The 144179-nt window shown below is 41.2% G+C and overlaps 10 protein-coding genes across 10 annotated transcripts; 6 read left to right on the top strand and 4 right to left on the bottom strand.

Annotated features, from left to right (window-relative positions):
- Positions 1 to 989: 989 nt before the first annotated feature.
- Positions 990 to 3539, top strand: LOC306753840 (NADPH oxidase organizer 1-like; the record flags this gene model as incomplete). Its single annotated transcript, XM_079237757.1, has 7 exons — positions 990 to 1064; positions 1175 to 1255; positions 1350 to 1422; positions 1777 to 1960; positions 2051 to 2259; positions 2371 to 2496; positions 2818 to 3539. 7 exons carry the CDS (start codon positions 990 to 992, stop codon positions 3537 to 3539), a joined length of 1470 nt encoding a protein of 489 aa, XP_079093883.1.
- A 3359-nt stretch (positions 3540 to 6898) lies between these two features.
- Positions 6899 to 9447, top strand: LOC306753839 (NADPH oxidase organizer 1-like; the record flags this gene model as incomplete). The annotated part of the gene is made up of 7 exons (XM_079237756.1): positions 6899 to 6973; positions 7084 to 7164; positions 7259 to 7331; positions 7685 to 7868; positions 7959 to 8167; positions 8279 to 8404; positions 8726 to 9447. 7 exons carry the CDS (start codon positions 6899 to 6901, stop codon positions 9445 to 9447), a joined length of 1470 nt encoding a protein of 489 aa, XP_079093882.1.
- Positions 9448 to 13708: 4261 nt separating this feature from the next.
- LOC306753838 (NADPH oxidase organizer 1-like) lies at positions 13709 to 14683 on the top strand (the record flags this gene model as incomplete). The annotated part of the gene is made up of 4 exons (XM_079237755.1): positions 13709 to 13783; positions 13894 to 13974; positions 14069 to 14141; positions 14496 to 14683. 4 exons carry the CDS (start codon positions 13709 to 13711, stop codon positions 14681 to 14683), a joined length of 417 nt encoding a protein of 138 aa, XP_079093881.1.
- Positions 14684 to 27302: 12619 nt separating this feature from the next.
- On the top strand, positions 27303 to 29851 carry LOC306753837 (NADPH oxidase organizer 1-like; the record flags this gene model as incomplete). The annotated part of the gene is made up of 7 exons (XM_079237754.1): positions 27303 to 27377; positions 27488 to 27568; positions 27663 to 27735; positions 28089 to 28272; positions 28363 to 28571; positions 28683 to 28808; positions 29130 to 29851. 7 exons carry the CDS (start codon positions 27303 to 27305, stop codon positions 29849 to 29851), a joined length of 1470 nt encoding a protein of 489 aa, XP_079093880.1.
- A 5631-nt stretch (positions 29852 to 35482) lies between these two features.
- On the bottom strand, positions 35483 to 38630 carry LOC306753835 (NADPH oxidase organizer 1-like; the record flags this gene model as incomplete). Its single annotated transcript, XM_079237752.1, has 6 exons — positions 35483 to 36958; positions 37280 to 37420; positions 37532 to 37740; positions 37831 to 38014; positions 38380 to 38452; positions 38550 to 38630. The coding sequence occupies 6 exons, from the start codon at positions 38628 to 38630 to the stop codon at positions 36159 to 36161; spliced, it is 1488 nt and encodes a 495-aa protein (XP_079093878.1). The 3' UTR covers positions 35483 to 36158.
- Positions 38631 to 48675: 10045 nt separating this feature from the next.
- LOC306750268 (glucose-induced degradation protein 4 homolog) lies at positions 48676 to 53038 on the bottom strand. Its single transcript, XM_079233669.1, has 6 exons — positions 52733 to 53038; positions 52228 to 52287; positions 52028 to 52135; positions 51835 to 51936; positions 51614 to 51744; positions 48676 to 50258 (listed from the first exon to the last, which is right to left on the bottom strand). The coding sequence occupies exons 1-6, from the start codon at positions 52922 to 52924 to the stop codon at positions 50195 to 50197; spliced, it is 657 nt and encodes a 218-aa protein (XP_079089795.1). The 5' UTR covers positions 52925 to 53038; the 3' UTR covers positions 48676 to 50194.
- Positions 53039 to 53460: 422 nt separating this feature from the next.
- Positions 53461 to 57011, top strand: atpaf2 (ATP synthase mitochondrial F1 complex assembly factor 2). The gene is made up of 8 exons (XM_079237458.1): positions 53461 to 53690; positions 53784 to 53828; positions 54008 to 54156; positions 54426 to 54523; positions 54891 to 54971; positions 55103 to 55215; positions 55496 to 55611; positions 56111 to 57011. The coding sequence occupies exons 1-8, from the start codon at positions 53561 to 53563 to the stop codon at positions 56246 to 56248; spliced, it is 870 nt and encodes a 289-aa protein (XP_079093584.1). The 5' UTR covers positions 53461 to 53560; the 3' UTR covers positions 56249 to 57011.
- A 276-nt stretch (positions 57012 to 57287) lies between these two features.
- Positions 57288 to 72104, top strand: tom1l2b (target of myb1 like 2 membrane trafficking protein b; the record flags this gene model as incomplete). Its single annotated transcript, XM_079214013.1, has 15 exons — positions 57288 to 57339; positions 57780 to 57864; positions 58584 to 58662; positions 58962 to 59111; positions 61379 to 61513; positions 62094 to 62240; positions 62932 to 63048; positions 63219 to 63352; positions 63527 to 63578; positions 65424 to 65592; positions 66260 to 66386; positions 66669 to 66744; positions 68439 to 68498; positions 69278 to 69314; positions 69460 to 72104. The coding sequence occupies 15 exons, from the start codon at positions 57288 to 57290 to the stop codon at positions 69606 to 69608; spliced, it is 1569 nt and encodes a 522-aa protein (XP_079070139.1). The 3' UTR covers positions 69609 to 72104.
- A 7425-nt stretch (positions 72105 to 79529) lies between these two features.
- On the bottom strand, positions 79530 to 81607 carry foxl3 (forkhead box L3; the record flags this gene model as incomplete). The annotated part of the gene is made up of 3 exons (XM_079214356.1): positions 79530 to 80003; positions 80229 to 80397; positions 81453 to 81607. 3 exons carry the CDS (start codon positions 81605 to 81607, stop codon positions 79530 to 79532), a joined length of 798 nt encoding a protein of 265 aa, XP_079070482.1.
- Positions 81608 to 87902: 6295 nt separating this feature from the next.
- fam20cb (FAM20C golgi associated secretory pathway kinase b) lies at positions 87903 to 132781 on the bottom strand (the record flags this gene model as incomplete). Its single annotated transcript, XM_079236030.1, has 11 exons — positions 87903 to 88183; positions 88748 to 88898; positions 89097 to 89156; positions 89911 to 89992; positions 90164 to 90273; positions 90664 to 90844; positions 91541 to 91656; positions 94693 to 94785; positions 128264 to 128342; positions 131861 to 132036; positions 132270 to 132781. The coding sequence occupies 11 exons, from the start codon at positions 132779 to 132781 to the stop codon at positions 88067 to 88069; spliced, it is 1677 nt and encodes a 558-aa protein (XP_079092156.1). The 3' UTR covers positions 87903 to 88066.
- Positions 132782 to 144179: the final 11398 nt, after the last annotated feature.

The following is a 144179-nucleotide window of genomic DNA, read 5'->3' as shown; positions in this document are numbered from 1 at the left end:
ACACACGCACACACACACACACACACACACAAACACACACACAACTGGTTTGGTGATTCTAAAGATTCCCGTCAGTCGTCAGGGCGTTTTTTTCTCAGATAAGCACTTGTTTGATTCATCAATCATCTCAGCCGTTCCTGTCTTTCTTTCAGTAACATAATACAATATTTCTTTATGATGATGATGTCACTTTTAAAGAAAACAGAGATTATCTCTTGATTATTGGTCTGAACAATGAGACTTTTTTTCTCTGTGTTGCACTTGCATGGTGATAAAAGGGCAGCTGTAGCTCATGGGCCGAGTGGTGGTTCTGAAACCACAAGGTAGCCAGTTTGATCCCTGGTCCCCCCATAGTTCCCATGTCGAAGTGTCCTTGAGCAAGACACTCAACCCCCAGTTTCTACATGGGCGCCGACGGAAGCACACTGCTCCTTAAAAAGGTGAATTAAAGAAATTATGTGAAAATGACCTCAGACCCCAGAGGGTTAATTACTAAGGAAAGGTAAAATGCAGAGAATAATTTCCCAAAGGGGATTAATAAAGCATCTATCTATTTAGTGTCATATTAAGAAAAAAGATTGCCATGATTTATATAGCAAAAAGGAGATCATATAATGCTGTAGTTGCATGAGCTAGTCTGACTACGTCATCATTCATGTCAAAATATTATTCGGTGGTGCCAAGTGGCACGTCTGCACGTGCAGTACATGTTTCAAAACGAAACTAGGGCAACATGTTTTCACACTTAGAATTCCTGCTTTGTCATTCACAAAATACATGATCTCTCACTTTGATGCCATTTCGATTACCAGAAGATCCATCAGCACTGACCACGCCTCTGCATGTTCACTCCGCCTCTGTTATGTGAAGCGTATATAAACCGCAGCAGACTCTCTGATCTGGCAGAGCAGCAGAGACAGTGCAGCTTGATACTGAAGGTCAAGAAAGCAGCTTTTCATCCTGAGAGCTCAGACACAAACAAGTTGACGATGGCTGGTGAACAACGCTTTGTAATCAGTGCCCGCATTATCGGAGCCGTGCACAGGGACACACCAAAACTGAAGGTGAGTTAAGACCTCAATCGTTACACATGTGATGTGTTAAATATCTCTGCTGTATTTGGGTTTGTGTGAAAAGTTTCTTGTCTCAAATCTTTTTTTTTCTCTCTCCACAGATGTTCATGATATCTGTGTTGTGGTCTGACGAGAATGAAGTTATCGTCTACAGGTCCTTCAAGGATTTCAAGAAATTTCATGTAAGACCAAAATCCTCCCCCTTGGTGTACAAAGTCTACTTTTTATATTGTAGGAATAATAATGAATTAAAATGTGTTTTTTTCTTCCAAACAGATGCTGCTGAAAAAGAGGTTCCCTCACATGAACCCTTTCAGGAAAAACGACAGAGTGATCCCCAAATTAAAAGGTAAGATTATTTCAATGCTGTGTTACAAGTTGTATTTAAATGGTCTCCTAAAAGCATTTGTGTATGTGCAGCCATAATTAGAGGAATATCACACAAAACAGTTTAATATCTGTCCAATCATGGTTTACTTAGCTTGCTCTTCCTTTGAGGTGCACTGTTGGTTGTATCCTTTAGAGCATCCTTTCACTCTGCATTAGTGTTGTGTCTTATATGTGTCTTTGTTTAAAACAAATTAAGCATTTAGAAAAGGCCATGGAAATGCCATCTAGCTATTTCTACGAAAAGTCCTTATATTCATCTTCTTCTCAGCAAATCTGGTATTAATCCTGAAACCGTTTCCTCTCCTCTCTCCAGGGCAGGACAGGAGGAACAGCCTCCAGCAGAAAGGATCCACGCGATCGGTCCAACGCATGAAGTTCCTGGAGAGCTACTGCGACAAGCTGTTGAAGTGCGACCAAATTGTGACTCAGAGCTCCATGGTTTTTCAGTTCTTCATGCCCAAAGACCAAGACCTGCAGTCAGACTTCACCAAGAACAGGTAGGTTGTCTTGCCAGTGTTTAGGTCAAGTCATGTGAGAGTTTAATAGATGTTCTTGGTTTCTAAATGACTGACTTCTCTCTCACACAGCATCATGATCCTGCTGTCTGATGATCTGCCTGATGGCTCAGGTGGAGGAGGCGGTGATGTGACGCGCCAGCATGCAGGCAGCGTCACTCACCCGTTTGTCACCCAGACTCACCGCTGCGTGGCCGCTTACGAGACAAAGGACACCAAGAATCGTCCGTTTAAGGTCGCTGTGGACGAAAAGCTGGATGTTTTGATTAAAGACCCTGCAGGTCAGTGCTGCACTTTTTTGATGCTGTTGCTTTCTGAAAATAAGCAAAAACATTGAACCACCCCCACACTCATTTCTGTTATGCTGAAAGTATGTTTTATTTCCTCTCCAGGTTGGTGGCTGGTGGAGAACGAGGATAAGCTTTTGGCTTGGTTTCCTGCTCCCTATCTGGAGTTATGGGAAGGAGAGGATGATGATGATAATGATGATGATGATGATGCTGGATTCCATCTTTCAGGTGTGTGTTACTGAAGAACTGATCTCATTGAACAAGCTTGATGACTGAACTGACTGAACCTTTGAAAGCCTGGCATGGGAGTGACATCATCTGATACTACTGTGAAAATCAATGCATGTCAGATGCACCTACTTCATATTACTATGAAGGCTAGTTGTTACAAACAACCAACACTGTTAAGTGGTCTTTAACCACTGGAAGTTAACATGCATCTACTCCTTTCTACTAAAACTCACTTTTATGAAGACAATTTGTTTTCATAAAAGTGAAAACATGTTGTAAAGCAGTTCCTGAGCTTGTTGTCTTGTTTGTGACCTTTAGGTGCCCTGTACTGCGCAGTGAGGAGTTACTCAACTAAGAAGGATGACGAGGTGTCTGTGCCCATTGGCTCTGTGGTGGAAGTGCTGAGGAAGTCTGACAACGGCTGGTGGCTCATCAGGTTCAATGGCAAATCAGGTTACATCCCCTCCATGAACCTTCAACCATACAACAACCCCCGGGCAGGCCTTTACAGCATGCAGAGAAAGCTGCAAAGTTCCACTCTGAACCTGGCAACCAGCAGGGAACCTCAGGCTCCTCGTCCACCCGGCAGCAACAAAGAAAACAGCTCACGACGGGGTTCTGTAGGACAGTCCAGAGGAGAGCCCAGTGTGCCAGGCCGTCTCCAAAAGGCCCGATCTCTGGATGTCCTCTCTGAGAACTGGTCGCCAACACCGACGGAGAGTGACGCCTCAACCTCAGACTTTTCCTCAAGCAGTGAATCATCGAGTCCCACAGGCAGTCCTACACCCTCTTTCCAGCTTAGTGACAGTGACAGTGGGAGCAGCAGCCCTGATCTCAGCTTCTATGACCGCCGTGGATCAAACACTAGCTCTGACAGTTTTGGATCTGAGAGGTCAACAGGAAGTGAGGCGGCTCCCAGAGTGCCACCCAGGCCAAAAACCGAGGAGATCCTGACCCGCTGCACCACCATGACCCGCAAGGCAGCCCTGGCCACCAAGACCCGGCTTCAGATTCAGCCACAGTTGATCCTCAGCCGCTAAGGAATCAACAGAGTTTTTTTCATGAAGTATTTATGAGACATATTTAACCTGTTTGACCCCATTGGGTCTCTCAGTCAACTGTGTTTTGTGCATAATTGTTTATATCTCTATTTAAAGTTTTTTGTCACACCAGAGATTGAAGAGATTGTAACCTTGACAATATAAATAGGTTGAAAACCACAAGATTTTATAATAATAATAATGTAGCTTCAGTGAAGCATCAGAAGGAGCAAGAACATGATCATGTAAAAGTAAAACAAATATTCTGTCTACATTTAAATCCACTTAAGGGTTCAATTAAGTTAAAGATTGTTGGAGTTGAAGAGGTTAAACTTTAAACTTCAAGAGAAAAGCTCAATGTGTGAAGGCTTCTTGATCCACTTCCAAATGTCAGAACATGTTCTTATTTATTTATTATATTTGTATTGTTTTGTTGTTTATTGTATGATCATTTGTATTGCTGTCCATTCATGTACAGTATATGCTGCATTATAACCTGTTCACAATGCAGCTTCATTATGTTTACGTTTCCACTAAACATGTAAATAAAATCTAATTTACACTAAAGTATCAAGAAGTTCCTGTTCAATGAATATAGAAGAGAAGAGTAGTTGTGTATTTGTTTCCATATTAAATCATTTGTAATCATCTGAATTTACTCTGCAGCACCAACACCAGAGATAATGCTTTGTACATCTCTGGACACATGCCATTTTTTTTAGAGGATGTTTTCGCCCTCTTCATGGGGATAAATTGCTACAAGTACTATCAATAACAATCTTTATTCATAAAGTGTCTATTTTTTAACGAGGTTTCAAGGTACTGCGACAAACGTTGAAAACAACAGTCAATGAATAGCACAAGTATATATGAGTCAAACTTCAGATAACACAAGCTCTGTTTAAATCACATCATAATAATACATTCTAAAAGTGACATGGAGCCAATAGAGAACAGGTAAAATAGTACTCATATATCTATATTGATATACATCTGTATCCATATTTCTTGGATCCAGATTACCACTGTTGAGATACATTTTGTTCCAGTTGGAAAGTTGGAGTTATATGCTCTGACCTCAGGGTTCTATTCTCTGATCTCAGGGTTCTATTCTCTGATCCCAGGGTTCTATGCTCTGAACTCAGGGTTCTATTCTCTGATCCCAGGGTTCTATGCTATGACCTCAGGGTTCTATGCTCTGAACTCAGGGTTCTATTCTCTGATCCCAGGGTTCTATGCTATGACCTCAGGGTTCTATGCTCAGACCTCATGGTTCTATGTTCTGATCTCAGTGTTCTCTGATCCCAAGGTTCTATGCTCTGAACTCAAGGTTCTATGCTATGACCTCAGGGTTCTCTAACCTCAGGGTTCTCTGCTATGACTTTATGGTTCTATAATCTCAGGGTTCTATGCTTTGACCTCAAGGTTCTTTGCTCTGATCTCAGGGTTCTATGCTCTAAATGAATACTCTCTGCGCTGTACATATCTTTCATCCCAGCTATTTTTATTGTTATTTTATTTCTATTTTTGTATATACACACACACACACACACACACACACACACACACACACACACACACACACACACACACACACACACACACACACACACAGAGTATTATGACAAGGAACTGGTTCTAACTGATCCTAAAATACTGTAGTTGTATGTAGAACATTTTATTCTGTGTTGCCAAGTGGCACGTCTGCTCATGCAGTACATGTTTCAAAGTGAAACAAGTTCAAAATGTTTTTACACTAAAACTTCCTGCTTTGTCATTTACGAAAATGTCTGATTTTAAAATCCATTTTAGTGATTTAAAATACAGAGTTCAGTCAGAGGAGACTTAATTGATGTGAGGAGAGTGTTCCTACAGTAACAATATCTATAACCTATAAGGTGTAAGTCTATTTAGTGGTGCGGCATCTTTTTAAGAATTCTTACTCCAATGTTTTTCTTTATCTTTTGTTTTCCCATTAAGAATGAAAATACACCGAACTTCCACAAAAGTAAAATGTCATCCAAAGTGAGGCAGAATAATTGTGATTACATTTTTCTCAACTGTGGCTCTTTGAAATCTGAACACAAAATCTCGAATAGGAAACGTTCTGTAGAAATATGAACTTTTCCTGTGCTTGTGGACATCATGTACTTTACTTCTCCTCAGATATTGTTTCACATGAAAAGAAAAAGAGCGTGGCACCAAATACAGACATTGGGAACGTTTCTGGCCACACATAAAAGTGATGGCAGTGTACAGTGTGATCTGTGAGTGACATTACTGACTGAAAGTACATCTCGTGCCACTTCCTGGCGATTCCCAGAGACTGTGTCACACACACACACACACACACACACACACACACACACACACCACACACACACACACACACACACACACACACACACACACAACTGGTTTGGTGATTCTAAAGTTTCCCGTCAGTCGTCAGGGCGTTTTTTTCTCAGATAAGCACTTGTTTGATTCATCAATCATCTCAGCCGTTCCTGTCTTTCTTTCAGTAACACAATACAATATTTCTTTATGACGATGATGTCACTTTTAAAGAAAACAGAAATTATCTCTTGATTATTGGTCTGAACAATGAGACTTTTTTTCTCTGTGTTGCACTTGCATGGTGATAAAAGGGCAGCTGTAGCTCATGGGCCTAGTGGTGGTTCTGAAACCACAAGGTAGCCAGTTTGATCCCTGGTCCCCCCATAGTTCCCATGTCGAAGTGTCCTTGAGCAAGACACTTAACCCCCAGTTTCTACATGGGCGCCGACGGAAGCACACTGCTCCTTAAAAAGGTGAATTAAAGAAATTATGTGAAAATGACCTCAGACCCCAGAGGGTTAATTACTAAGGAAAGGTAAAATGCAGAGAATAATTTCCCAAAGGGGATTAATAAAGCATCTATCTATTTATTGTCATATTAAGAAAAAAGATTGCCATGATTTATGTAGCAAAAAGAAGATCATATAATGCTTTAGTTGCATGAGCTAGTCTGACTACGTCATCATTCATGTCAAAATATTATTCGGTGGTGCCAAGTGGCACGTCTGCACGTGCAGTACATGTTTCAAAACGAAACTAGGGCAACATGTTTTCACACTTAGAATTCCTGCTTTGTCATTCACGAAATACATGATCTCTCACTTTGATGCCATTTCGATTACCAGAAGATCCATCAGCACTGACCACGCCTCTGCATGTTCACTCCGCCTCTGTTATGTGAAGCGTATATAAACCGCAGCAGACTCTCTGATCTGGCAGAGCAGCAGAGGCAGTGCAGCTTGATACTGAAGGTCAAGAAAGCAGCTTTTCATCCTGAGAGCTCAGACACAAACAAGTTGACGATGGCTGGTGAACAACGCTTTGTAATCAGTGCCCGCATTATCGGAGCCGTGCACAGGGACACACCAAAACTGAAGGTGAGTTAAGACCTCAATCGTTACACATGTGATGTGTTAAATATCTCTGCTGTATTTGGGTTTGTGTGAAAAGTTTCTTGTCTCAAATCTTTTTTTTTCTCTCTCCACAGATGTTCATGGTATCTGTGTTGTGGTCTGACGAGAATGAAGTTATCGTCTACAGGTCCTTCAAGGATTTCAAGAAATTTCATGTAAGACCAAAACCCTCCCCCTTGGTGTACAAAGTCTACTTTTTATATTGTAGGAATAATAATGAATTAAAATGTGTTTTTTTCTTCCAAACAGATGCTGCTGAAAAAGAGGTTCCCTCACATGAACCCTTTCAGGAAAAACGACAGAGTGATCCCCAAATTAAAAAGTAAGATTATTTCAATGCTGTGTTACAAGTTGTATTTAAATGGTCTCCTAAAAGCATTTGTGTATGTGCAGCCATAATTAGAGGAATATCACACAAAACAGTTAATATCTGTCCAATCATGGTTTACTTAGCTTGCTCTTCCTTTGAGGTGCACTGTTGGTTGTATCCTTTAGAGCATCCTTTCACTCTGCATTAGTGTTGTGTCTTATATGTGTCTTTGTTTAAAACAAATTAAGCATTTAGAAAAGGCCATGGAAATGCCATCTAGCTATTTCTAAGAAAAGTCCTTATATTCATCTTCTTCTCAGCAAATCTGGTATTAATCCTGAAACCGTTTCCTCTCCTCTCTCCAGGGCAGGACAGGAGAAACAGCCTCAAGCAGAAAGGATCCACGCGATCGGTCCAACGCATGAAGTTCCTGGAGAGCTACTGCGACAAGCTGTTGAAGTGCGACCAAATTGTGACTCAGAGCTCCATGGTTTTTCAGTTCTTCATGCCCAAAGACCAAGACCTGCAGTCAGACTTCACCAAGAACAGGTAGGTTGTCTTGCCAGTGTTTAGGTCAAGTCATGTGAGAGTTTAATAGAAGTTCTTGGTTTCTAAATGACTGACTTCTCTCTCACACAGCATCATGATCCTGCTGTCTGATGATCTGCCTGATGGCTCAGGTGGAGGAGGCGGTGATGTGACGTGCCAGCATGCAGGCAGCGTCACTCACCCGTTTGTCACCCAGACTCACCGCTGCGTGGCCGCTTACGAGACAAAGGACACCAAGAATCGTCCGTTTAAGGTCGCTGTGGACGAGAAGCTGGATGTTTTGATTAAAGACCCTGCAGGTCAGTGCTGCACTTTTTTGATGCTGTTGCTTTCTGAAAATAAGCAAAAACATTGAGCCACCCCCACACTCATTTCTGTTATGCTGAAAGTATGTTTTATTTCCTCTCCAGGTTGGTGGCTGGTGGAGAACGAGGATAAGCTTTTGGCTTGGTTTCCTGCTCCCTACCTGGAGTTATGGGAAGGAGAGGATGATGATGATAATGATGATGATGATGATGCTGGATTCCAGCTTTCAGGTGTGTGTTACTGAAGAACTGATCTCATTGAACAAGCTTGATGACTGAACTGACTGAACCTTTGAAAGCCTGGCATGGGAGTGACATCATCTGATACTACTGTGAAAATCAATGCATGTCAGATGCACCTACTTCATATTACTATGAAGGCTAGTTGTTACAAACAACCAACACTGTTAAGTGGTCTTTAACCACTGGAAGTTAACATGCATCTACTCCTTTCTACTAAAACTCACTTTTATGAAGACAATTTGTTTTCATAAAAGTGAAAACATGTTGTAAAGCAGTTTCTGAGCTTGTTGTCTTGTTTGTGACCTTTAGGTGCCCTGTACTGCGCAGTGAGGAGTTACTCAACTAAGAAGGATGACGAGGTGTCTGTGCCCATTGGCTCTGTGGTGGAAGTGCTGAGGAAGTCTGACAACGGCTGGTGGCTCATCAGGTTCAATGGCAAATCAGGTTACATCCCCTCCATGAACCTTCAACCATACAACAACCCCCGGGCAGGCCTTTACAGCATGCAGAGAAAGCTGCACAGTTCCACTCTGAACCTGGCAACCAGCAGGGAACCTCAGGCTCCTCGTCCACCCGGCAGCAACAAAGAAAACAGCCCACGACGGGGTTCTGTAGGACAGTCCAGAGGAGAGCCCAGTGTGCCAGGCCGTCTCCAAAAGGCCCGATCTCTGGATGTCCTCTCTGAGAACTGGTCGCCAACACCGACGGAGAGTGACGCCTCAACCTCAGACTTTTCCTCAAGCAGTGAATCATCGAGTCCCACAGGCAGTCCTACACCCTCTTTCCAGCTTAGTGACAGTGACAGTGGGAGCAGCAGCCCTGATCTCAGCTTCTATGACCGCCGTGGATCAAACACTAGCTCTGACAGTTTTGGATCTGAGAGGTCAACAGGAAGTGAGGCGGCTCCCAGAGTGCCACCCAGGCCAAAAACCGAGGAGATCCTGACCCGCTGCACCACCATGACCCGCAAAGCAGCCCTGGCCACCAAGACCCGGCTTCAGATTCAGCCACAGTTGATCCTCAGCCGCTAAGGAATCAACAGAGTTTTTTTCATGAAGTATTTATGAGACATATTTAACCTGTTTGACCCCATTGGGTCTCTCAGTCAACTGTGTTTTGTGCATAATTGTTTATATCTCTATTTAAAGTTTTTTGTCACACCAGAGATTGAAGAGATTGTAACCTTGACAATATAAATAGGTTGAAAACCACAAGATTTTATAATAATAATAATGTAGCTTCAGTGAAGCATCAGAAGGAGCAAGAACATGATCATGTAAAAGTAAAACAAATATTCTGTCTACATTTAAATCCACTTAAGGGTTCAATTAAGTTAAAGATTGTTGGAGTTGAAGAGGTTAAACTTTAAACTTTAAACTTCAAGAGAAAAGCTCAATGTGTGAAGGCTTCTTGATCCACTTCCAAATGTCAGAACATGTTCTTATTTATTTATTATATTTGTATTGTTTTGTTGTTTATTGTATGATCATTTGTATTGTTGTCCATTCATGTACAGTATATGCTGCATTATAACCTGTTCACAATGCAGCTTCATTATGTTTACGTTTCCACTAAACATGTAAATAAAATCTAATTTACACTAAAGTATCAAGAAGTTCCTGTTCAATGAATATAGAAGAGAAGAGTAGTTGTGTATTTGTTTCCATATTAAATCATTTGTAATCATCTGAATTTACTCTGCAGCACCAACACCAGAGATAATGCTTTGTACATCTCTGGACACATGCCATTTTTTTTAGAGGATGTTTTCGCCCTCTTCATGGGGATAAATTGCTACAAGTACTATCAATAACAATCTTTATTCATAAAGTGTCTATTTTTTAACGAGGTTTCAAGGTACTGCGACAAACGTTGAAAACAACAGTCAATGAATAGCACAAGTATATATGAGTCAAACTTCAGATAACACAAGCTCTGTTTAAATCACATCATAATAATACATTCTAAAAGTGACATGGAGCCAATAGAGAACAGGTAAAATAGTACTCATATATCTATATTGATATACATCTGTATCCATATTTCTTGGATCCAGATTACCACTGTTGAGATACATTTTGTTCCAGTTGGAAAGTTGGAGTTATATGCTCTGACCTCAGGGTTCTATTCTCTGATCCCAGGGTTCTATGCTCAGAACTCAGGGTTCTATGCTCAGACCTCATGGTTTTATGTTCTGATCTCAGTGTTCAATGCTCAGACCTCAGGGTTCTATGCTCAGACCTCATGGATCTATGTTCTGATCTCAGTGTTCTCTGATCCCAAGGTTCTATGCTCTGAACTCAAGGTTCTATGCTATGACCTCAGGGTTCTCTAATCTCAGGGTTCTATGCTCTGGACTCAAGGTTCTATGCTCTAACCTCAGGGTTCTCTGCTATGACTTTATGGTTCTATAATCTCAGGGTTCTATGCTTTGACCTCAAGGTTCTTTGCTCTGATCTCAGGGTTCTATGCTCTAAATGAATACTCTCTGCGCTGTACATATCTTTCATCCCAGCTATTTTTATTGTTATTTTATTTCTATTTTTGTATATACACACACACACACACACACACACACACACACACACACACACACACACACACACACACACACACACACACACACACACACACACAGAGTATTATGACAAGGAACTGGTTCTAACTGATCCTAAAATACTGTAGTTGTATGTAGAACATTTTATTCTGTGTTGCCAAGTGGCACGTCTGCTCGTGCAGTACATGTTTCAAAGTGAAACAAGTTCAAAATGTTTTTACACTAAAACTTCCTGCTTTGTCATTTACGAAAATGTCTGATTTTAAAATCCATTTTAGTGATTTAAAATACAGAGTTCAGTCAGAAGAGACTTAATTGATGTGAGGAGAGTGTTAGACAGTTTAGTACTTACCACTACACCACCGTGCAGCCACTGGTAGGATAATTTAAATCAATACCCCCAGATTGTATTGACATGTCAGTAATGTTTTCAGATGGACTTGAATAAAATGGATTTCATTATTTAAAATACCAACAGCATCATCTTACATACTATAACATTTTTTTACTCTATATAATTGCTCATCATTTAATTGCTTACCGAGGTCGCTGTAGTTTATAAGTTGGAAATAACTCTCAATATGCTGAAAGTACAAGAGTATATATGTACAGTACATCATTACTGTGATATGTATACAGGCATGTCAGAGCCTGTTAACAATAGTGTTGAACATGAGCCAACGAGGTGAATCTAACTGTATGCCTCCACATATTTTTCTCATGAGTATGATGTTGGCGGTGCATAACTGAACATCATGTACTCCAGGAGATAGAAAGATCTGCTACAATGGATCTATTATGTACTTAAGTATTGGACATTACATCATGCTTTGTTTTTCCTTCTATCTTCTTCCTGATAATGCATTTGCACAGCAGTCTGGTCTGCTGGTAAATGATGTGTGCTTAATTAAGAGTACAGGATTTTGCTGTCATTGAAACTTTCCAAAGTTGAGTTGTTTTAAGATGAAGTAACATTAGTTACACCTGACCTACTCGGGCTGTAAAAGCAATAACAAAACAATTAAAGGGTTTTTCTTTTGCCCAATTGGCCGTTATTTATTAATTTTAGACCATTAAGACACTAAATAATTTCTATATAAATAACTAATAAAAACATCTTAAGTAAATACTACTGAAAACGTTTCCCCTCATATCTAAAGCAGTATTTATCTACATGTTGTGAAATAACTGTTGTGTACAATACCTTTTTCAATGAAGACATTTGGCACGTCACAGGATGAAAAACTGTTCCTACAGTAACAATATCTATAACCTATAAGGTGTAAGTCTATTTAGTGGTGCGGCATCTTTTTAAGAATTCTTACTCCAATGTTTTTCTTTATCTTTTGTTTTCCCATTAAGAATGAAAATACACCGAACTTCCACAAAAGTAAAATGTCATCCAAAGTGAGGCAGAATAATTGTGATTACATTTTTCTCAACTGTGGCTCTTTGAAATCTGAACACAAAATCTCGAATAGGAAACGTTCTGTAGAAATATGAACTTTTCCTGTGCTTGTGGACATCATGTACTTTACTTCTCCTCAGATATTGTTTCACATGAAAAGAAAAAGAGCGTGGCACCAAATACAGACATTGGGAACGTTTCTGGCCACACATAAAAGTGATGGCAGTGTACAGTGTGATCTGTGAGTGACATTACTGACTGAAAGTACATCTCGTGCCACTTCCTGGCGATTCCCAGAGACTGTGTCACACACACACACACACACACACACACACACACACACCACACACACACACACACACACACACACACACACACACAACTGGTTTGGTGATTCTAAAGTTTCCCGTCAGTCGTCAGGGCGTTTTTTTCTCAGATAAGCACTTGTTTGATTCATCAATCATCTCAGCCGTTCCTGTCTTTCTTTCAGTAACACAATACAATATTTCTTTATGACGATGATGTCACTTTTAAAGAAAACAGAAATTATCTCTTGATTATTGGTCTGAACAATGAGACTTTTTTTCTCTGTGTTGCACTTGCATGGTGATAAAAGGGCAGCTGTAGCTCATGGGCCGAGTGGTGGTTCTGAAACCACAAGGTAGCCAGTTTGATCCCTGGTCCCCCCATAGTTCCCATGTCGAAGTGTCCTTGAGCAAGACACTCAACCCCCAGTTTCTACATGGGCGCCGACGGAAGCACACTGCTCCTTAAAAAGGTGAATTAAAGAAATTATGTGAAAATGACCTCAGACCCCAGAGGGTTAATTACTAAGGAAAGGTAAAATGCAGAGAATAATTTCCCAAAGGGGATTAATAAAGCATCTATCTATTTAGTGTCATATTAAGAAAAAAGATTGCCATGATTTATATAGCAAAAAGGAGATCATATAATGCTGTAGTTGCATGAGCTAGTCTGACTACGTCATCATTCATGTCAAAATATTATTCGGTGGTGCCAAGTGGCACGTCTGCACGTGCAGTACATGTTTCAAAACGAAACTAGGGCAACATGTTTTCACACTTAGAATTCCTGCTTTGTCATTCACAAAATACATGATCTCTCACTTTGATGCCATTTCGATTACCAGAAGATCCATCAGCACTGACCACGCCTCTGCATGTTCACTCCGCCTCTGTTATGTGAAGCGTATATAAACCGCAGCAGACTCTCTGATCTGGCAGAGCAGCAGAGACAGTGCAGCTTGATACTGAAGGTCAAGAAAGCAGCTTTTCATCCTGAGAGCTCAGACACAAACAAGTTGACGATGGCTGGTGAACAACGCTTTGTAATCAGTGCCCGCATTATCGGAGCCGTGCACAGGGACACACCAAAACTGAAGGTGAGTTAAGACCTCAATCGTTACACATGTGATGTGTTAAATATCTCTGCTGTATTTGGGTTTGTGTGAAAAGTTTCTTGTCTCAAATCTTTTTTTTTCTCTCTCCACAGATGTTCATGATATCTGTGTTGTGGTCTGACGAGAATGAAGTTATCGTCTACAGGTCCTTCAAGGATTTCAAGAAATTTCATGTAAGACCAAAATCCTCCCCCTTGGTGTACAAAGTCTACTTTTTATATTGTAGGAATAATAATGAATTAAAATGTGTTTTTTTCTTCCAAACAGATGCTGCTGAAAAAGAGGTTCCCTCACATGAACCCTTTCAGGAAAAACGACAGAGTGATCCCCAAATTAAAAGGTAAGATTATTTCAATGCTGTGTTACAAGTTGTATTTAAATGGTCTCCTAAAAGCATTTGTGTATGTGCAGCCATAATTAGAGGAATATCACACAAAACAGTTTAATATCTGTCCAATCATGGTTTACTTAGCTTGCTCTTCCTTTGAGGTGCACTGTTGGTTGTATCCTTTAGAGCATCCTTTCACTCTGCATTAGTGTTGTGTCTTATATGTGTCTTTGTTTAAAACAAATTAAGCATTTAGAAAAGGCCATGGAAATGCCATCTAGCTATTTCTACGAAAAGTCCTTATATTCATCTTCTTCTCAGCAAATCTGGTATTAATCCTGAAACCGTTTCCTCTCCTCTCTCCAGGGCAGGACAGGAGGAACAGCCTCCAGCAGAAAGGATCCACGCGATCGGTCCAACGCATGAAGTTCCTGGAGAGCTACTGCGACAAGCTGTTGAAGTGCGACCAAATTGTGACTCAGAGCTCCATGGTTTTTCAGTTCTTCATGCCCAAAGACCAAGACCTGCAGTCAGACTTCACCAAGAACAGGTAGGTTGTCTTGCCAGTGTTTAGGTCAAGTCATGTGAGAGTTTAATAGATGTTCTTGGTTTCTAAATGACTGACTTCTCTCTCACACAGCATCATGATCCTGCTGTCTGATGATCTGCCTGATGGCTCAGGTGGAGGAGGCGGTGATGTGACGCGCCAGCATGCAGGCAGCGTCACTCACCCGTTTGTCACCCAGACTCACCGCTGCGTGGCCGCTTACGAGACAAAGGACACCAAGAATCGTCCGTTTAAGGTCGCTGTGGACGAAAAGCTGGATGTTTTGATTAAAGACCCTGCAGGTCAGTGCTGCACTTTTTTGATGCTGTTGCTTTCTGAAAATAAGCAAAAACATTGAACCACCCCCACACTCATTTCTGTTATGCTGAAAGTATGTTTTATTTCCTCTCCAGGTTGGTGGCTGGTGGAGAACGAGGATAAGCTTTTGGCTTGGTTTCCTGCTCCCTATCTGGAGTTATGGGAAGGAGAGGATGATGATGATAATGATGATGATGATGATGCTGGATTCCATCTTTCAGGTGTGTGTTACTGAAGAACTGATCTCATTGAACAAGCTTGATGACTGAACTGACTGAACCTTTGAAAGCCTGGCATGGGAGTGACATCATCTGATACTACTGTGAAAATCAATGCATGTCAGATGCACCTACTTCATATTACTATGAAGGCTAGTTGTTACAAACAACCAACACTGTTAAGTGGTCTTTAACCACTGGAAGTTAACATGCATCTACTCCTTTCTACTAAAACTCACTTTTATGAAGACAATTTGTTTTCATAAAAGTGAAAACATGTTGTAAAGCAGTTCCTGAGCTTGTTGTCTTGTTTGTGACCTTTAGGTGCCCTGTACTGCGCAGTGAGGAGTTACTCAACTAAGAAGGATGACGAGGTGTCTGTGCCCATTGGCTCTGTGGTGGAAGTGCTGAGGAAGTCTGACAACGGCTGGTGGCTCATCAGGTTCAATGGCAAATCAGGTTACATCCCCTCCATGAACCTTCAACCATACAACAACCCCCGGGCAGGCCTTTACAGCATGCAGAGAAAGCTGCAAAGTTCCACTCTGAACCTGGCAACCAGCAGGGAACCTCAGGCTCCTCGTCCACCCGGCAGCAACAAAGAAAACAGCTCACGACGGGGTTCTGTAGGACAGTCCAGAGGAGAGCCCAGTGTGCCAGGCCGTCTCCAAAAGGCCCGATCTCTGGATGTCCTCTCTGAGAACTGGTCGCCAACACCGACGGAGAGTGACGCCTCAACCTCAGACTTTTCCTCAAGCAGTGAATCATCGAGTCCCACAGGCAGTCCTACACCCTCTTTCCAGCTTAGTGACAGTGACAGTGGGAGCAGCAGCCCTGATCTCAGCTTCTATGACCGCCGTGGATCAAACACTAGCTCTGACAGTTTTGGATCTGAGAGGTCAACAGGAAGTGAGGCGGCTCCCAGAGTGCCACCCAGGCCAAAAACCGAGGAGATCCTGACCCGCTGCACCACCATGACCCGCAAGGCAGCCCTGGCCACCAAGACCCGGCTTCAGATTCAGCCACAGTTGATCCTCAGCCGCTAAGGAATCAACAGAGTTTTTTTCATGAAGTATTTATGAGACATATTTAACCTGTTTGACCCCATTGGGTCTCTCAGTCAACTGTGTTTTGTGCATAATTGTTTATATCTCTATTTAAAGTTTTTTGTCACACCAGAGATTGAAGAGATTGTAACCTTGACAATATAAATAGGTTGAAAACCACAAGATTTTATAATAATAATAATGTAGCTTCAGTGAAGCATCAGAAGGAGCAAGAACATGATCATGTAAAAGTAAAACAAATATTCTGTCTACATTTAAATCCACTTAAGGGTTCAATTAAGTTAAAGATTGTTGGAGTTGAAGAGGTTAAACTTTAAACTTTAAACTTCAAGAGAAAAGCTCAATGTGTGAAGGCTTCTTGATCCACTTCCAAATGTCAGAACATGTTCTTATTTATTTATTATATTTGTATTGTTTTGTTGTTTATTGTATGATCATTTGTATTGCTGTCCATTCATGTACAGTATATGCTGCATTATAACCTGTTCACAATGCAGCTTCATTATGTTTACGTTTCCACTAAACATGTAAATAAAATCTAATTTACACTAAAGTATCAAGAAGTTCCTGTTCAATGAATATAGAAGAGAAGAGTAGTTGTGTATTTGTTTCCATATTAAATCATTTGTAATCATCTGAATTTACTCTGCAGCACCAACACCAGAGATAATGCTTTGTACATCTCTGGACACATGCCATTTTTTTTAGAGGATGTTTTCGCCCTCTTCATGGGGATAAATTGCTACAAGTACTATCAATAACAATCTTTATTCATAAAGTGTCTATTTTTTAACGAGGTTTCAAGGTACTGCGACAAACGTTGAAAACAACAGTCAATGAATAGCACAAGTATATATGAGTCAAACTTCAGATAACACAAGCTCTGTTTAAATCACATCATAATAATACATTCTAAAAGTGACATGGAGCCAATAGAGAACAGGTAAAATAGTACTCATATATCTATATTGATATACATCTGTATCCATATTTCTTGGATCCAGATTACCACTGTTGAGATACATTTTGTTCCAGTTGGAAAGTTGGAGTTATATGCTCTGACCTCAGGGTTCTATTCTCTGATCCCAGGGTTCTATGCTCAGAACTCAGGGTTCTATGCTCAGACCTCATGGTTTTATGTTCTGATCTCAGTGTTCAATGCTCAGACCTCAGGGTTCTATGCTCAGACCTCATGGATCTATGTTCTGATCTCAGTGTTCTCTGATCCCAAGGTTCTATGCTCTGAACTCAAGGTTCTATGCTATGACCTCAGGGTTCTCTAATCTCAGGGTTCTATGCTCTGGACTCAAGGTTCTATGCTCTAACCTCAGGGTTCTCTGCTATGACTTTATGGTTCTATAATCTCAGGGTTCTATGCTTTGACCTCAAGGTTCTTTGCTCTGATCTCAGGGTTCTATGCTCTAAATGAATACTCTCTGCGCTGTACATATCTTTCATCCCAGCTATTTTTATTGTTATTTTATTTCTATTTTTGTATATACACACACACACACACACACACACACACACACACACACACACACACACACACACACACACACACACACACACACACACACACACACACACAGAGTATTATGACAAGGAACTGGTTCTAACTGATCCTAAAATACTGTAGTTGTATGTAGAACATTTTATTCTGTGTTGCCAAGTGGCACGTCTGCTCGTGCAGTACATGTTTCAAAGTGAAACAAGTTCAAAATGTTTTTACACTAAAACTTCCTGCTTTGTCATTTACGAAAATGTCTGATTTTAAAATCCATTTTAGTGATTTAAAATACAGAGTTCAGTCAGAAGAGACTTAATTGATGTGAGGAGAGTGTTAGACAGTTTAGTACTTACCACTACACCACCGTGCAGCCACTGGTAGGATAATTTAAATCAATACCCCCAGATTGTATTGACATGTCAGTAATGTTTTCAGATGGACTTGAATAAAATGGATTTCATTATTTAAAATACCAACAGCATCATCTTACATACTATAACATTTTTTTACTCTATATAATTGCTCATCATTTAATTGCTTACCGAGGTCGCTGTAGTTTATAAGTTGGAAATAACTCTCAATATGCTGAAAGTACAAGAGTATATATGTACAGTACATCATTACTGTGATATGTATACAGGCATGTCAGAGCCTGTTAACAATAGTGTTGAACATGAGCCAACGAGGTGAATCTAACTGTATGCCTCCACATATTTTTCTCATGAGTATGATGTTGGCGGTGCATAACTGAACATCATGTACTCCAGGAGATAGAAAGATCTGCTACAATGGATCTATTATGTACTTAAGTATTGGACATTACATCATGCTTTGTTTTTCCTTCTATCTTCTTCCTGATAATGCATTTGCACAGCAGTCTGGTCTGCTGGTAAATGATGTGTGCTTAATTAAGAGTACAGGATTTTGCTGTCATTGAAACTTTCCAAAGTTGAGTTGTTTTAAGATGAAGTAACATTAGTTACACCTGACCTACTCGGGCTGTAAAAGCAATAACAAAACAATTAAAGGGTTTTTCTTTTGCCCAATTGGCCGTTATTTATTAATTTTAGACCATTAAGACACTAAATAATTTCTATATAAATAACTAATAAAAACATCTTAAGTAAATACTACTGAAAACGTTTCCCCTCATATCTAAAGCAGTATTTATCTACATGTTGTGAAATAACTGTTGTGTACAATACCTTTTTCAATGAAGACATTTGGCACGTCACAGGATGAAAAACTGTTCCTACAGTAACAATATCTATAACCTATAAGGTGTAAGTCTATTTAGTGGTGCGGCATCTTTTTAAGAATTCTTACTCCAATGTTTTTCTTTATCTTTTGTTTTCCCATTAAGAATGAAAATACACCGAACTTCCACAAAAGTAAAATGTCATCCAAAGTGAGGCAGAATAATTGTGATTACATTTTTCTCAACTGTGGCTCTTTGAAATCTGAACACAAAATCTCGAATAGGAAACGTTCTGTAGAAATATGAACTTTTCCTGTGCTTGTGGACATCATGTACTTTACTTCTCCTCAGATATTGTTTCACATGAAAAGAAAAAGAGCGTGGCACCAAATACAGACATTGGGAACGTTTCTGGCCACACATAAAAGTGATGGCAGTGTACAGTGTGATCTGTGAGTGACATTACTGACTGAAAGTACATCTCGTGCCACTTCCTGGCGATTCCCAGAGACTGTGTCACACACACACACACACACACACACACACACACCACACACACACACACACACACACACACACACACACACACACAACTGGTTTGGTGATTCTAAAGTTTCCCGTCAGTCGTCAGGGCGTTTTTTTCTCAGATAAGCACTTGTTTGATTCATCAATCATCTCAGCCGTTCCTGTCTTTCTTTCAGTAACACAATACAATATTTCTTTATGACGATGATGTCACTTTTAAAGAAAACAGAAATTATCTCTTGATTATTGGTCTGAACAATGAGACTTTTTTTCTCTGTGTTGCACTTGCATGGTGATAAAAGGGCAGCTGTAGCTCATGGGCCGAGTGGTGGTTCTGAAACCACAAGGTAGCCAGTTTGATCCCTGGTCCCCCCATAGTTCCCATGTCGAAGTGTCCTTGAGCAAGACACTCAACCCCCAGTTTCTACATGGGCGCCGACGGAAGCACACTGCTCCTTAAAAAGGTGAATTAAAGAAATTATGTGAAAATGACCTCAGACCCCAGAGGGTTAATTACTAAGGAAAGGTAAAATGCAGAGAATAATTTCCCAAAGGGGATTAATAAAGCATCTATCTATTTATTGTCATATTAAGAAAAAAGATTGCCATGATTTATGTAGCAAAAAGAAGATCATATAATGCTGTAGTTGCATGAGCTAGTCTGACTACGTCATCATTCATGTCAAAATATTATTCGGTGGTGCCAAGTGGCACGTCTGCACGTGCAGTACATGTTTCAAAACGAAACTAGGGCAACATGTTTTCACACTTAGAATTCCTGCTTTGTCATTCACGAAATACATGATCTCTCACTTTGATGCCATTTCGATTACCAGAAGATCCATCAGCACTGACCACGCCTCTGCATGTTCACTCCGCCTCTGTTATGTGAAGCGTATATAAACCGCAGCAGACTCTCTGATCTGGCAGAGCAGCAGAGGCAGTGCAGCTTGATACTGAAGGTCAAGAAAGCAGCTTTTCATCCTGAGAGCTCAGACACAAACAAGTTGACGATGGCTGGTGAACAACGCTTTGTAATCAGTGCCCGCATTATCGGAGCCGTGCACAGGGACACACCAAAACTGAAGGTGAGTTAAGACCTCAATCGTTACACATGTGATGTGTTAAATATCTCTGCTGTATTTGGGTTTGTGTGAAAAGTTTCTTGTCTCAAATCTTTTTTTTTCTCTCTCCACAGATGTTCATGATATCTGTGTTGTGGTCTGACGAGAATGAAGTTATCGTCTACAGGTCCTTCAAGGATTTCAAGAAATTTCATGTAAGACCAAAACCCTCCCCCTTGGTGTACAAAGTCTACTTTTTATATTGTAGGAATAATAATGAATTAAAATGTGTTTTTTTCTTCCAAACAGATGCTGCTGAAAAAGAGGTTCCCTCACATGAACCCTTTCAGGAAAAACGACAGAGTGATCCCCAAATTAAAAGGTAAGATTATTTCAATGCTGTGTTACAAGTTGTATTTAAATGGTCTCCTAAAAGCATTTGTGTATGTGCAGCCATAATTAGAGGAATATCACACAAAACAGTTAATATCTGTCCAATCATGGTTTACTTAGCTTGCTCTTCCTTTGAGGTGCACTGTTGGTTGTATCCTTTAGAGCATCCTTTCACTCTGCATTAGTGTTGTGTCTTATATGTGTCTTTGTTTAAAACAAATTAAGCATTTAGAAAAGGCCATGGAAATGCCATCTAGCTATTTCTAAGAAAAGTCCTTATATTCATCTTCTTCTCAGCAAATCTGGTATTAATCCTGAAACCGTTTCCTCTCCTCTCTCCAGGGCAGGACAGGAGAAACAGCCTCAAGCAGAAAGGATCCACGCGATCGGTCCAACGCATGAAGTTCCTGGACAGCTACTGCGACAAGCTGTTGAAGTGCGACCAAATTGTGACTCAGAGCTCCATGGTTTTTCAGTTCTTCATGCCCAAAGACCAAGACCTGCAGTCAGACTTCACCAAGAACAGGTAGGTTGTCTTGCCAGTGTTTAGGTCAAGTCATGTGAGAGTTTAATAGATGTTCTTGGTTTCTAAATGACTGACTTCTCTCTCACACAGCATCATGATCCTGCTATCTGATGATCTGCCTGATGGCTCAGGTGGAGGAGGCGGTGATGTGACGCGCCAGCATGCAGGCAGCGTCACTCACCCGTTTGTCACCCAGACTCACCGCTGCGTGGCCGCTTACGAGACAAAGGACACCAAGAATCGTCCGTTTAAGGTCGCTGTGGACGAGAAGCTGGATGTTTTGATTAAAGACCCTGCAGGTCAGTGCTGCACTTTTTTGATGCTGTTGCTTTCTGAAAATAAGCAAAAACATTGAACCACCCCCACACTCATTTCTGTTATGCTGAAAGTATGTTTTATTTCCTCTCCAGGTTGGTGGCTGGTGGAGAACGAGGATAAGCTTTTGGCTTGGTTTCCTGCTCCCTACCTGGAGTTATGGGAAGGAGAGGATGATGATGATAATGATGATGATGATGATGCTGGATTCCAGCTTTCAGGTGTGTGTTACTGAAGAACTGATCTCATTGATCAAGCTTGATGACTGAACTGACTGAACCTTTGAAAGCCTGGCATGGGAGTGACATCATCTGATACTACTGTGAAAATCAATGCATGTCAGATGCACCTACTTCATATTACTATGAAGGCTAGTTGTTACAAACAACCAACACTGTTAAGTGGTCTTTAACCACTGGAAGTTAACATGCATCTACTCCTTTCTACTAAAACTCACTTTTATGAAGACAATTTGTTTTCATAAAAATGAAAACATGTTGTAAAGCAGTTTCTGAGCTTGTTGTCTTGTTTGTGACCTTTAGGTGCCCTGTACTGCGCAGTGAGGAGTTACTCAACTAAGAAGGATGACGAGGTGTCTGTGCCCATTGGCTCTGTGGTGGAAGTGCTGAGGAAGTCTGACAACGGCTGGTGGCTCATCAGGTTCAATGGCAAATCAGGTTACATCCCCTCCATGAACCTTCAACCATACAACAACCCCCGGGCAGGCCTTTACAGCATGCAGAGAAAGCTGCACAGTTCCACTCTGAACCTGGCAACCAGCAGGGAACCTCAGGCTCCTCGTCCACCCGGCAGCAACAAAGAAAACAGCCCACGACGGGGTTCTGCAGGACAGTCCAGAGGAGAGCCCAGTGTGCCAGGCCGTCTCCAAAAGGCCCGATCTCTGGATGTCCTCTCTGAGAACTGGTCGCCAACACCGACGGAGAGTGACGCCTCAACCTCAGACTTTTCCTCAAGCAGTGAATCATCGAGTCCCACAGGCAGTCCTACACCCTCTTTCCAGCTTAGTGACAGTGACAGTGGGAGCAGCAGCCCTGATCTCAGCTTCTATGACCGCCGTGGATCAAACACTAGCTCTGACAGTTTTGGATCTGAGAGGTCAACAGGAAGTGAGGCGGCTCCCAGAGTGCCACCCAGGCCAAAAACCGAGGAGATCCTGACCCGCTGCACCACCATGACCCGCAAGGCAGCCCTGGCCACCAAGACCCGGCTTCAGATTCAGCCACAGTTGATCCTCAGCCGCTAAGGAATCAACAGAGTTTTTTTCATGAAGTATTTATGAGACATATTTAACCTGTTTGACCCCATTGGGTCTCTCAGTCAACTGTGTTTTGTGCATAATTGTTTATATCTCTATTTAAAGTTTTTTGTCACACCAGAGATTGAAGAGATTGTAACCTTGACAATATAAATAGGTTGAAAACCACAAGATTTTATAATAATAATAATGTAGCTTCAGTGAAGCATCAGAAGGAGCAAGAACATGATCATGTAAAAGTAAAACAAATATTCTGTCTACATTTAAATCCACTTAAGGGTTCAATTAAGTTAAAGATTGTTGGAGTTGAAGAGGTTAAACTTTAAACTTTAAACTTCAAGAGAAAAGCTCAATGTGTGAAGGCTTCTTGATCCACTTCCAAATGTCAGAACATGTTCTTATTTATTTATTATATTTGTATTGTTTTGTTGTTTATTGTATGATCATTTGTATTGCTGTCCATTCATGTACAGTATATGCTGCATTATAACCTGTTCACAATGCAGCTTCATTATGTTTACGTTTCCACTAAACATGTAAATAAAATCTAATTTACACTAAAGTATCAAGAAGTTCCTGTTCAATGAATATAGAAGAGAAGAGTAGTTGTGTATTTGTTTCCATATTAAATCATTTGTAATCATCTGAATTTACTCTGCAGCACCAACACCAGAGATAATGCTTTGTACATCTCTGGACACATGCCATTTTTTTTAGAGGATGTTTTCGCCCTCTTCATGGGGATAAATTGCTACAAGTACTATCAATAACAATCTTTATTCATAAAGTGTCTATTTTTTAACGAGGTTTCAAGGTACTGCGACAAACGTTGAAAACAACAGTCAATGAATAGCACAAGTATATATGAGTCAAACTTCAGATAACACAAGCTCTGTTTAAATCACATCATAATAATACATTCTAAAAGTGACATGGAGCCAATAGAGAACAGGTAAAATAGTACTCATATATCTATATTGATATACATCTGTATCCATATTTCTTGGATCCAGATTACCACTGTTGAGATACATTTTGTTCCAGTTGGAAAGTTGGAGTTATATGCTCTGACCTCAGGGTTCTATTCTCTGATCCCAGGGTTCTATGCTCAGACCTCATGGTTTTATGTTCTGATCTCAGTGTTCAATGCTCAGACCTCAGGGTTCTATGCTCAGACCTCATGGATCTATGTTCTGATCTCAGTGTTCTCTGATCCCAAGGTTCTATGCTCTGAACTCAAGGTTCTATGCTATGACCTCAGGGTTCTCTAATCTCAGGGTTCTATGCTCTGGACTCAAGGTTCTATGCTCTAACCTCAGGGTTCTCTGCTATGACTTTATGGTTCTATAATCTCAGGGTTCTATGCTTTGACCTCAAGGTTCTTTGCTCTGATCTCAGGGTTCTATGCTCTAAATGAATACTCTCTGCGCTGTACATATCTTTCATCCCAGCTATTTTTATTGTTATTTTATTTCTATTTTTGTATATACACACACACACACACACACACACACACACACACACACACACACACACACACACACACACACACACACACACACAGAGTATTATGACAAGGAACTGGTTCTAACTGATCCTAAAATACTGTAGTTGTATGTAGAACATTTTATTCTGTGTTGCCAAGTGGCACGTCTGCTCGTGCAGTACATGTTTCAAAGTGAAACAAGTTCAAAATGTTTTTACACTAAAACTTCCTGCTTTGTCATTTACGAAAATGTCTGATTTTAAAATCCATTTTAGTGATTTAAAATACAGAGTTCAGTCAGAAGAGACTTAATTGATGTGAGGAGAGTGTTAGACAGTTTAGTACTTACCACTACACCACCGTGCAGCCACTGGTAGGATAATTTAAATCAATACCCCCAGATTGTATTGACATGTCAGTAATGTTTTCAGATGGACTTGAATAAAATGGATTTCATTATTTAAAATACCAACAGCATCATCTTACATACTATAACATTTTTTTACTCTATATAATTGCTCATCATTTAATTGCTTACCGAGGTCGCTGTAGTTTATAAGTTGGAAATAACTCTCAATATGCTGAAAGTACAAGAGTATATATGTACAGTACATCATTACTGTGATATGTATACAGGCATGTCAGAGCCTGTTAACAATAGTGTTGAACATGAGCCAACGAGGTGAATCTAACTGTATGCCTCCACATATTTTTCTCATGAGTATGATGTTGGCGGTGCATAACTGAACATCATGTACTCCAGGAGATAGAAAGATCTGCTACAATGGATCTATTATGTACTTAAGTATTGGACATTACATCATGCTTTGTTTTTCCTTCTATCTTCTTCCTGATAATGCATTTGCACAGCAGTCTGGTCTGCTGGTAAATGATGTGTGCTTAATTAAGAGTACAGGATTTTGCTGTCATTGAAACTTTCCAAAGTTGAGTTGTTTTAAGATGAAGTAACATTAGTTACACCTGACCTACTCGGGCTGTAAAAGCAATAACAAAACAATTAAAGGGTTTTTCTTTTGCCCAATTGGCCGTTATTTATTAATTTTAGACCATTAAGACACTAAATAATTTCTATATAAATAACTAATAAAAACATCTTAAGTAAATACTACTGAAAACGTTTCCCCTCATATCTAAAGCAGTATTTATCTACATGTTGTGAAATAACTGTTGTGTACAATACCTTTTTCAATGAAGACATTTGGCACGTCACAGGATGAAAAACTGTTCCTACAGTAACAATATCTATAACCTATAAGGTGTAAGTCTATTTAGTGGTGCGGCATCTTTTTAAGAATTCTTACTCCAATGTTTTTCTTTATCTTTTGTTTTCCCATTAAGAATGAAAATACACCGAACTTCCACAAAAGTAAAATGTCATCCAAAGTGAGGCAGAATAATTGTGATTACATTTTTCTCAACTGTGGCTCTTTGAAATCTGAACACAAAATCTCGAATAGGAAACGTTCTGTAGAAATATGAACTTTTCCTGTGCTTGTGGACATCATGTACTTTACTTCTCCTCAGATATTGTTTCACATGAAAAGAAAAAGAGCGTGGCACCAAATACAGACATTGGGAACGTTTCTGGCCACACATAAAAGTGATGGCAGTGTACAGTGTGATCTGTGAGTGACATTACTGACTGAAAGTACATCTCGTGCCACTTCCTGGCGATTCCCAGAGACTGTGTCACACACACACACACACACACACACACACACACCACACACACACACACACACACACACACACACACACACACAACTGGTTTGGTGATTCTAAAGTTTCCCGTCAGTCGTCAGGGCGTTTTTTTCTCAGATAAGCACTTGTTTGATTCATCAATCATCTCAGCCGTTCCTGTCTTTCTTTCAGTAACACAATACAATATTTCTTTATGACGATGATGTCACTTTTAAAGAAAACAGAAATTATCTCTTGATTATTGGTCTGAACAATGAGACTTTTTTTCTCTGTGTTGCACTTGCATGGTGATAAAAGGGCAGCTGTAGCTCATGGGCCGAGTGGTGGTTCTGAAACCACAAGGTAGCCAGTTTGATCCCTGGTCCCCCCATAGTTCCCATGTCGAAGTGTCCTTGAGCAAGACACTCAACCCCCAGTTTCTACATGGGCGCCGACGGAAGCACACTGCTCCTTAAAAAGGTGAATTAAAGAAATTATGTGAAAATGACCTCAGACCCCAGAGGGTTAATTACTAAGGAAAGGTAAAATGCAGAGAATAATTTCCCAAAGGGGATTAATAAAGCATCTATCTATTTATTGTCATATTAAGAAAAAAGATTGCCATGATTTATGTAGCAAAAAGAAGATCATATAATGCTTTAGTTGCATGAGCTAGTCTGACTACGTCATCATTCATGTCAAAATATTATTCGGTGGTGCCAAGTGGCACGTCTGCACGTGCAGTACATGTTTCAAAACGAAACTAGGGCAACATGTTTTCACACTTAGAATTCCTGCTTTGTCATTCACGAAATACATGATCTCTCACTTTGATGCCATTTCGATTACCAGAAGATCCATCAGCACTGACCACGCCTCTGCATGTTCACTCCGCCTCTGTTATGTGAAGCGTATATAAACCGCAGCAGACTCTCTGATCTGGCAGAGCAGCAGAGGCAGTGCAGCTTGATACTGAAGGTCAAGAAAGCAGCTTTTCATCCTGAGAGCTCAGACACAAACAAGTTGACGATGGCTGGTGAACAACGCTTTGTAATCAGTGCCCGCATTATCGGAGCCGTGCACAGGGACACACCAAAACTGAAGGTGAGTTAAGACCTCAATCGTTACACATGTGATGTGTTAAATATCTCTGCTGTATTTGGGTTTGTGTGAAAAGTTTCTTGTCTCAAATCTTTTTTTTTCTCTCTCCACAGATGTTCATGATATCTGTGTTGTGGTCTGACGAGAATGAAGTTATCGTCTACAGGTCCTTCAAGGATTTCAAGAAATTTCATGTAAGACCAAAACCCTCCCCCTTGGTGTACAAAGTCTACTTTTTATATTGTAGGAATAATAATGAATTAAAATGTGTTTTTTTCTTCCAAACAGATGCTGCTGAAAAAGAGGTTCCCTCACATGAACCCTTTCAGGAAAAATGACAGAGTGATCCCCAAATTAAAAGGTAAGATTATTTCAATGCTGTGTTACAAGTTGTATTTAAATGGTCTCCTAAAAGCATTTGTGTATGTGCAGCCATAATTAGAGGAATATCACACAAAACAGTTAATATCTGTCCAATCATGGTTTACTTAGCTTGCTCTTCCTTTGAGGTGCACTGTTGGTTGTATCCTTTAGAGCATCCTTTCACTCTGCATTAGTGTTGTGTCTTATATGTGTCTTTGTTTAAAACAAATTAAGCATTTAGAAAAGGCCATGGAAATGCCATCTAGCTATTTCTAAGAAAAGTCCTTATATTCATCTTCTTCTCAGCAAATCTGGTATTAATCCTGAAACCGTTTCCTCTCCTCTCTCCAGGGCAGGACAGGAGGAACAGCCTCCAGCAGAAAGGATCCACGCGATCGGTCCAACGCATGAAGTTCCTGGAGAGCTACTGCGACAAGCTGTTGAAGTGCGACCAAATTGTGACTCAGAGCTCCATGGTTTTTCAGTTCTTCATGCCCAAAGACCAAGACCTGCAGTCAGACTTCACCAAGAACAGGTAGGTTGTCTTGCCAGTGTTTAGGTCAAGTCATGTGAGAGTTTAATAGATGTTCTTGGTTTCTAAATGACTGACTTCTCTCTCACACAGCATCATGATCCTGCTGTCTGATGATCTGCCTGATGGCTCAGGTGGAGGAGGCGGTGATGTGACGCGCCAGCATGCAGGCAGCGTCACTCACCCGTTTGTCACCCAGACTCACCGCTGCGTGGCCGCTTACGAGACAAAGGACACCAAGAATCGTCCGTTTAAGGTCGCTGTGGACGAGAAGCTGGATGTTTTGATTAAAGACCCTGCAGGTCAGTGCTGCACTTTTTTGATGCTGTTGCTTTCTGAAAATAAGCAAAAACATTGAGCCACCCCCACACTCATTTCTGTTATGCTGAAAGTATGTTTTATTTCCTCTCCAGGTTGGTGGCTGGTGGAGAACGAGGATAAGCTTTTGGCTTGGTTTCCTGCGCCCTACCTGGAGTTATGGGAAGGAGAGGATGATGATGATAATGATGATGATGATGATGCTGGATTCCAGCTTTCAGGTGTGTGTTACTGAAGAACTGATCTCATTGATCAAGCTTGATGACTGAACTGACTGAACCTTTGAAAGCCTGGCATGGGAGTGACATCATCTGATACTACTGTGAAAATCAATGCATGTCAGATGCACCTACTTCATATTACTATGAAGGCTAGTTGTTACAAACAACCAACACTGTTAAGTGGTCTTTAACCACTGGAAGTTAACATGCATCTACTCCTTTCTACTAAAACTCACTTTTATGAAGACAATTTGTTTTCATAAAAGTGAAAACATGTTGTAAAGCAGTTTCTGAGCTTGTTGTCTTGTTTGTGACCTTTAGGTGCCCTGTACTGCGCAGTGAGGAGTTACTCAACTAAGAAGGATGACGAGGTGTCTGTGCCCATTGGCTCTGTGGTGGAAGTGCTGAGGAAGTCTGACAACGGCTGGTGGCTCATCAGGTTCAATGGCAAATCAGGTTACATCCCCTCCATGAACCTTCAACCATACAACAACCCCCGGGCAGGCCTTTACAGCATGCAGAGAAAGCTGCACAGTTCCACTCTGAACCTGGCAACCAGCAGGGAACCTCAGGCTCCTCGTCCACCCGGCAGCAACAAAGAAAACAGCCCACGACGGGGTTCTGCAGGACAGTCCAGAGGAGAGCCCAGTGTGCCAGGCCGTCTCCAAAAGGCCCGATCTCTGGATGTCCTCTCTGAGAACTGGTCGCCAACACCGACGGAGAGTGACGCCTCAACCTCAGACTTTTCCTCAAGCAGTGAATCATCGAGTCCCACAGGCAGTCCTACACCCTCTTTCCAGCTTAGTGACAGTGACAGTGGGAGCAGCAGCCCTGATCTCAGCTTCTATGACCGCCGTGGATCAAACACTAGCTCTGACAGTTTTGGATCTGAGAGGTCAACAGGAAGTGAGACGGCTCCCAGAGTGCCACCCAGGCCAAAAACCGAGGAGATCCTGACCCGCTGCACCACCATGACCCGCAAAGCAGCCCTGGCCACCAAGACCCGGCTTCAGATTCAGCCACAGTTGATCCTCAGCCGCTAAGGAATCAACAGAGTTTTTTTCATGAAGTATTTATGAGACATATTTAACCTGTTTGACCCCATTGGGTCTCTCAGTCAACTGTGTTTTGTGCATAATTGTTTATATCTCTATTTAAAGTTTTTTGTCACACCAGAGATTGAAGAGATTGTAACCTTGACAATATAAATAGGTTGAAAACCACAAGATTTTATAATAATAATAATGTAGCTTCAGTGAAGCATCAGAAGGAGCAAGAACATGATCATGTAAAAGTAAAACAAATATTCTGTCGAGATTTAAATCCACTTCAAGAGAAAAAGAGAAAGAGAAAGATAAAAGCTCAATGTGTGAAGGCTTCTTGATCCACTTCCAAATGTCAGAACATGTTCTTATTTATTTATTATATTTGTATTGTTTTGTTGTTTATTGTATGATCATTTGTATTGTTGTCCATTCATGTACAGTATATGCTGCATTATAACCTGTTCACAATGCAGCTTCATTATGTGTAAGTTTCCCATAAACATGTAAATAAAATCTAATTTATACTATAGTATCAAGAAGTTCCTGTTCAATGAATATAGAAGAGAAGAGTAGTTGTGTTTTTGTTTCCATATTAAATCATTTGTAATCATCTGAATTCACTCTGCAGCACCAACACCAGAGATAATGTGTTGTACATCTATGGCCACATGCCATTTTTTTTCGAGAATGTTTTCCCCCTCTTCATGGGGATAAATAGCTACAAGTACTATCAATAACAATCTTTGTTCCAGTTGGAAAGTTGGAGTTCTATGCTCTGACCTCAGGGTTCTATTCTCTGCTCAGGGTTCTATTATCTGATCCCAGGGTTCTATGCTCTGACTTCAAGGTTCTATGCTCTTTCCTCAGAGTGCTATGCTCTAATCTCAGAGCATATGACATTTAAAAGCACATTGATTGTTCCACAACTTGAGATCTGAGAAGTAAAAAAAAAACTATTCTAAAACAGGAAGTGTTAGCAGATGTGGTTTGTATAGTGTGTATACCCAGTGTTAACCCGAATATACTAATGGAGGAACAAGACAACGTGGGGCATTACTTTAGTTTCAGTGGAACTCTGTCATCCAAAAGGTGAAACTTTATTATCACATGTCAACTTGAGCACCTAATTGGCTGTTCTACTAACCCCATAAAGTCTGCATATGGCAATACACATATACAACATATATTTGAGAACACATTTTGTGTATGTTAACAGGGAGCCAATAGAGAACAGCTAAAATAGGACTCATATCTATATTATATATATCCATATTTCCTAGATCCAGTTCACAGCTGTTGAGATGCATTTTGTTCCAGTTGGAAATGGGGCATGCTATTTTGACAAAGACACCTGTGTCATGTGATACAATAATGCACATGAGACAAAACTGAGATTTTTTTTCAAGGCATCCTTGAAGAGGGAATGAGCTTTGAAATATTTCTAAACTGCAGATAGCCTGATTTTAAACTGCATTTGCACAGCAGTCTGGTCTGCTTTTAAATATGTGTGACAAATTAAAGAGTACAGCAGTTTGGATTGTGCTGCCATTTGTCACTACTCAGCTCAAAGACTGCAACATGAAGTGGGAGACAAATGAGCAGGAATTTATGAACACAAAAATCAATCAACCATTTAAAGTGGAGGTATGTGAAAAAAGATACAAAGCAAAAGATAAGGGGCAGCAATGGCGTCAACAGCAGCAACACACCAGATGCCCTCCCCCAGAGAGACAAATGCAGACAGTCTTTTATGGCCAGGCCACTCCGGCTCAGGTGTGGCTCATCCAGGCTGACGACACTCCAAACAGCACCTGTAACAGAACCCAAACAGTGACACCTATAGTGTATGGGAGGAGCAGGGTTGTCACACATTGAAGCCATCCAATGTTTATAGTTTTAAGATGAAGTAACATAAGTTACACCCAACCTACTCGGGCTGTAAAAGCAACAACAAAACAAACAAAGGGTTTTGTTTTTGCCCAATTGGCCTTTATTTATGCATCTTAGACCATTAAGACACCATAGGTTTTCTAAATAAATAATAAATGAAAACATCTTTAATAAATGCTACTGATAACATTTCCCATCATATCAAAAGCAATATTGATCTACTTATTGTGAATGAACTTTTGTGTACAATACTTGAACAATTTAAATATCTTCAATGGTGTAGGCCTTTTTCAAAAAGACATCTCTTCAGAAAACCACCTGCATATGATTCTTCACGACGTTCTTTGGCGACACCCTGACTGTCTGTGTCTTTTTCAGGAGGTGTGCATGCATAATGGCAGATTTGTGTTTTAACAGCAACATTTGAGTATGAGATGTTTTGACATATAACAGTTTACGGTTAATCCTGCTATGGATTGAAGATCCGACACTGTTGACATACGGTAGAACATTTTTACCTTGTATCATTTTGGTACATGTTCTGTTCTGTACTCACCCACACCTGCATGTGCAGATGTACCACTTGGCACCAAATAATTGTATAAATCAGACTAGCTTCTGCAACTACCCCATTTTATGATCTTCTGTTCACTCAATAAAATGTGGCATGTTTTTGTAACCATCACAATCATCATTCATTGCCACACGGGAAAGGAGATAGATATGGACTTCACGGTAACCCCTGTTTACTTCAAGAGGGCCATTATTGTTGTAAATAAATTATTTATTGTGTTACTGTAAGAGATACAAGGAAACCCAAGGTGAATCATTAATCTGGCATGTGCTGCTGACGTGAAAAGATGCCGGATGATTAGACAGCCAACTTTTTACAATCACCAAACCAGTTTTATTGTTTAATGATTGTGTGTGTGTGTGTGTGTGTGTGTGTGTGTGTGTGTGTGTGTGTGTGTGTGTGTGTGTGTGTGTGTGTGTGTGTGTGTGTGTGTGTGTCAGGGAAGTGGTATAAATTGTATTATACATAGATCAGAATGTACACTGCCATCATTCCTGTTGTTATCTTTGATCCCACTCTCTTTTTTTTTCATGTAAAACAATATCTGAGGATGTAGAGATTACTTTCAGTCAGTAATGTCACTAAGAGATCACACTGCACACTGCCATAACTTTCATGTGTGGCCAGAAACGTTCCCAATGTTTATATTTGGTGCCACGCTCTTTTTTTCTTTTCATGTGAAACAATATCTGAGGAGAAGTGAAGTAAATGATGTCCACAAGCACAGTGTAAGAGCCATAATAGACTTTAATAAGATGTGTTTAGCGATTTATGAAAGTGTGTTGAAATGCTCCTTTAAGTTACGTTACTGACTACGTCATAGCCTATATCCCTCAGTTGAGGTTAATCAGTCTGCAAGACAGTTTTTTGATCGCTTGATCGACCAAGTTGAGCACTGAATGATTCTTGTGTCTTTATTTTTGTTGAGTAAACTTTTAAAGTGGAGTTACTGCCTCTGAAGATTCATTACGCGTCAAACTCATTGCCCATACACAGACTGTAACAGTAGTGGTACTAGGGATTACCGGACGGAGACAAGATTGCCGCTACACACAGGAACAGTTAATATTTCTACAGAAAGTTACCGATTCAAGATTCTGCATTCAGATGTTAAAGAGCCACAGTTGAGAAACATTTCCCCACAATTATTATGTTTTGCAAGTTTGGCATATAGTTGTTCCACCTTTTAAAAACTCACCTATTGTTAGGCCCTTTCCTCGAAAATTGCATACCCAAACTAAAAAGGGTGTATCTCTGCAACCATGAGGGCTATTTGAATAATTTTGGTTATAATACATGGCTACAAATGTGAGTGTTTGTTCAGATGTGTAAATGTCAGTCTATATGTTACTGGTTAAGAGTAAATGAAGATAACACACAGAAAAAAATTAAGAAGTTTCAGGTCCTCCTAGAAAAAAAGCACTTTCAGAATGATTACTTGAAATGATGCAGCTGTAAGGTCAAACTCTAACCCAAATCATTGCACAATATGTGAACATTTACTCTGCAAAGGTTGACTTTGTTAAAAAGAAGCAGATCAGAAGATGAATGATGAGCAGGACTGAATGCTGACTGGAGGTGCCTGGGGTGGAGGAGGGTCACATCGGTTTAAGCTGAAATGACAACTGACAGCACCAGAAAGGAGAAACTATTTAAAAGTTAAAAGCTTATGAATGAACCGGCGAGTAAAGAGTGTCTTCCTTACTGAACCTACGCTTGAGCTTAATTTAAGGTGATATGTACTGTAATGGCAGTGTTGAGATCTGTGTGTAATTACATTACACACACACACACACACACACACACACACACACACACACACACACACACACACACACACACACACTATACCATATATCTGGTTTGATGATCATACAAATCTAATCAGAGGGCATATATTCTCCTTAGCAGCACGTGTTTGATTAATTATTTACTTCAGGTTTCCTTGTCTCTCAGAATAACACAATGAATCCTTCCTTTATGACGATAATCTTTCCTGAAGTAAACAGGAGTTGCCGTAAACCCTAAAATGTATTTCCTGTTATTGTGTGGCAATGAATGATGATGATAAAAGAGGCAATATTTAATTTCTGCAGAGATGTTTTTGATGTGAATGTTGTTGCTAGTAGATAAGCACTAGAACAATTTATGGTGGTAGATTAACTCACTATTTACCACTGATGAAAGGTTAAACATTACGATAACATTGTATCTTATTATTATTATTATTATTATTATTATTATTATTGTACCTTATCTTAGTAAAACAAAAACGCTACTGATATGTTGATGTGTCTCTAGCTAACGTAACAATATTGCTTGCATGACAGTCAATTCAAAATATTGCAGTGTCCCATTTCATGCGTCACAGTTTTTGTGCCTCCCCTACCTCATTAACGTTCAGTCTCCACCACAACCAGTCTTTCCAGTTGGTCCACATCTCAACCATCTGGATCTTCAGCATTGCTCTTTACCCCTTCACCACCGCCACCACCTGTCAGGAGTCCATTGTGGATGTTCCTGTACAGCTCATGGCTACACTACGCCTCAAAGTATGACATCCCAATGGATTCTAACAAATCTCCGGTTAGCTAGTTCTGCATCTCATGTGTTTAGCATATTTTTTCTCATTTCACATATTATGCATTCTTACGGTGCGATTTTATCTGTGCTTGTGTTATCTGAAGTTTGACTCATAGTGTACATAGTTTTGCTAATACTTTGTGTTTGTTGCTTTCATTTGTGCAGCACCTTTTAAACCTTGTTTAAAAAGAAGACACTATATAATTAAAGGTTATTATTATTATCAATATGTCCACCAGGTGAAACCCTTAGAGATAATGCATTTGGTTATGTGTGTGCTTGTATGTGTCCGTGACTGCATGAGTGTGCACCTCTGTTTTTGAACACGGCCAATCTCACATACTGCCGCAGCAACTGCAAAATATTCTGGGTGGCCAGTTATGGCTGCATGCTACAGGATCTTTCTAAATAACATGTTTAATGTACCTAAATACATACACTCTTCGCTTCTATATTCATTAAACAAGGACTTCTTGTGATTAAATTATATTTTATTGACATGTTAATGTGAAACTTGTGAACAGGTTAAAATGCAGTACATGAATATACATGACCATACAATAAGTAACAAAACATAAATGGAAGGTAATAATTCAATAAGGGTATGTTCAGAAAGAAAACCGGTAATCCTTTCTTATCTGCTAATAGCTTGTTTAACACACCCATAGTTTTACTGCCTTCATTTGGAAATGGATCGAGAAGCCTTCACACGGGATTTCAGTCTACTCATATAAACTATAACATATTATACACATTAAAGTACTGCTGGTAATTATATCACAAATGAAGGGTGCATGATCATTTGGTGATTAATGATTTATCACCAAACAGCTCAGAACTTAAATAACTGATTTATATGTCTTAAAAGCTGTGATGAATGGTAAAGAAGAATACATCAAATACAGTTTAGTATAAAAACTTCTACTTCAACTCCAACAATCCACATAGATTTACCCTTAAGGGGTGTCAAAGCGAGAGAGAATATTTGTTTTACTTTTGAATGACAATGTCACATTCATGTTCTTGTTCCTTCTGACGCTTCACTGAAGCTACATTATTGTTTTTCTAGTATCTTGTGGTTTTCAACATATATTTATCGTGTCAAGGTTACTATTTCTTCAATCTCTGGTATGACAAAACATTAAGATAGAGATATAAACAATGCTGCACAAAACACATTTGATTGACAGACCCTATGGGGTCAAACAGGTTAAATATGTCACATGAGTACTTCATAGATCCATGGCTGGTGATTCCCTAGCGGCTGTGGATCAACTCTGGCTGAATCTGAAGCCGGGTCTTGGTGGCCAGGGCGGCCTTGCGGGTCATGGTGGTGCAGCGGGTCAGGATCTCCTCGGTTTTTGGTCTGGGTGGCACTCTGGGAGCAATTGAAGGAGTCGCACTGCCTTTGGAGCTGAAGGATTCTAAGTTGTCAGAGCTAGTGTTGGATCCACGGCGGTCTGAGACAGTAAGATCAGGGCTGCTGCTCCCATTGTCACTGACACCAGGCTGGAAAGAGGCTGTAGGACTGCCTGTGGGAGTCGATGATTCACTGCTTGAGGAGATGTCTGAGAAGCTGCTTTCGGTGCTTGTGTTGCTCTCGGTGCTTGTGTTGCTCAAGCTGCGTGCACGGCCATCTGAGGTTGAGGCATCACTCTCTGTCGGTGTTTGCGACCAGTTCTCAGAGAGGACATCCAGAGATCGGGCCTTTTGGAGACGGCCTGGCACACTGGGCTCTCCTCTGGACTGTCCTGCAGAACCCCGTCGTGGGCTGTTTTCTTTGATGCTGCCGGGTGGACGAGTAGCCTGAGGTTCCCTGCTGGTTGCCAGGTTCAGAGTGGAACCGTGCAGCTTTCTCTGCATGCTGTAAAGGCCTGCCAGTGGGTTGTTGTATGGTTGAAGGTTCATGGAGGGGATGTAACCTGATTTGCCATTGAACCTGATGAGCCACCAGCCGTTGTCAGACTTCCTCAGCACTTCCACCACAGAGCCAATGGGCACAGACACCTCGTCATCCTTCTTAGTTGAGTAACTCCTCACTGCGCAGTACAGGGCACCTAAAGGTCACAAACAAGACAACAAGCTCAGAAACTGCTTTACAACATGTTTTCACTTTTATGAAAACATATTGTCTTCATAAAAGTGAGTTTTAGTAGAAAGGAGTAGATGCATGTTAACTTTCAGTGGTTAAAGACCACTTAACAGTGCTGGTTATTTGTAACGACTAGCCTTCATAGTAATATGAAGTAGGTGCATCTGACATGCATTGATTTTCAGAGTAATGTCATATGATGTCACTCCAATGCCAGGCTTACAAAGGTTCAGTCAGTTCAGTCATCAAGCTTGTTCAATGAGATCAGTTCTTCAGTAACACACACCTGAAAGCTGGAATCCAGCATCATCATCATCATCATCATTATCATCATTATCATCATCATCATCCTCTCCTTCCCATAACGCCAGGTAGGGAGCAGGGAACCAAGCCAAAAGCTTATCCTTGTTCTCCACCAGCCACCAACCTGGAGAGGAAATAAAACATACTTTCAGCATAACAGAAATGAGTGTGGGGGTGGCTCAATGTTTTTGCTTATTTTCAGAAAGCAACAGCATTAAAAAAGTGCAGCACTGACCTGCAGGGTCTTTAATCAAAACATCCAGCTTCTCGTCCACAGCGACCTTAAACGGACGATTCTTGGTGTCCTTTGTCTCGTAAGCGGCCACGCAGCGGTGAGTCTGGGTGACAAACGGGTGAGTGACGCTGCCTGCATGCTGGCGCGTCACATCACCGCCTCCTTCACCTGAGCCATCAGGCAGATCATCAGACAGCAGGATCATGACGCTGTGTGAGAGAGAAGTCAGTCATTTAGAAACCAAGAACATCTATTAAACTCTCACATGACTTGACCTAAACACTGGCAAGACAACCTACCTGTTCTTGGTGAAGTCTGACTGCAGGTCTTGGTCTTTGGGCATGAAGAACTGAACAACCATGGAGCTCTGAGTCACAATTTGGTTGCACTTCAACAGCTTGTCGCAGTAGCTCTCCAGGAACTTCATGCGTTGGACCGATCGCGTGGATCCTTTCTGCTGGAGGCTGTTCCTCCTGTCCTGCCCTGGAGAGAGGAGAGGAAACGGTTCAGGATTAATACCAGATTGGCTGAGAAGAAGGGGAGTATAAGAATTATATTTGTAAAGCATTTTTCTTAGAAATAGCTAGATGGCATTTCCATGGCCTTTTCTAAATGCTTACATTTTTTTAAACAAAGACACATATAAGACACAACACTAATGCAGAGTGAAAGGATGCTCTAAAGGATACAACAGTGCACCTCAGAGGAAGAGCAAGTTAAATAAACCATGATTGGACAGATATTAAACTGTTTTGTGTGATATTCCTCTAATTATGGCTGCACATACACAAATGCTTATAGGAAACCATTTAAATACAACTTGTAACACAGCGTTGAAATAATCTTACCTTTAAATTTGGGGATCACTCTGTCGTTTTTCTTGAAAGGGTTCATGTGAGGGAACCTCTTTTTCAGCAGCATCTGTTTGGAAGATAAAAAAACACATTTTAATTAATTATTATTCCTACAATATAAAAAGCAGAGTTCTTACACCAAGGGGGAGGAGTTTTGGTCTTACATGAAATTTCTTGAAATCCTTGAAGGACCTGTAGACGATAACTTCATTCTCGTCAGACCACAACACAGATACCATGAACATCTGTGGAGAGAGAAAAAAAAAGATTTGAGACCCAAAATGTTTTCACACAAACCCAAATACAGCAGAGATATTTAACACCTCACATGTATAACGATTGAGGTCTTAACTCACCTTCAGTTTTGGTGTGTCCCTGTGCACGGCTCCGATAATGCGGGCACTGATTACAAAGCGTTGTTCACCAGCCATCGTCAACTTGTTTGTGTCTGAGCTCTCAGGATGAAAAGCTGCTTTCTTGACCTTCAGTATCAAGCTGCACTGTCTCTGCTGCTCTGCCAGATGAGAGAGTCTGCTGCGGTTTATATCTGCTTCACATAACAGAGGCGGAGTCTGAGAGAGCAACACCTGAGGGCTGGAAAAAAGGATTGCATACATGCAGAGGCGTGGACAAACCACTGTAGCTGCAAATTCTAGCATTCAAATTGGCATCTTAGTCAGAGGTAACGCCCGAGAATGTGGAGCTGGAACAAAGCAGCTGTCATGAAAATAAAAATTGCTCGCACTGCTTGTCACCGAAAAACCCCAGCTGATGCAATTGCAGTATTCAGTTATAAATTAGGGGAATATTTCAACACATTACTTACATTTATTCATATTTGTTCATTATTGTTTCATGATTCATCATCAGTTGAAATTTATTTGAAATGAATTTGCCCCTACAGAGACTGTCGCCTAATGTTAGTAAAGTTATGTTTTAAAACCATTTACAAATACATTACAAAGTTTCAAATATTTTGGAAAAAACGCTAATTCAATTTGTTTACAGTAGCTAGCAAACTAAAAGCTCATGATAAGATTGATATGTCTGTACACTAATTATGAGCTAACAGGAAGTCAGCTTAAGGAATATAGAATAGAAACAGTTAGCTTGACTCTATCCAATGGTAACAAAATCGGCCCCCGGTACAGACAGAAAGCAACGCTAATTTTCGTTTTCTGTCAATCTGGCTGCCGCTCTGATGTTAGCTAAGTGCTAACACTAAGCTAGCATGGCCTTGCTGTAAGTCAGCCTCCAACCTGCTCCTGAAGTCAAGTAACCTCTCCTAAAAACACTGTATATAATTTTTACACACAGTACTATGAATTAAATAGAGAGGATATAACATGCCTGGTCCTGTCCCACCTCAAAACCTTGACTGACCCACTCCTGGACCCTCTGCAGTTCGCCTACAGGGCCAACAGGTCTGTAGGCGATGCTGTCAACATGGCCCTCCACTACATCCTCCAGCATCTGGACTCCCCAGGAAACTACGCCATGATCCTGTTTGTGGACTTCAGCTCTGCCTTCAACACCATCATCCCGTCTCTGCTGCAGGACAATCTCTCCCAGCTGCAAGTGCCCGACTCCACCTGCAGGTGGATCACAGACTTCCTGACTGACAGGAAGCAGCATGTGAAGCTGGGGAAACACGTCTCAGGCTCTCAGACCATCAGCACCGGTTTCCCCCAAGGCTGCGTTCTTTCCCCTCTGCACAACCTGGAGCTCTACGCTCTGAAGACAGTGGAGATGGTTGTGGACTTCAGAAAGAATGCAGCCCCACCCGCCCCTCTCATCCTGTGTGACTCCCCCGTCGACGCTGTGGAGTCCTTCCGCTTCCTGGGCTCCATCATTTCGCAGGACCTCAAGTAGGAGCTGAACATCAGCTCCATCACAAAGAAGGCCCAGCAGAGGATGTTCTTCCTGAGGCAGCTGAAGAAATTCAACCTGCCAAAGAATATGATGGTGCAATTCTACACTGCCATCATTGAGTCCATTCTCTGCTCCTTCATCTCTGTCTGGCATGCTGCAGCCACTGCCAAGGACAAGGCCAGGCTGCAGCGCATCATCCGCTCTGCTGAGAGGGTGATTGGCTGCAATTTGCCGTCCCTCCAGGACTTGTTCGCTTCCAGGACTCTGAAGCGAGCTAGGAAGATCGTAGCTGACCCCTCTCACCCTGGTCACAACCTGTTTGAGTCCCTTCCCTCTGGCAGGAGGTTGAGGTCCATCAGGACCAAGACCTCACGCCACACCAACAGTTTTTTCCCGTAGGCAGTCGGGCTCATCAACAGAGCCCGGGTCCCCCACTGACTGATTCTGTCACCCCCAGGACTATTTTTCGGACTACTTTTCGGACTATTTTTTCACCCCCAGGACTATTTTTCGGAATATTTTACTGAATAATTTTTTCACCTCCAGGACTATTTTTCAGACTATGTTTTTCATTCTTTTCTTTTTTCTTACCGGTCACTCCGCTTCACACTTCATATTTAAACACTCATGCCACTTAGCATGCACTTTAACTTAAACACACGTCACTTTATCATACACTTTAACTTAAACACACATGTCACTTAAACATACACTTACATTAACATTATCTGTTTATCTGAGCACTTTATCTTATACTTGATTTAATATCATTGCACTGTTGTTGTCGTTGATTGTTGACTGTTGTTTGTTCTCGTGTCTAATGTGTGCACCTTCCGCCTAGAAAAATTCCTCGTTTGTGTAAACATTCCTGGCAAATGAACGGTTTCTGATTCTGATTCTGATTCTGATTAACATGTTAGTTTGCTGATCCATGTGGGGATATGCTTTCTAAATTTTGTTTCATTTTGACCCACCAGCTTCTTTTAAGCAAGCAAACACAAGCAGAATGCATTGCATCAGCTTCTGCCTTCCTCAATCACTTCCTTGCATCTCCAGCATCCTCAACTCCCATAATTAAAACCTTTTCGTACGTGCAATCATTCACACTTGTCATCTGCCAGTAATATCCCTTATCGGGAACTAGTGTGGAGAGCCGAGTGTGTATGTGTGCGTTGTGACTGACTAAATACTAAATGGGCAAAGGTGAATACGTGCCCGTTTGTTTGTGGGAGGGGGGGGGAGCAGGTGTTTCTTCAAAGTGAGAACGTGGGTGTGGAGTCTTTGTCTGAACTGATGCCAGGATTTTATCGCGCACACTCGCACAAACACAGTATAGTGGAAAAGGTCAGGACTGTCTAGCTTTGTGTACGACCTGAGGAGATGTCAACACCTGTGTGTAAAGCCACATGAGGTTTCCACATTGAACAAGAGGACCATGACTCTGGAATGTTTGGGCATCTGTTTTTGAAATGAGAGCAGGCAAAGGCACAGAGAGTAATAAGTGTGGGCACAAAATGTACGTAACGCACTTCAGTACCTCCTCAGTTCAGGACACAATCATACTTGCTGTATTTATCTATGCACCAGCTGATTCTGGAAAGGATGATATCAGGTCATATGGTCTGCAAAAGGTGCATTTTGTGAATAACCTGCTCTACAGCATTGTGGTGTTAGTGTTGTTTCAAAACCAGTACACAAGACACACCTCTAAAACACAGTTAGATACAAACAATTTGCAAGTCTCAAGGATCTTCCATACACAAGATGAGGTTTAAAAAAAACTTTGTGGTGGCTGTTTGGTATTTTATTATAGTTGTCCCACAAATAAATCTAAATATATCTGATCACAAATGGTTACTCAATGTTGAGGTAGCTTGGTTTCAAACAACATAATACATAGAAAATACTAAAGCTATATGAAATTCTAAGAATAGACTGGATACTATTTCTCTGTAATCTTTGCATAAAAATGATAATTCCCTCAATAATTTTATCATGTTCTTCAATCAAGAGCAATAATACATTGTAAAATATAATTAATATATGGTGTCACCATTTTGTTATGTTTTGGTTAAGTTTTGGGGAATAAGGAAACAACTTTATAATTTGTTTTTATGTCATGGGCTTGTGATTAATTCTAAAGGAAGAAAGAAATACTTAAATAATTTTCAAAAATCTCCCGGCTTGGTTTAGCACATATAACTCTGTGCTCTGAGACTTCAAAGAAATGAGAAGCTAAATGAGATTTGTTCCTGTGCATTCCTATGAGCATCAACACAGATCACTCATGAGGATCTTTTGGAGGTCAGTTTCGATTTTCGCTATGCAGTGGGTGTCTGTGTGCCCATCATTTTATTACTATGATTAAAAGCTCCGTCTGCCAAAGAGACCTTCCTTCCTTTCTAAGGAAAAACATGATCCTCCACATACCACTCCAGACACAGAGCATCATTTTGTTTGATTTGGACTCACTTCACAATCACTTCTTTGTTTGGGTTGCCTTGAAACTGAAATGTCAGAAACTGTCCAGGTGCATGGCTCATAGACTTAATTTCCTTGTATCTCTGCTGGGCATTTACACACAAATGGCCGTTAACGTCTTGCAAAATGTACTGACGTAAAACAAAAACTTCCCTAACCTTTGACCACTTCAATTTTAAGGTGACTAATCACAAACAAGGAGGAGGAGGTAAATCATCCTCTTCCTCGTCACACCTTTTTTCATGAAGAAGGAAGTAACTTTTTTTGTGTTGTATGTACACGTAATACAAACTCAGCAACTCAATTAACTGCAAACCAAATAGACGAGGACGTGATATGAAACACACTTTATGGCTTTCAGCACAGCCTCTGGCAAACATTGCCAAATTCTTAAGGGAGTAAAAGCACTGCATGAGATGGATCAATATTGTCAAGTAATCTATAGACAGACATTTAAGGACTGAACAATTTGGTGTACTTTGGAGAACTATATAAAGTTGAAAAAAAACACAGGTGGTGTGACATGTACTGGAGAGGACCGATTTTTCAGTAGTAACTGATCGAATAAACAGACTTGACACACAATTTACTTCTTGTCAAGGAAATGCTGATTAGATTGCATGTGTTTAATGTGAGATCAAGCAAGGTTATTGAGCCTGATGCTTTATTACAACAAAGCTGCAGACGCGGCACTAAACGTGCAACAACGGGTTAAAGCGATTAACCAAAGCCAGCGTAAAATATTTGCTCACTGTCTCAATATTGAGGCGTGGTTGGAAGTTCCCCCGTGGTCTGCAATAGCAGAGAGTGGTGGGAAAAGAGTGCGCAGTTTCTGAGAAGTGTTGAGAACTAGACAGAAGTAGTTTTGCAGCACTGAAGAGACCAGTGATCATTTAAACACACATTCTCAACAACACTCAAGTTAAAATGTATCTGGAATGTGAGTCCCGCAAAATGTACTAGCCAGCGCTGAAATTACTCAAGTGATTCACACACAGTCACTTTTAAATGTGTTTTTGATATCTTTGTTTAACTGTTATTTTTAATCTTAATTTTTAACTTTAACTTTTAACTTTTTCACTGTTGGCCAATTCATTTGGCCAATTTTATTTCATCTTCCACTTTTCAGGCTTTTAGTTTAGTTAAAACGAAATGTAATCTAATGTACTCTCTTTACACCATATTAGAGCATTCAAAGCAACTGGTGAAGCATGGCAGGGTTTTTATAGAGAGGAAGCTACAGGAAACACAATGTATTTGTCTAAGAGGTTTACGCTGACTGCTATAGTCCATCAAAAATGTTTCTTAAAAACGAAAAAGTAATTTTCAGCAGTTGTTTGTATAGATATAGAGATATAAACTCTCACACACACAGGGGATCAGTTGACATTTTTGCAAAGAGAACTATAGCGAGCAGTGGCTGTTGTGTGGAAAACGACTTACTGTGCTGCATAAAATCATATTGCGGTTGTTCACAGCATGATTTTTTTGATTATTTGTATTTTGAATCTCATGGGCTTTGTTATTGTATTGGCACATTCTTATCCTCTAGTAAAAGAGGATCTTAATCAGACACGCACATGCACTCTTCGACCAAGCAGTTGTTAGTCTGTTGTAGAACCTCCCACTCTAATTATTTCTTTTGTGTGGAACATCATAAACAATTCAAATAAACCCATCTGTAATGGCTACACCCAACTAATCACTGTTGGCCAATTAATTTGGCCAAGTTAATTTCATCTTCCACTTTTTAGGCTTTTAGTTTAGTCTGCTATTTCTGTGCTCTTATTTGAAATGGGGGGGAAAAAAAGCAGGGAAAAGGAAACTGATGTTATTAAACACGAATGATGCATTAACAAGCTGGGCTGAGAATTCATGCAAACAGGCGTGCATGATGTCACAAGGAAAATATGAGACACTTTATTTTGTTTGCAATTAACATACTTACTTTCACAAGGGAAAGGACATGCTTTTCTGGAACTTGCAGTAAGACAAATTGGTTTCCCCGATTGAACTTAGTAGTAGGAGGAGTGGAAATTATCTAACATGTTCAAAATTAAATAACTTGCCTGAGCAGCTGAATGGTTAGCGCACACCACATGGCTGCAACGTTGCCAGTTTGTTTCCGGCTGGGGACTTTTGTTGCATGTCAGATGTTGTTAGCATGCTAACACTTGCTAATTTCCACTAAGCACAGGTAAGTACAGGTGACGGATTGTCATTAGTTTTGCAGGTGTTGCTCTTATTGTATTGGACAAACTGAAAATGTGACTTCATAAGGCCGCAATATGAAAAGTTAAAGAATCCCAAATTCCATTCCTTCTAAAGGGGAACATGAATGCCTGAACCAAATTGCAGTTCTTTCAATAGTAGTTGAAACATTTCGCTCAGAACTACAACTGTCAATCAGGGTTCCGCTAGTACAAAAGTTAGACGATCACTAAAGTGGACAGTTAGACCTTAGTGCTGCATTCAACACCATTGACCATGGCATCCTAATACAGAGACTAGATCAGTCGATTGGTATTAAAGGGACCGCACTAAGCTGGTTTAAGTCCTATTTATCAGATCAATCTCAGTTTGTGTATGTAAACGATGAAGCCTTGATGACCACCAACGTTAATCATGGAGTTCCACAAGGTTCTGTGCTTGGACCAATTTAATTCACCTTTATATATGCTTCCTTTAGGCAATATTATCAGAAAACACTCCATAAACTTTCATTGTTATAATAATGCTACTCAACTATATATATCGATCAAGCTAGATTAAACCAACCAGGTCGCTAAACTTCAAGCATGTCTTAAAGACATAAAAACCTGGATGGCCTGCAACTTCCTGACGTTAACAAAACTGAAGTTATTTTAGCTTCCATTTTCAGTCCGGGGGGCAGACACGGTCACCTCATTTAAGAGTAGACTTAAGACTTTCCTCTTTGATAGCGCTAATAGTTATGGCTGGCTCCGACCTTTGATTCAAAGCTACTTATTGTGCTGCATAAAATGATGTTGCGGTTGTTCACAGCAAGGTATTTATGATTATTTTAAAACTTACAGGAGAGGGATTGTCATTAGTTTTGCAAGTATTTGCTTTTATGGTATTCGACAAACAAAAAATGTTACTTCAAAAGGCCGCGATATGAAAAGTTAAAGGATCCCAAATTCCATTCCTCCTAAAGGGGAACATGAATGCCTGAACCAAATTAGAGTTATCTTAATCGTAGTTGAAACATTTTGCTCAATACTACAAATGTCGATCAGGGTGCCGCTAATACAAAAGATAGAAGATCACCAAAGTGGACAGCGTCAATCCTAGTGCCATGCTGCTAGCACGGCTAAACACCCACAGGACACTTTCAGTGTTAAGCATTCAATATATACCTATATATATGTGTATATATATATATATATATATATATATATATATATATATATATATATATATATATATATATATATATATATATATATTGTGTCTAAATCCTACCTGCAAGCTTTAGTAACTTACAGTTATACTTATGGGGGGTGGGGGGGTGGGGGGGGGTCATCATACTCACATTGCAGCCTTTAAAAGTGCCACTCTGCATCCATCATTTAGAGTAAGATAACAAAATATCTTCTTGGCAACCGAACAAAGACCAAAATCTCCTATCTGTACTTTTCTTTTTTTTCTTATTTGTATTTTGTATCATGTATTGGGTATCCTTCACAAATAACATTTTGCAAGAAAACAACAAGTTGTTGTTTTTATTCTCAAAAAAGTGTATTTTTCATATATGAAGGAGGTTTTGCTCTTCAGCCATGGAGAAGCTCCAATCAATCATGAACCCCAACTACTCTCGTGCTTTTCTTCCTCACAGACTTGGCAGTTTACTTCTTTTGAGATCGTGTCTGTAAGAGCAGACTCCTCAGAGGAATCCTTGTCCAATGATAGTGTTCGTAAACGTGGGTGAGGTTCAGCGACTGGTACTGCAGCATAACAACACAGCATACGTTAGAGGTGCATGACATAAACCTGTTTTCAGCTTTGTGACAAGGCATTCCTCAGATATTCCACATAGTTTGTGATGGTGTATTATGTTTAAAGGCATAATCCTTAAGATATGTATTAAATCAAAGCCTTCTTATGATACTTTATATGCCAGCATTTTTTCAGCCATAGCCTATCATATCAATTGCCTGAAACTGCCTTTACGTGCACAGCATGCATTTAATCCAGTGTAATTTGATCTAGTTGATATCAGCTCTACTGTTTACTATTTACTGTCTTTAAACCATATTAGAGCATTCAAAGCAACTGGTGAAGCATGGCAGGGCTTTTGTGGAGAGGAAGCTACAGGAAACACAATGTATTTGTCTAAGAGGTTTAACACTGACTGCTATAGTTCATCAACAATGTTTCTTAAAAATGAAAAAGTAATTTTCAGCAGTTGTTTGTATAGATATAGAGATATAAATACACACACACACACACACACACACACACACACACACACACACACACACACACACACACACACACACACACACACACACACACACACACACAGGGGATCAGTTGTCATTTTTCCAAAGAAAACCATAGCGAGCAGTGGTTATTGTGTGGAAAACGACTTACTGTGCTGCCTAAAATCATATTGCGGTTGTTCACAGCATGATGTTTATGATTATTTGTATTTTTAATCTCATGGACTTTGTTATTGTATTGGCACATTCTTATCCTCTAGTAAAAGAGGATCTTAATCAGACACGCACATGCACTCTTTGACCAAGCAGTTGTTAGTCTGTTGTAGAACCTCCCACTCTAATATTTCTTTTGTGTGGGACATCACAAACAAACAATAAACAATAAACTCATCTGTAATGACTACACCCAACTAATCACTGTCGGCCAATTAATTTCAAGTCAAGTTTATTATATCTGCAGGTGAGGTAATACTTTGACTTTTTTTATCTTCCATTTTTTAGGCTTAGTCTGCTATTTCTGGTGCTCTTATTTGAAATGGGGTTTTAAAAAAAAAAAACATGGAAAAGGAAGCTGATGTTATAAAACACGAATGATGCATTAACAAGCTGGGCTGAGGATTCATGCAAACAGGCTTGCATGATGTCGCAAGAAAAATATGAGACACTTTATTTTGTGTGCAATTAACAGACATGTACTTATTGCACGTAGGAATTTACGTACTCTTCTGGAACTTGAGGTTCAAGACAAACTGCTTTCCTCGATTGAACTTGGTAGTAGGAGGGAAAGTGAACACTATGTAACATGTTCAAAATGAAATAACCTCCTGAGCAGCTGCATGGTTAGCGCACATCACATGACTGCACTGTTGCCAGTTTGATTCCGGCTGGGGACTTTTGTGTTCGGGCGGTGGGGCATGAACATTTTTCTACCTCCAAAGTGGGGCGTGACAGAAAAAGTTTGAGAACCACTGCTCTAGCGACACCAAGATGTCGAACCCTTCACTTATGCTGTTCAAATAGCTCAACATCGACTGGCTGGACGGGCACTGACTGTGCCTGCTTTATCCTCTGGTGCCACCATGTGGTCGACTTTCGTAGTTTTGAGTAAAATGTCACAACTATTGGGTGAAATGTCATAGAATCTGCAGTACACATTCATGCTTCAGGATGAATTGTACTCCCACCGAGTAAACCACTGACTTTTCATCTAGCCTCAGATGTATGTTGTGTTTAGTGCTATTTAGCAAATTTACAAATGTATTAGCAATCACACATGCTAAACTGGATGGTGAATTGCTTGACATGAGCATGTTAGCATTGTGTCACATTCATATTGTGTAGACTTCATGCTAAAATAAAGATTATATGAAAGTGACTCTTGTTTAATCACCTTTCAAGTTTATTAATTGAGGATATATATATATATATATATATATATATTTTTTTTTTTACAGGGCTGATATACAATATTTAAAATTGTTATTTAACAGGCAGTTTGTTTTAAACTTTAAACATTAGTAAATATAAAATGAACATGAGGTGTGTTGTGAAAATATCCCTTACAAACATGATGTAGTGTATTGGTCAAACAGGCAAGACACAGTGAAAGGTATTTTGATATGATTTTTTAAAATCCATTCTTTACAGTCACACTGTCAATCAAATCCAGGCTTATTCTCAACACAAAAAACACACACCGTTATAATACAACTCTGATAAGCTTTAGAAAGATGGCACCATCACATGGGAAGGGAACATGATCAGGGAGTGTTTTCATAGACAATTTAATAAAAATATGTCCTTTCATGAAGATAGATTCTTTCTTTTTTTCCATATACTATATGAGGATAGAATAAAATTCTGTCTCTGAAAACTGCAGGTTGTTTGTTTAAAGAGTGCTATGTTGAAAGTGTTGCATAGTCTAGGGGACAGACATGTGGGGATAGAAGGGATCTTCTTTTAAAATGACAAATGAGGGAGTAAAAAGCTCTTTGTTTAATGCAAAGTAAAAATACTTTTTTTTTTAATACTTTTATGTGATTGTTCTGGCTCTGAACTTCCCATGCAGTCAAACCCTTAAAAACGAGTACACCTTGTGTACTAGGGCACGCGAGTGTAAATCCTGACTGCAAGCTTTAGTCAGATATAGTTCATCTTTGTGCAAATGTAACGCAATAGAACAAGATCCACAGCAATCACATGTTGATAATACAACCAAGGAGTTGTATGAACATGGGGGGGGAAAGCTCGTTTTACTTGTCACTCACATTGCAGCCTTTAAAAATGCTACTCTGAGTCCATCATTTAGATTAAGATAACAAAATATCCTCTTGGCAGGCAAACAAAGACCCAGCTTAGCTCAAAGAATACTGCCATTGTAGCTTATGGGCTGATTGAAGCTCCAAGCAATCATGAACCCAAAATACTCTCATGCTTTTCTTCCTCACAGCCTTGGCGATTTACTTATTTCTTTCAAGATCGTGTCTGTAAGAGCAGACTCCTCAGAGGAGTCCTTGTCCAACGGTAGTCAAATGTGTTTAAGCGGCTCGCCCGGCATCAGCCGAGTGAAAGCTGTCGACGCTTCTGGTTGCAGAACCAGAAGGGGATTTCCCAACTCAGTTCATAAAGTGTCTCGAGATGCTGCGCCAAGCGTTTTTAAAACCAGACGTTAAACCGAATAAAGAAAGGGGTACACTGTATGAGCCCAGTCTCTGCTGCTGGTTGTAACTTTACAAGTTCAAGCCAGGGAGCACATCTGATCTTACTTCCTTTCTTCTCATCTCATCCATACATTCATCTGTCCGATATCCCGTCCACTGGCCAATCTGAGGTTATTCCACTTATTGGGAACATGTACGAGTTTGCACTTCGCCAGAGTCCAACACTCTTATGCCTATTCGTTCTCCTTTTCATTCTCGGTAGCATCTGCAGATCTCTGCTTTGCCTCAACTCTGTGTCCATCAAGAAAAGATCCACGACACCGGCCGGGGTCACCGGAACTCATAGATGGCTGCACTGTGCTCGGGCACGTGGGTGAGGTTTAGCGACTGGTACCTGCAGCATAACAACACAGCATATGTTAGAGGTGCATGACATAAGCCTGTGTTCAGCTTTGTGACAAGGCATTTCTCAGCCTTGTCACAAAGTGGTTTATTATTATAAGTGGTTTATTATGTTTAAAAAGGCACAATCCTTCAGATTTGTAATGACATCAACATTTTTGATATTTTATATGGTCAGCATTTTTTCCTGCAATAGCCATTCAGCAATTGCCTTGTTTGGAATTTATTAAAAGTCTGAAGCGTTTACTCCTTCAAGTGTGTTCATGCAGGCCAGTTGAGAACAATATCAGACACTTACTTGTAGCTTTAAAATGTAAAATCTAAATAACTTTACTTGTATCTTTCGATACAACTGCAGCCCAGTTTGTCAAAACACAACCCCAAAATGAAAGGTTTTAAAGGAATAAAAAGATGGATGTTGACATCTTTTTCCCCATTCTGGCAGGAGGCTGAGGTCCATCAGGACCAAGACCTCACACCACACTAACAGTTTTTTCCCGTCGGCAGTCGGGCTCATCAACAGAGCCCGGGTCCCCCACTGACTGACCCTGTCACCCCCAGGAATATTTCTTCTTACCGGTCACTCCCCTGACATCCCTTCACACTTAAACACACATGTCACTTTAACGTACACTTTACATTAACGTTATCTGCTTGTCTGAGCACTTTATCTTACTTAATTTAATACCTATTGCACTGTTGTTGTTGTTGATTGTTGTTTGTCTCGTCTAACGTCTCATGTTTAATGTTATGCACCTACCACCAAGAAAAAAAATCCTTGTTTATGTAAACATTCCTGGCCAATAAACGGTTTCTGATTCTGATTCTTATTCTGATCTGAAAGCCAATAGTCTTATACTTGAGGAACAACATGAATTGAGGGCAAATCTCAGTCTGGACTGAGGTGGGATGAAATCAGAGGGCTTTTGTAACAATAGCTATTACACTATGTGCAGAGGGAGTTGAAATAAAGGCCAAAGATTGTCAAATGAAATTAAAAACACGAAAGTACAAGCAGACCTCAGTTTGCTTAAAACTAGGCCTGACAACCATATAAATCAAATGCAACTGAGGGTCAGATTGTTCTGCTTCATCCATATAAGGCTACATAGTCTAACTAGGAGCCGTTCGAAAGGCCACTTTCATCATACACTAAACATCCGAGCAAGGGGACATTTTGAATTAAGGGCACCTTGACAGATGCTGCAGAAAGCTGGTTAAGGACTTTCCCCAACCAGATTTTCCAGCTGGCCTGGGGTTTGATCCGGCAACCTTTCAGCAACAACTCTGCTCATTTGTAAAATGACTCTGCTTGACCTCACAGTGACGAGTGTTGTGTTGCGTTACCATTCAGAGCTCCTGTGATAGTAGTAGCCCTCGATCGTTGCTGTGGATTTCTGGAAGCATATGTAGTAGAATCCGGCAAAGGAAGCTCCGCTGATGTCTTTTATCGTGTGGTCAGGGACCAGGAACTGCTCCTGCAGGGACGGACGGGGTGAGGAATAGTAGCAGCTGCAGTTCAGAGGTGACTTAACATATGGTCACGCTCAATTGAGGCAGTACCTTACCTTCCACCTCATGAAAATATAGTCAGAGTTCTTCAGATCCTCATAGTCAAAATCATCCGAGTTGAATGTCTTTGCATACTGGTAGAAAGCTTGGAACTTGCCCTTGACACAAAAAGTAAAAAGGATTATGTCACTATAAACCAGCCTGCTGTTAAGCACTCGTGTTGATTTATGAATGAAGCTTTCACCTTACCCAGTGCTTACGATCCACATCCTCATCTGCGTCCCATTTCCGGGTGAGAAACGGCCGCTTCCTGCTGATGATCTCCCCAGCGAAGAACGTGGTCAGAGTTGGGTATTCCTGCGACAGGATTACAAACACAACGAGTAGTGGCCAGACGCAGGTCACATTTTTAATGTTTGTGGGTTAATATGGGGAAATACTCCTCTCACCTCAGTCAGTCCTTTTATCTTTAGGTAGCCACACAAGTAGGAATCTTCCATGGTGACATGCTTACAAAGAGAACACAAGAAAAAAACTGAACTTGTGGATATTTACTTAATATTTCTTCCACATTCAAATGACAGTAAGTGTCAATCAGATCGTATAAAAATATTTTATGACATGACTTAATATCCTCTCACACAACACAGCTATATACGTGCAGGTGTATAACACTCTTCCAACAAATGCAGAGGCCAAACTTATCAGACCTCTATCAATTAGTGTTTTTGATGATATCATTCAATAAAATGTCCCTTCGTGGTGGAAAGGTGTTGGTAGTAAAGAGTCGATGGCACTGTTACATCCACAGCGGGCTCGGCGAGGTACTCAACCGCAGGCCAGGGCTCATTGGTCTCCCAGCTGTCAATCATCGCACCGCCTGTTTGACAGATCATCAAATCCCCCTGACAGCTGGCCTAAATATTACATTATACGTTTCACAGCCCTACCTACCTGTAAAACGACCTCAACGTCGTAAGAGTTGCCTTTGCTCTTCTGGTGGCCCCTGAACTTGGAGCCGCTGTACAACAGTGAGGTGACAACACCGGGCTGCTGGGTGTTTATCGGAGGCGGTGGAATAAGCGAGGCCGAGGATGCGAAGGCCACGGCTAGGGAGTCGCTGACGTATCCAGCGGGGACAGGCATGGCTCCCACTTGGCTAGCTGGGCACCGACCGTGGTCAGTTGCCGTTTGAGCGATGGTCTCTGTCGGTGTCTACGAAGAGGAGGGAGAGGACAGAGACGTCCACCAACATTAAAATCCCCCCCGATTCCTCCACAGTTTAGTTTACCAGGCGCCAAGCTTCCAGAAAAGTATGTGGACTTCGAGCAGCAGAATCCACCCTTCTGATTGGCCAACAGAGTTCACCTTGCCTACATCTGTACCACTCATTGGTGCGAATCGTGGAAGGCATTCTGGGAATTTCCATCTGTAGTTTGTTCCTGAACTGTTATGGTGCGTACAAGCGCTCATAAAAACTACACTTCCCAGCTATATACACTATTTGCGACGCTATCTTTCAAACACAGAAGGTCACACGCATGCTTTAAGATACCCGGAGCTGCTATTTGAAAGCTGAGACAGAAATGTGCACCGGTGAATAAGAGGCTCGGCAACTTTAGACAGGTAACCAGCAACGTCACAGTGTGAACTAGAGTAGATACGAAAACAATTTACTTGGATACAAATGTGGCGTTAAACGAATTAACGAACTGCTGTCAGAAACGAGTAGCCTAGCCTGTCAGATAGCTTTTCTTAAAAACAATACTGTGACATCTTCACATGACTGCAGCTATGTTGAGGAGCCTTGTTAGACTTCAAAGACATTTTGGAAATATCCTCTCTCCCGGTCCAATATGTCCGAGGAGTCAGCAATTTCGCATCGCATCGAATTACTCCACGGCCACAGCAGGTGAGATACATAATCAATATGCATAAAGTATGTCTTTCTGCTGCAGCAATACATTCTGTAACTTAACCTTGTGACGTGGTCTGCTGTTTCCAGAAAGAAAACGATTTTATCAAGATGTCAGTCTATCCCAAGGTGAAGGTAAGTGTCAAAAGTCAACAGAAATAGGTCGAGTGTGGCAGTTCTGTGAATGAATTGTGGAACAATAGTGCTCTTCAGTGTAACTTCTTTGTTTCATGTTTTTTTTTGTATATGAAGTAACCCTATTCTCCATATCTATCATTCACCTGCTTAATTAACATTTCCCATTTTTCATTTAGGTGGTTTATATGAGATAAACCTAGACCGAAGAAAACTGAAGACGCCGGGAGGGAAGCTGTTCACGGTGCCAAATGAAGCCCTGGCCATCGCCGTGGCAACCGAGTGGGATGCTCAAAGGGACACGCTTAAGTTCTACACGATGCACCTGGTAAAGCTTATTATCCTCGGGCCAATTCAGGGTTGCTTGATTTATTTTTATTTTTATTTTTTCTATTTCATACACCGTACCTTTGGAGCTCCTCGTTCCTCAGGATGCATTTTAGGAATTGAGACCTCCTTCAAGAGGGCGTGCTGAATTTGATTTCCGGTTCACAGGCAGGAGGACGGAGGAGAGAGGAGATGATAGCGTCCATTGGTAAAGGATATTTAACCAAAATGTAACTGACTGAAAGAGAAATGTTGATACTCTTCCTGCAGAGCACACTATGCAACACAGCTCTGGACAATCCCACCCAACGTAACAAGGAACAAATGATCAGTGCTGCCCTGAAGTACCTGGAGACGGACACTGTCTGGTATACTACTTATTTACTTATTAACTTAACCTTATTCTGTTTTCTCTTCATCCATATATAGCCAGAGCTCATTTCTAACAACATCAGCACAATGACAACACAGATACGAAATGTCTATTTTATTAATTAAGTGACACCCTTTCAGTTGAAATGACATGTTTTTCTCTCGGACAAAATCACAATGACATGACTAGGATGAAACAACACGCATCGTACAATTTTATTCATGACTTGATTGCTGCAGAAAAGATGCTGTCCTGCATTTAGACAAGCATGTTGGTTATTTGCAGAGATATTTTTGACATTGTTAAAAGTGACTTTCCTTACAGTTGTGGCTTTAAATGTTAATGGTGTTTGTTTCGTGTAGTTACAGAGTGGATGAGCCCCATGGTTTGGTTGAGTTACAGAAGAATGAGTGGGATCCTGTGCTGCACTGGATGGAAAACAGGTAACAGCAGCATTAGCTTTAGTCTTATTCAAGGCACATTAAAGCAATACTTGGTGATATAGCCCTTGTAACTGTATCTATCATAATAAACTATTTCCCCATTGTCTTTATGTCCCACAATTAAATTCCAGATATAATGTCACTATTGGCTCCTCGTCCAGTATTTTGGGTCCTGAGATCCCAAAGGCAACCAAAGACACTTTCCGGCAGCACCTGAATTCTTACAGCTTCTGGTCCCTGACAGGTGAAACATTTCCAAACTGATCCGAGATAAGCATTTTTAACAATTATATGCACTTCTGAAATGAGCCATGCTTTTAGATGATTTAACTGTGCGAAAAAAATTATCATACATACTGTAATGACACTGTAATGATAGTATGTCTACAAATGGTTTTGTTTGGGTTGTGCGCTAATTGTAAATAGGTGTAATAGGTTTGTTATTAATACGTTTCGCATTAACAGTATTGTAAATAGCTTTAATTGTGACAGAGCTGTACAGTAATATGGTTTCTCCTGTGCAGGGCTTGAGTATGTGATCACCCAGTTGAAGTCTGTTGTGCTGTCCATGGGGATGATTGACAGACATCTGACTGTGGAACAGGCCGTGCTGCTCTCCAGACTGGAGGAGGAATACCAGGTAGGAGAGTAGAAAAATGTTTTTTTGCATCAACTTTATTATCGATGGTATCGTTGAGCATATTTCTTTCTTATATCAACCATAAACAAATGAGACCATGGTCAAGATGCTTGGTAGCCTCTATCTTAGTGCTGGTGTAACTCATTACCACATTTTCAAGAAAGCCCTCTACAAAGAGAATCTTGTATTCTTCAGTCACAGTTTTCATTGGCGTAAATGAAGAGGAAAACAAATAACATGTTGGAAGTGTAATTGCAAGAAACTTCATTGGAACATTGGAACAACAGCACATTCCTCTGTTTTCATCATATTCCCCATGGAACTTAAACTGGTAGCACACAATGTACAATGCAGTGTAGAAGCTGACGTTGCTATGATTTACTTTTTTATTTTATTTTGCACTGCTGCATGTAGTGCCTTCAGTGTGACAATTAAGCTATTGCTGCTCTCCCTGCAGACAATCTTACTATTCTCGCACATGGTTTTTGCTCCTGTACAGATTCAGCACTGGGGAAACGTGGAGTGGGCCCATGATTATGACACATACGAGCTGAGGGCGCGGACCGCAGCTGGAGCTCTTTTTGTTCACCTCACATCGGAGAGTTCGACTGTCAAACGCAAACTTCTGCAGGACTGAAAGGGATAAGCTCAGACATAAAACTCTCAGTGAGCACACATCCAATGTACCCTCAAACTGAGAACACCCAAGCAACTCTGTGTATCCACACTTCTATATCCATTCAGATAAACAATACATCGGGTTTGTTCTGTTAAGCAGCGACAGCTGCTTTGTCTGTGATCTGTTTATAGTCATCTCTATCCAGTGAAAAACATTGGCTGTCCTTTTGCAGTGTTAATATGTGGCAGCTGCCAAGTGTGCCACCCCTCACCAAGTTTTCAGTCATCCGTTACATTTTGGACACTGCTTTGCATGGTTTCAAGAGAATAGTGACTTATGTTGTTGTCTGTTTGGTGGTGGAATGTGAATTCCATGTCCGCTTTTGCTTTGTGCCACGCTTGAATACTGAAAAGCACACATGCTATCCTAGCATCCATACTAATTGTGCTGTGTGAGGTGTTTGGTAATAAAGAGGTTGCAGTAGGTGCAATAGATAAAACATTCAAATTATTTTCTGTAATTAAGATTGTCACCATCCAGGTTGTATTTATTTTGTCCTTTTTAAGATTGAGTGCTGTATGCAAAAGACTCATCATCTCCACTTCAGTCCTGTTTCTGCAAAAAGTAGAATTTTAGTGGAAAGTAGACTGCATCCTCATCCAGTAGTCATTTTCATGTTCAAAGCTAAAGCTTTTAAATTAAATAAAGACCTGTACCCTTTTCACCTTTTCTAAGCAAAATGTCAGTAAAAACAAATAAGGCAAACATATTCTTGCAGATGTCTGTCAAAATGAAATACAATTTGTTTCTGTTGTGTCTGTAGATTCAACAAGTGCTACAGTCATAAAATTGCCGTTCGCGCTTTATTGATGCAACCTTTGGTCCCTTTTTATTTACAATCGCCCAACTCTCACGACGGATGTTCTAGCTGTCCAATCACGCCAAAGGTCAGGATTTCTAGACCAATTACGTTGCGGTGTGGGCGGGACGTCTAAGACGTTTCCCTCTAGTTCGATCGTCATCAACCCAAGGACTGACTTGTTTGTTGTCGAGCAAGATGGAGTTCCTTCTGGGAAATCCTTACACTACCCCTGTGGGGCATTGCATTGGTATGTAACCAGATGTTTAGGACGCGACATCGCTTGAAGAATAGCCGCGTGTGTCCCGGAAATGCATCAAATGTTGTGCGGTGGTCGTTTACGTCCTCGCTATACCTTTAATCATGATAACCTCCCTGAATGAGTGCTTACAGCTGCACCGTTAGCCGCCTAGCTAAGTGGTAGCTTCTGTAACACCTCTTGTCACTTTGTTAGCAGTACATAACGAACCAAAAGTCTGTTTTCTGTCATTGTCCACGTTTAGGTCAGTACTAAAAAAAACTAACATGTACATGTTGTGAAGTCGTAAAGGGCGACTGCTACGCTGACTGATAGGAGCTGACGTTAACGGTTAGCTTGCTGCCAGACACTGTCTTATGGTCAGTCTGCTGTCTTTTACTCTGGCGTCTTTATTAGGTTCTTCTCTCAATTGAATACTTGTGTCTTTCCAGAGAGAGCCACTGATGGCTCTCTGCAAAATGAAGACTGGACTCTTAACATGGAAATATGTGACATCATTAATGAAACAGAAGATGGGTGAGTACCGAGGGGGAAATGCAATGCATGTCCATATCTGTTATTGATTAACCCTCTTATGTGCACTGGCTCAATAGTGTCTCCTTTGCTCCTGTGCTGTTCACATTATGCATTGCAGGATATATAGTTCGTCCATCTTTTTTTCTCTTTTCTTTATCCATGTCACACTGAGAGAAGATGCCTAGCTCTGGCTGTGTAAATTGGATTGAGGAAAGGCCTTATTGCTTATCTTATCCCTCCATTAACCTTGTACTGTATGTTTAAGCTGGCATGTGACGTCCAGGTCTTGTTTGATTAGCAGGTCATAAACTGCCTTGGGTGGGTCTACATGCAGTGTACTGTATATCAGCGGTCTATAAAAATAGCTTTGACTCACCATTTGTCTTCTCTCTGGGGAATGTAAATGGTGTTATACACAAACTGCTGTGAGGCTGATTTGATCTGTTAGTAGTTGTCAAATAATTTACAAGTTAATAATTAGTCCCTCAGAATAAAACAACCACTTTGTTAATGCAGAGGTGTGGAAAGTCAAAGAATCATTGACATGTACCTGTATCCGGTGTTCCGCTTTTTGCAGTTTGTGGCCATCATTCTGCCATGCCCGCCGTCATTAAGTCAAGTCGGTCAACTCGATAACTGTGTTTGTTCTGCTTGGAATTACTTTTATCAAATGGGCATTCAGAACTATGCTATCCTTGTGTGTTAATGTGTGTGTGCAGGCCAAAGGATGCAATTAGAGCGGTGAAGAAGAGGCTGAATGGCAACAGGAACTATAAGGAAGTGATGTTGACTTTAACGGTGAGTTAAAAGTGTGCAAGAGGAGGGCAGCTAAGTTACAGCTATGTACATGCTGTCAAGAATGTAAATAGAGTTATGCATGTAGTCTAGTTCTCCTATTGTCACAATCAGATGTCCAGGTCACATGTGAAATTAAGTGTTTTTGTTTCTGTCACTTAATGTATCATTATGTACAATCTGCATTCACAGATCGTTTAAAACATGTCCCATCTATTTCTGATTTGCAAAACTTAAGCTGCCTGCAACCAGATTTGATTAACAGTTTAAAGTGACAGTGATTTCTTCACTGCATTCATCAGGTCCTGGAGACGGGTGTGAAGAACTGTGGCCATCGTTTTCATGCTTTGGTCACTAGCAGGGACTTTGTTGATGGCGTGCTCGTTAAAATCATCTCCCCTAAAAACAACCCACCTACAATTGTTCAAGATAAAGTACTTGCCCTGATTCAGGTAAGGTAATAGTGAAACGTTAGCATAGTCGGTGCATGTCATAAGCCTAATAGGTTATTTCCATTAAAGTTATTGAGTCTTTAAATTAGATTTTTAGGGCTGTGTATCAATGTGACAGAAATATGGTGTTTTGTATTTGAGTCAGTTAGTGAGAGGTGAAGTGGGGTTAGCAGCGTATGTGTTTAGTAAAGTTTGTGTAGGTGTGTTACATTCAGAGGTGTCAAGTAACAAGTACAAATACTTTGTTACTTTACTTAAGTAGAAATTTTGGGTATCTATACTTTACTGGAGTATTTATTTTTCAGACAACTTTTTACTTCTACTCCTTACATTTTCACGCAAATATCTGTACTTTCTACTCCCTACATTTTAAAAATAGCCTCGTTACTATTTATTTTTGGTTTGTTTTCTCTCTGGCTTGTCATTGTTCAAAAACACACACAAAAAAAACCTCTCCGCCCCGTTGCACACAGATACGTGCGCACGCACACAGGTGAGCAATGAGCACACACACCAGCTGACAGAGAGCGTCGGAAAATATGTCGCGTGAAAAATAGACCGCTATATCTGCGTTTAAAACAATCCCAGGGTGAAGATGCAACAGCAGCTCTCATGTGAGGAGCACCGGAGCTGCTCCTCGCACCGGAGCTGCTCCTCGCACCGGAGCTGCTCCTCGCACCGGAGCAGCTCTCTGAACCCAGAGCAGCTCTCCTGCTCCAGGTGAAACGAGCCAAAGTGCTCATGTCTTCTACCACCAATGAGCTGCTGGCTTCACATATTACAAAAGTATAAAGTACACGGATATAAAACTAAGTCATTAATAAATACATGGACAAATGCCTGTACTTTCGGGTAAATGGTTACGGTACGCTGTTAACAGGTTTACGCTTGCGCGACTTTGCGCGACGCGTTTTTTTTTTTTTGCCGTTTTGCCAGAAGTCTCTGTGAGCTCGTCTTGCTGTTGCGTTTCTTAAAATAAAAAAACAGATCTAAGCTCAATATTGAGCATGAATTGAGAGAGGCCGTATCAAATCTACAACCCCGTTTATAACATGTGTAGAGGAAAGCAGCTCACTGCAGCCACTAATACTGATACAACATGATGGCTCACATATCTGCACTCATTTTGTTTTGTTTGGCAAAAAAAATTAAAAGCTTATTGTTTTCCACTATGAGCTATTTAGTAGTAACTAAATATGAGTTATTTTTTGCACAGATAGAACTCACACAAAACATTGTCTAATGGGGCAATCGGATTTACTTGAAAGTGATTGCAATTGTCTTTATTCTGTTATTTATAAAAGCACAGATGAGTCACACAATTATGTTATTTACAGAAAAAGTTTGAGAACCACAGCTTTAAGTGTTTGTGACACACTTTGCCCCAGGGTAAAGTACAGTGTCTCCGGGGCTTCAGCCAGGAGCAGCTCTAGTTACCTGTCACGGCTTGGGTAACGCTGCTAAACTCACGTGGGCTGCTCCTATTTCCACCAATGAAACCATGTGACAGCATGAATCCTGGATGTGGGGGCGCATTGCTTATTGTTTGTCTAGTCATTATGAGGGCCAGCTAGGAAAACAGTGTGTGGGAAAATGTATCAAAGAGCACTCCCTTTACACAACAGCAGGAGTATTGTTGACGTTTTGTTTAGCAAGACGTGTAATACCCGGCTGGGCAGCAGACTGCGGTTGTGTTAAGCTCCATAACCACCTGTCTCAGTAGTTAAGTTGTGTACCTTTTTGTAAAAGTGAGCATTGGCTGCACAGTTAATATTCCTAACAACATTAAATGTAATTCTACGTTGATAAATTCCACGAGCCAAACTCTTAGCAGCCTCGGTCAGAGTATTGGATTCGTAATCTGTTTTATTTGGGCTTTAGACACACATAAACCAAATGAAGAGAGCTGTTGTGGAAATTCGAATTTTAGATCAAACTGGCTTGCCGTTTGAAGTGACTGAGTATCAAACTGTTAGATATAGAACACCCTCAAAGTCCTTGTGCATTTTTTATTTTTTTAAAGTGTCATGTTTGAGCCGTTCTAATGGATTATGACCCATTTAGCTGTAACCTTCCCACTGATGAGAGCGAGGATCCTGGAGCTTTGTGGTTTTCTGGCTGAATGTATTCAAGGCCGACAACATTTTTATCAGAGAGCAGGCCTCTTTACCATTCTCACATCCCTTGCTTTTGTTTGCTGTGTCTATTCAGTCTCCCTCTCTTTCTGTTGAGCTCTTTTCACTCTTTTCTTACCCTGCCTTCTCCAGGCGTGGGCCGATGCGTTCAGGAGCAGTCCGGACCTTACGGGTGTGGTTCAAATCTATGAGGAGCTCAAGAGGAAAGGCATTGAGTTCCCCATGTCAGAGCTGGAGACCCTGTCACCTATACACACACCTCATCGGGTAGGTGGCATCATACTAAGTAGGGCTGCCGAAAGAGACATTTTGTTCTAAATAAACACGTAGCTACAAACTATTTGAATATACATGTATGCGTATCATGTCCATGACACCATGTGCCAGCCTCCCGCAAGCAACACAGCACACTGCGCAGCTCTGAGCATTTGTCGGGTGCCCCATTTCTATTTATTCCTGCCACTTGCTTCGAAAAAGCACCACAATGGATGAATACGGGCTGAATTATGACATCGGGATCTTTATGATGCCTCCTCATCTATATCTGTGATACCCACTTGCTGCTCTCTGTCGTTAATACGGTTGTTGTTAAATTATTCCTCCTTCAGCTTGCCGAACGTTACTTTTTATGCGGTGCATTCAGTGCATGCGAGGCAGATGTAGGTAGTCTTTTTTTTTTATTATTTTTTTTTTTTTTTTTTAAAAAGAACAAAGATACATTTTTAGATTGTATTTTTGATATCCTAATACTGAGCAGCTTAAATGCGTACAATGTTTCTGTGCAAGGACCCAGTGTAATGTGATTATCTTCCCAGGTAATTTGTCTGTCTTTCTCTCTTGCTTCCAGTTGGCGTCTGCTCCAGAGGGCGACTCCACCCTCCATAAGTTCAGCACCCCTCCTCAGCCCCCACCACAGGCTGTCCCACCGGCCTACATCACCCCTCAGGTCCCCAACATTCATGCCTCTGGATCCATCAATCCTACACCTGAACAGGTACAGTGCTACTCCCACCAACACACTGAAGCAGTTAATTCATGTTTGTCCTCGTCCGGGCGCAACCTGCAGTTCCCTTACAAGAGGACAGACTCTTACATTTTCTGGTTTTCTTCTTTGGTGCCATGAAGATTAAAAATGACGTATGTCTGCACCTGTCCTTAAAAGACCAAACAAAATGATATAATGCTGCAGAGTTTGAATGCGCTGCAGCAAACATAGGTGTGGCTATGCCCGAAGCCAATGGTTCCCAATCGTGTTGAGGTTGCCTTGGTTAAGCTTGTATTCATACTACTGCCATTTGGAGTGGCAGAAACTGGCTGTTTCAACAGTTGTTTAATTATTACTTCTAGCTAACTATTTCAATTGTTTATTCACTAACTGTTTATGTGTAACTTTAGCTAGTTATTTTTTTAATGTTCTGCTCCTTTACTGTGCGGTTTTAATGTTACAACACATCAGTTTTGTTCCAATGGTTGATTGGCAGCTTATGTGTTATGTTCATTTATTAAAGTTCAGCATCATATAATTTCTTTGTTTATGGTCCTCCTTAGCACACATTTTTTTTGTTAAGCTCAATTATTAGATGAGCTTACCATGTACCCCTCAAATGCACCACTATTGGCTTCACATTTGATCATTCTTAATAATATACTAACTGATGATATGAATTTGACTCTATGACACACAGATTTGCCGGCTGCGCAGTGAGCTGGACGTTGTTCGTGGAAACACTAAAGTCATGTCGGAGATGTTGACTGAGATGGTCCCAGGACAGGAGGATGCTTCAGACTATGAGTTGCTACAGGCAAGAAACTCTCTTTCTGTCTCTCTGCCCTCTGTCTCTGTGTCAGTGTATGCATGTACCTTCAAATATAAAATACAACTAGTATTTTTAGTTGAAGATGCATGTACAAAGCATTAAGAACAGTAACCTGAGACCACTAAGAAATACGTGTGTATATCCTGTGTGTTTAGGAGCTGAACAGGACTTGTAGATCCATGCAGCAGAGGATAATGGAGCTCATCTCTTGTGTTTCCAATGAGACGGTGACTGAGGAGCTGCTGCATGTCAACGATGACCTCAATAACATTTTCCTACGCTACGAAAGGTTAGAACACACAGAGGGGGGAAGCACGTTCATTCTTACTCCTTTTGGAGGATAAAAAAAAAAAGTATGCATTTCGAAACATCATTTTATTTTTGCACAGATCTGGTGAGGTAAACAGAGATTTTTGTTGTGGTTGTTTTCTTTCATGTTGTCCTTTCTTGATGTTTGCCTTAGGTATGAAAGGTTTAGGTCTGGGAGGTCCTCAGCTCAGAGTGCCAACAATGGGGTGAGTCGGCAGTTAGTAACTAATGTTCGGATCACTTGTAAATATCCTGGATTACCTGTCTGAAACTTCCGCGTTAGTTCTTCCATTTCGTGATGTTTATCTTTTGCTCATGTTTCATCACCCTCTTACTTCGTCACCTTTCAGTGTCAGTACTGTGGACTTGTATGTCAAGTGCTGTTATCTGTCAGTGATTTACCAGATTTACATGCCTAATTAAATGGAAATCCATAATAAAGACATCCATGCATTTACTTTCATTATAAAATGTGACGCAAATATTATTTATTCAAATGTTTGTTATTCATTTTGAATATTCTGTCTACTGTCAGTGCAGGCCTGTTGCATTTAAGTCCAGTCCAGCAGGGGGAAACATTGACCGTGACAACACGGTAGTCAGTGCAAAGTAGTCATTGTGTTTTGGTACTGGGATTGGGATTGTATTGGAATAAGTGTAGTTAGAGATCCACTGGTGTTGTCCAGCCAGAATGAAATACAATCAAGAGTCCAGTCAGTTTGGAGCAGTGGTTTATGCCAAAAAGGTGCTTTAGGATTAATCAGCCAAGACACCCGACTGCATTGTTTAAAAGGCAGGTTTCAGCAACCAATAGAAATCATTGTTTTATATTACTTTTATTTGCCTGTTTTCTACACCCAAGCCTCCATTTTTCTGATCAGTTTCCATTTGTCATGCTTTGGCACATCTGTACGAAAATATATTCCTGCCTCGCAATGTTCCCTCAACTTCACGTACTGTACATCATATGCCTGCAAATGCTTCCAGTAGAAGTCCATCTTTTTTTTCCATTTCCTTTGGTTTCCATCTCATGTACCGATTCATAGTTTCTCAACAAAATCCACATGAACCAAAAACATTTGAAAAGCATGGGGCAAGGATACTTTGTTGGAACATACTTACCCCGCCATTGGGTTTCCAGTTAATCAGGCATGCTATATCTTCCTTAGCCATCATGCCATTACAGTGTGTCCCTGCACAGGCATGTCAATGGTATTCACTGTCTCTTCCTTTCTGTTTTTTTCTGTTCTTCTGTTTCTGTGGCTAGCTGAGACAGGCAAGTATGAAAATATTGTCAAACTCCCTAAATGACCAGCCACTTGAAACATGGCTAAATAATATGGGCCCCTGCCTCACCACTATCTGTCACCCCCATATGGCATGTTCTGACTATACAGCCAATGATATGATGAAACCTGGAGGCAGACTGACAGTGATTCTAATGATAAGATGGCACTAAGGGAACGTGTCCCTAGAATCACTGTCATGTTGTGTTTGCAATTATCTCAAACAGTCAGGGTTTGGGATTTGCAAAATGGTTTTAGTATATTAACTCCTCCAGGGCCCAAATATTAAATTTTCCCTCCTCTCTCCCTGCTGTATTCCTACCTTCTTAAGGGGATAGTTTTTTCCTTATGGATAAAAGCACTTATTGCTATTGACAACACTAACCCCACATAAAAAGGTAAATGTGTCTCTAACGAAGACCAGTATTCCTGGATCCCCTTAAGAAACAGGTTTTTCAAAAGGTTATTTAATTTCCTGCTCTCCTCAGTTACAGACATTTTCATGCTCTCCTGAAGCTAACCTACATGTTTTCCAAGGCTGTACTTGAACCATGGCCTCATTTTTTTTTATTTGAACCACAATGTTTTTTCTTGATTTTAAATTTTCTAGACGCAGTCGAGGAACTTGATATGCTATATAACCCTGCCTTTTCCTTAAACTTCCACAAAAGGATTTGTTTTGTTGCTCATGAGCCAGAAACCCTAGAGTTAGCTTTTACGCGAAAGCAAGAGCTTCAGTGTTTCTCATCGGATCTTCTTCACTAGGTTTTGAGTGAGGCTACAGAGGACAACCTCATAGACCTCGGCCCGGGCTCCCCAGCAGTGGTCAGCAACATGCCGAACGCTGCCCCAACCAGCTTGCCTCCCAGCGTCACAGCCCACGCGGGAAGGCCCTCCTCCCCGGCCACCTTGGCCTCCCGCCTGGCCGTCCTCGGTGCGTATACCCCGCCTCCGCCATTAACCAAGCGGCCACTATGAGATGACCCCCCCCCCAAAAAAATGTTTTTCTTCTTCTTCTGACGTAACATTCTATACTTAAATTGAATTATTATGTATTGTATGTTGTACTTAGCTGCTAAGAGCTGGTTGTGTTTCTCAACATTCAAAAGACTGGAAGGCTGAAACATACCAACATACAGGGCTTTGCTAAATTAGCCAAGTCTTTAACCAAGTCTCCTCATGCTAAAAGTGTTTTTGAATAGAGACTTCATCTGAAAACAAGAGAGTTTACAGGACGCTGGATTAAAGGAGGTTCAACATTTTGGGAAATACCCCTATTTGACCTTCTTACTGAGATTTAGATAGACAGTTTTAATGCTTAGCCAACTCTTGGCTCTAGTGCCATAGTAAATGCACAGATATCGAAGTGGTATTGATCTTCCTGTCTTGGCAAGTAAGTAAATAAAAGTAATTTCCTAAAAAGTTAAGCTATTCCTTTAATCACTGCACTTGCACCACTGCTGTTCATTTAGCCTCCAGCTGTTTTTTTTCTTCTTTCGAGAATAGACACTATTACATAGTGGAATAGTGACTATTCCATTTACTTTGTTTAAGCAGTGGAATTGTGTTTTTGGACAATGGAGTATATTCTTTCCCTCCAGACGTGGGCGCTGACAGTGTAAGCAGTACCTTGAGCTCTCTGTCTAGCTGTAAGCCTCCTCTGGGCCAGGATGACTTTGACGTGTTTGCTCAGACGAGGACCGGAGCTCTGCCTGAAACACAAAGGACGTAAGGACGCATTTGAAATTAATCATGAATTCTACTGTGTTCATTTTCATGCACCAGAATGTACTGTTTGTGCCGTTTTTAGATGCAGTTTGTATATGGCTTTTCAGATCCCTAATTAATTCAGTCATTCATTAATTAATTAGATTAATTGACTATCAACATTGTTGTAGATTCATTTATTGTCCATCAATTTATCAAATAATTGTTTCAGCTCTATTCATATTTTAAATTCATGAAAAATGAACAGGATTCCAAAAGCTCTTTTCCTACCTCTTGTCTCAGCGCGACAGCAGAAGACGGCAACACCTCTGATGGCCTTCCTCCCACTCTGGATGTCCAACAGTCGACTGCAGGAGCGGTGAGTCTCAGGGACACTGGCTTTTATGTCCAGCGTGGGGCTTTAATTCTCAGTCGGTGTTTTCATAACCACTCAAACAAACATTTGTGTGCGTGCCGTGCAACTGCAGCAGACATTTCCCCTCATGCTTTAGCCGGTGCTGCTGGATGCTATTAATCGCTCGGTTAGTTGACAAAATGAGAAAACGGGTCTGAAACTTTTCTTGGGACAGTATGTTTTTGTCTATTTGTGATTCTAACCAAGCCTGTAGTTCTCACAACAATACTTTGCTCAGCTGTTTTGTTTATTTTTTTGCTCGGTGTGGCTCTCAACATGTTTCCGGTGCATTTCGATTTTAAGAATCCTCGCTGCTACACATTCTCTGCTGCTGTTTTTCATGCATTACTAACACAAGACAAATATTTTGTCTTGTCAGTTGTCGTTCATCTTAACCCTACTTTCACTCTTGGCACTACTGAACTGTGAAGCAGGAGAGGGAATGAATGGCTGTCAAATGTTGCTAATCGGTTGGTTTGATGTGCTTTGTGGGTTATGTGTGGGTTTTAAATACGGTCAAATTTAAAAGATAAACTTGGTGGTTACTGGCCGAAGCGTCCCGCTGTGCTGTTAGATATGCTGTTGCCCGCTCCATTCATCTTCAGCGTCTTTACCCTGCAGTCCCATCTTAATCAGCTTTTGTGATGTGGTTTCTTCTGCATGTCAGTGTGACTCAGTCATGATCGTCACACTGTGTGATGTGTAGGGTTGGGTACCGAGCACCGGTGCCATATTGGCACCGGTTCCAACACGTCCGGTACCTACCGGACCGAAAAGCAACGCAGATTTCGGTGCTTTCTTCCGGTGCCTGAGCCGATTTAAATTTTTTTTTTTTTTTTACACTACTCTGTAAAGTTGCACGGTATATAGATACTAAAAAGGTAGCGCGGTGCCCGCACGCTAAAAACGATTATTAAAATAGCGCGGATCAGAGCACACTCGCTGCTCTGCTCTCTGTCTGCCTGCATGCAGAGCGGGGCTCGAGGGGGCGGGGCTTCCAGCGCTCACACACACACACACACACACACACACAGCGCGCGCACACAGAGATCGCTGAAGACACGAGCACGAGCTTTTGAACGTCCGTCCTCGGCTTGATGGAACAAATCTCTCCAGTTGATATTAATGATGACGTGTAGTCCAGTAAAGCAGCAGTTTTAGGATCTGTTAGGTTCTGTTGCACACGGTCCCATCAGGCCATGATGCTTGTGTCTGTTCTTTTTTTAACTATATATTTTTATAGTTATAAGTTAAAAGGTTTGAAGCTGTAGTTTGAAGACAAGTGTGTTGTATGTATTTATTTATTTATATGTAAAGTATACTTTAAACAGTTAATATATTGTTCAATTTTAAGAAAATTAATTGCTATGGCAATAAAAAAGTATCGGTTCAGGCACCGGTATCGGTTTAGCACCGGTATCGGAAAAAACCCAAACGATACCCATCCCTAGTGATGTGCCAAGCCACAAACATTGATCTCCATTTCATGCATTTTATTTTTTCCCCTCACAAAATACTTTAAGTTGCATTTGAGTTGACACTGAAGTTCATTTAAGTCATATTTTCTGTTGTGTTTGGGGCGGGATTTTTTTTATTTCTTTCTTTTGTGGCATTGCTGCCCTCCGGCCACCTGTTGCGATGTTGACGCTGCCCCGCAGGGCGTTGGAGGCCAGTCCTCTGTCATGGATGACATAGAGGAGTGGCTGTGTACTGATGTGGTGAGCCCATCATGATTTATTATTTCTGCCTGCAGTTCTCTCTCCCCTTCGTTTTACTTTTTCACTCATGTTTTATCCCCTTATCTCAAATCCTATCTTCAAAGCCAGAAAGTAACCCATTTCTTTAACTTTACATTCCTCACCTTTTGGCCAATTACACACTTACATTCTTGTTCACTTTAAGTTACTAACGTTATGTTATGGAGACAAACTGACTGGACTAAATTGTGTAAAATGAGCATGAAGTTTTGAATGCAGACACATATTGCACAGCATTTTTGGTTGTGAATGACTGTGGCTATCTGGCTTCAACTCAACAATCCAGGGATAAAGTTTCTTCTCCTGTGTGAGATTTTTAGTTGTAGCTGTAGATCAAATACTTTATGTTACCATAACCATATCTTAAACAAAACGTGTCGCCTAAGTCTATACTTTTTCAATGTTAAGAAAGGAATGTGTAATTGTGTTTTGTAGCCAAGAATAAGCAACAAAGCATTAGAGTCCATGCTCATTTCACACACTTTTATGACATGGTGTTGCATCTTTGAGTGGTAATAGCAGCTGTTTTGTTTGGAAAACAACTGGTGGATTTGTAAGTGGCTTCTTGTTATATAATAAAACTGGTGAGTGTTCATAAAAAAGAGAATGCATATACGGTGGTGATTTTGGACACGTGCACGGGATCCGAACTTAACTTAGTTTGCTGTGGTTTGCAATGGTTTGGGTTTAGCACAGTCAACTCCCAGGTGTAACAGTGTTGTTGTTTTTTTCCTCACCAGAAAGGGGATGAAGGTGAAGAAGGTGTGACAAGTGAAGGTAGGTCATCCATCTTTTTCTCAATATTTTTTTTTTTCTCAAACTGTTGATTTCCTGCTATGTTTCCAACTACATTTGAGCCACATAGTCACTCAAATTCCCATTCTTTTTTCTTTTTTTTCCCCCTTTCAATGAGCCATCACAGAGTTCGACAAGTTTCTTGAGGAACGGGCCAAAGCTGCAGAGATGGTGCCCAGCTTACCGTCGCCCCCCAGTGGAGAGCCGGGCGCAGCGCAGGGAACCCCCAACCGCAAGAAGCCAGACAGGCCAGAGGACGCTTTGTTCGCCATGTAGACCTTGATCTTCTACCGCTTTGACCTCTGATCCCCCAGCCCGATCAGACCCGACCAGCCGAGCAGCATCACCTGAGGACAGACTGACACTAAAATACATCCGCTGCCGTTAGGCTTCAACACTTTTTCATTCACACTACAGATTTGTAAATGCTCTCCTTATGAAAAGGGAATTATTCATGCTCTCCGTTCATTTTTCACAAGAAAGGGTAAACCAAACGAATGGCCTATTTTGATCGTGCCACCAGAAGATGGATCTCACCGCACGAGATGGCTAGTGTCAGAGACTAAGAGGCAGCCTGCTTTTTCCTTCTTCTTTCAGTGTGAAGAATCGCCCTCCCGAGCCCGCAGAGTTTCATGTTGCAGCTAATCCTCAAGAAGAGTTTTATAAAAGAGTTCCACTTATTAATAAGAAATTAATTTCTTACCCAAAGCCCTCAAAGCATGCATTAACACCACCATTATTAAGTTTTTAATATTAGCAAAAAAAAAACGACATAAAACGTTATGGTTGTTATTGCGGAAATGCCCGTCACAGGCAGTAGCACTGCGTTGCTAGTCAGTCCGAGTTGAATTGTAAATCTGTAAATGACAAATGTCAAGTTTATTAGTTGTGTGTGTATATTTAAGCTTCAGAGAAAGAGATGTTGATTTAATGTAGATTTTTTTTGAAAAGGCTTTATCTTCCAGCTGCTTTGACAATAGGGATGTACCTCACTGGGGTCAGCTTTTTCACAAGTAAAAGGGAATCTTATGAATCTGATAATCTACAAACACTAATTTAAAAGGACGAAGAAGAGAAGAATAGTTTTTGTGATTGGCATAATTGCGCACAAAGTCAACAAATGCGTTCTAACCCTCCTCTAAATCACATGTTGTATATTTCTCTTTGACAAACTTAACCACAGTTGTTGTCATCAAGATCATTTTGCTGAGATTTTATTCACCTAAAGCTGCTGATTGAATTTTTGCAAATCGTTAATTCAATCTGCTGAAAAAAAAAATACTGTGTAATTATCCGTTTGTGTAATCTTCTTTTGACTGAGCAAAGACTGTATTATGGATTTCCATGGGTTGAGTTCACAGGGAGTGGTCTTGTTATTTTGAACAGAATCCCAGTCAGTCGGAGACACATGCTGTCATTGGTGAGTTTTCACTCACCATAGGTTTTAACTCCATTTTGAGTAGATCGTTTTCTGTATGGTTTCAGACTAAAATTGTGCTTTCTTCTGGACGTGGAAGGAAATTTCTTGGATAATTGGGTTGCCGGTACATTATTAAGTCCTTTGACTCTGAATTCACAGCTTAATATGCAGGGATGTAATGAGAATGCAATATCACACTACAAAAGCTGTTTTCGCATTATATCTGTGTTCTTTCCCCCCTCCATTTCTTTATGCTGACATCTTAAAAGGCCTGACATTTTCAACATGACATTTGTTTTCAGCAATGAGCTGGCTGCAGACATAGTGCTACAAATGAGACATTTTACTCTCGACAATAATACATGCAACACGTTACACAATCACGACAAGCTTAAAACAAGCGTGCACTTTGACAGCCGCATTACCTTTCAACCTGTACTGTAAATCAGCTTAACACTTAACCAGATGTAATTAATGAGAACCGTTTGGAAACATTTGAGCTGAAGTGTAGAAATAATTTATTCAGAACTATTTTTCTTCTTCTTCAGATCAGTATTTTTAAATCATTTTATTGTGCAAAATGAAAAATAGGAAATGTTAAAGGACAGAATGAAGAATTGTCATAATGGTGAACGTTTTAGTGTTGCTTTTTTGTTAATGGAGTTCAGATTTTCCTTTTTTTATACATTGCTGCTGGCTAATGTATTTTATGTTTCATGGTTATATTAGTTATATGGATATTATTCTTGTTTGAATCTGTTCATACTGTAAAAATATGGACTTATAATTAAGGCCCATCACTGATTCATAGCTGCAAGAGAACCACACCAGTTCTCATTAATCTCATGAAGGATTCATATCTGAATAGTTTCCCTCTAACGTATTAGCACATGGCAAAACAGCTTAAGTTAACTTGGGCACTTTCAACAACTCATCAATATTGCACATTTTGAAAGGAAAACCTCTCTTTCTGTTTGTGTGTGTGTGTGTGTGTGAGTGTGAGAGCTGTTCTGTAATGCAGAAACCTTTTATCTCAGTTGATTGAAAAAAAAAGAAGCCTACAAATGTGTTGCTATCCTGTTTGATATTTACCTGGTTTATATCAGTGTGAGCTCTGTCGGTGATTTGTAACTGAATCTCAGCGTACCCAGACTTTGCCAGTCATCTCTGTTCTGCAGAGGAACAATGTATTTCTTTGTATGTCACTGGATGCTATGAATAGAGATGCTGATCAGGGAGGCTGTGCTGTGATGTGTGACTGCTTCTTTCCTGAGTTGCCTCATCTCCCATTTCTCTTTGTGTTGTTTGACTTATGCATGAACTCTAATAAAACATTAGCAGTGTGTCCAGCAGTCTTGCTGTTTGTCTTTTATTTTTGCGGCCTTATATTTCCTGCAGAATGTAACTGTTATTTTCCTCACAACTCTGTGCTGCCACCACTCCAGACCAGTCCTCTCCTTGGCATACCATCCCTCGCCTGGTTCCTTCAGATGGTAATAGCTGAAGCTGACCTGCAGTAAACCCTCCCTGGAGGCCCATGGGCCCCACACCAGGGGCTTCCCCATTGGTCGTCAGGAATCGCCTCATCCCACAACATGGCCCCACACATTCAGCCTCGGCCACTGGAGCGTTTTCCCGGTCAAAAGAAAAAAGAGGGCTGTGTCTGTCGGACAGTAGACTGGAACACACCAGTGCTCAGGATCCCAGTTTGACTCAACGTGTTGGTTTTACATTAGACTAATCTCTTTAAAGTCGTATTGCACAAAGGCGCTTGTGGATTTCTCTTCAAGAGGTAAATGGATGCTTTTATGTTTTCAAGTTAATCACTATAAGGAAATTCTAAATTAAATGTAAAAAATCTTTTTAGAAATGTATTCTGTTTCTTTAGAATGCATTTTAGCTCTAGATGTAAATCTGGTGGTAATTTGAAGAAGTGTGTGTGTGTGTGTGTGTGTGTGTGTGTGTGTGTGTGTGTGTGTGTGTGTGTGTGTGTGTGTGTGTGTGTGTGTGTGTGTGTGTGTGAGTGAGTGAGTGAGAGAAAAAACAAGTGCTACCCCAGCTGTTGATAGTGATACAGACTAACATCTAACCTCAACATTGCTGAATTTCAACATGTTGCTCATATCTTGGCATCACATTAACTAACATTGCATCTGTTGCAGAGGCCTGAGTGTGTGGAGCTGTTGGACCAAGAATCTGTTCACCAAAGAGTAGAAATATAAAGCATCAGCTTTTACTTAGGCTCTACTCTCTACCCCACAAGCAGCTAGATAGCACCCCCTGGTGGTTTGGTCTACAGAGTCTGACCACGCGCTTGTTCAAATTGAGTCATTAATAAAACTGACAATAGACTGCTTTATCACCCGTAAATCAGCAAAAAAATGAAAAATCTTGCAGAACAGAGCAGGAATCACTGCAATAACCTCCAGATCGACCATCAACCGGATGTTCCCAGTAAGAGTGGAAATGCTGGCCAGAGCTGTGGTGCATTGTAGTTGCATTGCATGTTATGCTGACAGTGCAATGGATCTGCTTTGCAACACAGAACTTGATCACATGACAACTCGACCATGAGCAGCAAGAAGAAGGATCAAAGCATCATCCATTATTGTACAACTGGCATTTGTCACCTGAAATAAAAAGTCATCAAAATGTGTAAATGCTATTTATAGGGGTATACAAGTGTATATAGTCTGTTTGTGTGTAATGCACTCCAACTACTTTTAGAATACTGCATATATGTATTTAGACTGTATAGAGTGTTGGTATGAAGATTGTTTCAATATCATTTTGCGGGGCATGTTATGGCTTTTATTAGATAGTTTAAAGTGGAGAGACGAGGAGTGACATCCAACAAAGGTCCCGACCTGATGATGCATGTCAGTTGGTGCCTAAACCCAGAGGCCACAGGGCTTCCTTATCATTTTTATATTTTAAAGAAATGTAGACAATCACACACTGTTTAAAATTCCCCCGAAACTTCTCACTTTGATTTAAACAACAGGAGTTGTGCCTGTCATCTGCATAGTCCATCATATTACATAATATATCTACTGTAAAAGAATTCAGTGGCATTCTTTTCAATGATATGATATTATTTAGCCGTGGCTAGTGTATATGGCAAATGTTGTACTTTTTACTCGACTACATTTATTTGCTAATTCTACTTCTAGTTAATTTGCAGCTTCAGATTAATAATACACAATATTATATGATTATAAAATGATTATCATGTAAGCTACCCGACAGTAAAGTATTTCAAAGCTTTACCACCTGTAATCAGCATTTGTAATTCAATGATTTAATGGACTGCATGTCCCCTTTTAAGGTATTGCAACAAGTTAAAAGGATTGGGTGGCTATAAGGCATAATTAACCTTCCAATGACCCCTTGTATTCACTTTTAGGCAAGTGGAAAACTAACTGAGGAACACAGTTGAAAACAAAACAAGTGTGGATCTCTCTTTCCTTAAGGCAATTCATAGGCATTATTAATCTTTTATATTTAAAGTGTTTTTTTTACGTGAAGGCCACAAACACACGTAAGGATAACATAACTGGAAATGAAATGAAATAAAGGATCATTTATTCGTGCCTATACTGTTTTGTGTTTCATTAAATAGAAGGTTGCAGGCGGACTAATGTTTATAGGGATGGAGTTTTCAGGTTTGTTCAAATCCTGCCTATTCTATTATATTCATGAAGATTATGCAATTCTCCCATTGACTGTGTATAATAAGTGGATGTAGTCGTTGTGACGTTATATATGGTTTTGGGGACGGCTGTTTTCAATCGTCGGGTTTGGCATTTTGTACATCGCCATTTTGGATTTTGTCCCTCGCCATAATAGACTAACATGCCAATTTAACAAATGAATATCAAGCTGTATTGAAGAAGACTTGAAACTATAGTCATTGTGACCATAAACTCACATTTACAATGTTTACTGAGATAATAAATCAAGAAGGGTAACTTTCTCGTAACTTCCTTACAACCGGACTTCTTTCTGCAACCAGAGGAGTCGCCCCCTGATGGCGAGTAGCAAAAATGCAACTTTAAGGCACTTTAAGGCACTTCTGCATTTACTTCACTCGTCAGAGCCGTAGGTCGCCGCCTGAAATCTCTTCTTTTGAGGTTCCTTCGTGTGGCTTTTTGTGTGTTTTTGTTTGGCAGATGGCAATGCCAACTTCTAGGTGCTTAATGCCACCTACCATACTAAAGTATGTGCATGATAGTTTACATTAATCTGTAATACACTTTTCATTGTCAACGCTAACTTTAAATCTAACTATGACTTATGAAAGTGTATTATTGTTGGATCATTTGTACTGTCAGATGTGTTGCAGACTGTGTCTCTTATCTTTCACACTCTTTGGTATGTGGCATCAATGGATGTCATCTGGGAGGAAGAGGAATGTTATACAGACAATTTGAGACAACATCTGTGCTGAAGCTCTGTGGTGGGAGATTTTTGTCCCAGCTGTGTTATGTTTAATGTTGAATATTGAAAGCATGCAATATATTTTAAATCTCTTTAGCTCTGTTGTGAGCTTCTTGAACAGTCATGGAAAAAATAGGATATGGTCTAATAGACGTGGGCATTAAGTCCATTTAGATCATTCAGTTTTTTATTGACATTAATTGAGAATATCACTGATAATCTGATGTCCAGAACTTCTGACGCTGAATTGGTCGTCTTTGTTAGTTGTCAGACATGAGTTATTTGAGGAGGAGCCGCAGACTGGATGGAGATGGGGACATCCAGGTGAGTTGGAACGTAACAGTCAAATGATGTTTTTTGTTTTTATAGTTGAATGATTTTGTGTCTGTAATGTACTTTTTTTTTGCATCTCCATCTTCCAGAAAACACGGGAGGAGTATAGTATGTCATGAAGGAATTTGTATACAGCATGTTGTGGAAAAAGTCATAAAAAAGGTCTCAGTATAATTAGCTCACAGCTTATGTTGTTTAGGAAAAGTCTGAAATAACATTTTAATATGGCCCTTTGAAAATGTCCATTTTAGTTTTGTATATGGTCAGAGCATTGTTTAGCGCTCATACTAGTGAACATTTGATTATTGCAATTAAAGTTTTTCTCAAATAACACATACGAGGAAAAACGGTGTGCTATTGTGGAATTGCATTTCAGTTTTCGAGTTTACTCTATCATTTTAATAAAGTCCCCTATGGGCATCCATAGTGGGTCAAAGGATCTAACCATGACCCTCGAGCGCCAGGACCTTTCCTGAAACGTTACCACGTGGGAGTGTTTATTAAATGAGAACTGACAAATTTAAACAGATTTCTGGCAGATTTCTGAGTTTTATTTTCATTTGAATGGCAAGCCCTTTCTTTTTATTAAATTGACTATTTTCTTTCTGGAAAAAGCACTTCTAGTATTCCTAGCAGGGACATCCCTCTGACAAGCAAAATGTAAACACGTCCACCAACTGCCATTGATTGATTTTCACATTGCCACACACACACACACACACACACACACACACACACACACACACACACACACACACACACACACACACTTGAAGCCATTTTCAAATAATAGCACGTTCCTGCTTTAAAGTGCATACTGGCTGTATACCTGCAGATGTGTGTATATCACAGGCCTCAAGCTATTTCCCTGTTCTTCATTAGCTGGTAGCTCATACTGTCTTTGCAGTGTAGATCATTTACTTCAACCACAGAGGGAGAAAACGCAAAGTAAACACTAATATTTATCTTCATCCCCACAATCCCCACCACAGCCTCGGCAATCTGATCGCTAAACAAGCTCTCAAGATTAAATGACCTAATTGTGTTTATGATTTACTTTATATTAACGTTGCAGATCAATGATTTCCCAATTTCCTTTCCCATGCCATTCTGCTGTTTCTCGCCGTGAGCTGCTCATTTTACCTGGCAGCATAATGAAGTCTCTAAATAAATTCCCGCACGCTTAAATGAGAAATAGAATTGCACATAATTATGAACGAAATGTGAGAAGCATTAACTAAGAATGAAACCAAACGGATGAATTTAGAATAGTTATTTAATAGAGGCCATTCATTGGGACAATGTGCCAGTAGCTACAGTTTCATATATTCCCCGACAACATAATATGTGCATTGACTTTTCGGGCCTGACTGGTGCCTTGCTTTCTCTTTAGCTGCCTCAAAAGACCTGCGTAGCCTCGGAGCACTTTATGCTAAGTTAATTTACCCAAATATATCCGCGGCATCATGGCAGCAGCGGCCCCCGCTATTCAACATCAACAACTTTGTTAATGGAAACTTGCTGATCCATAAACATTTGTGCAGCCGTAGACGTTTGCTGGGGGGCAGTTCACATATGAATGTTAAAAAGCCACAGATCGATGAGGGGCATTTGCAAAGGAGGCATAAGGTGTGTTTAATTATAATTGCGTCGGGAGGTTTGTGTGTGTTTGTTGGGGGAGGTGTTGCTGTTAAGGCTTCAGCAGGGGCCTCTATATTTAAATAGGGTCACATCTCGGCCTCACCTTGCAAGTGTTATGCTATATTAAATGCCACTCATGTTAAGTGCGTTGAAACCCTCCTCTGATGTAGTCAAGACATAATATAAAGGTTAAATTGAAAAATGTCCCTTCAAAGGCAAGGGGACACGTTATGATTGATCTCTCTTGTACAGGCAGGGAAAGGTTTGCCAGACCTCTGTTGCGTTAGGCCTCTTTTAAGTTTGTGTGAATACAACGTGGGATATTAACAAGGGGTGGCTGGATTAGAATTTAAGTGTCAGTCAATCAGGATCTCAAAAGGTCAATGAAAAATGTTAGCAAAATGTTTGCAAAACGTGGGTCTGAAACAAGCGCTCAGTCACAAGAGGACTACTTTTTGTTTTTACATGAGACATGTCCTACTAGCACAAGCACAGGTGTCACAGATATAAACATGTAAAATCCCAGTATGCCATTGCAGTGTCAGCTTGGCCCAAATCCATACGACATACTAATTCTATGCATGTTTTAATAACATTTTGGATTGTGCTGTTGAGGCCATTCTCTGACAATGCAATGTACAAAGGAAAGGGAGCAGAGACTCAGCAGGATAACAAATACGTGAGTGGTGGTGGAACGTATCTAAAAAAAAACATTGAGCATTCCATGCTAATGTCTCAAGTTTGAACTATTTACCAATTATTATAATATATGGTGTTAGTACAATAATCTGAAGGGAAAGAAAACTGGAAATGGTGCAATATATGTACGTGCAATGGCAGTCAAACTGTAACTTTAGAATGACAATGTCAATTAAACTTAATGTAAAGACGGCAACATGTTTCCTTAAAATTCAAATTTTCTTTTTTTCTGTTTCCTGAGGGGTTCTTAGTACGGTAGCACCACAATGATATGTTCCTTTGTGTATAGCATTTTGGGAGAGTTGACTACAACAGTCCAATCAATGATCAAACATTTTTTAGATTGCGTCCTGACTGTTTTGAATATCCTAAATGTTGGCACTTTTTCAACATATTTATGTAGCATGGGGTTGTGACCAAACTGCTATCTTTGTTAAATTTAATTTGCAATGATATATTGTAAAGTCATAGACTGGTGTCAAACATTGCACATATTGTACACTTTTCTTCTAGTATGAGAATGTAACGTGTGGCTTATTCTTTAAACTGTATACTTTGACAATTAGTATGTAGTATATACAGTACTGTATGGAATGTGTATGTTTTATGCATTTAAGAAGCTAACAGTGAGTCAGCACGCACAGGACCCTGAATCTGAAGCAGCTAAATACAACTCAGCCATCGTTAATATTGTTATTTTCATCTCCTTTACTACTGTGACATGTCAAAAGGTCTTGTCTTTATTCAACATTGTACTCATCTGCTGGAGGAGGAAAGAGGAGGATGTGAAGCCAATCATCGTTCAATATGTTCAATTCTGTTTTGCAAAAACCTCCAAAACACTTTTCAGTGAAGAATAGATTCTGGATATTTCAATGAGGGAGAAGGAATTTATGTATTTGTTTTTCATTTAATAACATTTTTAACAAGGGAATACATATTTCTTTTGTTTTATCTTTATCAGACAAAATGATTATTTGTATAGCTACAGTAAGTCTTACATGTCTGGAGGGGATGTTTAAAAAAACAAGGTTTGTATGCTGAACTAATTTGTTGTGACATTCACCAAAAAAAAGACTAAATGTGCCATTAATAAGAGAAACTACATATATTATATTTAGGTTTAACAGGCAGCATTGTTTGGCCAAAAGAACGACATGTCCAACCATACGATTATGCATAAACTCTTCTTTCATGAAGACAGTAATCAAAATGTTTGATCGGAAGATAATCCAGTGGAGTTTGTTTAGACTAACATGATTTATAAAGCATTTTCTGACACGTCTTATTTGTGCTCATGACTCCTGGGTACACACATATAGAGAATACTGTAAACCTAGTCTATGTCAGCACTAGACACTGTACGTACAGTATAATGACGATATAAATACTGTACTGTATTGTTCACATTTTATATTTTTGATGAATTCCTAGTCAGCATGATGATTTCTTTGAACTTTTCTTCCATCCCACAATACTGTACCTCTATACTTTGCGCCTCATTTACATTTTCAAGTTAGTCAAATCCCTTTTGTGGAGTTTCTTCTCTGACTTTGAATGTCCTTACAGTACTTCCCAGTTTTGGACACAGACGATAAAGAAAGAAAAGGTTCAGTCTCTCTTCTCCTCTCCTCTCTTCTCCTCTCCTCTCCTCTCCTCTCCTCTTACAGAGTCCAGAAGTGCAGGTTTAGGTGTTGGGGCTCCAGGACATGTATGGGAGGCCCCGTGGGCCCTATGTGAACGGGGCCGTGGGAGGATCTGAACCCGGGCAGGGGTGGATCCGGAGTGGATAGGATGTAGTCAATGCTGAATTTGATCTCTGACTCCGGTTTCCCATGCTGGGTGGGGTTTGGGATGAGGTGGTTTGGCTGGGGGCCTGGCCTCGGCCTCTCAGGGTTCAAAGGGCAGACAGTGGAGTCAGGTTCGGGCCGCCGAGCTGCGGGTACGTGCTGATTGCTGTGGCTTTCCAACGGGTGGAAAGGGGTTTCTTTTGAATCCCGAAAGCCGATTTTCATGTTTCTCCTGCGCCGGCGCCGCCGAAAGTTGCCGTTTTCAAACAGGTCGAGCATTGACTCACAGCCGCTGGCAAAAGTCCAGTAGTTTCCCTTTCCTTTCTCATTGCCCTCTGTACGAGGTACCTACGGGAAATATGAAGAATATTTAAAAAAGACTCAAAATATCACACACACAATATTACTAAGAGAAGGACTATTAGCTATTACAGCGAGGGAAAAGACAAAACTATTTCTTCTTCTACGCAATGGTACATGGACATATTAAATCTTTTAAAACAATAATAAATTCAAAGTTCCCTGTCACAGGCAACATTTGAACAGACATAATTTCCCAGTGTTTGCGTGCACCTTGATGAAGCAGCTGTTGAGAGACAGGTTGTGCCTGATGGAGTTCTGCCAGGCTCTCTGGTTGGAGCGGTAGTAAGGGAATCTTTTCATGATGAACTCGTAGATGCCCGACAAAGTGACCCGCTGCTCGGGACTCTGCTGGATGGCCATGGCTATCAGAGCTATGTAGCTGACACACAGACACACACTCTAGTCAAGCAACACGCTGCGTTAAGTTGAGAAAAGATAGACACATGATAAAAGCTCTTGATCTTTGTGTTTTGTTAACATTTGTGTGTAAAATTTTAGAAAATTACAAGTTCTACTAATTGTTTTCTTGAGTATATTCTCGCTTTGCCTGATGTTATTAAAATTGGTAACCCTTCCCTTTGCCACAAACTGGTCCTAACAATTCGATGAAGGAGACAAAATCTAGAAATGACCAATTTGCACTGTTATTATAACAAATACAAAATATATTTTGTGAGTTATATGTTGCATGAAAAATATATATTCCTTTGGTTTAAAAAAAACATGTCTTAAATGTTCAGCTTAATATCTCAAATCCAATAACATAAATCTGAATGACTTATTTGTGTTTTTTGGTGGTTGTGTGACACTAACTTCATTACTAACTACATTTGTGAGCAATTATCAAAGATTCTCATAAACTAATACAACAAGGTTAGGTATGTGTTTGACCTGTTAAGAAGCCAAACAGAATATTATGGTAAAGTGGTGGGGATGGAATGGAAGGTTTTGAATTGTATCTTTAATTGAATTTAAACAGAGTTCACACAAGAAACTAAACTGCTGTGTAATAAATAAAAGTAAAAAAAAAGTGAGAAATCATGAAACTAAATAAATCAAGAAAAACATATATTAAAAGAATATATATTGCAACACTGAAGGTAAATTATGAAACACTATATATCTAACTATGCCTAAGATATATTTGTGATTAGTTATATATTTTTTAGAGCAACTGTATTATGTGGAATATAGGCCTACATTGTGTTTACTGATCAACTGAACTAGGTTGCACTAAAAAAACGTTTTGTATTGCCCAGTATGTCAAAGGTATGACATGATAATATGAAAAACACTTTAAAAAAAGAAGAAAAAAAAGAATAATCACTTCTTTATATAAAATGTAAAACCTACTAAATGTGTATGACACACTGGTAGACAAATGTAAAACAGCTTTTTCAAAGTTAGATAAAGTAAAAAGAAAACGGTCCATACCTGTATGCGGGTCTACACATTTTCTTCTCCTCGTCTGTGCTGGAGGAGGGATATCCGTCTCCATCGTAATTAAAGCAGTTGAAGGGGTAGTTAGAGTTATCGAACATGTCTACACTTTGAGGACTCGGATGTGGGATCCAAACTGTTTGTCTCATCTGACTCTCCTGGTCAAAGTCCAGCAGCAACACCTCGTCCTGCTGCTCTGCTGTGCCACCATGCTCTGCTCAGCCAGCTGACACTGAGCTCTGCTGATGACGGCTGCCTCCAGCCCCCCTCTCTCCGCATCGTCCCAGCTGCTTTCCAGGAACGGCTGCAGGTCTGAGGACTCTGGGCCACCCCTCTAAGTCTCTGACCTCTTTGTTCTGGTCTCGTTTTTCTGATTTAAGATTCACAAATTCGGTTATTTTATCACCAGCACTGCACACGTTTGAGGATTTCCAAGTCAGGGCCAATCGAAAAGCTGGAGATGGCCTCGTTCAAATTAACCAATATTTGTGTGTGTAGACAATACAATCTTTAAAGCCCTATTAACATGAAATACTACTGCATTTGAATTGTTGCATTTATGAAATAAGTAAAATATAGCCCACACAAAGTAGGTAATCATTCAAATAGATGACCAAATAACCAATAAATAACCAGTATTTTCAAATTAAAACTTGATTATGTAAAGTTACAAGCATGCTTACAGCTGTTAGATATGTTTAGTAGAAGTCAAAGGATGTTTTCCCTCTGAAGAGTGAAAATGTAAAAATGTAAAAATGTAAAGTCCATCAAACAGGAAATGCTTAAATGCAGAGCCAGTGGGCTTCAGTGCATCAAACTGACCCGCGGCTACCTGCTATAGCTGTTAGGCTTGGCAGGCCGAGCAGAATACTTTGATCCCTTTCGTATTTGTATTTTCAGCAGCAACAACCCTGGGCTGTGGGGTATGTTTGCCCTTGTTGAGCAATACATGCAAGCTATCTTTGGTCAGTTTCCAGACCCCAGTCCAAATCAGACAAATTCCATAAAAAAAAGTGACAAAGACGTCGCCTTTTTTTATTACATGCATTCTTCTTTCTTCTAAAAAACCTGCCGCTTACATTACCCACAACGCAACTCGACTGAAGCCAGTTCTGTTGGAGATTGTTAAGCTCGGAGCTGCTATTGTAGCCTCGAGCCACCAGCCTCAAGCAGAGATGCTGTACAAAAGTCTGGTAAGCTCACTTCTTTATAACTCCTCACCTCCAGATTTATTTATTTATTTCCACACTTGTAGTCTTTAGCCACGACAAACTCTCACTCAAGTGGTATCACTTGAGGTAAATCATCAGATTTTCACATATGCAGTAGTAGTGAACCTTGTAAAAAGACTGATGTGGACTTAGCCCTTTAACTTCGATTTGACTAAACTGGTCCAGGCGGTCTCACAGTAGCAGCCTGCTGTCAATGTGCTCCTCTCCCCCACCTCCAGCAGGATTCTGGGTGGTCCACTGGGCCAGTAGGCCGCCTTCATGTTTTATTTTGCCTCTTTTATAGCCTAATCTCTCTAACTGTACTTAAAACAGCAATCCCCAAACCAATAAACAAGATCCTTTGCATCTTTGTTTTCTCTTCGTTAACTCTTTGGTGTGTGTGTGTGTGTGTGTGTGTGTGTGTGTGTGTGTGTGTGTGTGTGTGTGTGTGTGTGTGTGTGTGTGTGTCCACTCTGGCAGACGTTTAGTCAACAACGGGAAGTTTTGTAGATGTTATCTATAATGCTCTATAATGGCCATAAATTGTTTCCGTGTCTATAAAACAGGGGGATGTGTATTTTGAAGGGATCTAAACGATGCAATTGGAGGTCTCTCGTGAGGCGACAGAGGCTGGGAAAACAGCCCGAGGTCTAGCAGGCCTGTGTGTGTGGCCCCGCTGGTGCAGGAGGAGCCTATAGGCGCTATATTCTCCATTATTCGGACTAATGAAGCAGTTAAAAGGTCAACGCAGTACTCAATTTTAGGTGCAGGCCCAATTGTTGTAATGTCTTCATGAAAAGCTGCATATTGAAGAATGAAACACATTGATATCAGTGTGTCTGTCTCTGTCTGGATCTTTTCTAACGATTGGTTTCTCCTCTCGGAAATTGTGTTTTTCGCGTATAGGTAAAATAAATCCCACGAGGTTGGGTGCAACCACGCAGGGCCATAACTACCATTAAGGACTTAAGTTAGTCTAGCAATAAATCAATAAAGAATGTGAAAGAAGTAGGCCTGTAGCAGACTTGCAACATAAGAAGTGTAGGATCCAGTGTTTTGGGAGCTTGAACCATAAGGGACTACAATTCAGAATATCTCTGCTTCTGCTGCTTACATTTTGACCTCTCTAAACATTTCAATCCAAATATAAAAAAATGTACCAAGAAAAGATCCTTTGAGAGGGACTTCATATAAGAATTAAAAGGCCTAATCGAAGAAAATCATTTTCTATACTCTCCTTTTTCAGTTATAAATGTTATTCATGTTTTGCAATATGTTTAATGTTCTGCCTTCCTTTTTCTTCTTTTAAAAATTCTGAAATATCGTTTTTATTTTATTATTATTTTCAGTATAGCCAGCACGTCTCAGCATACAGGCATGTAATTCAGGCATTTTTTGCAATCTACCTTAAACAAAACTAATCAAATAATAATTTTCTGAAAGTAATTCAATGTTACTTTATCAAATGTTTTGCTCAACCAGTATGTAGAACAACCAGAGTACATTCACTCAGGTACTTTACTTACCTATAGTTTTCAAAACCTTTTTCTTGAGTAATAATACGTCCCAGCACTTCATACTCCACTAAAATGTATAGGGAAATACAGACAAAATAATATTTTGAAGCTATAGCTTACTTTACAAAAATATTTTAATTACAAAAAAATGACAAGTTTATAAAATATGATGTATTTGTTTGATTAAACTACCCAACAGTTGTAAGAAAGGTCAAATATACACCACAATGACCAACTACAACAGCAAAATGATGTTGACAGAGTGAACAAATCAATATATTAATACAACAAATAAAACACTTACAGTGGTAATTTTTTTGCATTGAGTAATTATATTTTCATACTTTCAAGTACAGTTAATACTGATGATACTTTTGTAGAGTACGGGAATTTCAGTTGTTTTCTTAAATGAAAAGATTTGATTACTTTCAACATCATAGTTCTACATTATTCGGTTAATATATTAAATTTTTTGCTTTATAATCCTAACCAGAAAGCAACATAATTGACTTAATTGAACATGTTGCTACTTTAGTGCTTAAATGACCATTTAACTGTTCACTCCAGACAAGAAAAAATGCTTTTATTTTTATTTTTATAAAACTGTAAATAGAGTAACAGAGAGAAGCAGTGTAGAGGAGAAGAGGAGGTCACTGTATCAGGTTGGTCTGAACTGAGATCAGATAAGCACCACATGACTCACTCCCATGACGAGGCTTCCTCTGGCGTCCTGTCTGCGGCCTGCTGCGGTGATTATAGCCCTTAGTTCTCCTCTGGTCACTCTCTGTCCCTCTGATGGTTGTCTCAGACTTCCTCCATGCATAGCTCTGTATGCCTGTATGTGTGTGTGTGTGTGTGTGTGTGTGTGTGTGTGTGTGTGTGTGTGTGTGTGTGTGTGTGTGTGTGTGTGTGTGTGTGTGTGTGTGTGTGTGTGTGTGTGTGTGTGTGTGTACATGCATTTATGTAAACCAGCCAAGTAGCTTTTCCGGGGGCTGTTCTGTGAGGAAAGGTTATCAAAACACAACGGTGCACTGGGAACAGTAAACATGCTGCACACAGAGCTGGGGCTGAAGGCCATTTTCCTTTGCACTGTGCTGTGCAGCCATCTTCACTGCCTCCATTTACTGTCCAATAACAATGGGTCATAGATAAGGACTCTGATTTAATGAGCAACTGGTCGTCATTTTATTCTTTGTCAAATTCCTTGAAAATTTCTTTATATCAAAATCTGCTGAAGGGGGAAAGTTTCTCTGTGCCTACTTTAAATCTGAGTTCATGGCATTCATGTACAAGCAGGATTTTGTGACATTGCAACACGTTTGGCGCGAATTCAAGGTCCAGTTTTCAATTTCCCGAAGTGTGACATGTCTTTTAGGACGCATCTTGGTTCAGCAGGTAAACCTTTGAGATATCTGAAGGGCATCTGTCAGAACATTAGCTGCTGCTTGACATCAAATGACTCCTCAGAAAAGATAGCAAACCAAAACTGGACTGGTTGAGAACCAAGAATGTTGAAGAAATACACGGGTTAGGGTTTAGCTTAACACACATACACACACACACACCCACACACACACCCACACACACACCCACACACACACACACACACACACACACACACACACACACACACACACACACACACACACACACACACACACACACACACACACACACACACAATTAGACATGAGGTCACGCTCTAAGAAAGAAAGAAAATATATATATTGTTGCCATCTTTTCTTGGATAATGTTCTATATATCATACTTTAGTTGTGTGTGTATTATATCAGGGACTGGAGTAGTTTAACTGTTGATTGAAGAAGGGATATGTTGTAATTGTTAAGGTGAAAGTACTTAGTGCTACTTTAAAGGTAAAAAGGTCTAATTTAGCAAGTCAAAGTAATTCAACTAATCATGTAAACTATTACTCTCTGTGAAAACAGTAGAGATAATTCTTTATATATTCAGAATTATTGTATTTATCTGTGTAGGTTCCAACTAAAGCAGCACCCTAGCATTATTTTTCTAAAACGCTCACTGTTTTTATCACTTATGCTTCTCAGGTTGAAAGACCGACTCTGTCTGTTGTAACTATAAAGATGATAATCTCCAATGATGATGTAATATATATAACATTAAATATGTATAGTAAAACAGATACAAACTCACACCCTTCTACTCCTGATGAGAAACAAAGCACTATAATTTTCTGCTTATTTTTGTTTTATTGCACTTTTACCATGATGCAAAGAAATGGAAACAAATCCACAGAAACAATGAGTTGAATACAAATTTAAAAAAAGAATCATTATTTACTTGAAGAACACGTCATCTTAAGGTTCACTATGGACTCACCCATACGTCCATCCACACTGAACTAACCTGACAGAACTATGAGAATGTAGACTGTCGAATAAAACCCTTGTGAAACAGATGCAGTCAGCACACACACACACACACACACACACACATATATGTAGACCTTAGAATCTTACAGCTCGTACCTGGGAAAAGTTCAAACCTTTCTGCTATGAAACCAGACATTCAAGTATTTCTATCATTGCACAGGCACTAGATTTTCCTACTGTATATATTAACTTTCAGCCAGCGACTGAATCATTGACACCAACAGTTAAAAGCTATCTGCTGTTGGTAATGAATGAAATATACATCCTGAAAAATAATCTCTCCACAACAGCAACATCTGGACATCAAATATATTACAAAGAAACAATAATTTAAAACTATTAGTGTCACATTTGGCTTTTGGTAACATATAACTAACCTCATATCTGTTGCACTGAAATAATAAAACAGACAGTTACTGGAATAAATGTTGTAAACGCGCTTGAATCAAACCAATACTTTAATAACAAACCAACTTGATACTTGGAATGGGGTGAAATATGGAGGGTTAACTTTACTGTGACCTGGCAGCTACTTTTGCACATGCTCAGTTTGCCCCCTTTTGGACAAATGAAGAAGTGCACCACTGTGATGAAAATTCTACAGTTGATTCTTAACAGAAACCGATTAGTATTCATTTCAAATAATAAATACGCATTTTAATAAATACTCTCTCAAGTAAAAGTAAAATTTATGGGAAAAATTAAAAGACAAATTCAGGAGTTAACCTGCACTCCAATCAAATATTTCCATCTTGAATACCAATGAAAGAAATCTGAATCAACTCAGCAGTAATCAAATAAAGAAAGAGGCTATGTAATAAAACCTAATTTTGATAATTAAGACAACCAGAAGTCACCCTCTACATCCTCCTCCACCGTGAATGTTCAACCCAAACACTTGCAATATCAACAATACGTATAAACACATAATTCAGCTTGTGAAGAGAGGGGAGGGGGCGTTGGGAGGTTCTTTAGAAGTCTCTCAGAATTCACTGAATTCAAAAAAGGGTCCTGAACAAGACAGAGAGAAAGTGTCTCTTGCCAGACTTTCATGGTTTGGTAGTGCTGCGGTGGGGTGTCACTATCCTACACTAGAGTCAGGGTTGGATAATTTAAGGATTCCAGGTGATGTGAGGGGTTGGTTCAGTTCAGTTTGTGACCCGACCCCAGATCCGTCCAGAACTCTTCGACGTCACCTTCGAGCATCTGTGCCGTTTAAGTCATTGCACTTGTTTGTCAAGGTCCGGTCCTATCCAGCAGGCATCCACTTCCAGACAGCTCATTTTAACCTCAGGCAGACAGGCTTCCCTGAAAGTTCGGCAAAAAAAATAAAAAAATCCCTCCATCTGAGGAACTCAGTACAGATGGAGCTCACCTGTGTTACAGGATGCCAGTTCAGTTTTAAAGAAAGAGTCAGTCTCCTATCTCCAGGGAGTCAGTCCTACCTAGCTACCAGCGCCCCCGGACAGCTATCTCCGTCGTGGGCCATTGTGGGCGTGGTCTGTCACTTGGTACCCATTCAGGTCGTCCTCGACAACGTAACTGTAGCCCTCCTTTTCAATGCATTCTGACAGCACATTGAGCACCTAGTGACAATAAATTAGCACAAGGAAAAGGTTAAATTGTTGACGAGAGGAGAAAGCTGATTTTACTCAAATAAGGTCAAAATATTTAACCAATTCAAAACCAACCCCCTGCAAATGTGCCCCAATGCAAATTTTGGAGACCTCGCCTGCATTTTCTCTGTACTAAACCCTCTCTAACTTTGTTCTGCTTCACTTTATAAAAGTAAACCTTTGCAGAGAGAATGTTCACATATTGTGCTATGATTTGGGTTAGAGTTAGACCTTACAGCTGCATCATTTCAAGTAAATAATCGTCCTGAAAGGGCTTTTTTTCTAGGCTGACCTGAAACCTTTTAATTTTTGCTTTGTGTCATCCCTAGTGGTTGCAGAGATACACCCTTTGTGTGCCTTTTGACCTTTTTAACCTAAACGGCATGTCTTTGGACTCAGGTTTGAGGCCTCTGCACATAGAGCCATCCCGTTACAAGAGACACAAGTGAATACAACATTTTTAAATGTTGAATAATTTGTTTCGAGGTTCAAATAATAAAGGCACACTGTAAAAACTGAGTATGTAGCACTGACCAGGCGTAGTCGTCGGTCCATGGCATCCAGGTGTGGCTGGATGAGGATGGGACTAAGGCGCTCCCTCACCAGGGATTCTGCCATGAGCATGGACAGCTTGTATTCTTCCTTAGCCAGTAGCTGCAAACGCAAGTGGGTCGACTTCCTTACCCTGCAGTAAAAGAGAGTGTGTGTGGGGGGTGGTATCACACACAGATGCTTGTCGTGCCCAGATGCTTGACAATACTGATAATGTGACCAGCCGACTAATCATATGTAAAAATCCTGCTTATAGTTTACACTTTGATCAATCAAACCATAATGCAGTTCTCATCAAGTTTCATAATAATAGCAGCAAGGGAGACCTTACCTGCAGCACTGGGTCAACGGCACCAGAATGGATATCTCATCATGGGAGTGCTTTCCAAAGCTAGGGTGAAGAGAAAGCAGCGTGAAGGATTTGATTAGTGTGACCGCTGTGCAGCAGCGATACACTTCTGCTGCTTTAACTCAGAAACAGTTTACGCTACAGATGTCAGTCATTTATTTGCATTTATTTATTTATATTTGTGCATAATTCTATGCAGTTTTCTGAGTGCATACATTTGCCAATGTAATAAGTTATCCTGAAAAACAAGATCTTTTAAGAGGATTTCTTATTATGATTTATTTAAAGACAATCCCTATGGACATCATTTATACATCACATGAATCGTATTCCACACTTATTAACTGTGAGCTCATTATGATCAAATATACCATTTATGAATTATACTCTGCAAAGCATTACAGCGAGATGATAGGCCTCTTGGGGAAAGGTGTTGTATTTATAAGACTTTCTTTTCCGTGCGCTGCTCATTGTTTACAATCCCATTAGCAACTTGAGATGTGAGACCGGAGTTGGAGTTCAGAGGCAACATGTACGACCAGATTGTTTCACAGGTAGCCGGTTTACAAGATGCGTTCTTTTGCCCTCTAGGCGGACGGTTTATCTGCATTCAACCGAAGCCTGCTCAAACATGATTGGTCAATAGTACACGGACGACAAACGGAAATCTGAACACTTCCGATGCCAAAATGCAGAATCCGTTAATAGAGATTAGCGGTATAATGAATGCAGCACATGGAAATCAGTTTGACAATATTTGCATTTCAACCTCTGTAATTTCAATACAGCGGCTCACCCTCTGCCGTTGTCCAGATGGATGATGACGGTCTCATTTCCAAACTTTTCAAATGTCTCATAATGGTGGCGATCCATGTTCCCTGCGTTGGAATACAAGCAGCCAACGGTGAACCGGAGAGAGCACACACCTGCGTGCACCTACTGTGTGTTATATACTGTTAACACTACATGTGTGTTTTCACACAACCATTTTGTTCCCATTATTGACCTCTGAAACGGTGCTTTGAGCATCACAGGACATTGAAACTCACCCATGAGGAAGTCAAAGACGGTCATGTCCATTACATCCAGCAGTCGAGTCCCGCTGTCATACGGGGGCGTCTGTTTGACTTCCTCGCAGTAGTCTGGGTCCACCTCCCATCTGAAGAATTTAGCATATCACACACACATCTAGTTCACATTTCTAATTCATAAGAATGGATGCATCTACTTTGCAAACAAATCACCAAAATACCAATTTGTTTAGCCTTTTAACATGTTTGTTCTAATTTATTTTTTAAATGATGTTTTGGGAAACTAAGATTTTTTTTCCCCGATCATAAGAAGATTGCTTTCTTCTGTGGCAGGATCTGTACAGTTTGTTTTATTCTATTAGTATGTCCGCCAGCTTTAACTTGATTTACATGATATCTTGTCATGTGTAATGAAAGCGTAATGACTATCCTCTGATAGCTGCACCGACAGTGAATCCCTCAGCATCTGCTTCATTCAGTTAACGTAGCACTCTCTGAGTGCAAGATCGATCTCTTACTCTGCCTTCTTGCGCTTGTGGTAGGAGCGTCTCCACGGGTTCCTCCAGGTCTTGCGTTTGGCGAGGGCCAGGTCCGGGAGGAATGCAGCCAGGGATCCCTCTATCTGGTCTGGCTTACCACACAGAGCATGCTCGGTGGAGCAGTAGTACGAACACTCTCCGTAGAAACACACGTTGTTGGCTGAGATTTGGAAAAAAGAACACACATTGTTGTGGCTGCTTCGTCAAACCATTGTTTATAGAGATTAAAAAATGACAGTTAGGTATCTTCTATTAGCCTACACAGTGTTAAATTCTTCAAATGTGACTACACCCACTTTTAATCCTCTTGAAATGCACACCACATAATTTGAAGGCCCCTTTTCCCAAGATTAAAATTACCTGGAGACATTCAGCAACTTGTATTAATTGCTGAGATTGTCAGTAATTTTTAATCCTATGAAAAGTTTTCCATGTGTATAATATGTAATGTAAAAGTTGCATCGCTAATTAACTGTCGTGCTTTGGCACAAGCTCGAGTCCCCTGATAATGCTAATCCCATGCAAATTAATATCACAGTAATTCAGGGCACATAACTAGCTTTGCTCTGCATTATGAAGAAGGAAACTGTTCATTTTCGCTGAGCTTTAACTTTTGCATTATGAATAAATATGATTGAAGATGACACAGATGGCATTTATATAAAAAAAAATCATCTGGGATCACCACATAATCTTGGATGATGGTTTTGGGGTACCCATAACAATAATTTAAAAGAGTACAACTGAACTGAAATGTGTGCAGCATTTTCATTCATTCTGATCTCGCAGTATTTTAACTTTTTTTCCTTCGAGATGTGTCTCTGAAAACCAATAACTCGGCTTTTTCAGTTTTCACCTGGTGAAATAAAGAAGGTTCTCCAGAGCTTTTTGTCTTGTGTGACATCTCGTATCTCTTTCGTCATGTTGACAAGCCTGCCGGCCACAGGAGGTACACGACGAAAGTCCAGGATCCTACAGGACAGAGTCACACACTGAGGGGTTACATTATGTCATCAGAATACAACAGAAGTTGTCAAACAGTGGCTGTGACACACACACAGCTCACGGAGGCAATTCACATACTTTTGCCGCAATTTGCATAAAAAAATCCCTGCTCGTCTGAGCCATAACTCTGTCACATGGATATCTATATCTCAAAGTGTCCATTCGTGATAGAAAAAAGATGTCTTCTTATAACTCCAGAACTTGCCTGTAATCAAGAGGGTTACCGAAGAACTGCAGAGTGCTGCAACAAGGACAAGCTTTGTGCAAATATATGCAAAAAAGTCACAAATCACCTCAGAAAGGGCTTGACTCCACAATCCCTGGCTTAAGAGGCCGGCGGCTTATCCATCAAGTCACTGTGGCAAGCAAACATGGTAATGTGGCCTAATTATATTCATGTAATTTCCTGTCACTGCCAGCAGGGGGCACTGTGACACAAGTCTTGACCTGACAGTTACGCCACCTGATGGTAAACGTTTGTGTTTTTTATGTGGATATCATTTTACATCAAACACATTTTTCAACTTGCACAAAGCTTTATATATTATATATTTCCAAATAACGGTTTTACTGAAAGATTGCGTGACCGTCTACTCATGTGCGTGCCACATGCCTATTTTATGCATGTGTGGCCAATACCAGCCAGCTACAACATCAGCACGGGCTCTTTAAAAATTGATATCCCTGACAACACCTAATGGCCAAGGCCTGAGGGGAGAGAGACACAGAAAGAGAGAGTAAGATTAAAAATGGAGCCAGGGGAATAGAAGGAGAGAGATAGAGAGACATGGGAGAAGCTGCCGGAAAAAGAGAGCTGTTAACCGAGAGCTCGTCATAAAAATGATGCCATCAAGTAGCGTGGTGGCGGGTTGAGTGAGACGGGCGCACACACTCATGTCTCTTTCCCCCCGACACAGGATGAAGCGCCGCAAAGCACAGTCTGGCCCGCTGGGCCCAGGCCTGCTGCCACGCTGAAGGGAACAGCGAGGGCTGGCTTCAGTGCACCTCATCACTCTTTTCTTCCATCCTTGTCCCTTTGATAAACCTTATTCCCACGGTTGCCATTTTGAACTTGTGTTATACTCAGGGTGGGACAGAAAGGCCAGCTAAGAGCTGTGCGCGAACAGTGTCAATCATCATTCAGCGGAAAAATGTACGAGACGCCAGTGGGTATTCGGAGCTATATGGTTTAATTTTTTAAGGTCATATAAGTCCTTGTATGTCTTTATATATGCTCGCTCTCTTTTCCCCACCTAATGCAGCAACACCAAGTGCACTTCCCATTTAAATCCAATCACATAATTAATGATGCTTACAGCAGCCTATATAAGAAAAGACAGTGGCTCTATGTGTGTGTGTGTGTGTGTGTGTGTGTGTGTGTGTGTGTGTGTGTGTGTGTGTGTGTGTGTGTGCCCACGCTGGTATGAATACTGCTCCTACAAGAGCCTGTGTGTGTCTGCGGGCCCCCTGGGAGGCAGTGTAGCCTAAGCCTCTGCACCACCAGCAGCAGCAGCGGCAGCAGTTCTGTAGCCAGGCTCTAATTTAGAACAGACAAAATAAGAAAAAAAATAAAGTGCTGCTTTTGGCAAACTCTGCCTGGCTTATATTTAGAATGGGCACAGGGCCTTTCATGCTTTGGTTTCCTCCTTTTACCCTTAACCCACACATATGCCGGGAGTGTGTGAGCGTATTTGTATGTGTGTGTGTGTGTGTGTGTGTGTGTGTGTGTGTGTGTGTGTGTGTGTGTGTGTGTAGAGGAGTACCAGATGTGTAGAAGACTGGTGTAGAAAGCTGCTGCTAATGCAATTGCTGCTGAGCTGTGTCACTGTGCCTGAAGGAAAAGAAGATTCTGTGGCCCTAGTGTGTGTGTGGGGGTGTGAGTGTGTGTGTGTCTGGGGGTGTGTGTGTTTGTGTGTGTGTGTGTGTGTGTGTGTCTGTCTGTGTGTGTATGGACATGTATGTGAGTGACCTCAGAATCATCTTCTATCACCAGCATTTACACCACAACACAAGCCCTCTGCTTGTAATAACGTGCGTGCAGCCACAGTGACGTCAGTTTGACTTTATTAGCGACGCTTGAACTTGACGCTTTCGCCGGCTGATCAGAGAGCCTCGTGAGGTTTTCTCTTTTCATTAAAGTCTCTGGGGCAGGCAGACGGGCAGGCCAGCCATAAAGTGTTAGCCTTGTAAAGGCAGTGAAGTCAGAGTGTGTGGTGGTTAGCTAGGCAAGGAGGCTGCAGTCATTGTTCAGTCAGATGCTAGCTGTGGGAGGGCAGCATTCATTCACTATGACTCATGGCCTCTTGAAGCTCTCAACCTCAACTGTGCGGGCCTCGGCTCACACCCCTCGCTGTGTTAGAGAAAGAAGGGGTTTCTGAGGGATAGAAGCAGTGAAAAAGAAAAGCAAATGAACAAATAAGCACAGAGTAAACTGTGGAGTACTCGTAGGGTGTTCATGCACAGAAATGCCAGCAGTCCAGAGTGCATTCACACACATTGACCTGTGTCGCCATACTTGGACCTGGTAAACACATATCTTAAAGCTTCACTCACGAACAAAAGGTACCCAGTCTGGCTTGGCGTTCTGCAGGTTTTTGTCCCTCCTGGGCGGTTAATGAGCTGACACGAAGAGAATCAAATTAGCAATCAGGGAGGAACACAAACCTGCAGGACGTTGGCCCTCGAGGATGGAAAGAAGCACTTGGGCTTGAAGGAGTTAGAGCAGATTCAAGAACATTGGATTTTTTTCCTTATTTAGTTGAAAATGTTTGTAGCATCTGGGATGTTTTCGAACCGGACATCCACCTGAGGGTAATGTAGCCACCCAGCTTTGACAAGGAAGAAGAATGCATGGAATTAAAAAGATGATAGATATCTCTGGTTCTACTGCTTTGATTTTGATCCAACAGCCCAATGTGAGTCCAGCAGAGGCCTATACGTCGAGACAACATGATTTCCCAAGTAACACGTACCTCACACCTCTGAGACATAATGTTGACTTACTTGTCTAGATGAAAGGCGGCTATCTCAGCGTTGTGTCTTTCAAAGTCAGAGAAATAGAAGAAGTCTGGTGGGGTCTCCTGCTCCCGGGTTTGCCTGCACAGGCACAATGGACAAAAATCATACAGGTTAGGTATAAGATAAGATATTCCTTTATTAGTCCCACAGTGCGGAAATTGCAGGATTACAGCAGCAGACAGGTAAAGACACATAGTAAAATAAAATAAAAAACAAGTAATATAAATAAACAGTAGAACAGTAATAAAAACAGTAAAGAATCCACCATAGCAATATTATATATACAGACAGAATAACATGTATTTAAAATGTATGTATATTGCACCAGTTGAAGTAATTAAAGAAAACAAAGTGATTAAAGTATATTAATAGTTTTTGTGGTCTACTGCGAGCTCAGTTGGTTGTGCAGCCTGACAGCAGCAGGAAGGAAGGACTTGCCGTATCTCTCCTTCACACACCGGGGATACTGTCATGCAAAGACGAGGTATTACTTAAATAATGAATCCGTTTATCACAAATTGATTCATCGTAACCTGGTCTAACATAATATATTTGTGTCACACAACATTGCAGCAGAAAGACAACATACTAACAGTCTTTGCTGGGTATACTGCTCACTGATATTGGTGCGTTGGATACAAATGAATCCATGTCTGCAACACATCTTCATGTCTCACTGCAAAGGAGTCAGTGATAAAACACCTTGGCTTTACACCTAGACAACCAAGACACAATAAATACGTGTCCTTGCCTCACAAAAAAGCTCTTGTCGCAGTTACGGTATGTGTTTTGTGGGGCAACTACAAGAGGGGACAATCGAAGGTCAGAGACTTCCTCCTGAAGCGCCCACTCCTGTTCTCGATCTGTACCTATTTCTGCCCAGCTCTGATCCTTGCCCAAAAAACTGCTTTCCGCACACATTCTGCCTTAAAGCTCTTACTGGAGGGAAAAGAGGCTCTTAAAGGCTTAAATCCCAGAGCTGATGGAGGATGGCCAGGATGGGGCAGGACAGACAGGACGGCTGGGGTGAAAAGGCAAAGTCAAAGGAAGAGGTGAAAAGAGTCCCTGCGAAGGTGCAGAGTATAGAAAATATGTTAATATATTTGAAAAATATAGACAGCAATGCAGTCCATCAACAAATTGCTAACTTTCTTCAGAGAAGCTGCATATTTCAGTTATTTTTCCTTTCATACACAATGCCTTCTCTTTGCTTTTTTTCCCTTCTTTTTTTTATTGACAACAGTAAATACTTTCCAGGAAGGCAGCTGAGTGTAATGATTTGGACTGCAGGCTCTGCCATTTCTGCTTTAGCTAGTTGAGGGAGGATGAGAAGAATGGAAACTATCTTGGCAACTTCTCTTTCTCTCCTTCTCTCTCTATTCCCTCCGGATGCCTCTCTCGGTTTATTTTGCTCAAAATCCTCTATCTCACCTCCTCTGCTTCTCTGCGCTCCCTCACGCAGAATTGTTTTCTCTAGTTGCTTCTTCATACTTTCTCTCTCTCTCTCTCTCTCTCTGTCTCTCTTTCTCTCTCTCTCTCTCTCTCTCTATCTCTCTCTCTCTTTCTTTCTTTCTCTCACTCTCCGTTCCATCCATTGCTCTCTTTCTCAGCTGGCTGGCTGATTGTAACTCCACAGCTGCGTGGCTGACATATGCACCAGTCATTAACTAACCCAACATAGAGCCCAGAAACAAACTCATCCACAAAAAAACAAAAACAATTTATATCGTCTTTCTCCATCCTCGATCACCATGTGAGCATTTGACAGGCAGACGCATGCAAAGCAAACAAAAAACCATCCCGTGTTATGATACATGTTGTGTGGTGAGCTTCAGAGAAGTGTTTAGCTACCATTTTGACAGAAGACTGCTATGATCAGCATCACAATTAAACCCATTCCCCCTATCTATATTTCACACAGTTTCCTCACTCAGTTTCCTCACTCCTCTCTCCTGCTCATTCCTCACTTCCACACGTCAATTGCCAGTAAAGGTCGAGCGCCGTCTCTTGATTGTATCACTCTCTTTTCCTTGCTTCAGGGACACAGCTCTCGCTCCAAATCAAGGAAAAATGATACTGACTTTGAAAGCTGAGAGAAGTGTCTATTACACTAGTAAAGCTCAACAGGACCACATCATTCAGTCCAGCATACAAAGTGACTGCAACTGTTTCATTGACGGGGACAGTTGTGCATAGTCATGTCCTGAAGTTACTTCCCACCAGATGTAAGACAATTAGTCTTGTTTCATTTAGCTGCATAATTAGAGTTAAAGTTTTTTACGGAGGGAATTTGGGATATCTCTTTCTATTACTCCATAAAATACTGTCAAAACCCATACTTGTTTTAATTTTTTCATGTTTTCTTGGAATATAATGTTCTACAAATATATGAACGCTTTATGAACAAACACCTTTTCTGAAATTGTAGGTTTAAATATGCAAATGAGGCATTGTCTAATGATAACTTTGGGTGAATTTAGGAGAAATCTACAGATGCAAATAGAGAAAAGTAGTAAAAAAAATAAAACTTATTGTGTATTTGAGATGTTCTCTTTCCACTAGTTTGACAAAAAGACATATTATGCAAGCAAAATATCCCAAAATCTCAAAATTAATAGATAAAAAGACAATGTTTTTGCCTGGGGTGTCTCCCCTTAAATGTGAAGCAACTGCCAGCAGCTGGTTAGCTTAGAATGAAGGCTGGAAACGGGGAATTAGCTGGCTCTGTCCAGGCTTCCTCACAGGTTGATATAACACATATTTTATAATATGACATTGTAGCAGAAATAAAATAATATAGAAATAAGGTAAGTACATGTATATGTTCTTTGGCATTTGAACAACAAAGTTAATTTCCACCACTGCCTGACATGATCGTGTATTGTAAATTAAAGATAATCTATTCATCTTGTCAAGATAAAAAGTTATATTTAAAGGTTAAGGGTTATCTTCTTCAAAAACATTTTTTATATTATTTGTTGAAATTATTATTTCATCCTGACAGCAATCAATGACTCAAATGCTCTGAATGGCTGTCCAAGGAACCTGTTAAATAGTTTAGTTTTAGTTTAGTTTCTCTCTCTCTCTCTCTCTCTCTCTCTCTCTCTCTCTCTCTCTCTACCTCCCTCTCCCTCTCTCCTCACTCTAACCGTATAACCTCCAGCCGCATGAACAGCGCCTTCTAGTGGTCATATCTGCTGTCAGATCATACACTTAACATAACTGTAGATACTAAATGTGAACACAAAATGATAGACAGCAATCCAGTGTTTAGGTTCATATGTTCACGTTCAAAATGATAATTTGAGGGGAGTGGCTTTGTGGGGAAGCCTGAAGGGTCGTACTCCATTTAGCGACGTTTGGAGCTCATGCTGCTTTGGCCACACTGGGCTGTGTTTTTCAGTTGGCTCATTTTTAGCAGCGTGCTCATGCTAGTTTCTAGATTACCAATCATACTGAGCTTTAAGTACCAAAGACAAAATATTTAATAGTGGAGCTCTAACTCGCCAGTATTTCATGACCGAGCTGACCGTACGGGAGCGTCGTCATGGAGATTTCTTGGGGGATAAGCATGAGCAAACATTCTAGTGCAATGATTCATGGTCAGTCAGCCTTAAAGAAATCCACAAGCATACTTCACATAGTCCTAGTACATTGCTATCTCCATAGGGGAGGGCACCACAATAAGCTGCTGTATTCATGCTTCTGTCATTAAGCTGCAATACACACCAAAACACAACTCGATGAGGCGTACATGCTATGTAACCCTGTTTTTCTGTAAATCAGTGAGTACGAGCATGTGTTTGTATTTGTGCCCCGGCTGCACCGGTGTTCTCCTCTCACTGAATGTCAGCCAGGAAGCAGGAAGGCTGGATAATTACCGTGATCCTCATCCAATTCAAATGTCGATAAAGTTATTTAGAGCATGGCATGATGCCCCCCACTGACCAGGAAAAAAAAAAAGAAAAAAAAAAGGAAGAAGCAGAGAAGAGATAAAGTGCAGCAAAGGCGCTGAAGTTACATGGGGAGGATAACAAGAGACAAACTACAACATATATTTATTGGTGTTCCTTGAACTGACAAATATGCAGCTGTTACATAACAGTATCTCTGAATCCTCTAACAGCAGCACCTATGTTCAGCCAAATCTGAGCGTGTTCTGATCAAGCAAACCATTAGGGGAATGTTGTTTCAAGAAAGCTGTGCTGCCGACATAAGGCAGGGGAAACATACATAAATGCATGACCACATTATAAAGTCTATAAATGTTTGAATACACAGTATGCACTGAGCTCAGAGAAAACAGAGAGGCGGGCAGAGATGTTGGTTACTCAAGAGCTACTCGTCTCATTCACTTTGGACTGCCTGGTTGAGCTTAACCTTTAAAATATTTACAAGTAGATATCTTGCACCAGGCTGCCAGAAGAAGCATACATTAATTTCCCTCCTCAGTACGGCATAGTAGACCTGCCAAATGCTGTTATGTAAGGGCAGAAGAAATAGTGTGTTTTTCAAGTGCGGTTTGGTGGCGCCACTATACAGCTGTTGACAGCGACATCAGATCTTTTATCATCGGCAGCAGGTGAGACGTACTGGGCCGAGCATGCCCAGTCTGACCCTGGCCTCGCTGTAAACACATAGTTTACACTGGGTGGCCAGACAGTTTCTTGGCTCTGCTCCTCGCTCCGAGGGGCCCCAGCAGTCAGTGGGACAGCAGAGGTCTATCGGCAATTGCACTGCAGTGTGAGAATATAAAGGTGAATGAGAGCGCAGCATCTGGAAAATCGACCTGTGCATACAGTGCATAGCTGACCTCTGCAACACCAGCGAAGAGGGAGAGTAGTAGCAGGGACAATAAGGAAGAGGGCACTTCCTTTTACCCTGTTATTAACATCAAATCAGGATAACGGTGTCTTGCCTCAAGATGCAAATAAATCAAAAAACATTCAGATTCCTTCTGTCCAGATGAAGTTCTGGTGGTGGTCACTTTCCTGCCTACAGCGATGAGTTATAACCAAGAGCTATACTCCTTCACAGAGAAGCTTAACAGTAGATGTCTTGTCCCATCGACCAAGATAGTATACCTGTTGCAAGAGTCTGATAAGTGCAGCTAGCTGATACACTGCTTTTGTGGGGATCAAAATGTTGTTACTCCAACAATCCAGTGTTACTTTTCCACAAAGCTGGGAGGCTTCAAGAGACAGATTTAAAAAAGAATGGTCAAAATTGAAGCAGAAGAGACCCTTAGTATTAGTCCCTTGGGTGACTGTGACTCAGTGGTGAGTGGTCCTTCAATTAGAAAATCAGTGGTTCGATCCCTCCTATAGCCCATGTCGATATGTCCTTGGTCGGAAGACTAGAAAAGCGCTATACAAGTACAGGTCCAAGCTCCAAAAAACGCCATGTCCTACATTTCCCATAATGCAACGAAATAGCTTTAATTAGATGTACTCTGCCTGGTTAATACACATAATGTGTCCCTGTTTGTTTGGTAGGCGTTCTGTTACTAATTAGTACTACATTGGTGCAGTGCTCCTTTAACTCTGTGCGTACAGTAATTGCAGCCACTAACTTGTTCTCCTTGTTAGGCTTTAAATGTCATATTCAACAAAATTCTTAAGATGTACAAAGTGCTTCTTTGGTTGAGCACTTCTGGATGCTCACATCCCAAATCCATGTTTCCGTCAGTGTTGCATCCCAGTGGCTACACAGTGGGGTCATCCATTATGAAGGATCCAAAGGTTGTGACAGCTCAGCATTATGCATGAAGCATTTCACTGTGAATTCCTTCCACACAACTGAATAAATAGCAGGCTTTATTTTCTTTCTCTTGTCATCTTTTTTCATGGTCCAACCTGTTCACTTTTCAAGTATTTTTCTCCAGGATTTCAGTTTCATCTGAGCTGAATTCTGAAAAACAAAGCATCAGAATGTTGTCTACTTCGACTTTACAATAAGAGTGAACATCTTATCCAAAGTGATGTTAAACAGCCAAAGTATCCATGTGACACACTTGGGCATAGCATTAAAAGAGAGTTTTATCTGGTTTCAAAGTCAAACTGGCAATCGATCACCTTAAGCCTATAGCTATGGTCGTAGGCCACAGTGGAGGAGTAAAAAGATATGCTGTAAAATATAAAAGGACAAGGGCATCTTCCAGCCCCAGCGGGTTTCCACCAAAGGGCTGACTCCACACACTTGTCACACATCATCCGTCAAACCCACGGGCACGGCAAAGAGAGTGCACGCTCGCACACACAACACTTAACACTTACACACACAACATAATATGATCCATAATATACACAAATATAGGATCATAATGTACTGTACATGCACACACACACACACACACACACACACACACACACACACACACACACACACACACACACACACACTTGTATTTGCTGCCCTGTGAGGACGCCAGACTAGGAGGTTACACGTGGGGACACACACACACAGACACACGCACACACGCACGCACACACACATACACACACAGAGAAGCAGCTTGAAAGAGATTTTTTAAACCTCAAGAGGGGGTGGTTGAGCTGCGAGGAGGCAGGTAAGCTTTTAATGCATGAGAGGGTAAGATAGTGAATCCCATCTACGGGTCAACAAAAAGAAGAAGAAAAAAAACACTGTAGGGAGACTGGAGCTGAGAGGAGGCGGTGCATTGTTTTATCTCAAGCATGACGCATGTGAAGGTTGACCTTTTGAGCAATGACATTTGATAAATTGAGAAAAAAGCCCTTTTCTAGCATATGAGGCAGGCGTACCTGCACATTTGGGTGTGATGATACGTTTTACCGTTTACTCACGTCGCCGCCGTAACCCGCCGCTGTAATCGTATGTCTGCAACGAGGTTTTGCCACACGAATGGCAAACTGACAGGTTGATTTGTATGAGTACGTGATCTGTAGGTTGGACACGGAGATGACATTTTTTTTTTTCGACTGGGAAAGGACGGAAAGACAAAGACAGAAATATGGAAGGACAGGGGGAAGGATGGAAAAAAAGGAAAGACAAAAGCAGGAAAGAAGAAACTAAAGGTATAAAATAAATACGGGAAAGCTTGGAGCTCGGCTTCTCAGCAAAATATTTGATTTTGATACTCTAAAATATTGCAATTTATGGTGCCACCGTCTTTTTCTGAATACATTTATATTTTGTCTGTATATTTGTTTAAACATGGTGTATTAATCCTATAATCCTAACTGTTGTGTTGACACAGTTTGATGCATTTGTTATAAGTAGTGATGCATTTTTGGTGGTTCACACTGACTTCAGGACATTTTATATAATTTTTTGAGACGTTTCTGGAGAGGTGGTGAAGAAAAATGAGTCTGGAGCCTTGCTGTCCATTACAGTACTTGGAATGAATATCTGAATCATCAGGTCAATATAAAAATAAAAAATGGAAATCAGAATTGGCCAAGAGTATTGCAATCTGTGTGTGGTCAAGTCAAATTGGCAAGTGGTCGTAAATGAAAAGTGTTTCAGTTTGTCCATGAACACACACACATGCAGCTCCACACATGCAAGTAAAGTTCCCATGTCTTGCTCCCCAATTGCTGGGTAAAGTGAACAGGATTGGCATCGAAGTGAGCATCAACTTTTATTTTTGCACGTAGACGGGCAGATTCATGTTTGCACGTGCCCGGTTAGACACCCACCCACAAAAAATAGGGCCACCCCAAAAGCCATGGTATAAAAAAAGAGGATGGAAGAAAAAGGAAAAAGTTTAGTCTCTACTTTTTTTATAGTTTTTTTTTAAACCCCCAAAATTTCTTCTGCAGACATAATAAGGGCTCCTTCCTGACACAACACTCCTGCAAACATATCATTTAATAGTTATGTTGCTCATTTAAATGGTAAATTAAGCTATTCTTCATTATTGTAAATGCCTAGAGTAATATATCCTTCAACACTGAACACAACAGTGAGTTTAAGTGACCCACGATGGATATTTCAGAGGCATTTCCACACTGACAACTACAATTTGAAATATAAAGACACCAGCTGATTTCAATCAGCAAATTGACAGCCTCTACCTTCAAACCATAGTGTCTGCAGTAAAAAAAAAAGGGTTTTAACTAGCACACCACAAACACCCAAGGGCTCCCTAAACAACCTTCACACCCCGTGATCCAGGTGTGTGTATGTGTGTGTGTGTGTGTGTGTGTGTGTGTGTGTGTCATGTTTTTGTGTGTGGTTCAGGTTATGTGTGTCACAGTCTCTAAGTGTGATGGCTGTCATAGCTCCCCGGGCACTGCAGTGCTCTTCATCCTTTTCCTTCTACTCCTCCTCCTTTAGTCCCTCAACCCTTCAGATCATAGGCCTGACATACAGAGAGACAGCTGTTTCCTTCCAGCAAGGCTCTCTCTCTCACACACACACACACACACACACACACACACACACACACACACACACACACACACACACACACACACACACACACACACACACACACACATATAGGTACGTGTGTGTATGTGGTGCACACACATTTGGGAGGGACAGATTAGGATAGACACAGGAGAGAGCCACACATAGGCATATACATATACAGGGTACACACACACACACATACTAGGAAGAGATGAAAGTACAGAGAGCTAGTGTACTGACAACTAGGATAACACACACAAACAGATATTGTAAAAACACTGTTACAACCTGCCTCCTTTCTAGAAATTCTCCATGGAGAACGGCTATATTTATTCATGTTAAATGCACCAATTCATCGACATCGCCATGATTCACATACATCACAATGTGTATGAATGAAGATAATGTCAATATAATGAATTATGCACTGGAGATAATTTTAAAAGAAACTGCATCCTGTTTCTAGTTTAGCCTCAGAGTCCCTGGAGGAAGCACCATGTAAATGAAGGCATCCTGCATAGATAGCCAACGCCTTCACACAAAACCGTTTTTTTTCTTCCTTTTTCCATCTGGAGGCACTTCAAAGAGGCATGTGCTTCAGTAAAGAATAGTCTTAAATGGAAATCACTGAGCAAAACACAGCTATTAGAGGTTTGGCGCGTGGCAAGGCACCCTGAAGAGTGCTGGCTGTGACGGCGGAGGAGGGAGAAGCCGGAAAAACGATGTTCAACGACATTGTTGTGTACTGGCTTTTTAGATGAAAGGAAGAGACAAGGGACCGACTGGTGAAATATGTGGGCCATTAGTTTAAGTCTATAAGTCATTCTCTTTGCATTCATTCTTTATGGAGAGGGCAGCATGAACACACACATTCACAGATATATGCCCAGAGCTACAATGCTCCATTCAGCCCTCTCCTTCTCTCCTGCTGTTGTCATGTCGTCTTGTAAATATCCGGGACGGAAAAACAGGCCGTAAAGATGAAGCCATCATCTAAACATAATCTGAGACAGATATACAGCGGGATGTCTCGTCCCAACAGCACACGTTCTAATACGGCGCCACCTCTCATCTCTGCACCTCTATCTTCCTTACAATGTCTGGAAGTCTTTCTTTCGGAAAAAACAACAATACATCAGCCCTTCTACCGCTCGCTGTCAGCTTCTCTCTCCATCTGGGCACCGCTCAGAAAAAAATAGAAGCCTCCCAGGCCTGATGCTGTTATTTTTTTGGGAGTATATGTTTTCCGTGGTTTGACTGGGAGAACTGAGCACAGCAAAGCACTTCCAGGAGTTGTCTTTTCAGGGATGGAACATTCCTAGTAAATATCCAATCACGTTTCCTATTCCGTTTAAAATGTATCAAAGCCAGCCAAAAACCAGGATGTTAATTACAATGTCTTGGATTGAAATCACAGTAAGCATTTCAAAATGCCGAATGCCATTCCTTCCACCTTTGAAGGTGGAGTGGGAGGGATTTTCAGAAAAAGACAGGGATAGATGCCTCAGAGTTAAGTGTGGAGTGGCAAAAATGAATGGAAGATCCAAGAAATGAAACATGAAGGCACAATAAAAACGTCCTGAAGATTTAAACTGAATCTCTTAACCGAAATGTAAACACGCATCATTGGATTCCCATATAAGCCATATACGAGGACAACTGAACTGTTTTCTAATCTCCATTTCTAAAGCAGAGGTGGATTACACATGCGTGTGTCTCGGGGAGTGGGAAGGGGAGATGATGAATTTCCCCGTATGGCATAAAAGATGATCCTTAATCTGCACCATTCATTCAGCTTTCAAACGAGCGGCGTCAATGAAGCGGTGCCACCATCAGAGCTGCTGAGGAGTGCAGCACGCGGGGCTGCACATTGACCAAATAATCACATTATGCTATAAGATTCTATGGACAGTGAATGTACCTACAGTACAGTGAGCTGAATTGTGCCTTTGAAATATGTATTGTGATACATGGGTACAACATCCTGGACTTAAATTGTGTTAAGGGGAGAAAATGAGATAATACATATAAATAAATCTCTGATATCAGAGATTTCTCTTGTGGTTTTGTCTTTGTACCCCCAAAATATTTGAACCCCCATTTTCTTTTTTACGAAGGTTACTGTACGTATGGAGAAAAAAAACGTTAGTATTCTCATTGAATGAGATAAGGTTATGTTACAGCTCAAGTGTATTTACCCTAGCTAGTAGATCTGAGCTCTAACATTGACTGTATGAAAAAAGTGGGATACTGTTTTAAAGCCTTAAGTTTGGCATTTTGGCCGTCTCCATCTTCCATTCAAGCCCGAATGCATATCCTGCTTTATCTTCTATTTTATTATATATGGACCATAATTTACGAGCAACATGTTGTATTGGTGACCACTTCATACAATGGTTACTGATGTGTAATAACTCAAATGACAGTCTATGGGCTAAACAATGCTACTTTGAGCTGAAGGCTAATTTCAAATAATCAAACGTTAATGAGACAAAGGTATCTTAGTGTGATTCACTGCTTTATTGCTGCAATTTGAAATAACCACCAACAAGATGTTTCTAAATGAAATCATGCCACCGTTACAGCTACAGTAATAATACATATTAGATGACTCATATTGTAGTTGAAAAGGAGGAACAGTAAGAAAGACTTTTTTCTAAAGGCGGACACATTTCCGAGTTTGAGTTGAACCTCAATGGAAAGAAAGATGCTACAATGTTATTATGTAGCCCCACTCTCTTGATGAATGCAAGCTATTTTTTGATCAAGGCTATTTATTTGCCATTCAGGCTTGCCAGCTAGCAATCTGTGGTTTTGGCTGTGCTTATTCAGGTTCAACTCAAGCACTGAGATTATCATCCGCTGCCCTCTGCCTCTGAGCATTGTTAGCCTCATTGAAACCGACCTGCTGCCATAGCATTCATACTTCTTCGTGGTAAATAATAAAAGAGCATCAAACAGCAGAAATACACAATCATGGTTGACGATAAGACAGTGAATGCCTTCAATTATAGACAGTGAATACATTCAATTATCCCAATCTCTAATTGTGGCATATTTGACTTCATTGGAAGTGCTTCAAGTGTCAGTTTGTTTTAAATAGCCTCCATTCAGAAGGAGACTCTCCACTGGATGATTAGGGGAAAGGCTGGACTAAGACTGATTGTGGTGGCCTTTCCAGGGCTATTCTGGCTTTGCTGAGTGTGTGCCTTCCACTCAACATTGATCTATCGACCCACAGTCCAGTAAAACCTCGCTCGGAGTAAAAGGTGAATCACATTTCTAAACACACACACACACACGAAGTCAGAGCGAAGCCCATGCACTACACACACAAACACAGACTAACAAGCATGTTGATTTTTGACAAGATTGATGTAGCCTCCCTGAATTCTCCTTGCGTCAACAATAGCCGGCCGCTCTCGCTCTCCAGTGTGCATGTGCGGCCGTGCACCGTTGAACAGGCTTTGTGACGACAATGCAATCACCGCGGTGTAATTGGAATTGAGCGTCTCATCCCTGTAACCGTTCAGCTTGGTAGGTGCGTGGGTAGAAAAGTGATTGCTATTGTCTGCTGTAAAGAGATGCAGGTGGACGCCTCGAGGTTAAAGGTCAGAAATAGAGGACATCAACATAGTTGCTGCAGGACGACCACTGTCAGGACGAACAAATGCCCTGCTGCTTTATCTGCTGCACTCATAAATGCTCGGTATTCTCTGTCAAAATATATTTCAAAATAATTCCTTTTTAAACACATTTATTATGACAGTTCAAGATGAACAACTGAAGATGGATTCTTATTAAGATGCGTAATCCTAAAAGGAGAGGAATCAGTCTCTTAAATTAGGAGCCTTACTGAGATTTCCTCACTTTGTTGAACCAGCCTTCGCTGTTCAACACTACTCTGACATTTCCTCTTTCGTCTGTGAGCTCACTCCCCTACACTGAGCTTTCCTCTACAGTGTGCAGCAACAAAGGCGTTTGTGACCGGCCACAATGCAACTACATACAGGGCAGCTCTGCCATGGCTGTTCTTTCGCTCGCTGGTATTCTGCATTTCTCTCTCTACCCCCTGCGAGGAGCAGTCAACAGTGCAGAAGGAAGCCTCCTTTTACAGATATGTAAATGTAGTGCATGTGTGTCAGAACCACAGGTCTTTTGGACAGATGTGTTTTCTAAGGCTACTTCCATTGTGTCCGTCGACCCTGTTATGAAAATGCAAATGAATGAACAACTATTCTGTACAGCTGCATACGGTTCACACAGAGGCATATGAAGAACACCAGCATCCTAACACCCTCAACCCCACCCACTCTGCATATTCCTCGGGAGTAGTCGAGTCTGACTGTGATAATCCAAGTATACTATTCTCCGATATCAACAAACCCCTCATTCCCATGGACATGGACAACCTCTCTCAATCCTTCATCGTTGACAAATGTAATAATTTCTTACATTTCTTCGCTAGCAGTTTGCCTCCTCGACACGACTCCAACTTGAGTCATCTTTGACCCCACCCTTTCATTCCTGCCCCATGTCAACCACATCACCAAACGGCCTTCTTCCAGCTCTGAAACATTGCCCGCCTCCGACACTCACTGTCACTCACTGCTGCAGAAACTCTTTGCCTCCCCATTGAATTCAAAAGGCCCTCACAACCTATTCAGACTTTCCTTTCCCTGCGAATCCCCTCACCTCATATTTTAAATACGTAACCCATACCAAATTATTCCAATCTTTTAATTTATTATCTTTTTTCTCGATCTGTATTAAAGAGTTTAATGCTCATTTTCTTATTTCATCCTCACACAGCCACAATAATCCAATGTAGAATTATTATTATCATTATCAGATCTTCACAAAATCATAATCCTTAGTTTGCTGGTTGTTGTGTAAGAATGTCAGTTCAAGGCAGTTTGGCTATTATCAGGTTGTACTTTGCACGTCGCACTTTTTCATGATAGATAATCTCGTCGCCTCCAACTGTCTGGAAAATGTAATATCTTAGATGTATCACCACACCATTGCAATTAAAAGGTAGCGCTTTGTATACTTTAAACTCCAAGTGAAATAATAATGACTTGTTGTACAGTATGCCAAATATATATAAAAATCCCAATTTCTTGTAAAAAGAGAGTGAAACATTTACAGTGAGGAAGGTGTAGGTGGAGGCCAACCGGTTTTCATATCTCATATCTCACTGCAGCTCTTAGGAGCTCCGTAATTGTTCAGTAATGCCCTTTAATTTGAGCAATCAAATCAAATCCGAGGGAGTGATGAAATCCTCCTGATAATTGTAACCTGCCTATGTACGTCACATATTTTACTGAGGCTAAAGAAGCTCTAAGTTCTTCCTCACAGAGACTTTAAAAGCTACATTATTTGTCCATTTGTGACAAAACCTGGAGGGTGACGCAGCTCAGTGATGGTGGTTAAAACAGGAAATGGGCCCCGCATTGAAGACTTTTTGGATAGGATGTGGACACTGGCTTAAACATTTTGATGTAATTTTTTTCTATCCAACTGCCACAGCGTAGGTGAAATCTAGCAAATACAATTGAGAGATAACATCTTTTTGCAAACTAACTGAGCGCAGTATGTTTGCATGTCCACATGCACATACATTAATTTTCACATTTCACTTATTGGATCTAGCCACCACCTATACTATCCTATCTAATGTACCTGAGAAGTGACTTTATCATGAATGAAAAGCTATTTGACAGATATTAAAACATAAAGTGGAAAACATTTAACTATTAGTCAGTCAATTAATCAGAAACCGAGTCATTCTAATAGTTCCAGCTTCTTAAATGTGAGAATTTGTTGCAATTGTTTGATTATAATATAGTAAAGTGAATATATTTCGGTTTTGGACTGTTGTTCAGACAAAACAAAACATTTAATAGCATCCCCTTGAGTTCTGAAAATAACCACGAGATTATAGGCGATGATGAAAATAAAGGTTAAGTACAATCCAATAATAATAAAAATAGTTTCTTTGACACTAGCTTTTTCTTTGGTGCTGGGATCCCATGACATATGACTTAAATTCCGATCACAGCAGAGAACAGCAGAAACTCTCCAACATAAACAGAGAGGTGCCTGAGATGAAACCCAAACCAATTACCCTTTTCTCCCCTCTATGAACAACAATTACTGCTAATTATCAGCTGCTCTGTCCTCCTCAGCGCCCGCCCTTAGCACTCAAAGCACGTAGCGCACATCCATCCACTCACTTCTCAGGTCATTCTTCCTCGCTTCTATCTCCCACTCCCTCTGCACATGCAGCCCTCATCTGCCGGTAACCAAAACAGCACAGGAGGATGCCGGGGTGTCACTGGGCCTGATGGGACGCCGTGAGTCCTGATGCTTTTCATTATTCATGCCCGCCCTCCTCCTTGTCGCAGCTTCTCTTTCCCTTTCCCTTAATCTCCTCATACGCCCCTTTGCTCTCGCAGCGTGCGATGGATTTATTAGGAGGTATTACCAAGAAGGCCCGGTGCTTCCATCCTGACGGACACGATGCAGGAAGGAGAGGAGGAAGACATATAAGAGGTAGTAACACAACAGCAATGTGAGCAGGCGGATAGGAGGAGGGGCAGAATGTGATCTTTAGAATAAGTTTGCAATTCTGCAATTGTGTTTTAATGAAACTGTGTTTCGTATAATGTGTTGTCGTGAGTTTTCTCCTTCTCTCCTGCCTCCTCCATTCATTCAATCTCTCTTTCCCTCAAACTTTAAATGCATGTTTCTGTCTCCTAACAGGCCTGCTTTGCTACAACCACTGAAGACTCATAAGCAGTTGCTTCACAGGGTGCGTTCATCATCGCATTGCATCACGAGAGCGAAGGGTGGAGCCCCAGACTGTGCACACACTATCACACCTTCATGACGCGCATGTCGGTGAGCTGACTTTTCTTAATCTCAGCGGAACATCGATGACAACCAAGTTAGAATATCGCCATGCCAGAAACTGTTCATTCCAGATCATGGCCCTCTGTTTCATAGGGCTTAATGTCACACACACACACTAAAGCACGCCCATGTACGTGCACATATACAAACAAGATGTTATGTCGTGCCATTTGTGGCATCCGAAAGACACAGGGCCTTTCCTAAGCCCATCAAGCGTCCCTCTGAGCTGAAAGACTGCAGCTTTCTGTGCCAGCAGCAGCTAGAGGCTACACCACCGAGAACAAAGCCACTGCTCTCTGAAACATCACACAGGCCAGCTCCATCCAAACCCCCAGAAGAACCTCTCCATCGCGCCGCCGACTTATCAGGCTGTTCCTGAATAGGACGCGCTAATAGAATTATGAGGGGGGGAATGAAAGGAAAGGAATGGCAGCGATGTTTCTGTTGAGAGAGCTAAATGAACTCCCAGGCAGAGAATAAGAGCACCCAGGTGAGTCACATCCACATATGGGACTGGGGAGCAAGAGAGGGAGAAATGCAAACTGCAGGAAATGCTGTTTCCAGTGAGGTTTGACGCTGAGTGAGCAGGTGGAAAATGTCGAATTGTACACACACACACACACAGACAGACACATATATGCTACCAGCTGTCTTCCACACTCACATCTTCGTGCTGTTGTGTGTGTGTGTGCGTTTCGCCCGAAGAGAGGCAGAGGCCAGAACAGTCTGACTGTCTGCAAACAGCTGCACATGGCTGATCGGCGCTTGTACACAGCACAGAACCCCACACCGGGGTCAATCAGCTCAGCAGCGTGACACAACGCGGTTTAATCGTGGACACAGCACCAGGGTCCTGTCTCACATTATTATAATAATTATAATTTGTCTATGGTCATTTTAAATGCATTTACAGGCTGTATGTATGTGATATAATGCATGTTTCTTAAGTATTTGGTTTCAAAAGGGGGGAATTTTGTTTTTTACATTATGATCAGAATTTTGCCATGAAAATTCTCTTCACATTCTGGGCATCTCTTCCGAGCTCAGATTCCTTTCTACAAACTGCTCGCTTGCTGCCATTTAACAGACAGCTCTGTATGTTGCTCCTGATTTTGTATTCATCAATCCTCCATGCTGAGAAGATTTCTCTGCCAGCGTCGATAATTTGGGCAAATAAGGCAATTTACAGCAATCTCCATAAGATGGGACATCGTGTTCTTCTCCATTGCAGCCATAATCTGCAACAGATAGATTGGGTATATTTTCACGCAAATATAAAAATTCATGCAATTTCAAAATATTCTATTATATAAAAGAAAAATCCCAAATTGAACTGAGTAAAACTATTTGTATTTAAATGTAGTAAATTCCTTTAAATCAAACCCTTCAATACTTTTCAGTTGTAAAAGAAGCAACTCTGTAATTTATATGCACCTTTATGTTGTTATGTGCAAGCAGGGACCGTACAGGCTGCCATGCTGAGCTTATATTACTCAGGTTGACACGCAAATGGCTCCACTGGGCACAGGCTCCCATTGTGAACTGGGCGGATAACAACATGTCTGCACTTTGAGCACATGCTCAGGTTTTATATGACACACCAGTGCCCTTGGGGACATGGATATGGCAAATTGGAAATATGGTTAGCCAAACATTTAAAGGAGGCAAAGCTTCTCTGAAGGCAGAGCTAATCTCATTGGCTGAGATTAAACTCAGCAGGCAGAGCCAAAATACAGTGCAGAATCCAAAAGACACCTTTTCTTTTTATTCATTGATGGTATACGCGGCTGCGACTTATGATTATTCTCTCAATTATTTGCTAAATAGTCTATAAAACAGTGAACATTTTGAAAAATGCCCAACACAATATCACAGAGCCCACGGTGATGTCATGACATGTGCTGTTTTGTCCATCCGACCGTCCAAAATGCTAATGTACCACAAAGTAAGACCGAGAAAATCTCACATTGAATAACTTGGAACTATCAAATGTACTACTAGTTTGGTTCTTCTGGACTAATTATATAGTATTTTATGACTAAACTATGGGCCCTAAATCATCTGTCAAAGTAAAGCTCACATTTGATAAGGCGCAAAACAAAAAGCACCAACTTTACGCCTAAAATAGAGTCAAATATTATATTTTCCACAAGGCACCACGTTCTCCATAGATACCATATGTCTTGTCTTGTTTACATTACGCACATGAATCCAAGTGCGCAGTGGGAGCTTTTTCAAAAGTGAGAATACACACAAGAAATCCAACACAACTAGACGGAACACAATGTCTCAGAGCAGGTTGTATTACAAACACGTGCAGCTTCATTCTGCTTTAACAATGCAACAGCAACCCTCCTGACTTCACAGGGTGGAGGAAGGACAGAGATGAGAGCGAAGGTCCTGGAACCTCCCTAGTAACCAACCATTATCCAGCTGGAAGGATGAGGGGTGTGTGCTTGGAGGTATGTGGAGATTGGATAATGCCTGTGTGCCCCCAGAGCCATTCCTTGAGCTGCAAATGGCCTGGCTGCATGTAGTTGCCGTCAGATTGCCTCTGATTGTGGCTGAAGTCATCCCTCTCCTCTTCTTGTCTTTCAAGTTGGCTACATTAGTGACAGGAGAGTAATCAAAGCTTCCATTAATGCCCGGCCATTTTCTCTGTCCTGGTCATACAGGCCCAGGGCTCTAGGACTCAGCTTCTACTCCACTGAAGAACAGCGTTGGAGTGGCACGACGGCTAAAACCTCCCAGCTAATGGATTTTTCTCATTTTCTGTGTCTTGGGACTTGAAAGAAAGAACAAAACACACACACACACACACACACAAATATTTTGGCTGGTAAGAGTAGAGATTTTTTTAAGAGTGGTAATTTAGAGACAAAAGGGGATATATATCGTCAGTAGCATCTAAAGCGGCCCTGTCCATGTCGGCCCTGTCCAGCGGCCCTGTCCATGTCTGTTTGGTCATAAAGCCCAGCTTCAGATACAGAACAGCCAATAATAAATGGCTACAGCATAGATAATTCTTGTCATGACACATTCCTATCATAAACTTGAACTTAATGCTTTTGAGGCATTAATCTTCTTTTGTTCTCTAATGCTCACCAGTTGATAGTTACTCCAGGGAACTCCAAGTACAACCAGGACCACTTATTTACATTTTTGGTTTGCTGATGAGTTAGAGCCTTTGGACAGAGCTGGGTGAGCTGTTTCTGCTCATTTCCGGTCTTTCAGTTGTAAGTCAATGGCCTTCTTGCTCCTGTTTTATATTTAGTGTACAGACAGAATTGATCTTCGAACAGTTTCTTTAAAATGTTTGGTTTAAAGCAATACTTTACCCACAAAATGATCATAAATCAATTACTCACTCTATGTGGCCTTGACTTCTTGAAGAAAACATTGTTTTTCTCTCATGCCTCCACGGTAAACGAAGAATAAAAAAAACAGAATGAATTTTTGGTGTGAATTGAAGTAAATGGGGGCCAAGTTTAACGACAGCAAAACTGTATCAAAACATGCACGTACAAACGTTCTCACAACTCGTGCAGAACAAAGTCACACTCATCCTTCCGTATGCTAAGTACTTCCCAAACACATGTATCTTCGCTAAAACCGTAGTAGTTTTGCTGTTGATAAACCCGGCCCCTATTTACTTAACTTCTTCTAGGATATTTGTTTATTCTCTGTTCACCGTGGAGGCAAACAAGTTTTCTTCAAGAATTGAAGGCAACTCAGAGCAGATTAATTAATTTACAGATGGTCAACACGAGCTGCAACATTTTTTTTATTTTTTTATTTTTCCAAACAAGAAAATAACTGATGATGAAAAATGCACTAACCTGATTATGGATATGACTATATATATGGATGCCTCCCCCCGCCCCCCAATATCCACCTGTAGCATCTCGTCTCATTCAGCGCTGACAATGAAGACAGCGATGAGCTGAAGTGGACATGGGAAGATAAACCATTCATACATCCGTTAGCAACGTCCCATTAAATCCAGTTGAAGTGGCTCATTCTGCCAGGCAGCACTTCATCCTGTCTGCCTCCCACATTGTCTCTATCTCCCTCTCAACTACCAAGGTGCTTTTTCATGTGGCTGCTGTGCACAATTTCATTTAACTTCGCCTGAACTTGTGCGTTTTACGTTAATCAACCCTGGCTTCAAATTACCCGACATACACCACTGCGCCAGTCTCTGGCATGAAACATATGTCTTATCCCGGCTCTCTGAACATGGGCTGCAAACGTGAGTAATTAGTAATGTAACCCCCCTCCCTTCAAAAATTTTTCATGTCTGGATTTAAATTTATTGCTGAGACAATTAGCCTAATTATACAGTTTGCCGCCTTGCTAAAAAGGCTGTGGCATGCCACTGGAACAGGATCCAGCTTGTGTTCTTCAGTGTGTCTCGCCACTTACTCGCATGTTATTGCAAAAGCAGAAACACAGATTGTGTAAAAATGTGCACTGATGTGATTTGGCAACATGCACCGGTAGGCGACTGGCATGTCTGATTTATGACACCCAGATCTCTGAGGATCACAGTTCACGCCTCACAGCTAAAGTAATACACACATGACAAGAACGGAGGAGAGGAGCGTTCAAGTATTCTTCTTTCATTTCTGGAGAGAACCGCTGAGGGGCAGAGCTACGAACGCTTCCTGAGAGCATCGAATGACGAAGGAGAAACCCCCAAGAGGCGGGGTTATCGGAGAGAGAGAGATGGTGAAAGGGAGAAATAATCAAAGATGGGTGGTGAAAGAAAAAAACATGTCTCAGCAGGACACAAATCAAGGGATTTGGGAACACTTAAAAGTAAAAAGCAGTAAATGAGAAAGGGGGAGGACCGGCATCGAGGTCTGGTTAGCTGAGAGTGACTGCAGCTAGGGCCTGTGGTGTCCTGAAATCCGAGGGCTGTGTCTGGTAAATTAGTGGGTGGGGTACATGGTGGCTGTTGATAAGCAGATAGAAAACAGAGCTCAGTGCCTATAAATACACTATAAATACACATAGGGAAACCCTGGAGCCATGGGGACTATATGGCAAGGGCAAAGAGGGATGAAGGGGAGGCGGTTGGAAAAATATTCAGGGAAAAAACAAGCACGATGGAGATGGATAGAGATATAAATAAACTACTAGGCGGGAGAGAGAGCAAATCAGATGGAATGAGGAAGGCATCCGGGAGGTTTAACGACAAAACGTACAAGCAACAAACTTTATCAGATCCCACTCACGCCATGAGTCACTTCTACTGTTTCATAAGACCAGTAAACAAAGGGAACGGTCGCATCTTAGTCCTCCAACATCAGGGGACCAAACCCCGCTTTTATTGCAGCAACCTCACAAACACAAGAGGAAGCCGAGCGGATGGACGCAACTGGAAAGTACAATACAAAACTGACCTTGTAAAGCATTTATAAAGGACTGTCTGGAAGGCTTTATGAGCAGGGGAAAACAAGGTTTGCTAGAGGAGGAACGATAAACAACAGATTCAGATTTTCCATGGAGGGCTGCGAGAGTAAGTAGAGGAAAGAAACTCACAGGAGAGGACTAAAGGGGCAGCGTAAATTGAGCCTGTTTCTCCCAGCTGAATCACTCATATCATATCAGGAGAAAATGAGACGACCAAGGCGTCGAGCAGCGCTCACCTATCGCTTTCTATTCTCCCATGACCAGAGACTGTGAGGTGTGGCTGGAGGAGGAAGGAGTGATGGTGAAAAGGAGTGACGGGGAGAGAAAAGACAGGAACTTGCCTTGGGAGGGTTAGAAAGGAAGCAGAGAGGTGAATGAGGAAATAAAACAGCGAAAAGCAAGAAAAAGTATTAGGATGAGACGCAAAGGAAGATGAAAGGTTCTGATTAAATGCGCCAATGAGAGTGTGATCATTCACATGACTTGAGAAAATGTGAGAGTCATTTTCTTTCACGTCTCCAAACAGAAAGCTCAGTGAAACAGATCAGTGGCACGCAATTTTGTAAATACTCTACGTTAGGATATAAACTAACGGTATAAAGCCGACTGGCCATCGAGACAAAAACGTAGTTCCTTAGTTGCAGCTAGCGACACTTATTAATGACGTACACCATGACAACTCCATGCACATTTAATTCAGGGAATAAAAAATACATGATTTTTGTTTTACATATTCCTGTTGCACTTATCTGCAGCTCTACCATTACTGCACTGTGGAATAAAAAATAATATTGGCTCAAACAAACTGCTTTTAATGTTTCCTCATACGACATGACCGACGTGAAAGCCCCTCTTCACACTGACTAATAAATTATGAGTTGTACTCTTACAGTATATTTAGGAGCGGGAGTGTTTTGGATACAGTGCATGCTGCCTGTTTAAGTGGTATGCCTGCTTGAGTTGTTCATTCAGGGGAGAGGACATGTGGAATTAAAGGTGAAAGCCCTGCCCCGTTCCAGACGCTGGGCTATGATTTTCCCGGATCATTACTTTGAATGATGAGACAGCCACGCCCCATTTGAAGCTGGCTCGTGCTTGGACAAGAACTGAGACTCCAAAGCTCATATTTGAGTAAGCGCTGGACAAACACCATAGTTGCCCACTCCCCCTTCCCACCCCAACGCTGCATGGAGTTGACTGAACACACAGCACAGCATCACAGTTGGTAGGAAAGCTCTCACAGCACACTAATCCGTGCCATTTTGCCAAGCTGCTTTCTCCTCGCTGTGCCGAACAATGCTGAAGTCACTTTTCCTCTCTCCCTCTCTTTTTTTTGTGAACAACAACAAATCATAATCCTTTGGTGAGCCAGACCATATGGTCTTTTCTTTATCCTTTCTTTATCCACACCCCACTGACATTAATAATCTGTTCAACTAGGGAGATGGCATAGAGGCAAAACACTCCCAATATCAAATAAACGCATCGTCATTTTTGTGATATTTTATAAATATATATACTGATATTCTCATTCAAATTTTTGTTATCATTGATATGCCAGTATTTTAGTGTAAGTGATGGGAAAAGGATCATGCTTGAAGACTCATTGCATAATTATGAGCTTAAAATTCAGTTCTAGTGAAAAAAGTGAAAACATTTGTTGTGAAATAGCTCTGAAAAACCCACTGTACGCCACCGGCAGATGACTAGCTAGCGTCCACGGTGGAGCATTTAGCAACTAAACAACCGTTTATTTCCCTCAGGAGTTGATGGAAACTAAAACAGAGCTGAGAGGAGAGTGAGTATTGGACCAACATTGAACAGGTAGCCAGACACCCGACTCAAATTAATATTTATATTGCTCCAAATCTGCTAGATAGGAGAAAATAGGCAACCATTTGCTAACGATTTTGGCTGCAGGCTAGCCATCATATGCTATAGGCTAGCTAGTCAGCCTAGCTAAGGACTTTTCAAAGTGCGATATTAGGTGCAGATATTAAGCAAATTTGTGTTTTTTTGGTGGCTAGAAACAAAACTCAAAATGAATGTTAATGTTGCTCTTTGTCTGCTGGTTGTGTAAACAAGCCGTGTTAGCCCTAAGTGGCGTAGATGCCAATATTGTGTTTACATTAAATGTTCTTCGGTAGTCAGTTCATTTGCTAAATGATAAGAAAATAATGTCATATTAATGCATTTTCAGGTTATTTCTGTCACATTATATAATGGTTCATATTTGAGTCATTATATAATCTATTATTTTCTGTGTTTGTTTCAGCAATGAGTACATTTGCATTTCCTGCCAATAAAGCACCTATACACTGTAATGAAACAAAAGTGTTATACACAGTTAAAATTAAAGTGTGGCAATAAAAAATGTACTCAGTCAGAGTATATTACTGTGCCACTTAAGCCCAGCAAGTGAAACTAATGACATGCTGCCATTGTTTTTAAATAATGTTCATCTTTAAGACAACCAGAGGTGGTAGAGTACATGCAACCTTTTCCATCCTGTTTCAAGTGCGGCGGCAAATCATGTTGGGACTTGGTCGCTACGGGTGGCTTTTTAATCTTCCCATCTCAGGTTGGTTGCATCACTTGTTTTGACTACCCAAGCTTCTTCATTTCCTCTGAAGAGGATGTCAGTGGTGAAGCTTGGGGGTATATGTAGATATTGAATTGTAAGAGCAGCGTTTTTTTACTTTAATCAGGCTCATACAGTATGCAGCAGTGTGGAACAGATGTTGTTTAATCCGCATCTATACCATAGCCAGAGCGCTGACAGCTGTGGTTCACACAACCTCTTTCCCACCGTAACCTTAGTCGTCGCTCTGCTGTTTTCTAATGACGTATCACAACATGCCCTCATAATACCATCGGGGGGTGGGGGGGGCTGGGGGGTCCATTTGCTGAAAGGGAGAGGTGGAGGGTTAGTTGAAGAAATGAGACAAACGCAGTAAAAACGGGACGTCCCAAAGACCTTGTGGTGCTATAGTTAAACCTAACAATCAGGAATGTTGGAGAGCGACGGGTGAACATGGTATTTTACCTCCTGCTTCATTACAGTCTAATGATCCCCGCCTAAGGTGTTTTCCCTGACACTAACTACAGCTTATAAAAGGGATCACTTTTTGCCGCCGGGAGGTGCAAAGAGACAAGCAGCTTTAATAGCTAGTGAAGGTAAAGACAGAAAGTAAGGAGGAAGATCACAAGAGAAGCTTTCCACACCAGACTGAAGCTCCGGCACACTATAAAACGCTGGATACTTCTTTAAGACTAGAGCTGTCTCGCCCTGTGGCAGGATAACAGACACTGTGTGTTTTCTATGAACCACAGAGCACAGCTGTTTCTTCAGGCCATCGCAGCTCTCAAATCAAGAAAAGGGAAAGCACCAGTTCCCTTTTTTTTGAAGGTATGTATGGCCTCAGGATGGCACTTACTTTTTGTACCAACCAAAATCTGAAAATCTGAAAACATGACAATTTGCTTTTTGTCTACAGTACTGTAGGTTCTGCGGATCAGGGCTCCAGACTAACGGTGTCCCGTCTTCCTGGGGGGGGGGGAGGGGGGGGGGGGGGGCGATTAATCCCATCAGGGATTAATATTAAACCCACAAAGAAAAGAGCATGCAAATGGTAATAAATTAGTGTATGTGTACGTGGGATTTAATGTGTTGTTTTTGTTTTTTACTTTGGTATTGAATTGGGTATCTAAATCGTGGAATTTCACTGTTACTAAATTTCCGGTATTGTGACATCGCTAGTTTGCCCCGTCCAGGGCTCATTAACTGCTAAATCAAAGTCTACCTCCCTTCTCCCTCCGTAATTAATTAGACAAGCGACATTTACACGTTCACATTTGGAGCATTTTCATCAAACCGGGAGCGTTTACAAGTTTATTTGGCTGGAACATTCAGGATAAAATAACAATACCAAGGTGAAAATGCTCCTTCCAAGACGAACGTGAGGCTCTTTCTTTGACGCGGAAATGTATCAAAGCCAACTACTCGGACAAAAAACAGACTTGAATTCTACACGAAAACGGAATTTGACATTTGATAGTCGGCAGCCGAGCAAAACTAACTGCAGTCAGGACTGATCTACACTCTCATGTATTCCTTCAAAAGCACAGAAAGTAAATGAGTTCATGATTTTTGGCTAAAGTTAAAAGGAAGTTAGATTTATTTAGATTCACCCAGCTGCCAAAAATCCCAAGCCTTGTGAGATGACAGGTTTCCAAACTCTGTCCAGTGAACGAGTTGTGACTTTTATTGGCAAGACCTGGTTTGCTTGTTATCATGCAGCCTGAGACTAAATTAATCAAAAGTTGAGGTCCAAAAACTCAGCTTATGTTGATCAGACGAATCTTAAGCTATAGAACCATAATGAGGTTAATTTTAGCCGCATGAATATTCAGTCTGTAACATGAAAACACAAAAAAAAGATATACTTATATACATATAGACATATGACATATGGCCAACTCTCTCATGAAACCTCTGTGCCTCTGCTTTCAGCATCTGGTCCTCAATAAGAATGGCGGCACAGAGGCTGTTGAGGTGTACTGTGTCCAGACAGAGAGTAAAGCCTGCCTTTGAGTGACAGCCCCTTCAAAGCAAAGAGACAAGATGACAGATGTTATGAAGGCCTGCGTTCCCACAGAAACACAGAGCAGGATCAGATTTTCTGAGCGAGTAATTAAGCTTCTTTTTTTAATTATTGTTATTTCTAAGAAACAATGAGTGAGTTTATCAAGGATTAACCTTGATTGTGAGGGGCCAGGAACAACTTGCCTCTGAGACTGCGGAGAAATGGCCGCACAGCATTTCCAGAAGCATGCCTGTGTGTGCGTGTCTGGCACATACACAAACGAGCTTGAGCGCAAACACACACACACACAGATGGCAGAGGAATTTAGCCGAGGCTTTGATATGCAGATTGGATGCTGGCTTGTCATTTCTGCTGGCTGCAACACTGCGTTATCATTCCTTCAGCACAGCTTTAGAGCCGATAACATTTACCTGAAGGGGGCAGTTGACTGATAATATCATCAAGACATTTATGCTCCTGGAAGGCCTGAGCGAGGGACACGGGAAATTTGCCACAACAGTATCACTGCCGAGTGGCGCTCATGTGCACAGACACGCACATGAGCACAGACACGTGCACTACAGTATAAATACGGAGACCGATTGTACGTTCAAAATCATCAGAAGTGGCTGCAAAAAAGTGACACACACAAACAGTCACTGAGTTCTCAAGTTTCTAGAGTGAGGAAGTCACATGAAGACTGAATGCTGATGTTAAGTTTTGAGAAAATAAATAAAAGTGGTAGTTAGCATCGTGCTAATCAGCTACACTGATTAAAACTGGCACTGTCTGTTACATTACTTAATAATATCTCCATGATACATAAATCCTCTTGGCTGATTACTGTAGATGGCAGAACGCCAACAATACATTAACAGATTATTATTGTTTTTTCCCCTCCCCCTCTAGACCGGAGATTATTTGGATAAGCATCTGTTATTGCATGCTCACAGCATGTTTTCTATACTACGATCAGCAATAGGTGCAGCACTGCTTATAGTCCATTGAAATGATAACTTCAACCCCATATTAAGGGAATATAAGTGGGCCAGTTTACTCTTTACTTTTGATCAGGTATTTCACACCTCCTTGGTAAGTAGGTCCTCAAACACTAGTACATCACAACATTTAATTAATTCAACATAGAAAGCGAGAAGGAGTTATTTCTGTCCAGTAAAAAAAAACAGAAAGATTTGTTCATTATAGTTTGTGGAGCAAGTAGTGAGTCTTTCCATGTAGGCCACTATTGGACCAATATGCACTGTAACACATTCATTTCACCCACAAAACACTTTTCTATCTTTATAGAGAAGGTTCACAAGAAGAAAAAGCAATGATTTATGGGAATCAGGCCACTGAGTAACACCATTTCCATCAATGCCCTATGGCACTGCCTTGTGCAATATTGATGATTTCAGTTGTGCTACTTTCAACCAAAACGTAAGTGAATAGAAATGAGCATGTTCAGTGAATCTGGCCAAATGGCAGCTTTGTGTAACTCTAACTTGTCTCACAAATTCTAATCTATTTGTATAACTTTTCTGACATCTAGCAATGATGCTCTGCTCTATGCAGTGATTCTGCTCTTTCCCCCAACTCACCAGGGATGAATACAGGTGTATCAGGCCCTGTATCCAGAATTAGTGAAGCTAATTACTCTAAGGCTCTGTAGCACGAGGGTGGATTTTCACTATTTTTGTTTCATCATTTTTTCCTCCATCTCATGCTAAAAAACACACACACAGGGGAAAACACAGTGTGTTTGTGCTCTACATTATCCTGATCGCCTGCAGTGTGTTACAGTCTCTGCAGGGAAGACAGTAGGAGGTCAGAAAACTGAGCCTCTGGGCTCCATTTGATCATAGCTGCACTCCGAAAGCACATGTGATAACTAGCGTGTGTGTGTGTGTGTGTGTGTGTGTGTGTGTGTGTGTGTGTGTGTGTGTGTGCATGTGTGTGTGTGTGTGTGTGTGTGTGTGTGTGTGTGTGTGTGTGTGTGTGTGTGTGTGTGTGTGTGTGAGAGAGAGCACTTGAACACATTATTTCTCTGTTCCTCCAAGAATTCCACTGCAGCACAAATAATACCCTGGTGAAACAATTAGAACATAGTGAAAACAGTCAAATGATTAAGCAGAGAGCAGTGCAAAGCCCTAAGTGCTGCAAAATAACACTTCACACAGTGGTTGTAATTTTATATCCTGAGGTCAGCCAGTGTGTTTACAGGCGATTATAACATTCTGCTATTATTCATTATCCTAGAGTGCACTGTTTACGATGTCGTAAATGTGCACGCCTAATTGCATTTACAGTCTAAGTAGACTCATATTCGGAATGGGAAAAATATTATGTTTATTTGTGCATACAAATTGTGATTGTAATTTGAGAGTGTATAAAAACTGCATCTAAGAGATACATCCTAGAACTTGAGTTAAAAGCATGTAATGCATGCAAACACATTCACAGTGGTTTTCATGGAGATACTAAGTATTGAATGCCACAAGCGTAGAGGGTTTTACGTTTTATGTCTCGCTTCAATCCAGCTGCAGAAGTGTGAGTTGCACCATTTGCAGATATGTGGGCCAGCAGTTTGGGGGTTAACATGGTACACTGCGCTACTGTGAATTTCCTCTATTTCCAAACAGAGCTGCACTTATCATCTGTGCTCTGAATGACTTGTCCTGAGGCGGTTCATCCCTTTATTTCCAGACTCAAAGTCAAAGCACAGGCACAGAAGACCTTGTGAATACAATAACACACAGCAAACAAGCGCACATGCACACACGCTGACAAACAAACAACCAAACTGACAAAATGCATGCAAAAAAGTGAGGGAAAAAAAATGGTTTGACATCCTTTTGTTCAGCATCACATGGGAACAATAGCTAAATTGTCCTGTCTTTCATCAGGCTTTTCCTTGTTTGGGAACAAATCTGTGCAGCTTTAAGAAAGGATAATAAGGGGTTTTGTTGAGACATGCCCTCCCTATTTTCAGAAAAAGGCTCCCCCAATCTTATTCTTTCACCTCCCACGCCTGATGCAGCTTGATGATACAACATCAACTCTTCTACGGAGCCAATTCCCCGTTTATTTTCCATATTTAACACAGACATTTCCTCCAGGCTGTTATTAGTGCGGCTGTCAATACATTATTGACACAAACAAGGTGACATTATGTTGCTCCCCTCTCTTGTCTCCCCGACGTGTCAATCAAAAATTACTCATGGACCCGACTCAGCACAGATATAGATCGCTCAGCAGGGAGGAGCAGCGGAAAGAGCAGATATCTCTTCTAGGAATACTCGGATTGATTTGTGTGTGACTGAGCCAACAATTGGCTGATTGACAAGCGATACAATTAAGTGGAAGCGAGAAGGAACGGAAGACCATCATTATTTCAATCATCAGTTCCTCTACCCGCCTTCTTCCGTTGATCATCTGCGCTTGTCATCTAATGGGCTTTGTGCGCTCTAAGACATTTTTCGCTGTAAATATTACAATCAAGTTTCCCCAGTTCACACCAGAGCTAAGCTATAGTGACAGACAGACAAAAAGAGAGAAATAAAATCAATCAAGACACTCAGGATCAAAGTATAGTACAAGGCTGAGACTCAAACACACCGTACGGCACAGGCCTATTTCGGTACGTAGACTACTTGTAACAAAGGTTCCTGGTGGTCCTTGAGGTATTACTGTACATGCATACATTTCCATTGCACTACAAAGTACATATAGACATGTCTGACAGCAAAAGGCACATTTTGTGTATTAGTATTATTTGCACTTGAAGGTAAGCTTTTAAAAGGTACAACATGTTTTGCACTGGAGCGGTCTTCCCAAAGGGACTGTACCTTTTCAAAGAGGTCTTTTTTTTTCCACTGAGTGCTGCCAGTCCTGTCTTAAGCTCTAGTCGTTTTCTCAAAGCTGCCGGCAAAAATGGTCGTAAATGGTGACCCTTTTGGCATTATGGCATCAAGTTAGAGATTGTGAGTTATGATTGAGCAGGACAGTACGGTCAATCAAAAAGCCGAGAGAATAAAAGTTATGATTGTGCACCCAGAGCAATGTTAAGCCTCACTAGCAGCAGTGTACCATGGTGTACTTCTTTTTTGTTTCACCTGTCAAGCAACATAGCAGTTTACCGAACCCTGTGATTGGTGGAGGTTGTTGGGGGCATACACCGCCTGACAGGAAAAGCTGGGAACACTACTCGACACAAGAATTAAACACTGTCCAAGAATTGAAGGAAAAACATTCCCGGTGTTTATATCGGTGTCCCTCAAGGTTATATTTTAGGCTATTTATATTTAGTGCTATCCAACAGTCTAAGTGATAATATTCTGAATGGATGCAAATGACATGTTCATACATGCTAATTCTAAAAGAGCAGATTGGTTGACTACAACACGTTCAACATGTTAAATCTTATGTGTGATTTTCAGTTATTTATCATAATTTTTGGTGTAAATAATACAGAAATGAGGGCACATTTCCACTTGTTTTTGTTAGTCTGGCACAAAGACCAGTTTCAATATACTCTTATTTGCCAAGTTAACCTATATGCTGTTTTGATGTTTTTTTCTTTGTTAACATTTATATATTTGAGTATATTTGTTCCAGCAAACCACTTAATTTAACAGCCATCCACCATGGAAATAGCCACTAGTTCTGCTTTATACTTGTAAATTCCACATACGTTGGAACATCAAACTCCATCATGTCTTGGTTCATAATATTATCTGTAGTCCCACAACAGCGTCTGAATGACCAACGCTACTTCAGCAGCAGACCAGCAGCAGTTTGATTTAGCAACGGCAAGACGGCGGTGATGACAGGCGGAGCTTTTCAACGCTGATTGGCTGACGCAACTCAGCGTCACTCAAATTTTTCGCCAGAGTTGGAAAATTTCAACTCGTGCAAATTCGCGGTGCGTCAAACACTCTGTTCGCCCCGCTAAAAAAACTTTTTCCGCAACATATAGCGTCTGTGCATTGACTTTGCATGTAATCTGGTTGCGCGTCAAATTCACACCGCGTTTGGTGTGAACGCAGCATAAGACTAAACTCTTGGCACAATTGATACTATTGTATTTTTGTTCTAGCAAAGCATCAATGTGCATTTTTGCCATTTCAGGTGAAGTCCTTGTATTTTCTCTGCCAAAGGCCTATATGCTGTATATTTTGAGGGCTCAAAAATTGACATAGCCACACAGTTACTCCCAACCTGACAGCCTTAAGTGTTTGTTTAAGGGAACAAAAACAGGAATTATGGAAATCCCACAAATTCAGGGTTATTTCAGTCCTGGCCACAGTCATAACAGGATGCAGAGGATGATGAAAATGATAAATCAGCTTAGTCATCAAACTCAGTTTCAGTCAGGTTACAATGCCGCTATTGTGACAGAGAGTACAACTAAGATGTTTTCAACTGTCTACTTAAGCAACACAGGGCTGGGCATCAGCTGGGGGTTTTAGTGCCTTTCCTCAAAGCCTCTCTCTTCTCACAAGACCTGTGGTCTTCACAAACATTGCAAAACTAGCCTTAAAGCCTGGAAAACAGGACCGCAGACAGCAGCTCAGTGGGCTGATTCATCTATGTTACATCACAGTGTACAGGTACTGTAAGCAATGTTGTGATGTTTCAATATAGTGGAAGATGATTCAAATCAGGGGTTCACTTGACCTATACATACAGAGGAGCCCTGCCACTATAAAAAAAACAGAGGCACCGACCATAGTATCTGATCATTCTCTCTCTCTTTGAGGAAAGAAGCAAACATGATTGATTCGGCAACCCTGATAATGGATTTATTCTTCTGTGGCGTTCATTAAAGAATGAGCGAAAGAGAAAAACAAATAGATAGAGTTTTACTGACGGGGGGGAGCATACTCCGAATGAGAAAAGAGACGCAGGGTCCGACAAACAGAGAGAGAGAGCAGGTTTCCAAAGATATGAATGGTTTGAGGGTCGATCGTTACCCAGACACTGCGTGTGCATGCCTGCCTGCCTGCCTGCCTGCCTGCCTGCCTACCTGCCTGCCTGCCTACCTGCCTGCCTGCCTGCCTGCCTGCCTGCCTGTCTGCCTGCCTGCCTGCCTGCCTGCCTGCCTGTCTGCCTGCCTGCCTGCCTGCTTTCGCTGCCTGATTGCCTGGCACACATTTCCATTAGAGTTGAGAGGAGCCGAGCAGAAGAGCACAGCCGGAGATGTCTTTGATCTCTCAGCCTCTGTCTCTTTTATGCACCATGTGGAAACACACCAGCAGATTTGGGAGCTAGGAGATGATGTTGGGTGTTAAGTGGATGTGTGTGTGTGTGTGTGTGTGTGTGTGCGTGCGTGTGTGCGTGAGTGAATGTCTGCGAGGGAAATTATATATGTAGAGGGAATGACACTGCAAATCTGTCAAGACCTTGATTACAGTCCAAGTGAGCAGACACACACACACACACACACACACACACACACATGCCAGTATGGGTTGCCCTATTTTGTTAAAGTCAAGTGCATTCAAGAGGAAAGGAATGCAAACCAACACACCCACACACACACACACACACACGCACTTGCCGTTTTTCAGGATTATCAAACATCATGGCGGTTTGACAACCACAACTGTCAAGCAACAGATTTACATCCAACCCCATCACCCCATGCTTTTCTCTGGAAATGTCATTTCCCAATTCTGTCTGGGTTGAAATTCAGGGCAGTGCACAGAGATAATCTGTGGATTTCGACTCAATACACTGCGCGTGTATTGACAACACTCTGTGCCCACGTCTCCTCGCCGATCTCTCCTCCTTACCCTCCTATCGTCTCTCGCCCTTGACCCCCCACCTCTCTTCTTTCACCCCACACTCCTCCTCTCACGTCCCTTCCCTCCTCTCAGCTCATTCTCCTCTCTTCCTCCTCCCGACCTGTCAGGTTGATTTCAGGCCTGTTGCGTCTGTCCTGATTTAGTGTGGTACAATTGAAGCCGTAATTACAACAGTCTCTGAATAGCTTTTCCTCCCACGGAAAAACCTTGCTACCTATCATCCACAGGCTTAACCCCGCTCTTCATGCTGACATTCAGGGGCCAGTCAACATTCTTGTGTAGAAAACCATTAACCCACAATTAAATTATAATCACCATAACAAAGGACGGGTGACATTTAAATCCACCCATCGAGGGGGGATTAGGAGCAAAGACCACTTCTCTTGGGATGTGTTATCGTCTAAATATGACAGTGTGGATAAAGAAGATGTAAATTAATCAAATATTACAAAGTATCTACCAGTGGGGCAGTTTTTACCACTTGATAGACTAATCTGCGCTACAAGTTAAGCCCAGCCATGATGAATTACAGGGTGTGCTGAGGTAAGCTTAGGTTTAAAGGTAGAAGAAAGTGAAGCTTTCGCTCCTCGTCAAGCTTTCGCTCCTCGTCACCTCTTTTTGTGAGACATTAACGATGAGCTGGAGTTCACTGCTTGGAGGTTCTCATATCACCTATCATATCACTGCTAGAATATTCAGAAGGAGATGAGGGAAGGAACATAGGTGTTGGATCACAACACTCACAGCAATTATCTCTGGCACCATTACAGAGAGCTACGAAACAAATAATGACAGATATGTTGCCCCAGGGTTAGCAAGGGTGATAACTGAGAGGCTGCCTGTGGGTGCAAAGCCAAAAATTTAAAAAAAATGTAAACACTCCCTTAAAATCAGCTGTGGACACACAGTAGACTGCATGGCAACACACACTGGTATTTTCTATATTATTCAGCTGCATTTTTTTGTTATTTGATATGGGATTTGAGACACAGCCAGCATTGCCTGAGGGCTGAGGACCTCTAACGTGCCCACTAAAGGATGTGCTGTGTCACCTGAAGGCCCAGTGAGGTGAAATGCCCAGTCAACATTTGGCTCGGACACAGCAGAATGATGTCGGCCTTCAGTCGAATATCAAGGTTGTGCTGAGATGAAAGCAATTTGATATAGCCAGAGACGAGAATGAGGAAATGAGATTGATGCTGCGAGGAGAATGAGTCGGTGGTGGGATGTGAAAAGGAAGTCACTGGAGGTAGAAAGCTGCATAGTTGGTGTTTTATGCTGAAATGCACTCGGACTTTAGCATGATATGAAAGAGATTGCTTTTTCTTAAAGAGAGGGGGCCTGACACAGAGGCAGAGGAGAAAAGATGAGAGGGCCGTTTAACCAGAGGCCCAATGGAGCTTGCAAGAACTTTACACATACACTTACTTCATGGGTTTGAAGAGAGCCTGGCCGTAGTTCTGGAAGGTCATGATGAGCTTGAGCTGAGTGCCTCCAGACTTCATTGCTGTTGAAGTAAAACACACAGCACTGCCATTAATAATACATAAAGGCCACTATGGATATTTGTTACATATATGGTATTAGTTATAGACCAAAGAAATGAGCTGTAGTAGTACAGTTTGACAAAAACTGACCCACTGGTGTTAGTTTTATATACATACAATGCAAGCCACTTTGACAGATGTTGTGTTATTAGCTGGTCAGCCAATAGTTGCCTTACAACATTTAAACTTGCCAAACTTTAGGTGTCGGGTAAGCTTGTTAAAAAGGCTGCTGGCTACCCAACATCATAATGAATAACTGAATAAAAGTCAATGTATTATTTTATTTTTTTAACCAGTGTTCAACTTTTGCCCTATCAATTACACAGTTTAGCCATTTTGCATTTGACTCCACTGTTGCTCTTAGCTTTTTCACCTCCAGATCAGCTCTGTACTGACACAGACTGATGTTCCAGTATCAGAAAATAATGGATATTGTCCGGCACATAATCCCAAAACCCAATGAGACGGTTTTACATTGTCTGTTTTGTCCAACAAGCTGTCCAAAATCTTAAAAGAAGATGAAATTAAAATAATATAAAATAGAGTGAACCTGAAAAATCCTCACATTTGACAAGTTTAGACATGTACAAGTTGGGCAATTCTGTCTAATAAATGGTGAATTGCTATTGTGGCTCACTCTCTTTGTTAAAAAGCAGTCCATGTTCAACATTTATACTGTTTACTGACAACTGTCCCTCAAAAATACAAATAAGGCATGGTAGGAAAATGAGAAAATGACAAGTTAAGCATGCTAAGCACGGTCACAAGGCTCCAGAACTTTATCTAAATGAAGTAACAAGCACAGACACTCTGCATATAAAGCAACCACAATTTTGTTGACCAGTAGAAGGAAACAAACCTTCAGAGATACGAAACGAATCATAAATCCATATGCACAAGACAAAATAGGACTATATTCTGTTCACGTTCACCGTAATGTAATATTTACTGACATTGATTTCATTTTCACTAAGGAGACATGTCATTGTACGTCGGAAGCCTGAAACTTCATCTGCATGTTGGCAAAGCACACTGGTGTGTACGTGAGCTTGTAGGCAGCATGTGCGGAGCCATGTGTTCATGTCTTTGAGTCTTTGTGAGTGTGGCTGCGCTCTAAAAAGAGTGCTGATGTCACAATGTTTGTTTGAAGGGAGAGTGAGGGGGTGAAGGACAGCCAGTGCTCGGCGATGCTCTCTGTTCCTTCGCTGTTTACTCTCTCTGTGTATTCTCTAGAGGGTCCATCTCTATCTCTCTCTGTCTCTTTGTGTTCCTATTCATCCTTCTATCCTTCATGTTTTCTCCCTTTTTGTACATGATAATGCATTCTAAAGGCACTCGTGGGACTGGGCTGGGGCGAGGACTATTCATGGCGGAAATACAGCGAAATGTTGCACACACAAAAAAAGAGCAGAGCAGAGCAGCCATCGTGCCTGCTCTTTCTTTTTTTAGCTGATCGATCAAGAGCAGTGTTTTGGTGGTCATTTGTCTTCTCAATCAATGCTCTCTTTTATTTTTACATATGGGAATCTTGAGTACAAGAAAAATGTTGAAAGAGAAAGAAATTACAAGTGAATGAATCAATATCCATCTGACCTCACCTGTTTCTGTGTGAAGAGCGTTCTTGTGAATGTTTGGAGGCATTTAAAAAAAAAGGCAGATCTAATTGTAATTGACAGGAACTGCATGCAGGGACCATGCCAATTATAATGTTTCATTTCCACCTCCGCTCACAGTAAACAAGCCGTGTTTGAAACGAGGTTTCGTGTTGCGAAAATGTTTACCTCAGTTTTATTCTGGTCTCAACAAAGTTACACTCTCACTATCATCTATAGTAATATTTATCATATCTGCTGCTTATGTCAATGCATTTGTCCTCATTGAGGAAAGTTGCTCAAAAGAGGTTATAGAATATAACACATCCGAGCACTATCCATGAGTTTAGGGTAATATGCAACTGCCATTGGCTTCTAGTATCCTGCCCCAGGCCTGTGTTAAGGCTCTGTAATTACTGAGCCACCATGTATTTAGCTGGCCACAGATGCTGAAAACTGCTTCCTCTATCCACCCAGCCCAACAATAAAAAAGCAAGACATAAAAAATCAAGAGGACATCTTGAGTAAAGACCGGAAAGAAAGAAAGAAATGCTTCCTAAAGTGACCAGACGGGGATGCTAGTCTAAACAGCTAATCCTTCTCCCAGTTAAGTATTTAATCGTTTACCAACGGTTTTGTTTTTGGCAGCTGAACCTGAAATCTGCAATCACTTTTCACAGCGAGCGCAAGATGTGCGACCTTGAGTCGACAAGCACTCTTGGAATGTGGGAGCTGAAGTGAGCCAAAAAAGGAAGACAATCCCTCGGTGGGAAAAAAGGAGAAATAGATTCCCATATAGCGTGAATTATCACCCCTGGTGGGTATCTACTTGCACTTGGTCCTTGCTCTGCAGCTTTCTGCAAAAGGATATATCCACCGCGCACATGTCAATCAAACAAAAAGCCACCGGCGTTTCATTTGAATCGAACCACGATATGTAGGTATAGGATTTGCATCGAGACCAGGTGTTCTGTGGGGATGAATGGGTTGTGACAGCGGCGTTTAACTATTCCCTCAGCTTCGTAAGGCAGGAGGAGGGAGCAGGCCAACCGTTGTTCAGCTCCTGTCACACGACATCCTGACTTCCACCTTTCTGCAGACTGAGTGTGTGTTCATGTTGTCGGTGCCAGAGGCAACGAGGGGCATGGTCGTTCATTACTGAGCCTCCTCTCACTCTCAACCAGAAGACCCTGTTACATTACAGGCACACGTTCCCTTCTGGCTTCTTGTTAGTTCTAACAAGGAGCCAGAATTGGGTGCTCCTCCTCGGTTTCTCACCCAATTCAGCTTGTCATATTTGGGCCTCTTTTTTTTTTACCAGTTTGTCCGTTTCCCATGAAAAAAACGTATAGTTAAAGATCTGTCTCCCTTCCTTTTCCTCTCCATGTATAATGAGCTGGTCCTGAGATGTCATTACAACTAGCAGAAACTTTTCCTATTCAAACGGTTGTTTAGTTTGAAAAACACCGGCACTGTTTGAAGTTTTGTCAGAGCTCATGTCCGCTCATAACAGTGATGGTTTTTTACCCTTATTATGTTAACCACTTGGTGGAGAGGGTTTTGTTTAATTACGGTAACCATGCGTTCTTGGCTTCACCTGATTAAACTAATCAAAGGTGTATCTTCTGAATGCTTTGTGTTTGCTTTTTCACTTGTGTGTAAACATACCGGGGAGGATCTGATGGTGCAAAGTCCTTTCCCGCGTCATGGCACAACCCCAATAATGTCAGTTATCAGCATGTTCCAATGCTTTTAAGATTATAAGATTTTGTAAAGGTTTCCTGCTCAGCTTGGTGTCTTCAGAGTAAAGTGTCATTTTGACCCTCCATCTGTGCAGTGAAGCCCTGTTGCCCTCCCGCCACCCCTCTCTATGTCTCGTGACTCACCGACGCTCGTGATCTTCTGGGCGACCAGGTCCTTCAGCAGGGCGTCGATGACTGGGTTGTGTCTGGAGTACAGCTCATATCGATTAATCCCAATGTGAAAGCGGAGCCAGTTGGGGTAGGAGTCAGCCGTCAGCTCCCCCGTTGGACTCAACTCATCCGTGTTGCCGTCGTTATTCCTGGGTGAGGAGAGGAAAGGGTAAAGGACAAAGAGAAAGAGGATTGGCAGATTTGTTGTATGTGAACAGTGACAGGTGTTGTGCAACAGCAGGGTTACAATAATGTGATTGCACAGCACTAAACTCAAAGCCTTTACATGTGATCAAATCACAACATGTTTAGTGAATAAAGCTTATGTTGCATTAGAGTTGATGTTTCACTCAAATCGGACTTCATGAGCCAAACGCTTTACCATGCCTGATCCTCTGCGGCTTTGGGGTCAAATCTGATGTCCGTGTTGACGTTGAACAGTGTGTCCTCGTCTGTCAGAGGTGGCAGGGATCTTTTATATAATGGGTGGTCATACAGAGCCGACAACCTTGAACCCTTGAGCGGCATGTTTTTGGTCCCCGTGGCGTCCTGCATGAACTGTCTCTTCCGGTCCCCGCGTTGCCCGAGATGCTCCAGCCTCCGGAGAGCCTGCGTCCTGTCGGCTGTGGCCGGGACCCTTTCCAGGGACTGGGAGGACACGTTGGAGCTGGGCTCGTTGCTGAAGTCCTGGAGGATCCGCAGCGTGTGCTTGTTAGGCCAGCCCTGCTTCCCCCAGCTCTGAGGCTCTTCGCTCGGCGTGTGGGAGCACGAGCAGCCGCTGTTGCCGTGCCTCTCCAGCTTCGGTAACAAGTCGATCATTATGTGCATAGAGCATGCGATGAGGAACACCATAAGGATCAAAACCCGGAATTTGCGCAGGAGGATCATCTTCATGGTCTCCCTTTTGAGCAGATGTGAGTATTTACTGCAAATGATCAGCACGCAGATGAACAAGCTGACTACATCGCTGATGATGTTTATTAGACTAGACGCCAATCTAATGAAATATACATTAAACACGTAGGACCCATCTTCACTGGCCGTCTTGAGTAAAGTATTCAGTGTTCAGCCTTTGTTTTTTTCAGCATCAGAGTCCGGCTTTAAGCGCGAGGGGCTCCAGGAGAGGTCAAAAGCGCAAAATCACCCGCAAGCGTCCAGGTAAGACACGTTCAGACCAGCGGAGGATTTGCGCGAGCCACATCGTCTTCACGCTGCCGCTCTCCTGCCGACCAGCACATCTTTCAGAAGGAAAACACAGAGTGGCGGACAAGTGGGTATAGGATCCAAAAGCAGTTGCGAATGATCCGTTAAACGCGCGTGTCCAGGAGGTTCGAGGGCACGCATCGGTCTCACCATCCGACCGCGATCCTGTGCGGGAGAAGAGCAGCCGTACGTGGATCAGCTGCGACTTCGGGACCGGAAAGAAATGTAGGACGGGAAGTGCGAGCTCTTCACATCTTAAAAGCTTTTCGGGAAAGTCCCCGGGAAAAAAAAGTAGTGTGTGCTCTCATCCACCTCACGCCGATCCAGGATGCGTGATGTCTGTCACATCCGAGTCCCGATTAATCACCCCGAGGCGAGCCAACAGAATCAGCTGCTCAGGTAACAAGAGACGGAGGTACTCCCGCAGGGCCAGGCCACCTCTAGGAGTAAAAGAGGGATAGGGGGGAATGCACTTCTTGTAGCATGTGCGACTCTGGGTGGGTGTGTTAAATATGATGATGAAGCGAAGACTAGATCCAGCCTTTGCACAGCGTCACCGTGCGCAGATTGGCTGACGGGAGAGAGAGAGAGAGAGAGAGAGAGAGAGAGAGAGAGAGAGAGAGAGAGAGAGAGAGAAGAGAAGCCAACTGTTTGTCTGTATTCCTCTTGGAATAAATCCTCCCTGCACATCTCGGCTGCACAAGAAGAGGGCGTCTTTCCACTGGACAATATTCAGCCTGAGTTACACGCAGCAGCAAAGCATTTTTTTGTCGTCGTCGTCGCCCCCCCCTCACACACACACACACACACACACACACACACACACACTGAAATTCATCTCCTGGAATCCCTCTGAAATGTCTCCTCCGAGACGGCAGGCAATCCATCGATGATACATTAGACAGGCCTATTAGACCGCTCATCAGTCTGAGGATCCGGTTCCATCCTGCACCACTGCCACTCAGCACCAATCACATCTTCAATGAAGTTTAAAGGCTGCACGAAATGAAAACCACAAAGCACCTTTCAGCCTTCTATAAGGCAAAAAAAAACATACTGACTTCACACTTTTTTGCTGCTCTGACCTCTAACCTTTACACCACATAGACACCAACCTGAAAACAAAACGCAGCTTTTTCCAATATCCAGTCATTGCAATAATGTTTCTTTTTTACGGCAAATTGGCACAGCATTATGGCTGCATCCATGCTTCCTGGTGGCTGTAAATAGGCAGTAGAGACAGTGTATTAAATTGCTTGCATTTCATAGTATGGCATATATGCATGAGTAAGTGATCATGCTGTCTGTGATTACCTCCCTAGATTAGTTTATAATTAAAACGAGCCCAGAGAGAAGGAGAGAGAGGGAGGGCGGTGGTGGCGATGGCTCTTGTACTAACACAGAATAGATTTATAAGAGAGAAGAGTGGAGATGGCTTAAGATAGGCTCTGTGTTACCCAGTGGGACAAAACATTAGTTGTGAATGTTATTGAAGCTAATGTAAAGGAAACATTAAAACAGCAGCATAGAGGTATTTGCTAATCTGAAGGTTGAAGTGTGTGTGTGTGTGTGTGTGTGTGTGTGTGTGTGTGTGTGTGTGTGTGTGTGTGTGTGTGTGTGTGTGTGTGTAGTGGTACATTGAGCAGGAAGAGATTGGTTTACAACAAAAAGTATGCATCAGGTGTCAAGTGACTAACAATGGATTCAGCTCCACTCTTTGACTTTTGTGTTCAACATTGTTGTATTTCTGGTAAAAGAACGCCTGTTTCATGGCAGGCTTCCAAACTTTAGACTCACCTGACCACTGACATTTCAGGGCCCTTTAACAGTGACTAATTCCCAACAAAGCAAAAGGTCCATCGGATCGCCTCCTCTGGTGTTTGATGTCAGTGATTGTGCGAGCGCGGAAGACAAAGTGATGCTTGTTGCCTGTCAAGATACCATGCCAGCCACTGTAGCCGGCGGCCTATAGCCTGAGGTGAAACGAGCAGAGATGAATGTGTATTGATGTCAGTCAGACATGGATCACAGCAGTCGATGGGTCAATGGATCCTCACAAGACCCGTCTTGTGCGATTGTAGCCGAGTTTCTCAGCATCGGGGGATTCTCTCGCTCTCGAACGTCGGGCTGACGCGTCAACACTTTTTTTTCCCTTTTTCTTTTTTTAACTCTCACTTTATATGCTGTCAAATGACATTAGCACTTCAGATCTGGTAATAGAAGTGGACTTTTGTGAGATGACAATTTGCAACTCCAAATGAATAATCTCACTCTATTACTGGGCAGAAATGCAAGTATCATGACAAAGAGCAGTGTAAGAAAACAACAAATCCACAGACAAAAGAATCCAACTCTGAGATTACCAGTGTCAAATTCCACCCTTTATGCGCAATATTCACATTTTCTAAGACCAATCATTTTGGTCCATTCCACCCTTTTGATCGCAATCTGTGACATATAAAGTATTGTTATCTGTTTGTCTGTGCACTTTATTTAAATGTTATATTCTATTGTACATTTAATTGTAAATGTAACATGCTTTAACATGCAACAGGCTGATTGAGAAAGGCCATCCTCTGATATCCCATTTGACAAACAGTATTAAAAGCACCAAGACCTTGCACAGACAAGATCAGGAGGAGGAGGGCAGGGCGCCCTAACAGATAGCTGACTACAGCACACGTCGTAAATACACAAGATGTATGTCCTCTACACTTCACAGTGTCTCTCAGTGAGATAGCACAGGGGGATAGCAAGATAGCACTATCCGTGTTCCTATCTGCACAATCACGGTGAAGGGTGAGCTTTGCTACTGTACAAAGTCTGCAGAGAAGATTCAGGCAAGAGGAGATTCAAGGGAAATCAAAAAAGTTTTTGTTTTGTCTGCCGATATTCTATATCAATACATACAGTACCTCTATTTTGTGTAAATAAATGAATGGGATACAGACAAGTTCTTCTTCTTCTTCTTCTTCTTCTTCTTCTTCTTCTTCTTCTTCTTCTTCTTCTTCTTCTTCTTCTTCTTCTTCTTCTTCTTCTTCTTGCTATTTTCTTTCTAGTCGTGACTTCCTGTTGTACACTAATACAAACAAGTGTGGCTGCATCCCAAGACTGTGAGTTCATTCATTTGGAAGAATCAGGAAGTAAGAGCTAAATGCATTTAAAATAAATATATCCTTGTGGGATTACATCTCACTTTAACTTTAAGCAGTCTGGGTCCAGTCTGGGCCCTTTGCTGAATGTCGTCCCCAGTCTCTCTCTCCCTTTTACTGTCCTATCTAACATAGGCAAAAATGGCCCAAAAATAATCTTTAAAAAAAACATGGACACAACATTAAATAGAAATGTGGAAGTCACCCTGAAGCTGCATGGTATACGATGCAGACAGCTGTCTAGTATTGTACAAGAAAAGAAAGTGAGGGCAGGTTGGACGGCGTTCTGAGACATCTACCACTCTGCTCCACAACCCTCCACTCTCTCATACATACCTCTGTATTGCCAGCAATCCATATGTGTCTGAGTAAATTAATTTGTCTGAATTTGCCATTGGCGTGACCAGGGCTGAGTGGGGAACAAGACTCATTTCCATCCCCGAGAAGAGTTGCACTCACTGCATCTGATGCGGGACATTTGAATGGATATTTCAGATAACAATGCCTTCTGTTGGCCCAAATAAGCCTCACGCTGCTCTCTCGCTCCTCGACCCTCCTCCACTCTCAGACCCTCCTCACCTCCATCTGGGTTCAGAAGCCGGATGTGGAAAGGCAAACACAGACACATTTAAACCATCAGGATAATCACTTCGGTAAAAACAGCCACAACCACAGACAACCTGATGACATGTTTGAAAGGCATTTTTCTGAATTCCTCTCACCCAAAGCGGTTCTGCTTCTTGATATTGTTTGTATTCTTTTGTTATCCCTTTTCATCTGTTTCCTTGCAATGTTTGAATGAATGATGCGCCTTTTGTTTACACAATTATCACGTGTGGGTGTCAGCACAAAGCAAGGTTGACATTTTGCTTGATTGCATATTACGGATGTGTGAGATAGATGTGTTCTCTTCGTGATCATTACTTTGTTCTTTATTTTCAGAAGGACTGAAGTTGTTGATAAAACATAATTAGCATCTAATTTTCTAAGAAATATGGTTCATTATTCTTTAAGATGATAAAAACACATCTCTGCAGCTCTTTACAGATCAGGAGCTCTACAACAGTAACAGTGCATCTACAATGTGTACAATGTATTCCTTCATTATTCATTATAACAAAACAGTTCAATTAAAGTGGGCTGTTTTGTTTTCATTAGTATAATCACAGTCAGTGAGTTGAAGCTACCTGAAACCCATATTAAATGCCAGTACAATGTAAAAATTGTAAAAAAAAAAAAATATGTTTCACCCAAATACCTTTTCCTGCATGGTGGAAAACACCTGTGAACCATCATGAAAGATAATTATGACGACTACAGAACAGCCATTAACACATCAGCCTCATAGAATTGGTCTGATGCGTTTAGCTGAGCTTTGAGCTAACATCTTTCAGATGTTTACCATGTTCACCATTTTACTTTAGCTAGTTCACCATGTTCACCATTCTACTTCAGCTAGTTTGCAAGACACAGTACAGCTGAGGCTGATGGGAATGCTATTTAGTGCAAAAACTAAGTATTGGGCACACTGATGATGACCAACGTTATAGAACTTCATCCAGAGGGGGATATGAATGTCTGTACCAAATTTGATAGAAATCCATTCAGTGGTTGTCGACACATTTCACTCAAAGAAACAAAATGGAATACCCAAAGTCAGTAGAATTCATACTCTGAAAACCATGAATGTCTGAACAAAATGTAATCGCAATTCATCTGATAGTTGATGGCATATTACCAACTGGACCAAAGTGTTGGACCAACAAACCACTGTTCCTAGAGCCATGCCGCTAGCATGGATGAAACCCAGCAAAACGAGGGACCAGTTCTAATGAGTTTGAATCCAGTTCTGAAGCATTCCAAACCTGGACTTACAAATGCAATACATATTAGCAACCATCAAACTGATTTACTGATCTAACCATAGAGGGAATGAATGAAGGACCAAAACTAAAATAGAGGGACGTACTGAGTGGCCTACAGATGACTAAATATCAAGAAAAACGGAAAGGGAGGAAGGATGCATGTTTTAGCTTGAATCCGTACTCTTAAGTGGTGATACAGCTCCCCTGGGTCATCGCTTAAAACATCTTAAAAACCCAGACTGTCTGTGGCTATAATAAGGTGTTATTGAGAAGAGTTCTCCTGACCTTGTCTGCCTCCCTCTGCTATCAGACCGTGGGGCTGACTCTCCTTGTTGCTCCACCTTGGGGTTATTTTTAAGTCTGTAAGGGAGGTACAAGATCAGCACTATACTTACCCAGGTATATGGCTTCTTTGGCTTGCACGTGTTCAAACTGAGTGTGTGCAGCGTCCTGCGGAGAGGGAGAAAAAGACAAGCACTGTGTAAATGAGTGTTTGGGGTTTGTGCTGGAGTGTGTGTGTGTGTGTGTGTGTGTGTGTGTGTGTGTGTGTGTGTGTGTGTGTGTGTGTGTGTGTGTGTGTGTCTTTAGGGTGGATACCTGGGTCACTAGGTACAGGGATGAGCGTGTTTTGGGGCAGCTACATCCAACTAGAGGCCCTTGCTGTGTTTGCCCTGCTGGCTACCCAGTAATCCTATAATTAGAGCTATGGGTGGACCACTTTAATGAAAGCCGGCTTGGATGGATGAGTGTCCCTGTTTGGATCATTTCGGTACAAGTGTGTTTATTTTAGAGTGTGGCGCCGTCGACCGCCAAGCCTCCCCAGCATGTCGCTAGCTGGTCAGGTCCCGATATAGCAGCGACCCTCAACACCCTCAACAAATAACAGTCATCTGTGGTCAATTCGTGTGTTAACTTCTACTCTGATTGCCTGAGGTGCTCCCTGACCTGCAGGCTGACCTTTACTCTTAAGCATCATGAAAAGACTGGTGCATTTTAAAGGAATAATTCACATTCACCCAATAAACATTTTGGGTTATGCTTATTCGCTTTCTTGCTGCACTTGGATGAGAAGATTTATGCCACTCTAATGGCGGTGCGATAAATATGATGCGACCTCCTGGTGTCAAAAAGACCAAAAAGACCAAAAAGACCTTTGAACAGAACCAGGCGAGCTGTTTCCCCCAGTTTCCAGTTACGCTAAGTTTGACTAACTGTTTCCTGGCTGCAGCTTCATATTTTCCATATTGACATGGCAGTTGCATTGTTCTCTTCATCTGACTCTGCAAGAAAGCAGACAGATTGTTTTTCTGTGTGAATTAATTTTGTGTAGGTATTTGTGTTTGCAAACTCAGCTCAAATTTCCCCTTCAGGCACAAATGAACTTCAATCTTTAGGCTTTAAGCTTTAAGCTCAGATATTTTCTATGTTTAAACTATCTAACCATCTTCTTGCTGTAGCGCCATGTTTGATGGACAGATGTGTGAGAGATATCAATCTGCTTGTTCATCTTTTTGCAAACAAGTAAGTTTACTATTTTCACATCCATAATAGAAGATTATCTTACAATTACCTTATCCCAAAATCTACTCACTGGAGGACAATGCCACAACAGGTGCATGTATTCCTGACTCTACAGCCATGCCAGCAAATATGAAAGAGGGAATGATACCTTTTTATTGAACTTGTGGTGTGATATAAGCCCTATGCATAACTTTTATTTGTAGAGTTTTGTAAAAAGATGTGGTGTTTTTCAAAACATACTCCCACTGTCCTTTGATCAGGGACGCACCCAAGTCTCTCTCCCACTGATGTTAAAAGCAAGATAAGTAATCTGACGAGGCAAGAGACAACAACGCAACTCTCTATGAAGCCTTTGACTATGTTCTTTATATTAAAAAACCTTAAGATGGGACCTTAGTTATAAATAAGACTTTATTTTTTAAAACTCTTTAATCAAACAGACGTTACAACTTGTCAAAGAGTACCATTGCCTCGACACTACCATGTATTGTTTGTAGTTAATAAAGGGTTATTCCATATTCAAGATTCAAGATGTTTTTACTGTCATATGCACAGATAACAGACAGTTATTCTATACAATGAAAAGCTTATTTTGCTGGGTGCTCCTAACACAGAGAATTAGAATAAACTTAGGTTAAAAAATAAATAAAAATAAGGCACAAAATATAAAAGATATAACAGTGTTGCACAACAATATGATAATAGTATTGCTCAGTGTATAAAGTGCACTATGCATTGCTACAATGTCCAATGTTCACCAGCCTGATGGCCTGCAGGTAGAAACTGTTCGTCAGTCTCGTGGCTCTGGACTTCAGACTCCTGTAGCGTCTGCCTGATGGCAGGAGCGAGAAGAGTCTGTGCTGGAGGTGTGTTTTATTAAAGAGTGTGTTTTACCATCACATAGGACATGATGCTAAACATTTCTGTCAGGATTTAACTACCTGACAACAACATTTTTATTAAAAGGTTTTCCTTTTTCAAGTTGATTTTAGGGTGAAAACAGAGACAGATAAACAGTCTTGCTATCTATAGATAGATTTTGCTCAATCCATTTCCAACTGGCAGCTTCACTCTTCCTGTGTAGACCCAAAACAAAGGGAATCTAGCAGTATAAACAAGATCATATGAACCAACGCATTTACAACAAACCAGACGGATTAATCAATAATAACAGTAGGCAATAGTTGAAGCCTAATTTGCAGTAATTAATATAACTGAGGAAGTGGACCTTACCTGAACACTTTAATCAAAGTATTTTCTGTGTGTTGAATCCCACGTTTCTAATGTTGTTTAACATGAGTACATTTTAAATGTGGAAAGTTTCACTTTTACCTATGCAGAGTTTTGCACCAATTCTACTCAGTTTAATTAAAAATAATAATCATTAAAAGTTTTACCAAATGTTCAGTATTACTGCATTTCACCTTTAGGATATGGTACATTTATGGTATATCTGTAGCTTTCATTCTGAACTATTTTTCCACATGCCCACATATTCAATGTCATGCAAATATTTGAATGAATCACTGTAACCACGAATAGAGTTTAAAAAAAAACATTCTTATCTTGTGACATGCTTCTTTTGCTAAACAAAGTTTTGCTTCCTCTACACTTTTACATGACCTCTTTTACAGATACCATCTCACAAAAATCAACATTTATATTAGAACACGTTACGGGTTTAGTGCAGACCGCCTTCACAAGCAGAGGGTGTGCTGCAAGAGCAAATCCTCGTGTTGGGACCTGAAAAGTATATTTACATCCTGATGGCTTGAAAACACTGAAATCTCACTATTAATCCAGCCGCCTGCTCGGCCGAGACATGTTTGGGTTGCTTAACATAGTGGGAGGGGAGGCGTCGCTCTGCAGTAAATCTCAACAGTTATGACAGCCCCGCTAAAATAGAGCTAAATGGAGACGGATCCTGAAGTCGTTAAGTCATAATGAGAGAGAAAGGGAGATATCTCAAAGATTTGACTCAGGGCCAACACCATTAGGAGAATGATATATGAACCTATTCCATCTGGGATCTTAACTCATAGTGGACAATGCACACACACACACACACACACACACACACACACACACACACACACCCTAACTAAGTTGCCTATACCAGCGGTTCTCATCTAGGAACTCTCTTTCTCTATCCTCCCCCCCCCCCCACACACACACACACACACACACACGCACACACACACACACACGACTGCTGACTTAGCAACTCCTGCCTCCCTCTACTTGGTTTGTCTCAGCCTCTTCATCTTTTTCTTCTTCTCTTTTCAAAACACTCCCGACTGTAGACCTGTCATGGGGCTCCTCTCTGACTCATTATGTTATCATTTCTTCTTCTTCTTCTTTTTACTCATACTATCTCGTCCCTGCTTTTCTCTTCTCCTCACAAAGTCCCATCATCAACAGCCAGAAACACACAAACTATGCATAAACATGAGGTTTGTAAGAGGTAGCGGGCTCTACTTGGCAATGCTGCCCTGGCTTCTCAGTGTTCTGCTTGTGTGTGTGTACGTGTGTGTGTGTGTGTGTGTGTGTGTGTGTGTGTGTGTGTGTGTGTGAGTGTGTGTGTGAGTGTGTGTGTGTGTGTGTGTGTGTGTCTGTGTGTGTGCGCGTGTACGTATGTGTGTGTGTGTACGTGTGTGTGTGTGTGTGTACGTGTGTGTGTGTGTGTGTGTCTGTGTGTGTCTGTCTGTGTCTGTGTGTGTGCGCGTGTACGTATGCGTGTGTGTGTGTGTGTGTGTGTGTGTGTGTGTGTGTGTGTGTGTGTGTGTGTGTGTGTGCACTCACACGTGTATGACTGTGTGGGAGGATTGCCAGTCACGGTGACAGAGTGAAAGAGGCACTTGTCTTTGTTTTTCTCCCGGAGGTACGAGTCTTGCTTTAGACTAGTGTGGAACCACAAATCCTCCACAAAGCCACAAGAGGGATTTCAATGGATAAAGTGTATTTTGTAGGATCTTTCTTCAGCGAGTTATTGTGCTTTTGGGTCATAAAGGCATACAAAAAACACTTGACAAAATGTCATATTGTAGCGGCTTTTATGATCTGTGATGCGCCAGTGCAGCCAAACAGACGCTATATGATCAATGATGAATTGATCAACAATACACCATTAATGTACTGCCAACATTTCATCTCAGTACATCGCAGTTGTATCAAGAAAAAACGTGTTGTGTTAGAGTGCCTTGTTACAGGAAACTCTACTATGTGACTAAAAGGAGATTTACCTTCTTTGGTCCAGTAATTCACAAGGCCAGCAGACCAGTGGTGTGTACACTAAGTGGTGAGTGATTTAGCAACAAAACTGACCCCAGTCCAACAATCAGGTGTAAAGCTGCCAGTATACTCAGAATAGCTTCGGGAATCCCCCCACACCTTTCATGACGCAACTATTTCTGTCATTTTTTATATTAACAGACACTATGAATCTCTTATAGGGGACTGAATATGTGCACAGTCATCCCCATCTTTAAACTAAAATACGTCTTACCCCTCTCTATGACGGACAACACATTGTATAAACTACTTATTTTCAACCAAATCCCAACTCTAAACCCAACTTCTGACCGTGAATAAATTGGTTCTTGTCAGTGTCTCTTTTGTCATCTTGACCAAGTAGGTCACATTTCTACCTGTTGTTAATCCTTCCTCTCAACTACGACTCTACAGCCAAGCTAATGTTAATAGTATTGAGACCATTAGTATTCTTCAATACATTTACAATGATGTACATTCAGTATATTATGGTCCTTTTAGATTAAAACAGACAATAAAGCAGAGTATGCTTTAGGCGTTAGGTTGCTACCACGGCGTTGTCCGGTCTGGGAGTTGTTCGCATTTTTCTCTTAGAACTTCTACCCTTTCACAGTGTATTTTCAGTCGATAACATTTTGGTCACCTAAACATGTCGTATTAAGCCTTCAGTTGTACTAAGCTCTACACTTTTGTGTCACTTCTGGTTGCACTTTGTAATCCCATTTTTTTAAAGGTGCTCTATAAATATAAATATGCTTAAATGTTACAGTTGGGTGTGTTAAAGAAATTCACAGAGCAGTGACAGAGAAAAAGGGCACTGTTAATGTGAAAGACACAGGTTGCTATTCTGACATCAACAGAGTGTTAGATTCCCATCTATATTCACGCCGATCAAAATGTCAAAGCGTTGTTCTGATATTCTCTACTCCTCTGGAGCCCGTATCACCCTGCCAGGTTGCAGAAATGTTATTGTAACAGAGATGATAGCTAGACGAAGCCCAGTATGGCACGGGTATCCTGAATGGAGTTTCCATGAGATTCGGAGAGGCTTGACCTTTCAGTGATAGCCTCAATGTGAGGTACTTTCCCCTCCGGGTGAAAAGAAAAGGTGCGTCTGCTGTTTTTCCTCCACTCAATGGGAGCTTTATTGAACGGGGGAGTTAGCGAAAGGAGGCCGGCTGTTTCTCCCCCACTTTCCCTATCGAATATCGGGCAAAATTGTCATACAGCCTGACCCTCATCCACTTCTCAACTTTGGGGAGCAAACATTATTTTTTTCTG

The sequence above is a fragment of the Taurulus bubalis genome (genome assembly GCF_910589615.1).
Source record: "Taurulus bubalis genome assembly, chromosome: 2".
Classification (NCBI taxonomy): Eukaryota; Metazoa; Chordata; class Actinopteri; order Perciformes; family Cottidae; genus Taurulus; species Taurulus bubalis.
This window is presented reverse-complemented; position numbering and strand designations above follow the sequence as displayed.

Coding starts and splice junctions, on each gene's coding strand:
- LOC306750268 (XM_079233669.1), bottom strand. CDS start 52,924: ATGCCTGTCCCCGCTGGATACGTCAGCGACTCCCTAGCCGTGGCCTTC. Junction 52,288..52,732: donor ACGTTGAGGTCGTTTTACAG/GTAGGTAGGGCT, acceptor TCTCTTTGTAAG/CATGTCACCATGGAAGATTC. Junction 51,745..51,834: donor ATATTTTCATGAGGTGGAAG/GTAAGGTACTGC, acceptor CCGTCCCTGCAG/GAGCAGTTCCTGGTCCCTGA.
- atpaf2 (XM_079237458.1), top strand. CDS start 53,561: ATGACTGCAGCTATGTTGAGGAGCCTTGTTAGACTTCAAAGACATTTT. Junction 54,157..54,425: donor AGTTCTACACGATGCACCTG/GTAAAGCTTATT, acceptor CTCTTCCTGCAG/AGCACACTATGCAACACAGC. Junction 54,524..54,890: donor CTGGAGACGGACACTGTCTG/GTATACTACTTA, acceptor TGTTTCGTGTAG/TTACAGAGTGGATGAGCCCC.